The sequence below is a fragment of the Episyrphus balteatus genome, chromosome 1 (genome assembly GCF_945859705.1).
Source record: "Episyrphus balteatus chromosome 1, idEpiBalt1.1, whole genome shotgun sequence".
Classification (NCBI taxonomy): domain Eukaryota; kingdom Metazoa; phylum Arthropoda; class Insecta; order Diptera; family Syrphidae; genus Episyrphus; species Episyrphus balteatus.
This window is the reverse complement of record NC_079134.1, coordinates 27,082,326-27,226,504: the sequence shown is the minus strand read 5'-3', so window position 1 is coordinate 27,226,504 and position 144,179 is coordinate 27,082,326. Positions and strand designations below refer to the sequence as shown.

Sequence of the window (144,179 nt, the reverse complement as noted above, 5' to 3'; positions counted from 1 at the left end):
CGCTCTTCTTTTTCATAATGTACATATAACTTGCATCTTACAATACGATTATTTCACATGAAACTAAGGTACGTTCGCATTATGATTTTGTTTCGAAAATTTGGTTATTTTTTCGTTTTCATTTGAAGAAAATTATAAATACTGCACAAATAAATTTGTTTTTTTTTTTATCATATTCGGCCACTATTCGGCCAATTTTCGGCTGAATAGCTAACAATATTCGGCCGAATACTGAATTTCAGAAAGACAATAAAAAGACATACATTTATCTCACAAAAAATATTTTTTATACAAAACTTGTTGCTTTAGCATTTAAAATTTACTAATGGTAAGTTGTGGCTAATAAAAACAACTTTTTTCAACATTCGGTGGAAGTAAACGATTACGTCTATCTTCGTGAACAAATCCAATTTCTAAAAATATTCTCTCACTCGCAAATTAAATCAAAAATCCTTCTAATATTTTGGCCCAAATTCAATGAAATAGAATAAGAATAACATGACAAATCACGTAGGAGTAAAATAAATTCACATATCGTTGACCGAATAATCGGTATTCGGCCAAATCACTATTCGCAGCGTCTCAAAGAAACTGATAATAATTAACATGTACTTGAAATAAGTAACAGTTCATTATAATAATAAACGGATGGTCACCGCATCTATAACTATCGGCCCTAGCGAGGTAATCCGTCGGAGCGGATTTTATCCGATTTCATCCGAATCGGATAGTTTTTACCTTTATTTCGTATGAAATCGGAGAATTTCCTTTCCGACGGATTACCTCGCTAAAGCCGTATATTTGAAAGTAATCGGTAGGGAACTTATAGAGATTTGCTATTAAACGTTATACCTACCAAATTTGTTGACTTCAATAAATTTAAGATTTCTCGAAAAAAAGATATACCTCCTACTGTAAGCTTATTTTTTAATAATATAATAATAATAATTTTAACTATATGCCTGTAAGACCTAAGGTCTTTAAAATGAGAAATTTACTTCTTTCAGAAACCGTTAAAAATTTATCAAAACAAATTACCACAACAAATGACATGATCTCAGAGATTGTTAAAAAAACATTTTGTATTATCTAACGAGAATGACTCAAAAACGTGATGTGATAGAATTTTTCGGAATCGAACTAATCCCGTCATTATTTTTATTTCTGTAACAAAAAAAACTTAATTTTGTATAATTTGATTTTGATAAATCCCTCAGTGAAACCATTTTTTACAATTATTATGGATGGTGCTCAATTCAATTTTTTTAAATTTTCTCTTTAAGTGTTTTGCTCCGATTAAAAAAAAAATTCAATTTATAATTCTTCAAAATAATTTTATTTTCATATTTTGTAAACTTAAAAATACTCAAAAACGAGGTCTTGACTCTGTTCAAAAACTTAACAGAAGAAAAAAAAAATACATAACATTTTGTAGATTTCAAAAAAGCCTAAAGATGTTTAAATAAAAACTAAATTAATTCATTTTTTTCAATAATAATTCAAGCTACATATTTTATATGTAAACAATTAAAAAAAAAATACCTAAACTAAAGATTAAATACTCGTACAAAAAAAAAAGAAGATACAGTTGAATACTGTAAGGAAAAAGTTGTTAGTTACTAATTAAAAATCAGCTGGAATCTTGACATTGATACAACGACCAAACCTGGACACCAAATGTTGTTTATCGCTCTTATTCTTGTTATAACCAAAACAAGTCTTCTTGGCTTTTGGAATTTTAAGTTTCTTCGGTGGGTCTATTAGGATTTTTTTGTTGGAATTTATCTCTTCTGTTTCATTATGATTTTCATCTTTTACAACCTTTGGAATTATTGGAATAATATCAACCAATTCTCGATGAAAGTTTTTCATATGATTTTGCTAAATATACATATTAAATTTTTATTTACATTCTACGAAGTTAAAATGAAGTTAAATTTTACCATTTGATCTAGATTCTGGGTGTACAAACCACATACAATACAAAATGGTTTTAAATGCATCTTGGAGTGAGTGAATATGCTGAGTCTAGTGTTGAGTATTTCATTGCATTGGGTGCAACGATATTTGGGACCTCGTGGTTCGTAGATATTCATAGTTCGACGAAAGAAATTCTTTTTTATATGGGAGAAACATTTTTTTTGTAGGATGCATGAAAGCTTATGAATTAAAATATGGTGAATGTAAAGAAAAATAATTACCTTTTGCCAGATGACAATTTCTTTTCTACACTCAGACATTTTTTTTAAAGGAGTGTTTTAATTAATTTATTTTTAGTTTTGTCTAATTTATTTTTAGTTTTGTCCTAATTCGAATTGTATAATTTTATTTGTTTTCACAGAATTTGTAAAAAAAAAAATATTTTTTTACATCGTAGCGGTAAATATTCGTTGACATTTAAGAAGCATACAGCGGCTGTGTCACAGCTTACGTTATCATGCTGCTACATGTGCAAGTTATGGGTAGCAAGTAGCCATCTTTCAAATAATGCTTTTACCGTGCAGCCACATGTGCCAGCTTTTTCATGGCATTGATAAGTTGGTTTAAACCGCGGTTTAAATGGTTGTACACGACTGGGCTTCAAACTCTTTTATAAAAAAATGTTCACACTTTTGTTTGTCTGGCATTTACAACTTATTACTTATTTTTATCTGTGCTATCTGTGCCTATCTTTTTCTACTGATTAAAAAAAAACGGCAATAATAGAAAAACGTGAATGTATGATCATAATCGTGTGCCATGATTCGTTATTTGAAACATCTTCTATCGAATCAAAAAACGTAGCAGCGAAATTTAGCATGCAAGTGGCTTACGCAACCTACATGCAAATCGACGACGACCGACAACAAAAATAAAAGCTACTGGCAGCATTTTTGAAGGAAAAAAAAATCCAAATTAGAACGTTAAACGCTGGAGGAAATTTTGGCATAAATGAATAGATTTCATTTTGGAATAAATGAATAGATTTCATTTATGGAAAAGTACTTGTTATTTTCCTATTATCTATTTTTTTTTGTTTTCTTTATAAAAAGTAGAAAACTAAATATTTTATATTAAAATTCATAACCCAAGTAACAATGTAGCTTTCATAAGGGTCAATGAGAGCTATTTTTTGACTTGTTTAAGAAGAAGGACAAGTCTTATGCAAATCATTTTGGCGCACATTACAGAATTTTCCCAAGACCTTCCTCCACAGGCAATCCACAAGCTAATAGCTTGTGACGAACAGCGTAAAACGACCTTATGCAGGCCTTTTTACAAAACAATGAAACATTTTAGGGAAACTATAGCTTCACTAAGGAAACTTTCATTTGCTTTGGATGTTATAATAAGGCCTTATGGAGGTTGTTATAAGATGTTGAATTTATGAATAAAAAAAAAAGATTTTATTGATTTTTTTTTCTTTTAATTTTTTTCTATTTTGTTTTTTCTTCTTTTTTGGCCATGTCAATGCTTTTCCTGTCGTTCTGAAATGGGAAGAATTTTATTTTAATTGAAAAAGAACCCCTTTTTTTTCACAAATATGGCCCCGCCAGGAATCGGTCCCACGTACCTCTCTACATACCAAGCCAGCACCTTACCAGTAGACCATACTCGAATATTAAAGATGAGTGGCAAAAAGGGAGCTAATTGAAACCTCACATAAAAATGCAATGTTTTTTTCTAAAGTGTTACAAACATTGCATATCTGCAGGATAAAAGCTTTCATACTTATTGGTGAAAAACATTGCATACTTGAGAGATGAAAACATTGCATATACTTACAAGAACCTCTTGGAACAGGTCTTATGAAAGCCTTCTGTCACTTGAAAATAGAAGGCTTCTTTAAAACGGTTCTAACAGATGTTATGAAGGTCTTCTTTAACTTATATTTACAAGGCTTCTTCTAAACACTTCCAGATAGCCTTAAGGAGACCTCCTTTGTTTCCAAAATGGATGATTTGTGTAAGTAAAAGCCTTAAACTAAACTTATACAAACTATAGCTTGCCGAATCGAAGAAAATGGACCTTATGCAAGTAAAATTGTTACTTGGGAAGTTCTTCTCTACTTTCTACGCGTTAATTATGCGTTTAATTATGACCAATGATCCATACCCTACTAACAATTTAGCTTCTATAATGCTTTACAGAAGCAACAATTGCATCTGTAAATCTTTATAGAACCAAAATTGTTTGTCGGGTACCCAACCAAGATTTCGCTTCGGTAAAGATATATTTCCGAAGCTACAATTCAGCTTCTGTTAATTTTAAATAAGGTTGTTGAGCATGGAAAAAATAGAAAGTTATACAAGTTGGACCCTTCATAACAATTTCCTTATAAGGACTATAAGAAGCTTTAAAAAACTTTTACGAAGCAGTGAGATTTGACAGTTATTAGCTTCGTAAGAGCTTGTATGTATAATAGCACTTTAATACAAGTCTTATCGAAATAATAGAAACAACAACAAAAACAAACAAAGTTCTTTAGCTTCCGAATGGATTGTTTAGCATTTTAACACAAAACCCATGGCAGTTATAGAAAAAAAAAAGAATTTCCTTTTTTTATTTGGTTTTGAATTGATTTTATACCACGAATTTTATAAAAAAAAATGTCCAAGATACCCCATTATCCCTTATTTTTCAAATATACACTTCGAATTGGCATCACTTTTTTTAACAGAGGAAAACAACTGTCATGTTAAAAGTCGCAAGGTCGTTGTCGTTATCATCTACTGGAGCATCTCTTCCAAAATTACAATTATTTTTGATTCCATTTCAAAGATCATTTATTGCATCCAAAACAATTAAAAAAATGCCAATTAAAGCTGCTCTAATTGATCTAAGTGGCACAATGCATGTTGAAGATGATCCAACACCAAATGCCATTGAAGCATTAAAAAGGTATTTTACAAAAACATGAATGAACTAAACTTCTCATATTTAACGATAACACTCTTAACTTGAAGACTTCGAAAGACCGGAATTCATATAAAATTCGTCACCAATACAACTAAAGAATCTGGTGAAACTCTATACAATCGTTTGGCCAAAATGGGCTTTGAACTTGATAAACAAGAAATCTATAGTTCATTAAGTGCCACAGCAAATTATGTTAAGACCAAGAATCTGAATCCTTTCTATCTTGTTAGTGCTGATGCTAGAAAAGATTTCCCACCAGAAAGTAGTCAGAATTATGATGCTGTCGTTGTAGGATTGGCACCAAATGAATTCCATTATGAGAATATGAATAAAGCATTTAGGTAAAAATCTTCTTTGAATGTAGAAGAATGTTTTACAGAGTTTCCTTTTTTATAGAATTTTGATGGACAACAAAAACAGCCAACTAATTGCTGTTCATCAAGGAAAATATTATAAACGAGGTGATGGCTTAGCTCTTGGTCCAGGTTGCTTTGTCAAAGGTCTCGAATATGCAGCTTCCGTTAATGCAATTCTCATTGGCAAACCAAATCAATATTTCTTTGAAAGTGCAATACCAGATGGGGTCAAGGCTGACGAATGCGTCATGATTGGTGATGTAAGAGTTTTTCAAGGTCTTATGGAGGGGTTGGGGTCAAACGTCAAAGTCCCCAAAACCGAAAACCCAGAATCCCGAAAATCCGGTATCCCGAAAAATTTTATATGAAATGAGAAATTTGAGCAAATTTTTCATGTTATATGTTTTAGGAATTTCGGGATTTTGGATTTTCGGGATTCTGAGTTTTCTGGATTCAAAATTTCGGGATTGTGTCCGCCTCCCCTTATGGAGTAGAAAATTCTGTTTAATTTATCTTCCAGGATCCCAATGACGATTGTAAAGGCTCTCTCGCAGTTGGAATGAAGGCAATTCTCGTCAAAACTGGAAAATATCTACCCGACATCGTTGTTGACCCACCTCCAACCTTGTTGGCTGAGAATTTCGCTGAAGCTGTTCAATGGATTGAACAAAATAAATAAAAAGTCTCTTAACTGAAGTATAAATAGTTAAAAAAGAAAAGCCTTTAACAATTTTTATTCATTAAAAAAAGCTTGCTGTGTGTATATAAATTTTTGAGAAAAAAAGAAATAAAATGCGATATAATATATTTTTTGAACTTAAGCTCCTAGTTTAGTCTTGGCAAATTCTGAAGCTAATTTCAGAACCTCATCGACTTTGTCGTAATTCGGTCCAGATGCTTGAGCAGATTCAGCTTTGCCACCTCCTTTGCCTCCCAAAGTAGTCGAAATATGCTGAACCCATTCGTTTGCTTTGAGACCTTTTTCCACAGCACCCTTTGGCACCGAGGTTAAACAGAATATCTTCTTGGAATCCACATCGACTGAGACAAACATAGCCGATGTTTCTGGACTTAAGGCACGTACTTGTTTCAAAGCAGCATCGAGAGCTTTGGTATTGTTAAAGGCTTCCAATTGTTGGACAATAACTGGAGTGTTTACATTAGCCTGGCATATTTCTTTAGCTTTCTCGACTACGGTGACAGCAACAGCAGCTTTAACGGCACGTTCCTTATCATCGAGAGTCTTTTTCAAATTTTTAAGAACATTTCTCATTTCGTCCTTCTTCACATGAGGAATGAGTGCTTGTGAGATAGCTTCAGTAAGTTCAACAATCTTCTTCACATGATCCTTAGAACTCTTGCCCTCTTTATCAGCATCAATAATGGTCTTTAAGGAATTAATTTCATTTTCAAAGCTTTCAGTCTTTTTCAGTGCTTTCACTGCTTCGGGGCCGGTTAAAGCAACAATACGTCGAATACCCTTGGCAATGGCTTCTTCACTGCTAATGACAAAGTCAACAATGTGGCCGGATCTACGCAAATGAGTACCACCACAGAATTCCACAGATGTCTTCTCACCAGCTTCGCTATCTGGATTTGCCTCTAAATCCTCGACAGGAACTCCAAAAGAAATAACTCTCACTGGATCTGGATATACTTCATCGAATACCGAGCGTAGACCACGAATAGACTTGGCAACTTTCAGACTGGATTCCTTAGCATAGATAGGCACATTTTTATAGACCATATCACGAGTTAATTGTTCCGTCTTTGCTACCTGTTCGATAGTCATAGCTGCTTTGCTGTTAAAATCGAATCTTAACTTTTCTGGGACAACCAGGGAACCCTTTTGTTCGGTATCTTTGCCCAAAACTTGTAACAAACAATGATTCAAAGCATGAGTGGCAGAATGATTTTTCATTGTCAGACTCCTGCGGGCAACATCAATTTGCAAATTCAAATTGTCACCAACTTTGAGTGTTCCCTCAACAACTCCAATGTGCAAAATGTATCCTCCCCGATTGAACACTCGATCGACTAGGAATTCATTATCCTCCTCATCAACTTTGACCATAACACCTTGATCATAAATCTGACCACCACTTTCGGCATAGAAATTCGTCTTGTCCAAAACGATTCCACACTTTTGTCCCGAAGTGACTTCATCAACAAATTGATTCTCATATCGAATGGCTACAATTTTACCATTACAATGCCTAAAATCATAGTCAGCTTCTCGTTCGTCTGACTTGGCAGAATATTGATATTTGAATGAATCATTTGTTAGTGGAACAGATTTTCCTTGGAGTTCGGAGATTCCATGAACATCAATGTTGATTTCATCGATTTTACTTGTTCCCTTGCCTTGCGAGAGAATGTAGGAATTTTGCTTGGCAGCTTCGTAACCGTCCATATCGATTTGGAGATTCTTTTCTTCAGACATCAGTTGGGTAAGATCGACTGGGAAGCCGTATGTGTCGTAGAGACGCCATGCTACATCGCCAGGAATGACCTTGGCATCACCAAGTTTTGTGATTGTTCGATTGAGAAGGTTACGACCGCGTGAGAGGGTCTTTAAGAATTGTTGTTCCTCCTCGTTGATGACATCAATGATGTGTTGAGGATCTTTGGAGAGTTCAGGGAATGCATCACCAAGCAAGTCTACAACGGTGTGAACTAGAGTGGCAAAGAATCCTGGTTTGGCATTGAGTTTTTCGGTTGCGTATCTGGAAAGATGGAGAAAAAAGTGTAAATCTCAGCAAAGGTCCACTAAAGCTAAGTAAGTACACACGATTGGAATATCTTCCAATATTAGGCGAACTGTCTACAGTCTTCCAATAGCAACCAATGAGATGCCAAACTGTCAATTTTCTATCAAGTGAAAATTGTCTGTTTATACGGTGGGATCATTTTATCCAAAAATTAGACAAATCATTGGGACATCTGCCGCCAATTTTTTGTCAACCAATTAAAAATTGTCTGTTTACTTGGTTGAAAGACTTAAGAGACCAAAAAATTTGTAGACTCATTGGAAGACAAATTTCTTGACAGATGACGGAGAATATGAAACTTTATTTAGAAGTTGGATTGAGACAGGAAAAAAATCGTATGGAAGAGGGTCTATTCCCCTCCGTTAAGCTTGGCAAAGCAAATAAATTTGTATTATTATTATTTTTAAATAAAGCTGTTCTAAGGAAAAGTGCTTGAAAAATTTATTTTCAATTTCAAAAATTTTATTTTATGTAATTGAGTCAACGCTGTTTTCAATTATCTCATTAGTTTTTATTCAAAAACATAAAACTGTATGCGAAAATGTTTTGCCGTTTTCAAATTATTTCTCAATAACGAATACAAAGACTCGTATGTTATAAAAATGAGCTTAAGCTCTTATCTCACTTTTCAGTACATTTTCTTAGGATCTATCTCATTTTATTGAGATATATCGTCGGCACAACGCCAAAACCGTGAATCTGCATTTTTAAACATTTTAATGTCGGCACCAGGGTGCGAATTCGGAACGACAAAAATATACGTATTCTCTATAAAAATATGAGACATAAAAAAGTTCTAGCGACATGAAAAAGTAGAAGCCAATTTCGCACCAGTGTTAACTTCCCAAGGAGATATAGCTCGTCTACAAAAACTACAAAATAAGGCAATGAGGATTATTTTAAAATGTGCACGGCTTACTCACATAAAAGATATGTTAGAAAGACTTAACTGGCTAAATATTACACAACTTATTAAATTAAATGTCTTATTATTTGTGTTTAAAATATGCTTATGATATGCTTCCAAGCTATTTATGCAATAACTTAAAATATATCAGTGATTCTCAACCCTATAATCTAAGAAGCGCTCAAAATTTTAGAATACAATATAAAGCAACTTCGCGCGCGCAGAATACAATGATGTTTAAAGGACTACAGTTATATAATAATCTACCAAGTAAAATTAAATCATTAAATACTTTACACAATTTTAAAATAGAAGTGATAAAATATTTAAAATCAGACAACGTATGAGAACTAATAAAACATTAATGAACAAAATGGCTTTTTAGCCAAAACAAAGCTCTTACACTCTTAAACCTCTTATTTATTTTTTTACCAAAAAACTCAATTCAATACTCATATAATACATACAAAGCTAAAACAAAATCAGATTATAATAGTACAATTATTTATTATAATAAAAAATAATTAAAAGGTCCTCCTCGCGCGTCGGTTGTGAGGGGAAAGTGGGCGGGGCATAATATATAATATAATATAGAATATTACGTCGCAAAAAAGAGGTGTGCCTACAGAGGGTTAATGCGTCATTTTACTTGTTAATGAGTTTCCGAAACTTAAAGTCGTTTTTCTCAAAACTACAATTTTGCAGATTCCTGGTTTTGACTTTGTGCCCACGATATCTCTAGAAAATGTACTGTAAAATGAGATAGAGCTTAGGCTCATTCTTTTTGCATATTAGCCAAAATGATCTCCCAATTTAAAATCAAATGGCCAATTAGTCAACAATCGTCCAATTACAATGGTCAACAAGGTTTTTGTTCAAGAAACCAGGATATACTTTTCTATAGGTTTTTTGTGTGCAGAGATCGAATCCGAAGTCAGAAAAGATCTATCACATCACGTTTTTAAGATATTCCCGTTAGAAATTCTAAAAATCCCGCTTTTTAACGTTCATTTCATTGCGTTCGATGATTTCTTTTGATTTAATTTGAAACGGTTCCTAAAACTACATTTTGTCTTTCTAAATCCGTTTAAATCTTTTAAATATCTCTTTTCTTCTTTGAGTTGAAGTCAAGGTGTTTGGTGTATCTCATGTTCATTTGCCTTTAATAGCATATCTCGAAAAGTTCTTTACCAATCACTTTCAAATTTTGACACAACGTTCCATTTAGGTTATATCTGTAAAGTTGGTAAATCGCAGTTAGATACAGCAAATTGTGACCGAGATAGATACTAAAAATTTACTAGTCGGAAAAAAAAGTTACGGGAATGTAAACGAAACGTTGTGTCAAAATTTGAAAGCGATTGGTAAAGAACTTTTTGAGATTTGCTATTAAAGGTAAATGAACATGAGACATACCAAACACCTTAAAAAAAAAATAACCAAACGCTAGGAAATAACCTCTAAAACTGGTAAAAAGCTGCATTTTCGATTTTCCAACGGGAATATCTCAAAAACAAAGAACAGGGCGCTAAAATCCTTTAGAAAAGTATAATTTGGTATCTGTAACAAAAAAAGCTTAATTTTGTTGGCTAGTGTTATTTGAAAATAAGAAAAATTGTGTGTTTAGATGAGTTCATACGATTGCAAGAAGTCGGCCAATTTTTTTGATACAAAATTCTCAAAAGATTGGCTGCCAATTTTTGTTGTCACTTTTAACAGATAAAATTGGATGTTTTCATGGTTGATAGAAAATTGATGAAAATATGTTTTGAAAAATCGGGCTAATATAGGAAGATCATCCAATCGTGTATACTTAGCTTAAGTCTTCTACTCACCTCACAGCACGTCTTAGAATTCTCCTCAAAACATAACCTCTTCCAGTGTTATCTGGCATTCCTCCATCAGCCAGCGCAATGGTAATTGTACGAGCATGATCAGCCAAAACCCTATAAGCCATATCAATGCCATCAGCATCGTCAGCTCCAACACGTCCCTGATAATCAGGAGCTCCAGTTCCCTTCTGAATTGCTTCAAACAAAGGCATAAACAGATCAGTGTCATAGTTGGATCTCTTTTCCTGAATCACCGAAACCAATCTCTCAAATCCCATTCCACAATCAATGTGTTTCTTGGGCAGAGGCTTCAAACTACTATCAGGTTCCCGATTGTATTGAATAAACACCAAGTTCCAGATTTCCAAAACATCTGGATCATCCATATTCACCAATTCTGGAACACTTCTTCCACCGATACGATCAAAATGCAATTCAGAACATGGTCCACATGGACCAGTCTCACCCATTTCCCAGAAGTTATCTTTCATACTTCCCGGCAAAACATGTTCTGGCTTCAATCCCAAATTGAGCCAAATTTGCTTGCATTCATCGTCAGGAGCCAGTCCAGACTTTTCATCACCTCCAAAGTAAGTAACATACAATCGATCAGCGGGTAACTTTAAGCGATCAGTAAGGAACTCCCATGCCCATGTACAAATCTCTTTTTTAAAGTAATCCCCAAATGACCAATTACCCAACATTTCAAAGAAAGTATGATGATAGACATCTTTGCCAACATCATCGAGATCATTGTGCTTTCCACCAGCACGAATGCATTTCTGGGTATTGGCAGTACGAACCCATTTGGCCATGTCACTATTTGGATCGGCTGTACCCAAGAAAATTGGTTTAAACTGATTCATGCCAGCATTGGTGAAAAGGAGAGTGGGATCATCCAATGGAATGGTGCTGGACGAATGGACATAAGTGTGATTTTTTTCTTTGAAAAAGTCCAAAAAGAAGGAACGAACTTCCTTTGCGGTGAGTGTAGATTTCATTGCTATTTTTGGAGTAACCAATTTAAATAGAAAAAAGGAGAGAAAAAAAAAAAAATAGAAACAAAATCAATGACACGGCAAACAGAATCAAAATTACGTGAGGAGGTTATCTAAGTTGCTTTGAGTGAGACTTTGATCTAATGGTCTTTATATGAGATCAAAGCCAAGTCGACAGATTTCTTCCTTTTTCTCTTTATTTTTTTTTTGTATTGTCTTGTTCTATCAAAGCCACGTCGAGAGTACTTTCACCAAGCAAATGGCAAATAGGAAATGGGATTCGTTATTTTTAAAGAAAATACATTTTTCTGAGTTAAAATGGGAACTTACTTGACTTTTTTGTTTGGAAAAATTCACAAAATTTAGGTTTTTGATAATTTTTTGGATTTTTTCCACAGTCTAGAACCAATTCTAGCAAACAAACACGTTTTTTTTAGCAGCAAAGCTAAATGAAAAAATGCAAGACTTTAGCCGATGATGAATTTTTGACCAGAATTTTCAAATGCAGTAGAATGACAGGAGGAGAAGGAAATATAAAAATGTTGTTTTTTTTTTTTTAATGTGGTTGGAATGTCAGAAATGATGAAATGCAATAAGAATTTATGAAATAAGAAAACATCACTGCATGGAACCACTGCGTTCCAGGATGTCGGTTTAAAAAAATGGTAAATCTAGTACAATTAAAATAATTGGGAATTTTTTTTTTTCAAAAGATATTTTTTCGCATGCAAATTGAAAATACAAAGGAGTTTTGCTATAGCCTGGAATGACCATGCTTATAAAATAAAATAAAATAAAATAAAATAAAAAATAAAATAAATATAAGTCTAAAAATGTAAATTTTTATATGCATTTTGTGACAGTTTTGCCCGTCTCAAAATTAAAAATAATGATGCAGAAAGTTTATTTTTTGGTTTCAAAAACAATTTTTGTAGTTTTTCCCGGAAACAAATAGCGCTAGAAAGAAATAAAAATTTTTTACTTTTGTATATTTCCCACTTTTTCACTTTTTAGGTCATTGTAGTTAAGACTTAATTATTATCCAACTTCAAAATTACAGCGCTTTTGACAACAGCTATGAAGACCAAGACAGGCTATAATAGCCCTGTTCCATTGGATGTGGAAGTTTACTCGTGAGAAGAAATCTAGGACCCCAACTACACATTCCTATCTACTCGAGTAGAAGATCATGTGTTAAGGCCTAACTACATTGGCTCAAAAAGTGAAAAAGTACAAAAGTGAAAATTTTCAAACGTATTTTTTGGGTGGAAAACTAAAAATAATTACGCAGAAAGCTTATTTTTTTGTATCCTCTTTTTTACAAAATAATTTCGCTAGCTAGAATGCAAATTTTTTCACTTTTATACTTTTGCAAAAAGTGGTGAATGTGGTTAAGGCTTTAAGCAAGAACTATAACACTGGTCAACAAAAAAAGTCGGGAGCAAGAACTCTGTAAGGTGATTTTAATGAACTTGAGTGTGCTGAATTCAAAACAGTTTACAGATTTTTTCCATCACGTCTAGTTTTTGAGCTCTGCTCATCACAATTTTAGCTATAAAGTCCCAAGAACTAATTTTAAATAAAATGTTTTTTTGACATTTGATCTAAAAATATTATTTTTCCGTAACATTTTGCTATTTTTTCAACCGAATCAGGAGTCGAAAACTGAAATTTACTTCAAATCTTCTTCAAAAACCATAAGTTACCTTAACCACCAAGATTTTGAGATATCATACCTTTCTAAACCAAATATCTTTTAGAAAAAAATAATTTCGAAAATAAAAATAAACGTATTTAAGACGATAAAATATGGCTTTTGAATATTGCATATGTAGTTTTCCGAAAAAAAAATTTAACGGTGATGAAATTCAACTCCAAAAGTACCACAAAAACGCGTTTTTGACCTTTTAATACTTAAATATTATAGGGGAATCTCCATTCTAAATTCTCTCAGAAAGATCTTTGCCACAACTCTTTATGTTAGGCTTTCTACGTGGATAGAAAATTTTAATCGTCTCAGCATTTTTCAAGCAGGGTTTCGTTCCGGGTTTTCAACAATTGACCACATTTTCGCACTAACTAGCACAGCCAGAAAATATATTGAAATTAATAAAAAGTTATATGTTTGTTTTGTAGACTTCAAAGCAGCCTTTGACACAGTCAACAGGCAAGCTTTGATCTACAAACTGGCGTCGCTTGGAATATCCAGAAAGTTCTTGGAAGTATATGCGAAATTATTATCTTCCTCTAGTGCAACCGTGTGGGATGGATCCAAGCTGTCTGAATGGTTCCCAACTTCCGCAGGTGTTCCTCAGGGTTGCATTTTAAGCCCTATACTCTTCGCACTATACATTGACTCCATTTCTGAAATTCTTCCGGGTGGCGTTAGCTTCGCTGGTCAGCTAATAAAGGTTCTCCTTTATGCTGATGACTTGGTGTTGCTGGCTGAGAATCCTTCAACTCTGCAACTGCAAATAAACAAACTTCAGGCTTTCTGTGAGACATGGGATCTACATATCAACGTCTTGAAAACAAAAGTTATGGTTTTCGAGAACCGAAGGAGTAGAAGAGTGGAGACTTGGAGACTCAATAACCAGTCGATAGAAGTAGTTCCTGAGTTCAAGTACCTTGGCGTACTGTTGTCTAGCAACTTAAACTTTCGAAATCATGTGAAAGAAAAAAGTAGAGAAGCAAAGCTGGCACTCAACATAATGTGGCCAAAATTCTTCGCAAACCAAAACATTGATCTGTCCTCAAAGTATAATGTATTCAATGCCACAGTCAACACTTGTATGTGCTATGGGGTGCAGGCATTTGGAGTAGACCCCTTTGAAGATTTCGAAACTGTACAGAGGTACTTTTTCAAACGTTTATTCCGTCTACCAAACGCTACTCCTACCTACGCAATTCATGTGGAATCAGGTTTGCCACCCATTTATTTGCAAAATCTGAAAGCTCATTCTGTATTTTTAATAAAAGTAATGAAGAGAAGTGAAAATAGTTTACATAGGGCAGTGTTAACTAGGCTATTGCAAACAAATGCTTATCCTTTCAGAAATTGGCAACAGCTGGCGTTATCTCATGATATCGATTTATCTTTATCGGAAAATAACGTTAGCGACTGGCAAAATATGTTCGCAAGGGTCATAGCTAAAGAAGATGACAAAATATACGACCAGTTTTTAACAAGAGCGTCCTCATCACCTTCCAGATTTATTTACCGCAACCTTAACCACCAAATGTTAACCATTGAATGCTATTTCAACACAAAATTTTCGTCAAAAGTTATAAGCACTATATTCAGAGCTAGAGTTGAATTATTAAATTTGAATTTCATGCCACATAGAGTCGATCTTCAGCAAACTTGTGATCTATGTAACAGGAGAGAGTCTGAAAATATTTACCACTTCATTGCTGTATGCCCAATTCTACAAGAAATCCGAAGATTACATTTCCAAGAAAGTTTTCTGTCCGTAAATAGTCTTTACGAAATATTAAATGGCGCCCGTGGTTGGCTCACCTTGTACAAATATTGCAATCATGCTATGACTTATCGTAATAGTTTTTTGTTAAATTAGTTCTCACAACAAGTCTCTATTCAATCTAAGGGCTGCAAATTATTGCTTTTAATCAAATCTTTATGTTTCAAATCATTAAAATTGATATTCTTTTTATGTTTTAAATCATTAAAATTACTAGTTTTTATGTTGCAAATCATTAAAATTGCTCAAACGTTTCTCGCTCTCCCATAATTTAATTAAAAAAACAAAAAAAAAAATTATAAAAAAAAAAAAAAAATAATTGATTAAAAAAAAAAAAAAAACTTAAAAAATTTTAAAAAATATTAAAAATTTAAAATAATTGAAAATTTAAAAAATTTAAAATTTTAAAATTAAAAAATTAATATTTAATACTTAAAATTTAAAATTATATACAAATTTACTCCTCATATCTATTAGTCCAAGATCCCAGGGCCGCCAGACATTACTTATTTTCTCAAGAAAAAAATGTATGGAATTACGTAGTGCTAGGACATACTATTAGTGAATGGATACTGGCTATCTTGTGCCGACAGCCATTTTACCACTAACAGGTGCTAAAGGTACGAAAAATACGTAGTTAGATTTCTTATTTTCTCAAGGCTGATTTTTATATATGATACTCAGGGAACTAATACATTAATTTTTGTAAGCTGCCAGACCCGTCGGATGGGCCTAACACCTTGCCAGACACGCATTTTAGTATACGGGAAAGTTAGATTTTGTTATATGGAGGTCTGGGAAAAAATTTTTAACACATTTTGACTTCAGGACTCGAAAGAGTATCAAGACACGAGTCGAAAACCACATTTTGAACAATCGCATCTACAGTCATTTGGCCGCCATTTTGTTTTTTTTTTTTTAATTTCAATTTTTCACATAACTCATGTATTTTTGAATCTACAGAAAAAAAATGTATTGCAAACTTGAAGATAATTTAATTTACTACAATATATGTTAAATTACTTTTTTCGATTATACCTTCGGTTTAAGAGTTAGGGTGGTTTTTTTTTGAAACCATATTTTCGTCATATCTCATTTATTTGAGCTTTTTTGAAAATTAACTTAAAGTAAAAGTTGTAGATCTTTTTATTACCTTCAATTATTACATTAACGGTTTTACGATTTGACAGTCCGTTTTTGATCTGTAGGAAAAAAACTTCAAAAAGGTTGCAATTTTTTAATATAGGAAAAATGTTCTAGTACAGGGTAATTTGCATTAGATATAACAACAACCTAGGCGTGTAGGTTGCACTCAGACAAGAACAAAATCGTATAACTAACACTGCCAGACCCATTCCGACAGCCATTTTTTTTGCCAGACACCTTAAAGCTTTGAAAAAAATAGTTTAACTTTACTTATTTTCTCAAGCTTCATTTTTATATATGATACTCAGGGAACTAATTCAATAAATGTTTGTAAGCTGCCAGACCATCGGATGGGCCTGACACCTTGCCAGACACGCACAAATGCTCGCTATGTGTATCAGCGCCAGCGCAGCGTGAGCATGTTTGTAAAGGAGTTTTATAACAAAGCTTCGTTAGATTTGTTATTAATAATAATCTAATGGGTCTTCCGTAGTATTGAAGTAAAATGTTTATTCTTAATAATACCAATAATTACCACAATATTAAATATATATACCTATATACATTTAATATATATACCTTAAGTTAATTTTCAAAAAAGCTCAAATAAATGAGATATGACGAAAATATGGTTTCAAAAAAAAACCACCCTAACTCTTAAACCGAAGGTATAATCGAAAAAAGTAATTTAACATATATTGTAGTAAATTAAATTATCTTCAAGTTTGCAATACATTTTTTTTCTGTAGATTCAAAAATACATGAGTTATGTGAAAAATTGAAATTAAAAAAAAAAAAACAAAATGGCGGCCAAATGACTCTAGATGCGATTGTTCAAAATGTGGTTTTCGACTCGTGTCTTGATACTCTTTCGAGTCCTGAAGTCAAAATGTGTTAAAAATTTTTTCCCAGACCTCCATATAACAAAATCTAACTTTCCCGTATACTAAAATGCGTGTCTGGCAAGGTGTTAGGCCCATCCGACGGGTCTGGCAGCTTACAAAAATTAATGTATTAGTTCCCTGAGTATCATATATAAAAATCAGCCTTGAGAAAATAAGAAATCTAACTACGTATTTTTCGTACCTTTAGCACCTGTTAGTGGTAAAATGGCCGTCGGCACAAGATAGCCAGTATCCATTCACTAATAGTATGTCCTAGCACTACGTAATTCCATACATTTTTTTCTTGAGAAAATAAGTAATGTCTGGCGGCCCTGGGATCTTGCTCTAGTCCAAGATCCCAGGGCCGCCAGACATTACTTATTTTCTCAAGAAAAAAATGTATGGAATTACGTAGTGCTAGGACATACTATTAGTGAATGGATACTGGCTATCTTGTGCCGACAGCCATTTTACCACTAACAGGTGCTAAAGGTACGAAAAATACGTAGTTAGATTTCTTATTTTCTCAAGGCTGATTTTTATATATGATACTCAGGGAACTAATACATTAATTTTTGTAAGCTGCCAGACCCGTCGGATGGGCCTAACACCTTGCCAGACACGCATTTTAGTATACGGGAAAGTTAGATTTTGTTATATGGAGGTCTGGGAAAAAATTTTTAACACATTTTGACTTCAGGACTCGAAAGAGTATCAAGACACGAGTCGAAAACCACATTTTGAACAATCGCATCTACAGTCATTTGGCCGCCATTTTGTTTTTTTTTTTTTAATTTCAATTTTTCACATAACTCATGTATTTTTGAATCTACAGAAAAAAAATGTATTGCAAACTTGAAGATAATTTAATTTACTACAATATATGTTAAATTACTTTTTTCGATTATACCTTCGATTTAAGAGTTAGGGTGGTTTTTTTTTGAAACCATATTTTCGTCATATCTCATTTATTTGAGCTTTTTTGAAAATTAACTTAAAGTAAAAGTTGTAGATCTTTTTATTACCTTCAATTATTACATTAACGGTTTTACGATTTGACAGTCCGTTTTTGATCTGTAGGAAAAAAACTTCAAAAAGGTTGCAATTTTTTAATATAGGAAAAATGTTCTAGTACAGGGTAATTTGCATTAGATATAACAACAACCTAGGCGTGTAGGTTGCACTCAGACAAGAACAAAATCGTATAACTAACACTGCCAGACCCATTCCGACAGCCATTTTTTTTGCCAGACACCTTAAAGCTTTGAAAAAAATAGTTTAACTTTACTTATTTTCTCAAGCTTCATTTTTATATATGATACTCAGGGAACTAATTCAATAAATGTTTGTAAGCTGCCAGACCATCGGATGGGCCTGACACCTTGCCAGACACGCACAAATGCTCGCTATGTGTATCAGCGCCAGCGCAGCGTGAGCATGTTTGTAAAGGAGTTTTATAACAAAGCTTCGTTAGATTTGTTATTAATAATAATCTAATGGGTCTTTCGTAGTATTGAAGTAAAATGTTTATTCTTAATAATACCAATAATTACCACAATATTAAATATATATACCTATATACATTTAATATATATACCTTAAGTTAATTTTCAAAAAAGCTCAAATAAATGAGATATGACGAAAATATGGTTTCAAAAAAAAACCACCCTAACTCTTAAACCGAAGGTATAATCGAAAAAAGTAATTTAACATATATTGTAGTAAATTAAATTATCTTCAAGTTTGCAATACATTTTTTTTCTGTAGATTCAAAAATACATGAGTTATGTGAAAAATTGAAATTAAAAAAAAAAAAAAACAAAATGGCGGCCAAATGACTCTAGATGCGATTGTTCAAAATGTGGTTTTCGACTCGTGTCTTGATACTCTTTCGAGTCCTGAAGTCAAAATGTGTTAAAAATTTTTTCCCAGACCTCCATATAACAAAATCTAACTTTCCCGTATACTAAAATGCGTGTCTGGCAAGGTGTTAGGCCCATCCGACGGGTCTGGCAGCTTACAAAAATTAATGTATTAGTTCCCTGAGTATCATATATAAAAATCAGCCTTGAGAAAATAAGAAATCTAACTACGTATTTTTCGTACCTTTAGCACCTGTTAGTGGTAAAATGGCCGTCGGCACAAGATAGCCAGTATCCATTCACTAATAGTATGTCCTAGCACTACGTAATTCCATACATTTTTTTCTTGAGAAAATAAGTAATGTCTGGCGGCCCTGGGATCTTGCTCTATATGTTAATATAAACTTTTGTCTAATATTTTGTGTAATATTTATTTATGTAATTTATTATTTCAAATTTATTGTAAATCTTTTTGATACATCTTCTCTTTATATAATTTTATTTATTATACTGAAATGTCATTTCCGGCAGACGGCAGCATTGTCATGTCCGTATTTCCAATAGAAAAAAAAATTGTAATTTATCTAATGAATAAAGGAAGAATCTAATCTAATCTAATCTACTTAAATATTTCGAAAACTTGACGTGCCAGTAAAATTTTGACTTCAGATTCGGAATCAGAACACAAAAGTCCTTTAGGAAAGCATAGTTTGGTTCAAGCTAAATTTTCGTTGCCGACCAGTGTAATTAGAGGAAGCAGTCGAAAGCTAATGTCAAATCCTCTACGCTTTTGCTGTTGTTGACTTTTTAAAAACTTTTCATCCGTCGATGAAAATTCCTATACGACTTTATACAATGTTTTCACTAAACCCCAAATGAGAAGATTTCGTAAATTATCTCATTTCGAATGTCAAATCGTATAGAACAAAAATTGAATTTGAAATCTGAACTGACCTCATTTGCGAAATTATCTCATTTGGTAGTAAAAACAGGCTATTACATTCGAAATGAGATAACTTGCAAAATTGGCTCATTTGGGCTCTAGTGAAAACATGTTATAGGTTTACCAAAATTTAGCTGCCACCGGTAGCACATTTCAATTTTACCATTTTCTAATAACGAATCTAGTACAAATTCAAGTTTGGAAAATTGAAATATTGGTATCACTGTTTTTGACATTTCTCTTTCCTTGATGCCACTAAAAAACGAATATAAAAAATAAAAGAGAAACAAAAAATAAAAATTGGTGTGTTTGGGGTTTTTGCGTATTTTTTTTATTTTTAAAATTCTAAATAATTACAAAACTTATAAAAAAAAAAAAAACCAAAATATTACACATTTGTATAAATTATAAAACACAAAAACACTTACAATGAAAATGAAACTAATCGATCCCGTAGTCCGTTCCTTCAAAGTGGCCAAAGTGTTTCGTGAAAACACTGACAAAATAAATGCCATCGATTTCAGTCCAAATGGCGAACATTTAATATCATGCAGTGAAGATGATCAAATTGTAATTTACGATTGTGAGAAAGGCACACAATCGAGAACAGTAAATTCGAAAAAATACGGAGTCGATTTGATTCACTTTACCCATGCCAACAACACAGCCATTCACAGTTCGACCAAAGTCGATGACACTATTCGTTATTTGAGTTTACATGATAACAAATATCTCAGATACTTTCCAGGGCATACAAAGAAGGTTATTTCGTTGTGCATATCCCCAGTTGAAGATACATTCTTGTCTGGGTCGTTAGATAAGACTTTAAGATTGTGGGATCTACGTTCACCCAATTGTCAGGGTTTGATGCACTTGTCGGGACGACCAGTGGCAGCTTATGACCCCGAAGGTCTTATATTTGCTGCTGGTGTCAATTCTGAATCAATTAAACTCTACGATTTGCGATCCTTCGACAAAGGACCCTTTGTCACATTCAAATTGAATCAAGAAAAAGAATGCGATTGGACGGGATTGAAATTCTCTCGGGATGGCAAAACCATTCTTATTAGCACAAATGGGTCTATTATCCGACTCGTTGATGCCTTCCATGGAACTCCATTGCAAACCTTTACAGGCTATCCCAATAACAAGGGAATACCTATTGAGGCCAGTTTCAGTCCCGATTCCCAGTTTATATTCTCAGGAAGCACCGACGGACGGGTGCACGTTTGGAATGCAGATACAGGCTACAAGATGTGTGTACTTAATGGAGATCATCCGGGTCCGGTACAATGTGTACAGTTTAACCCGAAATATATGATGTTGGCGTCGGCGTGCACCAACATGGCCTTTTGGTTGCCCACTTCTGAGGAGGGATTGTAGGAATAAAAAGCGAAAATATTTGTATTATTATTTTTCTAAAAAAATAAATCGACAGTTTAGAAGAATTTATCGTTTTATTTTCTTTTTGTTGTAAAGTGGGGTTTCTTACGAAAGATAATTATTCTTATTTTGTTTCCTTATTTCGTTTTAGAAATAAATAAACCAACAACTTATTACTTTGGAGTTATTAAGAGAATGAAAATTTTATTAATTTTTCATATGCCATAATTTTTCCCAGATAAATATACAAGTAAGAGCTTGCTGTATAATTATTTAAATATAGTTTTTTTTTTTTATACATTCCAAATGTCCCTCTAAAACTTAATTTAACGTAATTCAAAAAACTACCCATTCATTTAGAAAACTTTTCATTTCTACTGCTAGAAAGCGCCTTTTTAAAAATGTTAGCTACTATTGAATTTATGTCAATAGATCTAAGATTCATGAAAAAAAAAGTATGTAGCCTCTATCGTATTGTTTGCAAAATGGGCATGGCAAAAAATCACATGTAAATCGTCTGACTTGATGTTATTTAATTTGTGATCAATTGTCCCTTTTAAATACCTGAAATTAAAATACACTTTGCAGCCTTCCAATGTTCGATACCTAAATTGCTATTGAGACGACTCAGTAAAACAGATATCAGGACGTGTTAGCAGCGCTTTAAACAACAAACTTCCTATTAACTCTTGATACGGGATCTTGACCATTTCTGCCTTTTCTTTTTCATTTGATGGACACTTTTCTTTACTCAACTGCATTACAATTCATAGATGTACTTATAGGATTGCAAGATGTACGGCTCTATTCTGCTATTCGATTCAAGTAAAAGTTTAAAATTATAAGCGTTTAAAAGGCGGTTAAAATTAAATTTAGACAATTGTTTTTTTTTTTCTTTAGAATTTCTAAAACAGACAGAAAAAACACTTGCCGATCGAAAACTAGAAGTTTTTCAAAGACAATTTCATGTTATAATCGAATCTTTCAATTCACGTGAACCGAATAGGACCAATAATACCAACACGATCCAGCATTTTAAAAATATACTGGTGCAACATTTTAAACGATTTAGTAAAAGGATAAAGCCATTTTAGTAATTTAATAAGTTAAAAATCAGTCTGCCTTTGACTTTGTAAATTACTAAACTATTACTAGCATTTAACTAAATCGTTTAAAATTTTGCGCTACTGCTTTTGATTAATAGATAAGCTTCACTTAAAATAATATTCCAAATGTAGGCCCGAAAAAAGATTTCGTTGCTCCAAAATCTTTAAGCTTGAAATTTTTTTTTTAGATGAAAAGAAATAGATTGATGTTCTTTTACAATATATAACACTGGTTAACAAGGGTTCTGTTGCCGGAACCAAAATATACTTTTCTGAAAGTTATTACATCCTCTATGATTTTTGAGCAAAACACACTTACTTCATCTTAAGATATCTCGACCTATACGAAAGATATCGGAAAGATTTAAACAGATTTTGAAAGAAGAAAAACAGGTATTTTAGAAACCGTTACAATTTTAATTTTAAAATTTTCTTACATGAAAAAAAACGTCCGAAGTAGTCAAAAAAACGTTTTTTTTGCATTTTCTAACGGTAATATTTCAAAAACGCGAGCTGCTAGAATTTTTTTGACTTCGGATTCGAGTTCAACACACCAAAAACATTCAGAAAAGTATATTTTGGTTCCGGCAACAAAAAAAAAGTTTAATTTTGTAAACCAGTGTAATCAGCCCTATCCTGAGTTTTACGTGAAAAAAAAACCCGAAATATTTTTTGTTCGCCCGGAATTTGAATGGCTATCGTGAGTTTTTCCCGAAGGGAATTTACATTTTCCGCAAAACTAGTCTCTTGTTCGTCACCAACATTTGAGTGTGAAACAAGCTGTTTAACTGAAATTTTTTTGAAAATTCAGAGAGTTTTCCGAGGGTGAACAGCTTTTCACCCGGAACTTATAATTGGGGAAGAGTGAAATTAAATATTTCCGGGTGGAATCTTGTTCACGTGAAACTCATCATAGGGCTGAATCTCTCCAAATATCTTCTGGCGATTAATTTTCTATTTCTTTCGTGAGATTCGATTTGTTGAATAAGCAACCGTACTTATAGCTTCTGCCTGAAGTGAAACGAAAAATTTTTTAGTCTCCAAAGCGAACATTTTAACGAAAAAAATATAGCAAAGTAAAAATAATAACAACAAAAAAAAAAATTCAAGAAAAAACATCAGAAAACAAGTTTGAAGGCAAAAACAAAACAAATTTAATTTCGTTTTAAATTTGGTTTCGCTTCAGCTATGCGTACCAGACTTTATAGCGGATTGTACGGTGCTGACATTTGGCAAACTATACCATTTTCTTCGCAAGCCTTTTCCCATTGATTAAGAAGTCCTTGTTATTCAATGCCTTTTCTACTCGGAGTTACAGTATTCTAAACCGTGATTATTTTAAAATTTTCAACAACTTCAGATTTGGTTTTTACTTTTCATTATGTAAACAAACCCTTACTCCAAAATCATCCAGGAAAAGTACATAAAATAAGAATATTATCTTTTGTAAGAAAACCCACATGACAATACTTTTTTTTTAAACTTTATTCAAACAGAAAAACCTAATTCAATACCGTCCCTAATTCTCTTCCAAATTAGTCCGTCTCTGGGCGTCGTAGTGCTCCCTAATGACAACTAGCAGCTTTGCCAGATTCGTACCCATCTTTGCACTAATTCCGATCACAGGCCTACTTAACCTCTCTTCGAGTTCTTTAACATTAACTTCAGCATCTGGAGCATCAATTTTGTTTGCAACAATTATTCGAGGTCGCTGACCCAACTTTTGACTAAATTGGTTAATCTCATTGTCTAGGATTTCATAATGCTTCCAAGGCTCCTCTCCAGAAGCATCCAAAACAAACATCAACACTGAACATCTTTCAGCGTGCTTAAGGAACTGTATCCCCAAACCTTTGTTTTTGTGAGAATCTGGAATAAGTCCTGGCAAATCAGCAATTGCCACTTGTTCATAATCATCATATTGAATCATTCCAATGTGCGGTCTCAATGTTGTAAAAGGATATGAAGCGACTTTTGGCTTTGCTCTAGATATCGCTCTAAGGAGTGTACTCTTTCCAGCATTTGGAAATCCAATGAAACCCACATCGGCCATACTTCTCAATTCAAGTGTGTAAGTTAAATCTTCTCCATCTGCTCCATATTCGCAGATTCTAGGAGTTTGTTGCAAGGAAGTTGCAAAAAACTTATTACCCTTGCCTCCACTACCTCCCCGAGCTGCAACAAACATTGCCCTTTCTTTATCTAAATCTCCGACAACTTTTCCCTCATCATTTCGAATGATTGTTCCCACGGGAACTTTGACAACAGTATGACTAGCATTTCTCCCGTGACATTCATTTGTACCACCTTTAGTACCTTCGTCAGCTTTAAGTATACTTGTGACGTGATTATAATTATTGACATCAGTTGATGCTTCGAAAATTATATGTCCACCATTTCCTCCATCGCCACCGTCGGGGCCGGCTCGTTCGTTGCACCAAACTTGGCGTAAGTTTATACAACCATCGCCACCTTTGCCACCCAATACGCGGACATGTTTGGCATCTGTGAAATATTGAATCTAAATTCATTTAAGGTTGTTGTTAATTCGTGAGAAAATATAAAAAATGTTTTATTATTTACTTCTTTTCTAATGGATTTGGATTTCTTAGGACGCAGAGCAACTCTTTGGGAATAGTTCACCGAATTAAGGATCTTGTGTGTTGTGTCAGTGTGGGAAAGTTGACGAGCAAGGTTTCTAGAAATTATTCCTAACATTTTGTTGTATTTATGGATATTTAAGTTTGTATTTTGTTCGTAATTTTATAAATAAAAATTATGAAGGAAAAATTTTAAAGAAATAATAAATTTTTTTCTAACTCATAGGTGATGCCAAGTTTTAATTTTGACAGCAAAACAGCTGGGTACAAGATCTGTTCGTTTAAAAAATGAAGAGTTTATTATTGGAGCTGTTCGTTCACTTGTTGAACTGTTCTAAGAACGAAAAACGGTACGGTTGGTATAAATTGGAAATAAATACCTACCAAAGAATAAAATCGTCTATACTTAACGCAACCCAACTAGCACAACAGCTTCTGTTAATTGAAATCTCGCAGGTTCTACTTTTTATAAAGCTTATATTGAGCTTGCTTCAGAATTTAACAGCGTATAGAAGTTCGGACTTGTGCAACAGTTTCTAATAAGTTGTTTAAATAGGTACTGTTAAAGAAACATAAACGAAGAAAGATCGTTTTTCGGATAAGCCTGTTATATGAATTTATAGAAGCTTTACAGAAATTACCAAGTTTTGTATTTGATTTTTGGTTTTGATATTAAATAATCTAGCTCGGGCACTTTTTGGTTTTGACATTGAATAATTTAGCTCGGATATTTTTTTGCTATTTGAACTGATTAAGTTTTTGATTTTATTAATGAATATACTAGGATGGCCGAGTGGGTAGAGTGGTGGACTACCACCAAGCAGATACGAAGTTCGATTCCTGGGTGTGGTAAAAAAATTATATACTTTTAAAATTATTATTAATAGATATACTAAAAACTTATGGAATGTTATATATAATATCAGATCAAAAGATAAAATTCACGATTTAAAACCAGTTAAAAAAGATTTCTTTTTTGTTTTTGTAGTAGTTTTTTTTTTTAATTTCGATAAGACATGTATTAAAGAGCTATACAAGCTCTTCCGAAGCTATCTGTCAAATCTCAAAGCTTTGGTAAAGCTTCGTTTAAGAACCTTATAGAGGGTCAAACTTGTATAACGTTCTCCTTTTTCCATGCCCAACAACCTTACTAAAGTTTAAAAGAAGCTGAAATGTAGCTTTTGTAATAACTTAACCGAAGCTGAAATGTTAGTTGGGAGGTGTTACCACCAAGTGTTTATGGCTAGCGTTACAGTAAATGTTTCAAGGATGCCAATCCGATCATCAGACTCCTTCATTCCATTTGTATGTGGTGCTTAGTCTAGTCATTTTTCATTTAATTTAAAAAATTACTTGATGGTAGCATAGTACACATAATAACATAAAATAATAATTTTGAAATGTATTTTTGTAGTGAATTTTTCGTACCATCCGACTTCGTTATAAGTCTTAAAAAAAGCTACTAGAATCTAAATTTTATCTACTTTTCCTGACTTGATCCAAAATTAAAATATTCATCAAATTGAAAAATAAATGATTTTTATTTATAATATTTTTATTTATAATACAATACTTTCTAATTGAAGGAAATGTATAACTATGTAAATTTTTGTACATAATATTTTTATGCGTATGAACATCATTATCATGAGAATCTTATAATTGTTAATTTATTTAATTTTTAAGACTAATATCAAGATTCATTATTTTATGGTTTATGTAAATTCAGTTGCAAGTTGTGCTATTTCGGCTGGAGAGTTTCCGGGCAATTCATTTGGATCAATATAACAGGTTCCAGGTTTGCCTCGAGCATAAGGTGGAACGCCATTTGTTTGTAAGTAATAATCACCACTTATACTGAAATGACATAAAAGAAAAATATTAAAAACATATTTTATTGTGGCTATATTGATTTTATAACATACTTTGTTGGACAATCATGTCCCATCACAACTTTTAACTCGGAATCTTCATCGACTTTTCCAGCCTTAAAGTCATTCCAATTTTTCGTTTTGACAGCATCAAATTGCTCATCGTATTTGCCAGCAACACTTTCTGCCCAAAAATACCATGATCTTCGATGACTTGATAGATCTGTCGAAATAAAATAAAGTTTTTAACAACCGTTTTGAGTTATGAACAAGTATTTATTTACCGTTATCAGTTAACATTTTGTAGTTTCTCTTCGGGCAACCAGGCTGAAGAGTTTTCCCACTATTTGGCCAAAAGTCTGCTGTTCCAGTACTAATTGGAGCTCCATATATCCATGCGTCTGTGTGGATGACATCAACGAAGTCTGCATCTTTTTTATTCAAATGAGCTGTGATACCAGTGTAAAATGGCGGGAAAGCTGGATCAAGAGCAGTGATTCTAATAAAACATAAATATGTTAAAATTCAATCATTTAAAGGGTTTGGGTCTATGTTACAAACCTTCTTAGACGTTTTGTTTTTTTCGATCTTCGATAGACTTCCCTTCCTACAATTCCCGACATTTGTCCTCCTAAAGAATGACCAACTAAATGGAACGTACTAATATCGAATCCTTGATCAAATAATTCTATAAGCTTCTTTGCCAAAACTGGACCTAGCTGTTTAGCATTAACAACTGCATCAAGCATATAATTTCCATCAGCTAATTCACCCCAATCTAAGACTATGAGATTTACATCTTTTCTTTGGAGGTATGCTTCTACAATAACTTTGAGACTTTCAACTCCTAAGTTCTCTAGATAACCGTGCACGTAGAGAACTGTTTTCTTTGTTTTGTCGAATTTCTCATGATTGATTAAACTGATTCCATTATCTAATTCGAAAGTTGCAGAGTCACTAAAGTTTGGCCTATAAAGAAGAAAATTGAGATGGTCAAGAAATGGATGCGTAGGATTGTTGTTTTATGAAGAGTAAAGGTAAAGATCCTTCATAAATGAAGGAACAAAGTAATCAAAAACAAAAAAGCAACTTACCCGAAGAAAAATACAAATTTGGCTTGAGTAAGATCAGCATGAGCCTTTACCATTCCAAGAAATAATCCTTAAATAAGAAAAAAAAATTTATAAATATTTTAAATTGGTTAAAGCACACAAATATTCTTAAAAATGTGAAAAATATTCTAATATAAAATATCTTTAAGCTTTAAGAAACTATAAGCTGTAAATTTTGGCGTAGCGACGAACGCAATGCGATAAACACTTTTGAAATATGTGTAATTTTGGAAATCTTTGACTTACTTGATTTTATCTTGATGCTCTTCATATTGAATTTATAAAAATATACCAAGCATTCATACACAAATCTGAAAAAAAAAAATAAAATAAAATAAAATAAGAATTTATTATTTTTCTGTGTTAATTTTTAAATGCAATATAAACTACAACTTAAAAGCATATCATTTGATTTAAACATTTTGAGCCAATACCAAAAAAGAACTTCAACAAGATTAGTCTAGGTGAGATAAGTTTTCCATATAAACACTTCAAAGACAGTAAGATAAATCAAAATCAATCTCTTTTTGCAAAACAAAATTTGCGGAAAAATAAAAAATATAACTTATATGGGTCACTGTGGCGTATGAGCACTAAAAAAAAACCAATTTTTATAATACAATGAAAATAATATAATTTATTTTTGTTTAATTATAAAACTAACAATATTAGTAAACCAACATTAAATGTTATTGTGTTTGTTTTTTTTATTGACGACTTCAAAAATGATTCATTTTGATCACCTGTTTTCTGTGTTTAACAGAAGTTCACTTTTTAAGGTCGTACCCTCAACTAACAATTTGGCTTCTATAAAGCTTTATAGAAGCAACAGAAGCATCTGTAAAGCTTTATAGAAGCAAAATTGTTAGTCGGGCCTCTTCGTGCCTACATTAAGTCATCCCCGTTAAACAACAATTTAGATTGATTTTGAGATAAGACAGTTTATCTTTTGTAGGTATTAAAGCAGTTATAATGGGTCAAAAAGATAAACGTATAATGTAAGGTATCTTTGTTATCTGTTCATTTATGATAATTAGAACGAACAAAATTATGAGTAAGAGTAAACCTAAAATTACTTCATTAAATGGATTTTAATTTAAAGAAAAGCACTTTCAAATATTAAGGTACTTAAGGGACTTGCACGCAAGACCAAATAGATTATATTAAAAAAAAAGATACAATACATGAAGCAACAAACTGACAATTAAAAGTTCGACAAACAATATAAATATTTGCAATGACATTGCGGGTTTGGCTATTAGTTTTATGGTTGTAAATAATTAACTTTCTACCTATTACCCATTACCTCTAGTTATAAATTGTCTGTTTATTATTGTACTATAATAAACAAATGAACAAATTTGTTTGTTAAATGACAGTAAAAGTTAGATTTTTTTTCCTACGTTAAATGTGTGAATTTCCAATAGTTAAAACCACTTGTAAGTCAGTTCAATAACTATTCTTCGAGCCCCGTTGGATTAACATGTAATATTTTTGATTAAGTTAATTCTTTTTAAGCGGTTTTAATTTCTTCTTTAACAAAACCTTCCTTTTTACTTGTTTTATAAAGATACATATATAAGTGTCATTGTAAAAGAAAATTTCAAGGTTTTAATCGAAACTAAAATTTTTCTTTACTTCTTGCAACTTTCACTCATATGTATGTATAAACATTTATGTATATTGCATTTTTTGGAAATTCCAAACCCCTAGGTTTTATAAAGACGTAAGACGTCAACATTTTACTATATAATAGTTTTTCTATGTAAAAATGACACACCTTCTTCACTCACATTCATATTAACATTTCCTAAAGTCTTTAAAAAAATTTAAAATCATAAAATGTATTGCAATCATTTCTAAAGACTCAAAGGTTATCTGTCATCTTGTCTGTAAATCATAATTTTTGTCAAAGTACACATCCTCAAATAGGTATTATTCATTCGGTATCAATGATTTGTTTGTTTATTGTTTTTGGACGCTCAAATTAAAAAAAGGTTAAGATGCTATCGGAAAATAGCTTATCGGTATTTCAACTCATCAGACTGCTAGCTATCATAATTTATTTTTAGATTGATTAGAGTTTTTATAAAAAAAAAAATGCTTCCAAAGGTTATCATTTTTTTAGGACCTAACTAGTACCTAGAGTCATAAAAAATGTTTTAAAATTGTTTGCTGAATCAGATTTTTATAATGTTTACTTTTTTTGGCTTTATTTTGTTTATATTTTTAGTAATAATAAAATGTTATTTTAGTTTTAATCAATTTAACTGAGTGTGTAACAGATAACACTGTGTTACAAAAATCAGGTTTAAAAATATACGCGGGCGGAGACCTATCACGTTTTGTAGAGCTAGTAGCGCTAATTAAAATAAAATAAAAAAAAACATAATTTGAAAAAAAGAAAAAATCTGATAAAATTATTTTTCAATTTTCTCAAAACCCAGAAGGCATAAAAACATATAGTTCTTACTGTTCGATAAGGAATCAATTAAAACAGTTTTCTACATGAGTCAATTTTTTTAATTAAAATTCACAGTCTGGACAAAAATAATTATTAATGAGTTTTTAATTTTGTTTTTGTCTATTTTTTACTTTGAAATCGATTATTTCAAAAACAATTGGTTGAAATATATTTATTTGAAAATAAGAATTAAATGTACAATTCTGCCTTTCGGAAATGGTATCACTTATAACTGTAAGTGTTGCCATTGTTTTTTAATAATTTTTTTTAAATTTTAATAATTATTTTTAAAAAATTACCCCTCCCTCCAAAAGGGGGGGAGATAGACAACCCTCCCATAATAATATGTAATTGTATTAAACTCCTCTACAAAAAAAAACCGTTATCAAATCCTGGCGCCCAAGTTATCGTACTACGTGCCAAAATAACATTTTTGTTCGAATTTCTGTGCCTGGGTTGAAATCGTAACTTTTTTCTTTCTCAGCCAATTTTGAACTGATTTTCATAAAAAATACCTCGTTTCATTTGGAAATGAATATTGTTTAAGAATATATTTTTAAAACAGCATGTTGTTTTGAAAACATATACTTTAAATTGATGTCGAAGTTGGGAAAATGACACTTGACAGTTTATAAATTCTAGGTGGTTTAATTGAATCACATGTTTTATACATTTTTGAAAAAATGGGTAAAAATTTGACGAAGCTAGAACTTTTTTACTGGGTGAAGGTAAAAAAACCGTTTTTTGACCCTAACTCTAGATTTTGGGGGTGTAAGGGACTTTTTAAATACAGTTTCGTAATCAGTGCGACTAGTTCTACAAAACGTGATAAGTCTCCGCTAGCGTATATTTTGAGTGTTACACAGTGTAATTTTATAAATAAAAAGAGAACACCTTCCAAAACAAAAACCCTGCCAAATACCAGAATGAAACCTAGTAAAACATTATACATTGCAGATTATAAAGCCAAATGCGCATGTGCAGCGGAGCTGATGCACTTTGATTAAGAAATTAAAAATTTTTGCAACAAAATTAGGATTTTTTTTATTTTTTGGAATAATAATTTTATCCACACGCGAACTTAAAAAAAAAAAACAACAAATACATTTTTGTTGCAAAAGCTGACATTGCATTTTTATTTAATTTGCATTGAAATGGTTGAATTTTGCATGTACCTAGCATTTTATTTACCAATCCATTACGTATTTTGGTTTGTTTAGTCGAGATTTTTCAACGTCACGCTCAATGGTAACTTTACTGGAAATAATTAATCTAGCGTAAAATGTTTTGAGAATAACCAACAGGTTCAATTTGTTTACTTCCTGTTATTTTATGGTAATTTTTATTATACTATTGATTGAGAAAAAATTAGTTTGAGAAGTTGTGCAATTATTGATAAACAAAAATATAATTGTATAAAATTTTAATCTGCCCCATCAATTTATTAACTACACAGATATTATTATATTAAATGATGCCGGCTATCGATCGAATTCACCAAACAATAGGAAAAATGAAAAAAATGGAACAAATGTTGTCCAATAGGACTTTCACTAATATGGGCTACTGTGGCGTACTCAAAATAGTCATTTTCATAGATTATAATCTATATTATTATTATTGTTTAATTAATATTTGTAGATTATATTAAATATGATCCACCATCGAAAATAATTGATACGGTTTTTTTTTTTGAAATGACGACATCAAATATGATTCACTTTGATCACCTGTTTCTGTGTTAAACAAAAGTTCGCATGAACTTTAAATTTTTGAAGGTTGTACCACTGCGTGGCTTAATTTAGTCATCCACTTGAATATAATTTAGATTGATTTTAAGATAAGGCTTTTGGGTTGAAGTACATATGTACCTATTAAAATAATAATTTATGGAATAAAAAGATTAACATTAAAATATAAATTGGTTTTTAAGAGGTTTTTTTTTTAAATAAAATCGATAATATTAAGAAATTACGTCATTAAATGCATGGGATTTTCTGCCGTTCAAAGACCTACGCATCTTTCTTCACATTCGCATTAACACCCGCATTCGAGCTCAAGGTAATAGCTTCGTATTCATGGGACTTTACGCTGATATTTCAAATTAACTCTAAAGAAATATGCGAAGCATTCGATCTCTTCTCACTTTTTCCTATTTCTTATCGAATAACATGCAAACATATTGTTTTGTGAGAGCGTTTAAGTAACGAAAAGAGTTGACATTTTTTTTATAAAGACAAGTTGTCAGTTAAAGGCTGGGAAAACTATTGACAACTATGCAAAAACAAAGTACTTGTGTTCTTAACTTTGTGTATCGAAAATATGTATGTATAGAAAAGGTAGCAAATTTTCATTTTCATTATCATTCGGCGGCGGTGTATTTTTTTATTGAAGCACTTGAAACGGCTTTGGGAATGGTAAGATGGCTTGTTAGTTAGTTTTTTTTAGTTGTATGTATTTTACTATTTACGTAATATTGCTAATACAAATTTACTACAATAAATTACTATTCAAACAAAGACATTCTTATCATTATTCAAGTTCAATGACAATAAAATTTAAAATAATTTGAAATTTCCAATAATATAATATTCCTATTTTTATAAAACTCCCCCAGGTGCTTCTACAATTTTCAAATGATAAATGCATATTATATTACTACACTTATAATTGAGAATGTTTATTATTCCTTTCCTTTTTCATTTATCAAGAATTACTTAACTTTTCAGACAATTTTTTTTAACTAAAAATTCTTGTTTCTTGTATTAATATTTATCAAAAAGTAACAACAAGTAAACAAATCCAACCTGTTGATCTTTCTCAGTTGATTTAACGCTAGATTAATTATTTCAAGTTAAGTTTCTGCTAAGCATGACGTTGATAAACAATCCAACATACGTAATAAATTGGTAAATATAAAATACTGAATACAAAGTTCACTTTAAAGCAAAACAAATATAAAAATATATATAATGCAATGTCAGCTTTTGCAACAAAATATGTTTTTTTTTTTTGTGTTTGCGTGTGGATAAAAATCCATAAACAAAAATAAACCCCAAGTTTGTTGCAACATTTTTGAATTTCTTAATCAAACTGCATCAGCACAACTGCACCTGCGCATGAGACTTAAAAACATGGGGTATAGATGTATACTCTTTTGGTATTTGTAATTTACTTACTTTAAGTTACTGTTACACTTGTTAGTTCCAATTTTTGGTTAGAGTTTGTTCAATGCAAAAATAAATTAATCAACTTTGTTTTATAAATTTGAAAAAAAAAAAAATAAAACGAACCAAAAGCAATAAAATACCATAAAAATCTTTTTAGTTTTAATAGCTTAAAAGAATATTTTACGCACGGAGAAAAAAGTGTCACCTTAAAATAAGATGATGCTCACATTAAATTTCACCACTTTAAATTAAGGTGATATCCGCTTAAAATAAGTTGATTCCACTTAAACTCAGTTCAATTTAATGCACGGAGAAAACAGACCACATAGAATGAAGCGGATAGCACCTTAATTCAAGCGGTTTTCTGCATGGTTTTTTGCTAAGATGACTGTCACTTAAAATTAAGGTGACAATTTTGTCTCCGTGTGGTCTTAGTACCTAGTACTGTACTTAAAAAATGATCACTATTAGAAGCTTTTTTTTTGAATAAAATCTCTAATCAACCTAAAAATAAACTATGATAACTTTAAGTCTAGTAAGTTGAAATACCGATAAGGAATTGTCCGATAGCATCTTAACCTTTAATTAATTTGAGCGTCTCAACACAAAATAAACAAACAAATCATTGATACCAAATGAATAATGCCTATTTGCTTGTGTACTTTGAAATTTCTTATAAATCACAGACAAGATGACAGATAGTAAGTGATCTTTGTCTCTGGAAATGATTGGATGTGCAATATTTTAATTTAACAATTTTTCACACGAGGTGGATAAGATTTTTGTCTAACTGCAGAAGCTTAGGCCACTATAAAGGTGAAAGAAAGCACTATTGGAGTATTCGAAAGTATTGTTCTACATGCGATTCATTATCTAGCCTACGTCAATAGATATGATAACACCTGGCCAAAAAGACAGATTAAGTGAAAAAAAAAAACGAAAAAAAAGGAAGTAGTTCTAAAATCAAAATATTTGTATGAAATGTGTACAGCTAAAGAGATCTAGTTATAATTATCACAACAAAAACATAACTGTTAAAAAAAGAGCCAAGTTCTCCTATGTTGAAGTTATGCTGGCACAAAAAGTACTGAAATGTAAAAGTGTACCAAGTTCTAAAGCTTTGCTTTAAATTTGTATAAATAAAATGTTTATTTTTTGCTTGGCAATTTTTTATTTAGCTTTAAAAATCGGTAATTTTAAGAAAAATTGTCAAGAGCACAATCAACATTTTATATATACAAATTTAAAGCCAAGCTTTAGAACTTGGTACACTTTTACATTTCAGTACTTTTTGTGCCAGCATAACTTCAACATAGGAGAACTTGGCTCTTTTTTTAACAGTAATGTTTTTGTTGTGATTTCACTACTTTTTGCAAGGTATTTCTATAGAACTTAAAATCTCTACAGTTGATGAACACTCAGAGAAAATGGGCGGTTACCACGCCCCTTGTCTAAAATTCTAAAATTCTCAAATTTTAATTTTTTTTTTGTTTAAACTACCAGGTCTACCATTCTACCAAATTTTAAGGTTCTACGACAGTTAGAAATGCTCTATAATATTTGATGAAAATTCAGCAGAAATTGGCGGTTGCCACGCCCCCTATCCAAAATTCTCAAATTTTAAATTTTGTATTTGGTATAACTTACTAGCTTTACCATTCTACCAAGTTTCAAGATTCTACGATAATCAGAATTGCTCTGAGAAATATGATAAAATTTAGTGAAAATGGGCGGCTACCACGCCCCCTGGCTAAAGTTCTCAAATATAAAATTGTTTCCTTTATATAAACCACCAGCTCAACCAGGGAGCGGGTCATAATTCTGCTTGTCAAAATTCTGTACGACAAAATTCTGTGGGGTCAAAATACTGTAATACCATAATTCTGTACGGTAAATACAAAATTCTGTACGTCAAAATACTGTATCAACAAAATACTGACATGAAAAATTCTGTTTTGTAAAATTCTGTACGGCCAAATACTGTATATCAAAATTCTGTAAAAATGCTGTAAAAAAATATCGTTTTGATAATGTAAAAAAGTGCACTTTTTTACATTATCAAAACGATATTTTTTTACAGCATTTTTACAGAATTTTGATTTACAGAATTTTGATGTACAGAATTTTGAAATACAGTATTTTGACCAACCAGAATTTTGCTATACAGAATTTTGACTTTCAGAATTTTGTTCCTACAGCATTTTGCACATACAGAGTTTTGACATACAGTATTTTGGCATACAGTATTTTGAATACAGAATTTTGCAACATACAGAATTTCGACCCCAACCCGCTCAACCATTCTACCAAATTTCAAGATTCTACGATAATCAGAAATGCTCTATAATAATTGATGAAAATTCAGCGGAAATGGGCGGCTGCCACGCCCTCTGGCTGAAATTCTCAGATTTTAAATTTTTTCCTTTATATAAACTACTAGCTCTACCATTCTACCAAATTTCAAGATTCTACGATAATCAGAAGTGCTCTATAATATTTGATGAAAATTCAGCGGAAATGCTCGGTTGCCACGCCCCCTGGCTGAAATTCTCAGATTTTAAATTTGTTCCTTTATATAAACTACCAGCTCTACCATTCTACCAAATTTCAAGATTCTACGATAGTCAGAAGTTAATAATTGATGAAAATTCGGCGAAAATGGGCGGTAACCACGCCCCCTGAATTGATAATCTCAAATTTTCGATTTTTTCCTTTGTATACACCACAAGTCCTATCACCATGTAAAATTTCAAGTTTCTACGATAGCGGGAAGTTCTCCATAATTTTGATGATCTGTCAGTGAGTCAGTTACGGTTTTCGCGATTTTTGAAGTCCTATATCTCAAAAACTACTCATCGTAGGAAGCTGAAATTTTGTGAGGCCAGCTCAACAAATGTAGTGAGTTTGAATATTCTGGCGTCTTTGGTGTGGAAGTTAGAGGGGGGTCGAAAATGGCCTGAGTTGTTTCCTGTAAATAAGGGTGTAGTGCCAAAGTTGCTAGAGAACTTGGCTGGGCACTACCGTGCCCCTTGATTTTGGTTCTTGTGGCAAAAATTCTGTGGCCAGTGAGGTAAACTTTAGATTAAGTTTAGTTTCTCTTTGGCTTATTAATTGAAACTCAAGATATCTCGAGCAATAAAAAAGATATCGGGAAAATTTAAACAGTTTTTGAAAGAAAAATATCTGTTCTTATAATAACTGTTAAAATTCTTTTTTTAATAAATTATCCTACATAAAAACAATACCTCGAAAACAGCCGAAATGACAATTTTTAGCATTTTATAACGGTAATATTTCAAAAACAGAGGCCAATAAAATTTTTCTGACTTCAGATTCAGATTCAGCACCCCAAAAACTACTAGAAAAGTATATTTTGGTTCTTGTGGCAAAAAAAAGTTAAATTTTGTTGACCAGTGTTATTAGGGCACCGCAAATGTTATTCCAAATGAAAAATATTTTGTTCGTTTTCTTAAAAAAAAGTATGACATTATGTACCAATTAATTAGTGTAAATTTTTTCATAGAAATACGTTTCACATGGTTAAATACGGTTATCTTTTGTGAATAGATTCAGATAGTTAAATTAATAATGTCAAATAGGAACATATTACTAAAGTACATTTTAGGGACTTTGGAATAGTTAAATAGCGGTGGAGGAGTAGCGGTCTATATGACAAAGTCCATAATGGAATAATGTCTCACTCAAGTGTAAAAACATAGACATACATAAATAATACCACAGTTTAAGGCATTGTAAGAAAAATCCAAAATTGAATGGTTGGTAGTTCTCAATATACAAGTAATTTTGATATATTGGGCTACTTTGAATACTATCCGGAAGAGTAAATAAAAAAGCTGCTCTGTGTTGCACATGTTTTGTTGCATTTGAAATAAAAATTTTAGGGCCTCTCAAGATATATAATTATTGTGTGCACTTTCGTTTATTTTCCTTCTAATTCTCCTGTTTATTTTCCTTTTTTTTGCGGATTTTTTATTGTAAACATTTCCGTGACGCTACTGGTAACTTTTTTTTTTTTTAATTATTTAGAACAAAAAAAAGAAACATTCTTAAAATTATTTGAGATTGCCTTCAGCTCTTTAAATTTTCTTCTGGCTTGGTCTTACAACCAAACATTTAATTTTGTAAACTTTCTAGCTTCACCAAATATTTGGCTTTCGGAATAGTACATTTTGGAAATTAAACGTGAAACACCCTTTATCGTTCTTGTTCTTACCTATACACACACAAATGCTTAAGACAGGAATTTATAGACTTTTCAAAGCATCGAACAGACAACACTTTAATTGAACTGCATTTACTAGAAAGAACCAGATTAATCTCGATTTAATCGATTGCCGGTCTCCAACTTTAATTTATACAAAAAAGTATTCTAAACTATCCAGAATGTAAGTACAAATTTGCTTAGAATATATTTTTCTGAAGCTTAAAAGGAATAAAAGTAATTCTCTATAGGTTTATGGACTTAGTCCTTTATTTCAACATCTTTTATTTTGTTTTGTAATATCTATTTGCTGTTGTATTGAATATCACATACTCATGTTAAATTCTCTCATGTTATTTGCAGAACAAACAAATCACTAAAAGTGTCATTTTTTGCAAAGTGAATTCACTGAAAACAAACAAATTGCAAAATCATCATTTTGGCGAAATATAAATTCGCTAGTAAACTATATTTCCAATGCCAAATCAATCACCTTACCAAATAAATAAACAAATAAAAAAAGTCAAACAAAATTTATTTTCATGAATTCAAATTAAAAATTTTGCGAAATATTTAAATTTTTGACGAAATTTTCAAAATTTTTTTTGTAGTTTCCCAACTATCTATGAAATGACAGGTTGATTCATTAATCAATCATCATTTTTTGCTATTTCTTGAAAGCTCCACTTTAATACATTTCATTAACTTTGTTCACATTATTTTAAATATGTATTGTTCACATCAAAATTGCCACCGAAAGGGCGCACTTAAAATAAGAACAATACAAAAATGACAGTACAAAAATGCGACATGCATCATCAATTGGCCCTACTCAAGGTTAATTGCCCACTATTTAAAATGTTATAAAATCTGACTGACCCTAACCATGAAACTAAACAAAAAGGTTAATTCAGCCAGTACCTACACAAAAAAAATAAATTAAACAAGTTCCCTAGAATTAAAACTTATTTTTTTTTAATTGTTTGTTTGTTTAGTTAACAAAATACCCAAATAGTCTACTATACTGACTCAGCAAATTTTGGACCTGTTCAGATTTGCTTAATTGAATATTTTGAGCGAATTTATAAAAGTAGGTTTTGTTGCATCAGTAACATCGGCAGATTGGGGTAAAACACCTTTAAAATAAAACTCGTTTAACCAACTTAACCAACCACACTGTTTCCCAATGTAATATTCAAATTGGTTTTGTGCTATTAAAAAAGATCAGGCCACTCAATTTTTAAAACTTTTTTCTGTCTTTAATAAAAACAAGTAAATAAGTCATGAATGCACGCGATATATTTACACTCGCTACTGCACAACAAAAGATATTTCATCTTCTAACAAGAATTAATTGAGTATCAATTGTGCGATCAATCAATAAAATTTAATTGATCGACAATCACATTTTTTTATTTTTATCACGCACATTTCTAGTTTTCTTTATAAAATACAAAACTTTTCTCTAGAACGTCAATAAAGCTAGATAAAGATACTTCTACAATCTACAACTCATTAACATGATCAGTAGATACTTTTGTATTTAAAATTCTTATCAGTGTAAAAAATAAACACCCAGGAATTTCGCAAAACTTTTTTTTTACAGAGACTGAGAGACCCAAGTATAAACAAAAAATACTTTCAACCAAGCATTAAATACAACAAAAGAGAATAATCATAAACTACTTTGCAGGTGGTACATTTAGGTTAATTATGCAGAAAAGCGGTTCCGCTGAGAACTGTTTTTTTTTTTTTCAAAAGCGTTGGCGATCACTTTTGTTATGTAAGAAAAAAATTATTAAAAAATCATTTCAAAGTTTTATTAAACTTTTACCTTGAATTTGTGTAACAATTATTATTTTTTGAACTTTTATTTAATTAAGTTTTCTTCACTTCACTTAATATCCACGTATGGTAAATAATTCGTTCTTTTTATATGGAAATATGAGTACAATTATTTTTATATGACCACGTGCGGGTTGACGGAAACAACTGATCGCCGCAAAATCTTTTTATAAACTCAAGAGGCACAGTCAACAAACAGACGATCGGACCAAAATCAACAGACAAAATAATAATAATAATACAAAAGTAAGCTATCATAGAAGCTATAAGTTGAGAGCCCGGCTATTGAATGAAAACAAATTGCTTTGGGCTTATGAATTAAATATCAATAAAAAGAATATTATTTTTCCGTAAAGCTTTTTTATTTTTTTTTAATGTTTTTGTTTTTAATTGTAAGATTTCTTGCATTAATATTGTACTTTATCTTTTATAAAACAAAAAATTAAGGAAAGCTTTGTAGTTTTTTAGTTTAATATTATGGTTGTGATATTTGCTTATTATGTTCAAACCAAAAAAATAAGTAGAGCTTTCAACATGAGTGTATTATTTACAGTAACTGTCATGATTTAATTCAAAAATTAAGATTGAGTCATGCACTTGATATACCTATTACCTATGTATTAGGGTGGGTCAAAAAAATCGAAATTCTTTTTTTTGATTTGGTACTCCGAAAAATCGATTGCTTGACACCTCTGGATTATACACACCAAATATGAGCTCTTTATATTAATGGGAAGGTCCTCCGCTTTTAAATTTTCCATTTTTGCATCAAGCTTCTACAAAAAAAAATTATTTTTTTTATAAATCGACTTTTTGCAAAGGAGAATGGGCAAATTTGTATTGAACGCGGACGTTGCGCGGCCAACAATGATTTTGCCATTTATTGATGTAGTTAAGTCATAAAAGTACTGAGCAAATGTTTTTTCCCTGTGACGTGCTTACCAAATGGATAAAATGCATTTTTGCATTTAACACTTTTTATGGATTTTCTCAGTATTACAACCTAAAAGTGTATTTTAAATGCAAAATGCTGATGCTCTGACATTTTCCCTGAGCCTGAAAACCCTAACCTTGAATATCCGTCAAATAGAGACCAAAATATAACATTTTTAAAACCACACTTTTTTTAGAGTTTTTTGTTCAATATTTTGTTTAGTTTGAATCACATGAAAACTCTCAAAAAAAAGTCTCGATAATTTTGGCTTAAAAAGCTTATATTAAGAGTTCTATTGGTCGGATATTCAAGATTAATGTCTTCAGACTCAGGGAAAATGACAGAGCATCATATTTTGAATTCAAAATCAATATATTATTCACTTTGTCCTTTTCACATTGCACAATGCATTAAAACTATGAATATTGCAATATCTTACATTCTTGATGCTTTGCAGCAAAACGTCCATAGTAAAAATTATTCCTAAGTTATAGTTCTTTCATTTGATACAAATTTCATTAATGGCCGCCGAACGTCCAAAATGCCCATTCTCCTTTCTTTGCTTATTCTTGTAGGAAATTGAACGCTCTACAAAAAAGACCTCATACTCTTTTTTCGTTTATCTAACCGTTTAATAGATATTTGAGGTCCAAAAATCGAGAAAATCTTTAAAAATTCGTTTTTTGTTCTTAATTTTGTAACAAATTGAAAAATTATAATAAACAAACGCGCAAGACTTATTCTTGTAGGAAACAGATTGGTCCACCAAAAAGGTCTTAATAATTTTTTTAATAATCTAACCATTCTAAAGATATTGGAGGTCAAAGTTAAAAAAAAATATGAAAACATTTTTTACTTTTGAAAATTTTCTAATTCACTGAAAATTCAATATTTTCAAATTAGCAAGATGTTTTCTTGTTGTGTTTTCATATTTTTTTTTAACTTTGACCTCCAATATCTTTAGAATGGTTAGATTATTAAAAAAATTATTAAGACCTTTTTGGTGGACCAATCTGTTTCCTACAAGAATAAGTCTTGCGCGTTTGTTTATTATAATTTTTCAATTTGTTACAAAATTAAGAACAAAAAACGAATTTTTAAAGATTTTCTCGATTTTTGGACCTCAAATATCTATTAAACGGTTAGATAAACGCAAAAAGAGTTTAAGGTCTTTTTTGTAGAGCGTTCAATTTCCTACAAGAATAAGCAAAGAAATTAGCAAAAAAGTCGATTTATAAAAAAAATAATTTTTTTTTGTAGAAGCTTGATGCAAAAATGGAAAATTTAAAAGCGGAGGACCTTCCTGTTAATATAAAGAGCTCATATTTGGTGTGTATATTCTAGAGGTGTCTAGCAATCGATTTTTCGGAGTACCAAATAAAAAAAAAGAATTTCGATTTTTTTGACCCACCCTAGTATGTATATTTTACCTGTCCACAGACCTTTGATCTGCTATTGTGGGCCCATTTCTTTTTTAAAGTAAATTTCCATAATTGAAATGAAATAGATCATGTTTTTTTTTCAAAAATATTTTTTTCTCAAAGATATTGAAAAATGAAATTTATGATATCGCAAATCATAGTAGGTACATAACATAATGAATAATTTGTTGAACCAAATTACATGGTTGCGATCTAAAAAGAGACGTGATAGAAAAAATCAAGACCATAAACTTTAAAAAATAATTTCAGCTGTTACTGTTTTATTCAATAAACAAAATGGTCAAGATCAATCGAGAATTTAATATCTAGAAGTGAAAAGATAGAGATTTCACCGTCGAACTCAAAATATCAGTATTTTTTGTATCGGCTTACCTCAAATGTTAAAATTAGAGATTTTAGACTTCAAATTGCATTTTTAACAAAGATATATTTGAAACATCTAAAAAAAAACGGAATTTTTCTATCCCTTATAGAAAATTCTATTTTTTTGTGAAATAAAGTCCATTTGGTTACCTTCTTTCAGGGGTAAAATATGAAAAGTGTATAGTTACGATGAAATCCCAAAAACTACATAAATTGAAGACAAGAAGTCAAAATTCCGGACACTTTTTATTTTTAATTCTAAGCAAATCACTTTGTGATTCCATTCTTTGGCTATTGAAGTTTTTGGTGAAAGAATGGCATTTTCAACTCCAGTCTTTTATGGGTCAATCTGAGATTTTAGGTGAATTTCTCCAAAAGTGCCTGATTTTTGTAGTGCTTTTTTTTCGCTTTTTAACCATTTTTAGCAAATTTTGGATAATATAAGTTTTTTGTGTTTTCTTATTTGGTAAATAATTGTTTTGGCACTATAAATTCAGTTTTCTACAAATTCGTTTAGAAAACACACCGAAATTATGTGTTGCAACGAAAGGTGCATTAATTTCAGCACACTTACGAAAGCGCACTTTTTTACGAATTGAAGCCTAAACAAGTTTTACATTTTGATACGTGCTTGAATAATGTAAAATGCATTATTTTACCTTACCACTCAGAAATTCGCAATGCTAACACAAAAATGACCGATTTTGACCATTTATCAGATTCATAATAACAAACCTATTAAAAGATTATTTACTTGCCTCTTTTATCTTTAACCGTTCCCGATTATTCTCATCAGATTGAAAAATGTTTATTTTGTCAAAATACATACTTATTCCGACTATTGTATGTGATTATATTTTGATGTGGCTAATAAATACATTTATGACCGATTTAAAAAATAAACATGGAAACAAATTCTATAACAACAAGTTCACAAAATATTAGCTCTTTTTCGTTCAATGTATTTTTAAATTCATCATCTTATGTTTTTGTTCACCACAACCACGAAAGGACGTAAAGGTACTTTGGTCAATCAATACATAATCAGTTAAACAATTTCATAGCTATTGCACATTTTCTTAAAAAAAAAAATAAAATGTCTTTTTTAATGCCAAATGTGTATTTTGAAAATTGTATACACACCTGGTATAAAAATTTTTTATGAAAGTATAGGTGCCACGGTGGTCTTAAAAACGCGGCAGGTTTTATGAAAATGGATCCCAAAAGAAATGATGCAGATTTGTTCGAAATGATCTCAGGATTCCAAATTTGTAAGTTTCATAATCGTACCTGATCCCTTTTTTACCGACTTCCAAAAAGGAAGTCGGTTTTATGTTTCTTACCGCATAACTTTGGACAGAGTCAACCAATTTTGATAATTCTTTTTGTATTGGAAAGCTAGTGGCTGCAGTATGGTCCCATTTCAATTTCGTTCAGTTAAAGCCATAGGAACTATTAAAAAAACCATAAAACCCCGTTTTGAATCATGGAAGTCGGTTTTGTTTTTTTGATAAAAATGATTATTGAGTTACAGGCATTATACATATATATACATTTGACTTGCAATGGAAAAAAAATTAAACAAAAAACAAAAGCACATTATAATGTCCTATACCTTTTTGGAAAGCTTAAATGTACTCCTTGATTTGATGTTTATTTGAAGTTGATTGAGTTAATAGTTTTTGAAAAATTTAATTTTAAAGTTATTATTTTAAAAAATAATTTTTTTTTTTTAGTTTATTTTATTCTATTGTTTTTAATAAATTGTAAAATTTTTTTTGCGCTAATCAATGCCCTCATTGATTTTAAGTCAAAAACAAAAAACCGCATGTTTAAAAATAACCTAGTTTTTGAGACTTAAGAAAAATGTATCTTTTCTCCATTTTTTTTTAGCTTCTTTTAAATTTTTTTTTTCAAATAAAAAAAATTTAGCCTCAAATTAAATGGAAAAAAGGTCACTGTAACACGCTGCTGACAAGGACGTTTTCTTTTTTTTTAAATTGACGCGAAAAGTCAACGTGGATTCATGAAAAATGGCTCTCACGATGAACATCGAGAAGAGGTTTTGTGGTCCCTGAGGACCTTAGCTGTCCTGAAATCTATGTAATGTGGGATATTTTTCTGTTATACGTATATTATAACTCTTACATTTCAAAAATAGTTCTGAAATATTCAGAACGTAATAAAAATAACCTAAAATGTATAAAAATTAACAAAAAAAAAAAACCATACTCTGAAAATGGCAAAAAACCATTAAAAAAACACCAAAAATGAACAAAAAATCTCAAAAAAGGAGCCAAAATACCACTTCGTTCTTGGGGTTGATTCTGAGTCACACTAAGTGTGATTCGAACTTACAAATCTGTTGATTAAAAACCATTATACAAATTTTTCCTTAGGAACAAATAAATCAAATATAAAAGTGTTTATCTTTTCTTTCCATTTTTGAAAAACTAGAATAGTTTCTTGCATCTATTTTTAAGGATTTGACTAAGAACTAAAAGAACATTCAAATTTGAAAAAAAACTTGTGCCTTGTAATTCAAAGGTTAAAAAAATTAACATAAATACAAAAATTATTATTATTTTTTTTTTAATTTTGACTTTGAAATTGAATTTCTCAAAAACTATTTACTCAATCAACTTCAAATAAACATCAAATTCAAGTAGTATATTCAAGCTTTCCAAAAAGGTATAGGACATTATAATGTGCTTTTGTTTTTGCTTAATTTTTTTTTCCATTGCAAGTCAAATGTATATATATGTATAATGCCTGTAACTCAAAAAAGGGATCAGGTACCATTTTGAAACTTACAAATTTGGAATCCTGAGATCATTTCGAACAAATCTGCATCATTACTTTTGGGATCCATTTTTATAAAACCTGTCGCGTTTTCAAGACCACCGTGGGTGGCCAGCTTTTCTAAAAATATGCGTGTTTAAAGAGGTTTTCTAAATGAATAGTTTTTGTCATTATCTAGAGTCATAAGAAAGTTATTGGTACCAAAGTTAAAAAAGGTTATTAATTTAATAAATTAATTTGACTGTATTTATTATACTAATTTTTTTTCACATTACTGCCACAAATAAATGAATTCCATTGGTTTTTTTTCTAAAGCATATTTAACAATAATTTTTCTGTTGTTATAACAGTCGAACAATTTTCAGTCTTAGAAGTTGATTTAAGCTCTTTAAGACTAAAGCCTTAAAATAATAACATGAGCTAGTAACAATAAAAAAATATTCGGGCGAAACCCCATAACGTTTCGTAAGGCTTCTTGAGTCGATTAAGAAATGGTTTCTCAGCAAAATCTGGATTTCGACCTTCAGTCAGTTAATTCTGACATTTTGACATCTTCAATGCAGCAAATTCATGTGAATCTTCCACCAGATTGGATTGAAGCAAAATAATGTCTGTATTGAAGTTGTTTGTCCGATTTTCATAGAAACATACTTGAAATTGACGTTAAAGATGAGGCAATGTTAAACTAGCAAAGCTATTAGAACATTCAAATATTTTTTGATATCAATAATATGTATGTAGACTAGACTGATTCAAAAAAAAATTTTTCTTCTTTCGTTCAAAGCATTGTTGAAAATATTGTTGGAAATGACGAAAAAAAAATACTGTAAAAGTTTCAGCTATTAATATTAACATTTAGTACCGCCGCATCGCAAATTTCTATTTCCCATACGATTTGTATGGGAAAGATTGTGTATTTGTGTTTAGAATTTTTTATCTTTTTAATGGGCCATCAAAAAGGCTAGATTTAATCATTTTCTTGTATAAAATTGAACGCTCTACAAAATTGCATTTATGAAATTTAAAAAAAACGGACGCGAAAAATTAATTAAAATAATTTTTAGTTGAAAACATGAATAATTCGAATTTATTGAAGAAATCTAAAATGGTAGTATTAGGGGTTTGAGAGTTATATAAAAGGATCAGTGAAACCAAAACACAACATAGAATACAAATATTCAAAAATTTTGCCAAATTTTTTGAAAAACCTAATAATTTCGTCAAAAAATCGGAAAAAAATGAGAAAAAATTACTTTTTATATTTTAAAGTTGAATAACTTCGAAACGCGGGGGTAAACGAAAAAAAATAATAAGAGCTTTTTTGTAGAGCGGACAATTTTATAAAAGAAAATGATTTTGCCAAGCCTTTTGGATGAACCATTAAAAAAATAAAAAATTCTAAACACAAATACACAATCTTTCCCATACAAATCGTATGGGAAATAGAAATTTGCGATGCGGCGGTACTAAATGTTAACATTAAGGGCTGAAACTTTTACAGTAATTTTTTTTCGTCATTTCCAACAATATTTTCAACAATGCTTTGAACAAAAAAAAAAAATTTTTTTTTGAATCAGTCTAATGTAGACCAACAGTGGTAAATTGAATGAATTTGGCATGAATTCACAGGATTTATATTTAAAATTAAAATTAAAAGTTAAAAAAAAGCTCATTTTCGAATGCCATCACAATAAATTTTAAACAAATGAATTCTTTTCCAGCAAGTATAATAAAAAGAATAACGGGAACACGTAGGTATTTGTAGATGAGTTTAAATTTATCAGTCTTTGTTTAAGTTCAAATATTTAACTTAAACTGCTGTTTACATAACCGTGAGTATATAAAACATGTGCTTTGTTTTTATACTTTCCTATTGCTTTTAGAATTTTTACAATTTAAATACCATATTCATTCTGACAAAAATGTTCGCCGAAAAAGCTACAGTAATTCTCTTATTACGTAATACACATTTTTTTTTCTCACATTTAACTTAAAAATAATTATAATCATGTAAAATTATACTATTCTTTTAATGATATTTTTTTATATTTGTTCTGATTCTTGTGCGATTATAGATCTTTTTGCAATAAATATCCAATTGGTGACAAGTGATACTGGTATTGATTCTGTGACAATTAGCTTCTTTTATGGGTAAGTAAAAAGGTTATTTATAATGTTGTTTACTTTATATTTTGGATTTATTTATAAACAGACCAACATTCAATGATTCCCAGAAATATAACTTGAACGATGCAGCTTCTCTCGTTAAACATCCAAAATTTATACACAATCAAACTACATGTTTTATGATAGGTTACGATAACTTAGATGATAATCCTGGTACAAGATTGATGGTCGATTCGTATTTAAAAAGAAATACAACGAATTTTTTGAACATCAATTATGAAAAAATAAATGGGGGAAACTACTCTTATAATCAAACTCAAAAGAATGTCTTAAAGGTAATTTCATTTTTTTTTTGCAATTAAACAGCATTTTAATCAAATATTTAATGAACTTGCGTAAAGCTTGCTTCAAGAGTTGTTGATTTTTGTATCAAACTCTTTAGGTCTGGTGTGAATGATGACACATTCAGTTTAGTTGGACATTCTTTGGGCGGCCGAGGTGTATCTTTAATTGCACGAGGTATAGTTAAAAGAAGTATTAAAGCTTTTACAATATCTAGGTAATTACAGATAATAAAGTTTGCACTCATAAAGCTGATAATGATAACTGATTGACATTTTTGTATCTTCACTTAGGCTAAGCATGTTAGACCCTACCAATGAAGAAAGATACGATATATATACTTTTCCACCAATTGAACAATATTTTGCTAAGTTTATCGATGTAATTCATAGTGCTGCTGGATTTGCAACAACAAAAAGCTTGGGAAATGTTAATTTTTGGCCTAATAATGGTACTGCTTTACAACCAGGATGTTCGGATAAAACAGGTAAGTACTTACCTACTATAAATGCAAAGGAAATACAGAATTTTTTTTAAACATGAATTTTGATTATTTATCAGAGAAATGCAGTCATAGAAAATCATTAGCTTATTGGGCAGAAAGTGTTGCCAATGGACCATTAAATTCAATGTTAGCTTATCCTTCGGGAAGCTATGATAATTTGTTGAAAAATGGAGAAGATCGTTATAAAAACGGAGCTGTTGTAATGGGAATTGATTGTCCTCGAGAGTAATTAATTATTTTCAGATTTTAAATATAAAAAAAAATTATTAATCAATTCTTTTTTTTATTTATAGGGCAAGAGGTGATTATTATTTGCAATATAATACCACTTTTGGTGACTCTTTGACTCTAAGTGAAGTATAATGTTTTTCTTAATGCATTAAAAAAAAACTAATTAAAAAAATCTGCAGCTTTAAAAGATAGAAAAGCCAGTTTTATTTTCTTAGATTTATACCTTTAAAGATTAATAAAAATCCAAACAGTTGTTTTTAAGTACTTTTTAAAAGATTTCTTAAAATGTTCTTCAACAAGATGAACACTAAGCCCAATTAACTAAAAAAAAGGTATTTGCGATTTGATTTAAATTAATTTTTTTAAACAGAATGTATTTCAATAAAAAAAATTATCGTGCGATGATGCAACGATACACATTTTAAAACTTTGTTTATGTTCTTTAATGATCTTATAATAAAAAAAGGATAATATCTAAACTTTTTTACTTTTTTTTTTTAAATTAAAAAAAAATTTTGTCGGCTTATGTGAAATTTAAACATTATACATATGTTAATAAAATCCTTGAAAAACTCTTTCAAGGGAAAAAATTTACTATCTAATTACAGCCATCAAAATCAGTCAAAATAATCAGAGCAATAAAGAAGTTTATTTACTGCAATTTCGCTTTCAAATAAACTTTACCCCTTAAATAATAATTATTTTTAGGCTAGATTTGACGGCATTTTTAAGAGTGACTTAGTCCACTTTCATAATTAAGGGCACAATCTTTTGACCAAAGACTTGAAAAAAGTTTCGGTTTACAGATATAAGCTCACAGTGATAAGGCCTATGCGTTCCCGTGAAAAAATAACAAATTTATTTTTTTCAGATTTTTTAGAAAAAATCAAGGTTAACCACTTGCCAAAAATGTTCCCTTTTTTTAAATTTCCTCCAAATCCATCGAGAGACATCAAAAGTAACGTCTCTTTAAGTTCTATTCATAGTTAAAAACTAAAAGTTTCTTGAAGTTCTATTTAAAACTGAAAACTAAAAGTTTCTTGGAGGTCTGGTTCCTGAGATATTTCCAACAAAATATTTTTTTTATTACATTCCGATGGCGTTTTTATTACATTTCGATGAAGTTTCGAAACAGGTTATGAATTATAAATACGAATTCATAATCAACAAGCCTATACATTCCGGTAGTAAAATAACAAATCTATTTTTCGTTTTTGATTTTCGAAAAAACTCCATACATTTTTTGATACGTTTTTATTAGCTTCATTTGTAACTAACTAACTAACTAACTAACTAACTAACTAACTAACTAACTAACTAACTAACTAACTAACTAACTAACTAACTAACTAACTAACTAACTAACTAACTAACTAACTAACTAACTAACTAACTAACTAACTAACTAACTAACTAACTAACTAACTAACTAACTAACTAACTAACTAACTAACTAACTAACTAACTAACTAACTAACTAACTAACTAACTAACTAACTAACTAACTAACTAACTAACTAACTAACTAACTAACTAACTAACTAACTAACTAACTAACTAACTAACTAACTAACTAACTAACTAACTAACTAACTAACTAACTAACTAACTAACTAACTAACTAACTAACTAACTAACTAACTAACTAACTAACTAACTAAGAATAATGTAATAAAATCTTGGAACTAAATTTTGACTCACTTTCAATTATCGTATCGAATTGAAACTATGTACAGTACATATATGTATGTAGTTCGGACGACAACACAATATTTTGGTGGTCCGGACCATGAGGAAGGTGCATTTTAGCTGACTTCCAACTATCCAATTATCTCAGATAAGACTAAAAAGTAAAAAATAAAATATTTAGTTTAAAAAAACTAAAAAAAAAAAACGTTTTTATCATCACGCACCAAAAACTATAAAATAATTTAATTTACTTATTTGAAATGGTTAGATCAAAAAGCGTAGAGCGCATTTTTGTTGCATGTTGCACAAAGCGCTCGACGCTTTTTAATCTAACCATTTCCAATAAGTAAATTTAATTATTTTATAGTTTTTAGTTCGTGATAAAAGTTTATTTTTAGTTTTTTAAACTATATATTTTATTTATAAAAATACTTTAGTTTTTCAAATATTAAAATTAAAAAAATTCAAAAAATTTATTTTTGCATTTTTAAAAAGAAAAGGTTCAATTTTTTTTTTGAAAAACCATTTTTTTTTTTAAACTGATGAATGCATTTTATTGAAACTTTGTGTTTATATGTCGATTATATTCTACGCTGGTACCACGTCTAGCTGTTGGGAATAATATGATCGGATTCAGCAATAATTGAGTCCCAACTGAGAAGTTTGCCACAGTAATATGATAATCTTTTTAGCTGAAAACCTGGTGAAAGACTTTTTTCAATAATCGAATGTTTTAAAAGAAAATTTTGCAATTTCATCTTTATTTTCGAAATTCTGACGAAGTCAAATCCGCTATCGAAACCGTACTACCGAGAAGCAATCCATATCAGCAACTTTTCTGTCGTTTGTAACCAAAAGTAATGGGTTTCAGCTTCTATTCACTTTTTCTTTGTCTCCAATTCTTTTAAACCCCTCTTCAATTAGCTTACAGTTTTAGGAGTGCGATAAATCATGATTATAGACTATAACGAAGCTGCATACAAAAAAATAGCCATCATCGATCAAAATCATGTTGATATTTCGTAAGTTCAACACTTTAAATTGCCCTTAATAACATTTTTACCTTGAGTTACTAACCAAATTACCGTTTTTACTTTATAATTTGCATATTCCCAAATGAATAATTGCACAAAATCTAAAATGTTAAACTTTGAAATTATTTTATAACACGAACATTCGACCAACTTTTAGAAACTATATAAATAAATTGAAAATACAAGAAAAACTCTCAGTCAGTCTAAAATTATTAACAAAAGCGTAAACCATGTCGGGTTTGATGTATTTATTCTGTATAATAGCTGGAATTGTAGATCTCGAGCCACAAGAATGTGACATTGAAATGACAAGAATTGTGTTCTTTTATGGGTAAGTCAAACGACTTCAATCAAAGCCTTTAATTTTCTGTCGTTCTATTAAGGCCATCATACACCGATCGACAATATTATGATCTTGATAACACAGCTGCCATCTTAAATCATCCAAAATTTACCATGCGTCGACCAACAACAGCTTATATGTACGGATATTATAGCTCATTACAACGTCCCAGTGCTCATTTATTAGTAAATGCTTACTTAAATAATAACTCCTTTAATTTCCTTGTGATTGATTGGGAACAAGCTGGCAGTGGAACTTATATTCAAGCTCAACGAAATCTTCTAAAGGTTATTTTTCAATTAAAATTCTTTTTGATCAAATTTGTTCACAACTTATTCTTATAGCTTGCTCCTCGAGTAGCTGAATCATTTGTTAAATTAATTGATGCTGGTTTAAATAAGGATAATTTCACTTTGGTAGGACATTCAATGGGTGCTCATGGAGTTGGACTTATTGGTGAAGCAATGTCAAATCAGACTAAGGGAAGATTGTTGTTACCCCGGTAATTTTTTTGATAAAATCGAAAACGAAATTACTACAAGTTTTGAACATCATTTTAGAGTTACTGGCTTAGATCCTTCGAATCCTGATTATCATAAAGAATTTATTTTGCCTCCAGTCAAAAAGACATCGGGTCAATTTGTAGATATTATGCACACAAGTGCTGGTCAACGAGGAACCACCATTCACAGTGGTCATGCTAATTTCTGGCCAAATAATGGATCAACTATTCAACCAGAATGTCCTTCGGAGGAAGTCAATAGTAAAGTTATTCATTATTTCTATTTAATTGTTTAAAGACGTTTCACATTTTATGATAACTTTTTATTTCCTTGGTTACAGTTTTGTGTAGTCACCTTAAAGCTCTAGGATACTGGGCAGAAGGAGTTGACAAAGGAGATACCGATAAATTTTTATCATTTCCTGCTAAAAGCTATCCAGACTTTCTCGAAACTGGAGGCGATAAGTCGAAGGCTGTATTAATGGGTATTGACTGTCCTACAAGGTTTGTATTGATTCATGACAACATAAAATCTTGAAGATAAAGATGTTAATTGAAATCTTTCAAAAGTCGATGTTTTAATGTTTTTTTTTTATTTAAAAGATAAGAATCAGTTAAAAATTTTAAGCAACACTCTTGTAATCTTCAAGATTTTCCGATGTTTAACTTTTCTTTGTCGTATAAAAATAACTTTATCTCTCTTCTAGTGCTGAAGGAGATTACTATCTTCAAGTAAATAGTACGTATGGCAATGTTGGAAATCTAGGAATTTTGTTTTAAAATAAAACTATAAATGTAGTTGGCATCGTTTATCATAAAATTACACATAAATTGTAATTATTGTAGAAGAATAGCAAATAAATTTTATCTTCTTCGTTGGCTACGTTTCACGTGTGCTTACACGCTTCTTTAGCGTCTTTTTCAAGACATTTTTTTTTTTATTGATTTCGAAGTATTTAAGCGAGACAATTGGAGATCAAAAGATCAAAGATAAGTAGGTATTTATTCTATACGTTTTAGCATTTTTTAGAATTATTTTTCTTAGTCCTGAAGAAGCGTGTAAGCACACGTGAAACGTCGACAAAGAAAATTAGATAAAATCAAAACAAGAAATATATCCAACGAAGAAGATAACATTTATGTAATAAAGATAGGTCACGGACAACTATGGTCTAAGATCCCGCATTACTACGACCTTCTCTCATTACCGAGTGCTGTACATATGCTAGCATATTTATAGTCTAGGTAAGAAAAAAGTGATAGGGTTGCCGCCTAATATCCCAACACAGCTATTTATAATTTGTTTCAAAACTTTGTGTTTCAAAATTTATTTTATTCAAAACCATTCATTAATAGTCCTGTGTTTTCAAATTAAACAATATGTGCTAAGGGTTCTAAGATTTCTTGTCTAGATGTCATTTGTACAAACTAAACGTTAAAGTTTTTTTTTTATATAACAAATTCAAACTCGATAAGCATACAAAAATTAACCATCAACATATGGCAATCCTGACTCCTGCTCCGATATGCGGTGGCAACCCTGGTACGTTTTGTTTAATTCAACAATGTAGTTCAGAAATGTAAAAAGTATAAAATTTGTGTTTGTATCAACTTATAGTAGAGTAACTAAAGCAAATTATTAGGGAACCCGGCCGAACAGCTCTGATTTTGACGATTTTTTTTTCAAACGTAGGTAATTAAAAATACTTTAAAGTCTATAGATTAAAAATTGCCGATGTTGCCGTATTGTTTTTTAAAATTGAAATAAATTTTTTTTTTAACAAAGCATTTTTTTTGCTTAAATTTCATAAAACAAATGATAGCAAAAGATTCTGTAGGTAATTTAAGGAAAAAAAATACAAAGGAGTAAGGGGCAATCTTCCATCGTTTAAGCGATAAATGCAATTTCCTAACATTCTGCCCTCAAACACAAGAAAATAGTTTGAAAACAACGGCAACACCTACAATATTTTAAAATACATTTTTAAAAAGCAAGAATCTCATTCTTATCTCTTAAATTTAAATCCACTAATTTTAGATAAGAGTTTTTGAAAAAATGGTCCTCAAACTCAGAATTTAAAAAAAAATGTTATTAAAAAAATTTAAAATGACTTTTTTCCAAACTTTTTCTAATAAAATATGAATTTATTTAAAAAAAAATTTTTGGCCATAAATATTATCAGTTGAATTCCGAAGCAGAAAACATAATGTATATCACACTTTTGAAAAAAAAATTAAAAATTACATCAATTTCATTGGGTTTTTTGTTGATAAAAACAAATTTTTGCATTGAAATAATAAATTTTCTCAAAAGAAGAAGAAAAGTAAAAAAGAACTTTAAATTTTTGCTATTTAATTTTCAACAGTAAGGGTTATTAAATGAATAAAAAATAATTTTATGTTTAGATGTTGAACTTAAAAAAAAAAAATAAGTTAAATTTTTTTTTCAAAACTTTTATTAAAAAAGTTCTTCGAAATGAAATACTTTTTAATTTTTTTCATAAACCGTAATACATATTGACATTTCCTTTTATAATTTCAAATCATAATAAATGGGGTAAAAAAAATTGAAAATAAATGCATTTTATATTACGAAAAAATTTAAAAAATTTTTTCAATATTTTTTTTTTTCAAAAATCTGAGTTCAGTTACCATTCTTTCAAAAGCCCTTAATTTAATTAACTTAATTTTAATTCTACAAGTATGAATAGGAATCTAGCTTTTTTAAAAATGTATATTTAAATATTGTAGGTGTTGCCGTTGTGTTCAAATATTTTTGTTTGTGTTTGAAGTCAATTAATAAGAAAATTGCATCTATCGCTTGAACGATAGAAGATTGTCCCTCACTCCCATATATTTTTTTTATTGAGTTTCTTAGACAATCTTTTGGCATCAATAAATTTATGAAATTTAAGAAAAATTTTTGAAAAAAAAAATTTTTTGTTCACAAAAATCTTCAATTAAATTTAAAAAATCAAAACGGCAACACCGGCAATTTTTAATCTATAGACTTTAAAGTATTTTTAATTACTGACGTTTGAAAAAAAAGATCATCAAAATCTAAGCTGTTCGGCCGGGTTGCCTAATATTAATTTTTGAGCTTTGGTTACTCCACTATTAAACACTGTTTTAAATGATTTTGACGACAAAACTAAAACGAAAAAAACTTTCTCATAAAAGTTTCTAACGATTTTGATTGATTTTTTTTGTAAAGTTTCAGAAAAAATATGTATAAGGTCGAAGTTTCTCAAAAAAAAATTAAAGATACCTGTCATAGAAGTCATAGAAAAACTCTTTTTTTTTTGCCAAAATTCATCTGAATTTAAAATTTTACAACACAATTGTTTGTTTTTTTTTTTTTTTTTTTAAATTGAAATAAACAATTGGAAGACAAACATTTTAGTCAATAAGGAATTTTTCTAAATAAAAATATGTCAAACTAAAATAATGTATGTACATAGGTAGGGAGAAAGAACACTCAACAACGATTAAAATTCTCTTTGATAAAAAAAATCCGGAAAAAGTGTATGAACAGGAAAATGTTGTGAATAAAGTTTAAATAGTTATTAATTTTTGTTTCAAAAAAACTAAATTATTTAAAATCATTTGAAAAAAAACTTTATAAAGAAAACAACACCAAAAAACTGCTATAACTTGAGAACGAAACGAAAACGAGAAAATTACATCCATAAGTTTTTCGGCTAAGAATTACCCCAACAATCCATATAAACTCAGTTTTCAAACTCGAAATGTAACAAATAGTAAAAGAAGAACAATTTAAAAAGCATAATTTCAAAACAAAAAAAGATAGTTTATTGAATTCATTTTTTATTCAAAGCCATTTCTCAGTCCTATTAGTTCAAAAAAATATAATTTATTTAGGAAGACCAGTTGGGTCACCAGTTTCACCATAGTTGCTGTTCAAATTTAAATAGTAGTCACCACATGCACTGCCATTAAAAAAACAAAATACTTATTAGTCATTTCTTTTTCACTATTTTATAAACTTAACAAACCTAGGTTGACAGTAAATTCCCATTGGAACAGCTTCTTCTCTTTTCAAATTGTCTTCATTTTCCAAAAATTCATCATAATTCGATGCCCGATGTGATAGCAATTGTTCTGAGTTAACCTTAGAAACACTTTGAGCCCAGTATGCGTATGCTTTCGAATGACTACATAGCTCTGTCAGATAAACAAAAGTTATTACTATGATATGATACTACTCTATGAGAGTTGGACAGACTTAACTGTTAACACTTTCTTCAGGACATCCTGGTTGAATTGGTTTCCCTCCATTTGGCCAAAAGTCAGCATGTCCCGTGTGTACGGATGTGCCCCTTTGTCCAGCACTCGAATGAATCACATCGACAAATTTGGCATCGGTTTTTTCTACTGGAGGAAGGATATAAACAGCATGGGCTTCTGGGTTAGGTGGATCCAATGGTGTAATTCTTGGAAGAAGAACACTTCCATTTGTCTTTTTATAAATTTCTCGACCAATCAATCCAATTGTTACAGCTCCCATCGAATGTCCAACTAAACTAAGAGAGTTTACATCCAAACCAGCATCGATGAGGTCCAAAAATGAATCCGATATTATGGGAACAAGCTAGAAAAAATAGAAAAAATATAAGTTATCTTCTATCAGTCGAAAGGTTAAGAGCTTACCTTTAAGACATTTTCCTGAGCTGAGACATAACTTCCATTGACCAAAACAGCGTAATCAACCATCAGCAAATTAAAATCATTTCCCTTCAAATAAGATTCTACCATTAAATGAATACTGTAATCATTTTGAGTATTAGTATAGCCATGAAAGTAGCAACTGGTTTTATCGTGCACAAATTTTGGATGTTTCAAGATAGAAGCCACATCGTCAAGATCATAAATTTCGTGGTCTTCAAATGTTGGCCTAAGAAATTTGAAAGTTAAACACTCTTCTCGTTGAAATTTAAAATTTACCCAAAGTAGAAAATTATTTTAACCAAGTCTAAAGAATTCCCTGAAACATGTCTGCTAACTGATAAGACAAAAACTGCAAAATATTATTTAACTTTATTTAACAAAAGATCATTAAAATTCACAAAACAAATTAAACTCACTCAATAAAACAAACGTGACTAGTTTAGAATTTCCAAATGACATTTTCACTCTTTGGAAGATCTCTAACTTCTAAATGAAGATTCGTTAGAATGAAACCAGTTAGGCTCATGTATGAATATATTTGCTTCATAAACGTGTTAAAGTCTTAAAATTTTAATTCATGTTTTTACTTCTTCTACGGGGTAAGTATTGGTTTCGAGTATGAATAATCATTTTTATCAAAAAAAAAACAAAATTGACTTCCATGACTCAAAACGGAGTTTTATGGTTTTTCTAATAGTTCCTGTAGCTTAAACTGAACGAAATTGAAATGGACCACATTGCAGCCACTAGCTTTCCAATACAAAAAGAATTATCAAAATTGATTCACTCTGTCCAAAGTTATGCGGTAACAAACATAAAAAAAAAAAAATACAGAGGAATTGAATACCTCCTCCTCTTTGGAAGTCGCGACAATTTTTATTCACTGAAAATTTATTATTTTCAAATTTGCAACATATATTCTTGTAGGGGCTTAAACGTACTATAAAATTCCATGGAATCAAATTGATTGCTTTAACCGTTTAGAAGACATTCGTATCCAAACCAATGCCCACTGATTTCAGTAGTTTTCTTATGACTCGTATGCATTGCGATTTGGATACGATTATCTTTTAAACGGTTAAAGAAATCAATTTGATTCCAAGGAATTTTTTGTAGAACGTTCAAGCCCCTACAAGAATATACATATCTTGTTAATTTGAAAATAATGAATTTTCAGTGAATTAGAAAATTTTGAAAAGTAAAAAATGTTTTTATAATTTTTTTTTTTTAAATTTGACCTCGAATATCTTTAGAATGGTTAGATTAATGAAAAAAGTTAATGAGACCTTTTTTGTGGAACAATCTATTTCCTACAAGAATATGTCTTGCGTGTGTGATTGTTATAATTTTTCAATTTTTTACAAAATTAAAAACAAAAAACGAATTTTTAAAGATTTTCTCGATTTTTGGACCTCAAATATCTATTAAACGGTTAGATAAACGAAAAAAGTGTGCAAGGCCTTTTTTGTAGAATGTTCAATTTCCTACAAGAATATGTAAAGAAATTTGCTAAAAAGTCGATTTAAAAAAAAATGATTTTTTTTTTTAGTACAAGTTTGATGTAAAAATGGAAAATTGCGAAGCGGAGGACCTTCCCATTAATATTAAGAACTCATATTTGGTGTGTATATTCTAGAGGTGTCTAGCAATCAGTGGCGTACGTTGAGTCGTCGGGGCCCCGGGGCAAGACTAAATTTTGGGGCCCCTTTTCATATTTGGGGGCCCGTTTGATACAAAAAAAGTACGTATACGCCATACATTTTTTTTGTATGGCTTATACATTTTTAGGTTTATTTTAATGTTTTAATATGTTCGTAATGCACTTTGCCTAAAATGATATATTTAGAGACCCCTATAATAATTTTTTTTTTAGCTTAGAATTGATAGTTCTTGGAGCCTCTGTTCTGAAGTAATATGTACATTAGGGCGTTCGTTATTTAGGTTTTTTTTCGGGAATCAAGTTCCTAAGTGGAAAAACTGTTTCTTAATAATAAAAAAAAATCCTTTAATTTTTTCAGATTTTTATTTTGACACTAGATGGCGCCCCAAGAGGGTTAAAGTTTTTTTAACATTTGAAATAGGTATGGTATAGGTATTTTTTTAGATATAGACTTCAATCAAAATTTTTTGATGAGGTCCTTGTCTACGTTAAACAACGTTTTCAATGTTTTGTATGTTTTATGTTTTATTTAAACAAGCAAGTGAGTAGCATGAAAAATAAAATAAAATCCAACAAAGCCATGCATGCCTTGACTAAACCCCTGGTCCTAGAAAAATGATCTATACCTTTTTGTTTAACGTAGACAAGGACCTCATCAAAAAATTTTGATTGAAGTCTATATCTAAAAAAATACCTATACCATACCTATTTCAAAATGTTAAAAAACTTTAACCCTCTTGGGGCGCCATCTAGTGTCAAAATAAAAATCTGAAAAAATTAGAGGATTTTTTTTTATTATTTAGTTTTTCCACTTAGGAACTTGATTCAAAAATAACGAACGCCCTAATGTACATGTGTACATATTTGATTTTCCATCATCAAACATAATTTTTTTTTATTGTTGGGCCCCTGAAAAATTCATTTTGGGGCCCTCAAAATTAAATATTTAGCGGCCCCTAAATATAAAAATTTTTGAAGCTTAGAATTGATAGTTCTTGGGGTCTCTGTTCTAAAGTAATGTGTACACATTTGATTTTCCATCATCAAACATAGTTTATTTCTTTTGGGGCCCCTGAAAAATAATTTTTGGGGCCTCAAAATTATCAAAATTAAGTGCTTAGAGGCCCCTAAAATATAATATAATTTTTTTGGAGCCAAGAATTAATAGGTATTGAAGCCTCTAATCTGATGTAATATTCGGTTTCATTCCGTTTGTGCATTTAGTTTTGTGCCCTGATGTATTTATGTTGGGGCAAAAAAAAAACAATTTTTTTTAACTTAATTTTTTTTTTAAGTACTGAAGTAAAGGCATTTGGGGTCCCTGCAGGGCCCTGGCTTGAAGTTGTTTTTTGCTGTTTTGGGGCCCCTAATGTATTATATGTGGTTGCAAAGATTTTTCAAGTAATATTATTTGGGGCTCTAAGGTAAAATTATAATTTTTCTTTTAAAAAAGCAGTTTATTTCCTTTTGGAGCCCCTGGGGTAACCTTTTTATCAAATCAATATATATTATGTGGCTACATTATACATTACACTGAATGACATAATTTGTCTCCCTTGTATCCGAAGTGATTCAAACTCATTTTAATTTACTTCGTAACTCAATTTATGCTAACAGTTTCCTTCTCTACATTGTCTTCAGTGGGGGCCCTGAGGTCGGTCGGGGGTCCCGGGGCGTCGCCCCGCTTGCCCCAGGGGAGTGTACGCCCCTGCTAGCAATCGATTTTTGGGAGTACCAAATCAAAAAAAAAGAATTTCGATTTTTTTGACCCACAATAATATTTATATTCTAAGTTTAAAAGCAAGTAATTACGACCAAGACTTGTCTATTTATTTATATGGTCTTCATATCTTTTTTCACCGATACTACTACTACCTACATAATATTAAACTTGCTTAAATGTTATCTCAACATATCACACAAATAACTGAACTTTTATCTCATTAACAGAGATTGGAATCTTCATTAATTGATTTGTCTTCCAAGACTTACAAATGGATGTCGTTTAAATAGTTTAAATATGTAGATGTTTTATGTAATATAAGAATTTTTTTTTAATTTCTCAAAAATTTATAATTTTTTGATTTCTTACATAAAAAGTCTTAATATATTCTAAGAATCTTTTGACATAATAAAAGCAAGTTCATGCAACCAAGTCGTGTATTTTATTCTATTATTTGGTTAGAACTTAATCACATCATGTTTGCACAAAGAGCAGTGTATGTTTATTTTGTTAAATGTGTTTTGAGAATTTCACTTAAGAAAACATAGAGTTTTTTTAGGTCGATTTTTGGCATTTGTTTTTTTTTTTTTTTTTTCAAAAATCGATATATCGGGCCAGCGAGTGTTTTTTTTTAACGATGTTGGCATCCTTACCTTAAGTTTCACACGGAACCGCGAACCGTCTAAAGTGGAGAACGGATTTTTTTGAAACTTGGTAGGTACAGATGATTTTTTCGTTGTTACCAATGTTGTTTTTTTTTCAATATATCACTGATAAAGTGTAGGGGAAAACCGGGAGACTTGACTCACTGACACTCAAATCATTGACTTTGGCTGGTGACTGCGAAAGTATGTTTTTTGGCTCAAAAAGTTAATTTTTTGTTTGTTTTTGTTTTCAAGATAAAAAGTTTATTTAAAGTTGGAATTAAAAATAGTTAACATTTACTCATACAAATTTTATTCAAATTTCAAAGTTATTTATTATTAATTGTGAAAAAAACGTGAGCGGGAGACTTGCGCCATTTTTTTTAGCGGAGACTTGATCATAAGGCAATAACATGCTAGTAATTAATTTTTTAATGAAATGCCAAAAAAATTAAGTTATTTATTTATTTTTGTTATGTTTGTTGAGTTATTATTTTGTGTTGTTTATTTTTTTATACTTTTGTACTTACTATGAAAGATATTGGGCAGGTTCAGAAACGTTAGGCACTTTATATTTATGTAATTTCTCGGTCTCTGATTGGTTAGCTGTCAAAAAAATCTTTCCAATTTAGGTAATTTTATTGGAAAGCTAACTGGAAAGTTAGGCAAGAAAATTTTCCCTAAAAATTTAGGAAAGTTTTTTTTTGTCAACATGACAGCAGATTGTTTTTAATTAAAGAATCAATTTAGCAAAATCAAATTAATTTGTGTGAAAAACGAGTAAAAAGTGCATTATCGGTTATAATTAATATTATTTATTCATTAAAGTTAAGTGAAATTTGTTGTCTACCCCATGCGATCGGTGAAATACTTAAGTAAATTTCGAAATTTTACAATAGCATCATATCCAAACTAATTTAGTCAATTTACTCAAATTTCCGTTCAGAAAATGACGTTGTCTAAATATCTAGTCCTAGTCCCTAATATTTCCTGAACGCACAGTACACATAAAAAGGTAATATATTCCGAACTGACATTGGTAGCCAAATTATCAAAACATGACAATTTGGCGACCAATGTCAGCAACCGTAATTCTTAATTGTTTAAATTACCGACGAAAAACGCACAAAAACCGAAAAACCACGCACACAACTAATTTTTTAACAATTATTTACCGTTTTCCGAGACGAAACACGGAGAAAATTTGTTATTTTTTCAAATTATAATTTTTTTTAATGACATTTTAAAAATTCAAACAAAAACAAATTTCCTGTTTACTGCGATTGAAATATAAAAATTAAAGGCCGGCCTGACAGATTGGTGCCCATTTTTTGACAAACAAATTTTGACATTTTTCGGAATATATTACCTTATTATGTGTACTGTGTCCTGAAAGTGCCCATTTACATATATGGTTTTGAGTTTTTATCAATTTTTTTTTTTTATAAACATTAAAAAGAGTTTTTGTTTTCATTAAAAACACCTCGATATATTAAAAATTAGTCTTAATAAGATATGAACTGATTTTATTAACTTTGTTTTTGTTTTACTTGAGCTGGAGACTTGTCCAACATTTGGCTGAATAGGGAAGTTTTTATGAACAATTTAACAAAAAGTGGCTCAAGTGTTCCGCACTCTCCCTACCTCCCATACAAAATCTCCCTACCTCCCATACAAAATTTTTCAGTTATTCCAATTTTCTCGAAAAGCTCTAACGCTTTCGATTAAATTTGGTGTATACATAATGATGTAAGCCATTCTAATTTTTGTCTAAAAAAATTTCCAATAATCTCAGTTTAAAAAACTAAATACGCTTTTATCCCGCGCTAAAAACTATAAGATTGACTTATTGGAAATGGTTATATCGAAAAGCGTTGAGCTCATTTTTGTTGCGTGTAATTTTATACAGTTTGAACAAAGCAATATAGCTCCGTTTTGCCACTTTTTACTCTTTTTCAAATGATTTCAACTTAGTTTTCAAGAGAGTATAAGGCTTATATGCATCAAATATTTGGCTTAAAATAAAAAAAAAATTTAGGTCTAATTCAATAAAGTGACTAACGAAGAAGATTCAATTTAGATACCTATTTCGAAGCTCTTTGGTCACTTTATGGAGTCAAAAATAAGACCTGAAAAGTTTAAAATTTTAAGCCGAATATTTTTGTTATCTAGACACCTTTACTTTTTGACCAACAGAAATTGAATTTACCAACTTTTTTTTTTAATATTTTAAAGGATTCTGACATATTGCTAGAGAAATTGATACTTTTAAAAATTTTTGATTTTTGATCGAATTTCGTAATTTTTGAAACTTTATTAAAACATCATTGATTTCTGATAAATTTTATTTTAGATACATGAACGTAAACGAAGCTACAGCCTAAACGGATGGACTGATTTATATCAAACTTTATATGTAGCGTTATTTGGCGACTCTCCAGAGGGGTTTTTGGAATTAATTTTTTCGGACCAAAAATAACGGTACTTGTCATATACCGATTTTAGTAAAATTGAAATTTCTCAAAAACGGCTACAACGATTTTGTTTAAAAAATTCATAGGTTAGTTTTTTAACAAGGCCCGTCTTTTAATGAAAAAATTGTTTACCTGCCAAAGAACCGTTTTTTTTAAATCCGATTTTCTCTGAAACTACTAATTCGATTTTAACGAAACTTTTTGTTAAGAAGCATTTCTACGATTTAAATATAAACCAAAAATAAAATTTCGAAAAAAATTATTTTTGGATTTAAAAAAAAAATTAAAAATTTTTTTTTTTGAAAAATCAAATTTTCGAAAACGGGATATTAAATATTTTTGAAATTTTGTTTTAAGATGTTGATTAGTGATTTCTACAAAATGGCATACCAATTTTATTTTAAAACTTTTTTTCCAAAAAATTATTTATAAAAAATTAGTTTTTTTAAAAAACGGTTCTAACGATTTTGAAATTTTTTTTTTCTAAAAATGCATCTTAATATATCAATCAAAATTGCATACTTGTTTTGGAGGGCAATATGATTTCAGATTTTATTTAAAAAAAAAGATTTCTTTTTTACTCATGTATATAGTAGTTACCTACATTTTTCAAATTTCTATATAAAAAGTCTTAAAAATTTAAGCAACTTTAGAGTTACTAAGAGCAAGTTCGTGCGACCCAGTCCTGCATTTTATTTTTTTTGCAACTAGAAACATCACGTATTGTCTTAAAATATACCCACTTTTGTTGTTAGTAAATCAAATAAGCATGTAGTGTTTTATGTTCTTAATTTTATTATTATTAATGAAAACTCGTGTTCTTAATTAAAACCTATCACCTAAGTAAATAATATTATATGCGTATGTATAATCTTCTTTATTACTCTTTACCTTCACTTGATATCAGAAAGAAAAAAAAAAAAAAAAACAAAAAAAAAACAAAGCTAATTGTTTTTATTTTTTCAAATCTTCATTTAAACGCTAGAAACATTTCAAAGAGTAAAAATGTTAGCTTTAAGATCAAAGTTTGTCACATGTGCAAATATTTTTTTGAGTGAGTCATATTTTTGTATACTTTTAATTTTTTACTAATATCAAAATATTAAAAATATTGCAGTTTTTGTTTTATTATTTTTAAACAAGACCGTCTTAGGGGACCCCATTAATTCAGTTAGAATAATTTTCTACCATGGGTAAGTTTTGATGACAATTTTGAACAGTTTTTTAAAAAAATAAATTTTACCGATTAGACCAGATTTTAAAGACAACAAATCATATAAGCTTAACGATTTAGCTTCAATCTTGAAACACCCAAAATTTGTTCATAAAAATACCAGTTGCTACTTGCATGGTTACAATAACACCCAAGATGATTACAGTGTCCATTTGTTGGTGGATTCATATTTGAAAGGAAATGACTTTAATTTTTTGACAGTTGATTTTGCAGCTTTAGTTAATGGTAGTTACACTTCAGCTCAAGAAAATATTTTGAAGGTACAAGTTTCGACAATCACTCTTCACTTAAAGTTCTTATATACCATTTTTAACTCAGCTTGTGCCTCGTTTATCAAATTCATTTTTGGATCTTATCAAAGCTGGTTTGGATGTGAATTCAATAAGTTTAGTTGGCCATTCCCTAGGGGGCGTTGCAGTTGGATTAATTGGAAGGGATATTTATCAGAAAACTAATGGAAGAGTTATTCTTCCTAGGTGCGTTTGACGAATCAAAATGTGTACCAAAATTATTAAGATACATTTTAAAGAATTTCACCTTTGGATCCATCGAATCCAGATGAGCGTGATGATTACTTTCTACCGGCTGTACAAAAAACCGATGCTAAATTTGTTGATGTGATTCATGCTAGTGCTGGACAAACTGGTACACCAGTTCACACTGGACATGTTGATTTCTGGCCAAATGGAGGAGAACCAATTCAACCAGGATGTCCGGAAGAAAGTGTTAACGGTTAAGTCTTGTAAACTGAATGTAACGTTTAGTATTTTAATATTATTTATTTTTTGTAACAGAGGAATGTAGTCACCATAAGGCCTGGGCTTATTGGGCTCAAAGTGTGGCCAAGGTTAATTCAAGACAATTACTTTCATATCGTGCTAAAAATTATGAATCATATTTGGCAAATGAAAGAGGATTGAAAAAAGGACAAGCTATTCCCATGGGAATTTATTGCCCAAAAAGGTTTGTATAGGTTATTAAGATTTTTGAGGAATTCTATTTTTTTCTTTGAATTGTAGTGCATGTGATGGCGATTACTATTTAAAACTAAACAGTACATATGGTGAAAATGGAGATCCATCGGGCCTTCCTAAATAAACTCATAATTTTTTTAAAAGTTGTCTGTAAGAAAATACGGTCTCTAAATTTATGTCTCGACTGTGAAACTTATTCTTAGATTGTTTCTGTATACCTATCTACTTAACTCAGTGTTCAAAATTGATTTTTAACCAATGAAATATAAAACAAGTGCTCCTCCACATTTGTAAAAAAATTTAGTTCTCAAAATAACCGCATTTTCTTTCTTTTCGTATTATATACAGGGTGATTCACGCTACGCTAATACTTTTTGGCACAAATAAATAAATTTTACTCGAACATAACGCACCGAAAAGAGTATGACTTGAAAAAAAAATCATTAACATTTTTGTATGAAATTAATTTTTAATGGGAAAAATTGTTCATATTAAAAAAAATTATAGGAAAGTTTTTTTATTCATTTTTTTAATTTTTTTCGCTTAAAAAAAATAATTTTTTTTCATACAAAAAAAAAATACTGAAAGTAGTTAAAAAAAATAAACAAATTGAGTTCATTTAAAAAAAAAAAACTAATTTTTAAATACAAAATTAATTTAAATCTTAAATTTTTCGACTTAAAATGACCTCAGGAATTCATGGTTTTTATTTGGGGTGGTGACTTTAGGACACCTTGTACACTGAAAATAATAAATTTCGTAAAATTACGAAAATCTTTTCATACACTACATTTTCGTTGGCCCAACGAAACTTTCGTTGGCTCAACGAAAATATGTAATTTTTCGTAATATGAAAACCTTCATCAATTAATGAAAACGTTTCATACACTTTTTCTCCCCTTTAAGAGTCGAAAAATCCATTTTAATGAAAAGATTCATCATTTAACGAAAAATTTCATACTCATTTTAGAGAATAAAAAAATGAATTCGATCCTTACTTGATCACAATTTTAATTGAGTAACGAAAAAATTCATCAACTTATGAAGTTCAACATTAACTAACGAAAATCTTCATCAGTTTATGAATATAAATAATTGGCTTATGAAAATTCTTCATAGACTAATGAAATTTTACATCGGCTTATGAAAAAATACATCAGTTAACGAAAATAAATCGTGGGCTTCCAAAAAAAGGTAGACTTACGTGTATACAGAGCACGCTGTATTTTCGTTTATTGTGTTCATTTCTGGTAGTCACAGTGTATTCAACCCCCAACGTGCGAAGACCTTTCACGCGGAATAATATAAATACTAAATATTGTGTGCTGAAAAACTTTAAAATAATTAGGTATGTCCCTATTAGAAAAAGAACAACAAACAACAGAAACAAACAATAAGAAAAATAAGTGGTGTTAATAATAGGAAGCCATCAAGAAGCGGATCCTTACCAAGAAGATTTAAAGAAAAAAACTCCTTTTAGCTGGAACTTGGACCATTTACTCGAGAATTATACAGGTAAGATAAATAATTGTAAACTACCTAACTCAAAATAATTTTGATTATGTTTCATCCTTTCAAAAAGAAAAAAAGGCTTTTGTCACCGTTCTTAAAAGAGTGCAAGAGTGGATGAACGAAGAGATAGTAAGTATCAATCGATTATTGCTTCCTATATTTGATAAAAAAAAAACAATATTATTGTCTCTTATAATATTCTGACTTTTTTTGTTTGTTTTTTCTTTATGTTTTATTTCAGATTCCAAAGATGTCATCCTAATGCACCTTATACATGGTACTGGTTCTAAAGGAGAATTACATATAAAACTCCCATGAAGCTTTCCTATATACGTGGAACACCTCAAAAGCCGATCATCAAGCCAACCATCCGTGATCGACATCAAATCCCTGATAGAACTTTTCATATCGCCGCCGGTATAAAGTATTCATTTACCTCCTTCCTTAGAGGTGTTTAAAGTTGTTAATGTAATTAATTTAACTTTTGTATTCCATGTTTTTAATTTAGAATGATTAAAAATTTAAATTCAAAATAACAATTTTCTTTTTGTATGGTAAAAAATTTTCGCTCCGCTAAACTGTTTTTGAATTTCAGGTTTTTTATTCCAAAATTTAGGGAAGAAAAATGGACGAAAAAATTCGTAGATTTACGAAAATAAAGTAAGTAATAATCTTCGAAAAGAATAGTTAAAACAACGAACAGTTTCCTAAGCTGATAAAAAAATTACGTTGATTTATGAAAATATTCATAACTTCAATGAAAAGTTTCGTTAGCTAACGAATATTTTTTCGTAATTTAATTAAAATATTCATAAAATTTACGAAAAAAATTCGTTAGCTTACGAAAGTTCTTTGCATAAATTAATCAAAAAATACATTGACTAACGAAAAATATCACCGTGTTTAATTAAATTTTACGTTAATTGATGAAAAACTTTCGTAAAGTGATGTAAAAATTCATTAATTCGGGATCAAAAATTTTTATGAAAAATTTCATTAAAATACGAAAGTTTTCGTTAGTTGATGAAGTTCTTCATTAACGTATGAAGGCCATTTCGTTGAGCCAATTAAATTTTTCACCGGCTGAAAATTAATTAAATTTTCGTTGGCTCAACGAATTTTTTTTGTTGTATTTACGTAAGGATTTGGTTCAGTGTATATAGTAAAATTTTTGTTGAAAACTTTTTAATTCAGAAATCTGTGGTGTTTACTGTAAATAAGTGTAAAAATGAGTATTTTTAAATAATAAAATATTGTCAAACCAACAAACTTTTTTTTTTTTTTTTTGAGGAATATTGAAAAATCGTCACATATTTTTTCCAAACTAAATAATTATTGCAAGTGAAAACATTTTAATTAAAAAAAAAAATTTTTTTCAAAACTTATTAAACTGATAATTTTTCTGATGATATTGTACAAGAATTATTGGCTTAGAACTGTTGAAGGTTAAATTTATCTTCCACATGTAATTTAGTGCACATTTTTTGTGGAACCTTCGCCGGTGCCGTAGGACCCAAAATTACCCAAATTTGGGATAAGTTGAATTCTGAATTAATTTTTAACTATTTGAGGGCTCATATTTTAGTGTGGACATAGACTAATCTAAGTCTAATCTAATCAAAGAAAATGTCAATTTTGATTTTTTTTTCATTCGAAACAAAAGTTGCGTATACGCCATAGTGAAACACTTTGGACCTTTAAGTATGCAGTACTTTATAAAAATGGATATTATAACGTAGGCTTTTATAAATAAAAATAATTTTGCAAAGAGTGTTACTATGACGTATTCGTAACATTAGTTTTAAATAAATAATATTATTTTTACAATTTTTTGAATGAGTCCTTCGGTCGATGAATTATGGACAACATTTAATTGTAATTTTTCCAACACTGAGAACGAATAAGACAGAATTTTACATACAAGCCAACATGATCCCCAATATTATAAAAAAATTAAAATGTTACTGTATAAAAACATTAAAAAGTTCCTAATATACCCTAATAATTTAATTGATGGGCTTGAACTTCGAATCAAAGTAAAATTATAAAAATAGTGTTGAATTTTGAGTGTGTCTGCTAGTGGGAGCACTTATACATATATCTCACAATATTCATTTGATCTAACTTAATAGATATAAATGCTTAATGTATACGTTTCCTGCAATGATTATAGGCTGAGTTTTTAAAGCTATTTTGGCACTTTAAAAAAAATTCAAGTGAACCCAGATAATTTTAAAGTGTATACTTTTATTTTAAATTAACGAGTATATAGTTATTATAAACAAAAAATATATATACTTACCTTTAGCCATAGAAATTTTTTCAACTCAAATTCAAAAAACTTCTTTTTTTTTATTTTTGTCGATTTATAATCGTATCAATGTGAGATTTACTAATTATGTCAGGCTTTTATTTAATTTTCTGATATTTTTTTTTCAATTCAATGGAAAAAATGATCATTTCACTTAAAAAGAAACCAAAACTTGTTATTATTATTTTTTTGTTTAAACACACAATAAAAAGGCATTTTGTTGTTTGTTTTGGATAATATATATAAAATTTTTCATTTTCGTTTGTATTTTTTTTATTATTATTATTTTTTTTTTTTAATATATAATGTAGTTTGATTTCCATTGTTTTTTTTTCTCAGTTTATTTTGGTAAAAAAAAATCAGTTTTAACATCACATACGATTTTATCATTGCTTTTTACATATAAAAATACTTTTGGTTCATACTTTGTTCTTCATATTTTTTTTTTTTTTGTAAACTTAAATTTAAATTTCTACCATATAACAGAAAAGATTAAAAAAATATATATTAATTAATCAAAAAATTAAGCAAAATTAAAAACAAAATTATCTTTTAAATAATAAATTGTAAATAAATTATAAGAAAATAATATTTTATTGAAATAAATATTTTTTTTTTTTAAATAAAAAATTTCAATAAATTAAAAAATATAATTTATTTATACAATATAATTATAATGTAAAGTTTTATTATCTTCTAAAGTATAATCACATGTGGTTTTCTATTTTAATTTAATATTTGTTCATGTTTCTTTTTTTTTTATTTGTTTGTTTCATTCTAACATTCAATTTTTTTTTTAAGTGAACAATATTTGCGAAAAAGAAAAGAAAGGGGACAAAAAACACTAAATTTTGATGTGTGTGATAAATTGTGAAAAATTGACATGCATCTCATGTAAGTTTTATATGTTTCTAAAGTTCACTATTTTTTACTGGCTTGTGTTTTTTTGTTTTTCCTTTTTTTTTTCTCTTTAAAGATAGTACATTTATATTTTTTTTTGTTTTTTGTTTATGTCTTTCTACTCTATTCATTGATATACAGGGTGTCCCAAAAGTAATGGATCAAACGAAATATGCTGATAGGCCAACTTAAGGGCTCTAAGAATTTGGTAACTTGTTCATCCCAAATCCTTACGGTTTTCGATTTAATGCAGTTTTTGTGAAATTTCGAAAAATCCCGACTTTGCAACAGTATTTTGCTTCCTCCGCTCATAATTGATTTTTGTTTTTTACAATTCTTTCACTAAAACATTGCCTAATAATACGAAATAATTAATTAATCAAAATATTTTTCATTTCATACGCCATTTTGCTGCAAATTAATTAACAGTTCCATGTTTTATAAAAACTCAATTTCTTTCTTTTATTTCATAGCAACACCCTGAAAAAAATTTGTATGGTGTGGCACTGGTTCATTATTTTGAAAACTTGTCGTGTTATTGCACTTTTCAAAAATGTATAATAATTTCCAAAGTTGAAATTAGAACAAAAGATATTACAATTTGAATGCAAAAAAACAGACGTTTTCAGAGCAAAATAACAAACAAAAATCGAGACTTTTGTTCAAAAGGAAATAAACAAACAACAGTCGAGAAAATGTGTTTATTTTTCTTTGTTATTTTTCTCTGAAAAGCCCTGTTTTGTTGCTTTTAAATTGTAATATCTTCAGTTCTAACTACAACTTTGGAAACTTTTATACATTTTTGAAAAGTGCAATAACACGGCAAGTTTTCAAAATAATGAACCAGTGCCACACCATACAAATTTTTTTCAGGGTGTTGCTATGAAATAAAAGAAAGAAATTGAGTTTTTATAAAACATGGAACTGTTAATTAATTTGCAGCAAAATGGCGTATGAAATGAAAAATATTTTGATTAATTAATTATTTCGTATTATTATGCAATGTTTTAGTGAAAGAATTGTAAAAAACAAAAATCAATTATGAGCGGAGGAAGCAAAATACTGTTGCAAAGTCGGGATTTTTCGAAATTTCACAAAAACTGCATTGAATCGAAAACCGTAAGGATTTGGGATGAACAAGTTACCAAATTCTGAGAGCCCTAAAGTTGGCCTATCAGCATATTTTGTTTGATCCATTACTTTTGGGACACCCTGTATAATTTTATTTTATTTTAATTTGTTTTGTTTGTTTTTGTTGTTGTTATGGCATAAATACTGATACAAATAATAAATGGATTTCTAGAGTACTAATAGTATAGGTTAAGATGAAAAGTACTTTTAAAATTATATAAAAAAAAGTGTGGTTAGTTTTAGCTCTAAAAAAAGAAATTCGGGATAGTGATAAAGTGGTTAAGTTTTTTGTTTTTTTCTTAAATTTTTGTTTGGATCTTTTTCTTAAAACATCTAAACCCTTTTATTATTAGTAAGACCATTATGTAAATTAACAGAATTCATAACATTATTCATGTCGACAATAACAGAATCAGGTAACGAACATTTCCTATCTAAATCGGTTTGCCCATCCAAAATAATGTGTCCATTGGTAACTGGTAACTCCTGTTGAAGAAAATAAATAAAAATCGAAACATTTGGTAGCATAATATGAATTAAAATAAATAAAAAATAGAATTGTTTTTTTTTTCTATGCTAGCTTGGTATGTATTTTATATATTTTTTAACCCAGGTAACTTACCTGGTAGAGAACAGCTGCATCTAGAGCCATCAATTCTTTTTTAGAGAGTTCTTCAACAACAGCAGCAGCATAACAATCTCCAAGCATATTGTTGGTAGTTCGCATACGATCTCTGTAATTATTATGAAAATAATATGATTTTTAAAAACAGCAGGCTAAAATAGAAAACAAGAAATATAGTCCTGAAAAAATAAATTTCAAAAAATTAAATGAACGACAATTTTTTTCCATATCTCAAAAATATTTTTATAAACATAATGATTACAACTAATATATTGAGTTTTTGTTTTTATTTGAGGCGTTCAGAAAAATAACGGGGCAAGTCTACATCTCTACAAGTTGCTTATTTTCAGGTCGTAAAAAATTAGCGGTAAATCTTGTTTTAATGAAAAAATTTCTTAATATTCCATAAAAAAAAAAATGGATTTAAAATGTTTGAGTTTTGAAAATTTCAACACAGAATTCTTTGGTTGAATCTTTTACTTTGAGATGGTGTAGAAAAGCTTAATTGCTTCAAAAAACGGAAACATTTCTTGAATTAATTTTGAAGTCAATACCAGTAATGATTTTTTGTTTTAAATTTGTTTGCATTTTTTATTTTAAAGTTATTACGATGTATAAAACATGTAGTAACGAATAAACTCAAAAGTTTCAAAAATACGGTTTTTTTTTTCAACATATTTTTATTAAATAATTATTTATTTAAACAATATTTGTTTTCAAATCTAATATATTTTTTTATGAAAATAAGATTGAGAAAAAAATTAAATGTTGAATTTCACCCAAAACTACCACCAATTGTTGGTTTAACGAAACAAATATTTATTGAATTAATGATATTTTGACCAATTATTTGAACTAATAAATCTTTATGATTCCTACATTCCAAAGTAGGTAACGAATATTTGTTTGATCTTATCTACACTCAAGAAGATTGATATAAATATTTTGCTAAAAAAAACTAAGGTTCTCGAATAAAGTTCCAAATTATTAGATCTTTGTTAAAAAATCGTCGGAAAGTCAATTAATCTGTCGTAAAATAATTTTAACCTAAAACTTTCTGGTTTCAAGATAATAAGACGAACAAATTTTAAAATGTATGTGCACTGCTCAATCCTAATGAATAAATGAATATTTTTACTAACCACAGCATTTAAAAGACGAATTTTCAAAAATAGTACAGGTAAAATAGGCATTTTTGGGACCAATTACAGATTTTACTCTCTCTTCGAAAAAAAAAAACACCCTTTCACCAAATTTTTTTTTTATGAAAACTCTTTATTCTTGCTTTCTATCCCAAAATCAATGTTTTCACCAAATTTCATTAGGGTGACCCATCATTTTTGTTTTCACTCAAAAAAACACCCTGGCAACCATGATATTTTTATAGAAACTTTAGATTCTTGTTTCTTATCTTAAAAGTAACATAATTGCTAAATTTCAATAGGGTACCACCAATATTAATCTAGTATTACACACTTTTTCAAATATACCCATATTTTCTTACTTCTAAAAAAAACACCCTTTCACATAAAAAAAATGTATAGACTTACATTATTCGTGATTTCCATTGGAAAGAGAACATATTTAATGAATTTCGTAAGGGTACCATTTATACCATAGATTTTATCGGACTTATCGCGGGTTTTTCCCTATTTCCCAAAAAAACACCCTTTAACCTAAAATATTTGTATAGACTCTTTGGGTTCTTGGTTTCTGTTATAAATGAAACATTTTTACCAAATTTCATTGGTGTAACAATTTTTTCCCAGTTTTTGTGGTACTAATTCCGAATTTCATCATTTCTTAAAAAAAAACACCCTTTCACTAAAGATAATTTTGTACACTTTTTAGATTCTTAATTCTTATACCAACCAAAACATTTACACCAAGTTTTAAAAATTAATAAAATTTAAGTCAGCTGTTATGATACCTTCCTCACACACAACTTATCCTATCAAAAAAACACCCTTTCACCAAAAATAATTTTAAGAACTTTATGAATCCTTTGTCCCTGCTTTATCTAAAACCTTCACCCCGAATTTTATTAGTGTAGCGTGTTTTTCACATGGGTTTCAGTTATATTTTACTTGTTGAAGTCAAAAAACAAGCACCCTTGTTTTTAATCGGCAATAACTTTTCTTAGAGAAATCCTATTGACTTTATTAATTATTAAAAAATACCTTGAAAACATGTGTCATATGATGATATTCGACCAACAATTTTTTTCAGTATATTTTTGACCTTCAGCCCCTCCCTCTTGTCCGCGAAAAAACACCCTTCCACCCAACTTTTTTTTATAGACTTTTTGAAGTGAAAACTTCTTTAGTATCGTAGTGATTTGAAACAAGATGAAACGAAAACGCGACACGACTTCAACTTGTTATAACTTTTTTGTTTTAATAGATAGATGAATGAAATTTGTACTGCAGATAGGTAATTAAATAAATTATAATTGTACAAAATTTCAATTAATTTCATATTCAAAATTCGGAGATAACGGTAGAAAGATGTTCTTTTCCAACACACGTTATATCTTTTGATCAAGTGCACATACAAATTTGATTTAACTTTAATACGCATGCTGATAACATAACCTTTTATTTGATATATCACACATAACGGTACGTGCTCTACAAGTTACACGATCTTAAATTGAAAAAATTGAAAAATACCTCAAAACACCTGTGGAGATCTGTTGGCGATGACCAGCTACCAGTGTAGGAAGTACCGTAATCTCAGTCTGGAAATTCGACATGGTTGACTTTAAAAAATTCTAACTTCTCTTGTAGACATCTTTGAAATAAGATTTATGCATCATTATACAAGGTGAAACAATAAGCTTTCACGTGGTATAAACTTTTTTATAGGTTGTTAAACAAAAAAATTGAATTAATAGCATGAGAGCGTAATGTAAATGTTTTTTTGCTTTTTTTATGAAATTTCATCGAGTTTAAAAAATTCTAGCTCTTTTTGTAGATGTCTCATAGACTTGATCGATATATATATTTTGAGCTAAGACAATAAGCTTTCAGACGGTGTAGGTTGTTATAGGTTGTTAGGGGAAGAAAATGGATTTAATAGCGTGAGAAGATAAAAATAAGTGTTTTTTCGCTTTTCTTGATGGAAATTGATCGAGTTCAAAAAATTCTAGCTCTTTTTGTAGATGTCTCATAGACCTGATCGATATATATATTTTGAGCTTAGACAAAAAGCTTTCAGATGATATAAAATTTATATAGGTTGTCATATAAAAAACATGGATTTGAAGGTGATAGAATAAAAATAGGTAGATTTTATCTATTTTTTTTTTTTTTTTCAAGAAAAATGATTTTTTAAGGTTTCACTTCTACCACGTGTGAATTGCACACATGAATTTTTTTTTTGTACTTGGTTCTTATCCCAAAAGCAAACTTTTTGCCAAGTTTCATGAGTGGAACAATTTTTTTTTTTATTTCTTGATTTTATGTACTATTTTACCTGTACTAAAAAAGGTTAATTTGAAAATAAAAAAAAATATTTATTTATTTTTCAAATTCATGTAGAAAATCGAAAAAAATCTTATAAAATAAACGATAGACTTAAAATAATTATAGGTATATGTACGTACATGGATTAAGGTCGCCAATGCTTGTATGGGAAAAATAAAATTTTCAAAAAGTTGTCGGGCGACCTCCTACTTTGGTTTCACATCCTATTGGTATCATCCTTTTGAATTTTCAGCCTCCTCTCTTACATAGAAGGGGGTGCCGCTCGATATTGAAAAATTGTATTTTTTTTTTAAGTTAAAAATTGTTGAAAATTGCTGTCGTTGTACTTATTCAGAAACTGGTTAACAAGATTTTACTGCCGAAACAAAAACATTCTTTTTTGAAGGTTTTCGGTGTGCTGAATCCGAAGTCATAAAACATTAATTAGCTTCCGTTTTTGAGATAGGTACATATTACCTTTAGAAAATGCAAAAAACGTTTTTTTTTTCAACTACTTCGGACCTCATTATGTTATATAAAGAAAATTGTTTGAACATATTAAGTAACTGTTTTTCTTCTTTCAAGATCTATTTAAATCTTTCCGATATCTTTTTTACTGCCCGAGGTATCTAAAAATGAAGTAAGTGGGTTCAGCTTCATATATCATAAAAGAGATAATGACGTTAAAATTTATATGATAGATGTAATATGCCAAACAACTGAAGATATCTCAGGCAGTAAAAAAGATATATCGGAAAGATTTAAACAGATCAAAAAATCGAAAAAAAAATATTTTTTGGACCACTTTATTTGCAATTTCTTTGAATTTGTTTGCATAATGAGTCAAATTGAGGTTTTAAAAATAAGAAAATTGAAATTATTGTTTCTATATGAAAGTTGAAAGTGAAAAAAGATGTTTTCTAATTAAAAAGAAAAAAAATAATAAAAAAAAACAACACAATTTTAAATTTTTCTTAGTGCACATACATTTTTCGTCTTAAGATCTTAAAACGTCTGGAATACAATTTTTTACAAAGATACGGTCATTTGAAACGCAAGCGAAATAATTCAATATATGTATTTCCTGTAGATAGTCTTTAAAATTAAACACAGTCGCTTGGTTTTTCTAAAAATAACATATTATAACTTTTTTTTGAAAATTTATAAAATATTCAATCATATCAAATAAAGTACAAACATCTTTTATAAAAATTTTCTGTTATACATGTCAATTGTAAGAAATGAATTATAACCAAAACATACATTAAACCCTCTTGAATCATATCCCAATAATTTCCTTTCACAATTCCAAATAAATATCCAATTAATGAAAGTAATATTCGTACAAATAACAAATTGACATTCCATCCAATTGAATTCAAAAGAGCATCATGATTTTCCTTCAAATAAAACAATTGTACTCTTTTTTTCTTCCTCATCATTAAAAAAGAAAACCCACCGAAATTACATTCCAAAGTAATTCAAAATTCGAAAACATCGAAAACGATTTCATAATTAAACTTATATCATGAAAATTAAATTTAATTCCATGAAAATTATATTCATCACAAGTAAAATGTTGATTGGTTTGATTTTTGGGAGTTGTTGGCGGAATTCGACAAAGCGAAAGTACTTCACGAAAATCTGAAATCTTCAAAAGAAAAGTTTCCCTTCTGTGAAAATAATTGTTGATTAAACATTTTTCTTACCAATAAAAATATCGTTGTGAGACAAACAAAGGATTTGGTAGAACAAGTCATAAGAAACCATTGAGAGTGACATTTTTTCAATACGAAAGAATTTCCAAGGAAATCTGTCCAAGTGTTTGGATTTTCCGAAGCTCGACAAGGAATTTTGTTGGAAAACATATTAAACTACGTTAAATTCTAAATATTTTAAAAATATTGATTTTTTTGTCTTAATAATTTGACAATAAATAATTTTTTTTTTTCGTTAATTTGACAAAACTTGAAGGGTTAAAAAAAAACCTTAAAGTAAACTTGTTTTAACTTCGTAGAGTGGGCTTGATTCTTCATCGACAATTTGTCCTTTTGTCTCAAAAGCTTCTTTAAAAAAGTCCTTGTCTGTAAAGTCGGTTTACGGACGATAATTTTACGTAATAGTTCAAGTAAAAACGGAATAACTTTTTGAATCTAATCATAATTTACAAGAAAAAGCTAAAAATTACTCATTATACCAATTTTTTTTTATATGAAAAATTTACAAAAAAATTATACCATTAAAGAGCTAAATATTTATTCTTAAGAATAAAACCATACTTAAATTTGTACAATATGCAAAAGGTATAAAAATAATTTATTAAAAACAATGATTTTTTACGAAGAAAAGTGAAAAAATCAAAATTTTTTTTCTTGCATCATCCAAAAATCCATTTTTTACATGTAAACTTCTAACAAATTTTATATCATCTGAAAGCTTATTCTTTCAGCTTTTGTATGATGCTTTAATCATATCTGTACGATGCCTAAAAAAAAGTAAGCATTTTTTAAAGCTAAACATGTCGAAATTTCAAACTTAGATTACGGTACTAATCTACACTGGTGGCTGGTCATCGGTAACAGATCTTCACAGGTGTTTTGTGGTATTTTTAAAGTTTTTTAGTTTAAGATTGTGTAGCTTGTAGTGAATTTACCGTTATATGTGGTATTTCAAATGAAAAGTAATATTATCAGCATGCTAAGTAAAATAAAATAAAATTGTTATCTGCCCTAGATCAAAAGATATAACGTTTAAAAAAAAAAACACTATTTTACCATTATTGATTGAAATTTTGTGTAAATATATTCCTGCCTATTATCTATCTATCCATCTACAGTAAAAAGTTAATGAAAAAAGATTATAATTAAAAACCAGTTGAAAACAGCTAAAAAACTAGGGTCAAATTGAAAATTCCAAAAAATTGCTAAAAATAAAAAAAATACCCAAAAAATAGGGGTTTTTCCAAAATTCATATTTCAAAACGCGGAGACCTTACCTTTGTCAGCCTAACGATAAATTTATCTACCAATTAAAAAAATTCAACTTTCTACAAAGCCGCGTTTAGAAAATAGTAAAACGATTTCGTTTTACCCCTATTATTGAAATTTTAAAAATCCTATTTACCAAGATTAGAAACTATCAAATCTAAGGGAGTGAGTTAGTAAACACAAGTTCCATTCAAAAAATGATAAAAGGCCTTGAATTCTGGCTCCAAAGTGTGTTAATAGTTTGTCAAACCCTACAAAACACTTCTTCAAGCTTCTATCTATTTTTAACTATTTATTTTAAACATAACTAATAAAGGCTCATCTACATTATAAAGTTTTATACTCACACAAACCAATCGACAGCAAACAGCAAAGTGACATCTTGAACAGGAGCATCGATAGCCGATAATACAACCAACAACAGAACCAATGCAGCACTTGGAACACTGGCCGAGCTCATTGAAGCAGCAGTCGAAGTCAAAAGAACCGTAACCAATTCCCCAAAGCCCAAAGTCATTCCACTCATTTGAGCTATAAATATCGAGGCAATGGATATGAACAGTGCTGTGCCATCCATGTTGATGTTACATCCAATTGGAAGGACGAACCGAGTTATCCTTTGATCTACATGCAATTTGTCATTCATACAACGGAATGTAATTGGTAACGCTGCAGCACTGTTTTGTATATAAAGTTCCATTTAAATAAAAGAAATATAAAAAAGGGTAAAGATAAAGAAAATGAAATATATCGATTTTTTTTTTAAACTTACGTTGAAGCTGTTGCAAATGCGGTTAGCATCGCTTGAATGAGTCCACAATAGAACTTGAATGGATTCCGACGCAAAAATACAAAATAAATTAATTGCATTATGATAAATTGATAAAGGAAGACACCAACTGCCACCGTTATTATAAACCACATTAATTGTGCCATCACCAAATTTAAATCGCTCACTCCGAGAATTTTCCCAGCTATCACCGAACTGATGCCAATTGGCGTTAGCCACATCACACAGGTGACCATCTTCATCACAACCTCAAAAACAGCCGAAAAGAAATCTATCACAACTTGGCCTTTGCTGCCAATTGTACCGAGCAATGTTCCAAAAACCAAACAGAAGAAAACAATGCCCAGGGTATTGGTGCCAGTACGATATTGTACAACTCGAATGAGTTCTACTTCACCATTGCTAGCGATTGATTGATCGTTTGCATTTTCGTCGGCCAGATCGGTGGAGGTCTCATTAAGGGTTTCATTGAAGCTTTGATGAATTGATGGTTTTGGGACATAGACGGTGTGAGCTTGTTGGAAAGCAGCTTGAAATAGATTGTCGGGAAAGACGTTTCTGAAAAGAAATGTAAAAATAGGAAAAAATGTTTCTTTCACTTGTAAATAAATAAAACAAATTTAAGCAGCCATGAAAATAATTTAATGAATAAAGTCTAAAACCCTCTTTTGCATTTAATTGGTCTTTTAAATTGCAATAAAGTCAGATTTTTAAAGTTTTAAATTTATTAAAGGTCATTTAATTTTTATTAAGGGCCACTTAAAATACCAATATTGTAAGTATTGGGCCTTTTCTGGGAGTATTCAGTGGTCTACAGTGTTTGTTTTTAAGTTTTTGTTATTATAATTCAGTATTTTTTTACTCTGGTTTTCAAGGTATTCTAAAGCTTAATGTTAAAAAAATAATTTTCTCAGATACTTGCAAACCAAGCTTTTATTTTTAAAAACCATTTTATAGTTTTCAAGGCTTTTAAAGGTTTAATCTTGTAAGGAGTCGAAGTCTGCTACTTAACAATGTCTGAAGACTATTATATAGAAAATAAATGGGAGATAACGAAATGCATGATGATTTCGAAAAAAGTCATAACATTCGTTTATTTCTTTTTAAAAACCATCAATCTTAAATCTGTGATATTGGTGTCAAAAATTCAGTAGTCTGTTTTAAGGTTAGAAGCAAAGAACGAAAGTAGTTTTTGTTAAAATCTTGTTTGTTTGTGTGTAGGTTGACGAATAAGGCAATGCTGCATAGTAAAACTGACAAGTTTTGACAGTTTTTCAGCAAAATTTGTATTGTATGATCTATGACGTTTTTGAATTTTTTTGCAGGGTTCGTAGTGTTGGTGGATTGGTACGGTGCGTGGTGGTGAGGCATTTATACAATTTAGACTTACTATCTAACCTTTTATTTTAAAGATCGTACTGGTTTTGTCCATGGATCAATTTTTTTCGCGATTTTGTAAAAATAAAATAAAATATCTTAATTTCTTTCAACTTTTTTTTTCAAATTTTGTAACTTCTTTTTGGAAAAAAATTTCTTTGGCTTATCTAAATTGTATAAAATGTTTATTTATACTTAAGAGAATCTGATTTTGCTCATAAAATATTGATCGGAAGAACGTCATTTACAACTGCAAATAAGTGGTGCTTTGTTTTATCTTCTGGAATTTGCAGATTTATTTCGGGTATTTTGCTTTAAATAGCAGTAAAAATGTTTATTTTGATAGTTTTTGTAAATTGATCACAAATGTAAGAACAACATTTTTTAACAAAGCCTTAATTATATTGGCCACTTTTTGAACAGCACAAATGTGAAAATATTTTTTTCTTTCTTGTGCTGTTAAATTGTGGAAAAAAGTGTGAAAATTGTTATTAAAATGAAAAAATTAGGTTGTTGCATTATTTAATCGGATAAACCACAAAAAAATGTTTTTGAAAATGATCACAAAATACGTTTCAAAATTTTCACTTTTGTACTTTTTCACTTTTTAGGCCTAAAGCTTTATTTCTTTTTAGAAAATTTAACGGAAATTTAATTATTTTGTTAAACTTTTTGTAAAATGGTCCGTTTTGAGTTATTGATGGTTTTGGTGTAAAAAATCGAAGAAATGTTAAGCTTTAAGAAAGAAAACACCAAAAAAGTAAACGGTAGCGAAATAACTGAAGCGGTAAACACAGGATCACAAAATTGTGACAGTATACCTTCAGGGGTATTGCTTACAAAAATTAAGATATCACATGCTTTTTGATTTATTTATTTAACGTCACTTCCACCCTATCGAAAGTCATTAAAAAACACGATTTTCTTGTATTTTCAGTGTATAATTGTTTTGTAAAAAATTAACTTTAAGGATCACCATCAGTTATATTAAGATATTGTTATCATCTTCACTAATATACATACCTACCTGTATGTATATTATCATGTTTTAAACAAGTTTTTCTTTAACATTCGCGAGAAATTCTTTTCAATTTGTAAGCTTGTAGTATATAAATCATATTTTAAATTTCTATCATATGCAAAATGAATCACTTTTTCAGTTGAACAATTTAAGTTGCATTAGCAAATTTAATTCCATAAAGGCCAGGGCCGTCTTTAACTAGCCTGGGGCCCTTGGGCATACAAGGATTTGGGGCCCTTTTGGAAAGTAAAATAAATACAATGGTTGGTTAAAAAGGAAGGGGTGTCAATGAATTCGTTCCATATTAAGTAGTGGTTGGCAGGGGGGTGCCAATAATAAGTGCATCGTTACATCAATCATTGTCACTGCCAATAACACTGGTCAACAAGGTTTTTGCCACAAGAACCAAAATATACTTTTCTAGTAGTTTTGGATATGCTGATTGGATTTGAATTCAGCAACTCGAAAACCTTCAGAAAAGTATATTTTGGTTCTTGTGGCGAAAATTCTGTGACCAGTGACTTATACTTTAAATTAAGTTTAGTTTCTCTTTGGCTTATTAAATGAAACTTAAGATATCCCGAGCAATAAAAGAGATATCGGGAAAATTTAAACAGTTTTTGAAAGAAGAATATATGTTGTTATAATAACCGTTACAAATTTGTTTATAATGAATTACCCCATATAAAAACAGAATCTCGAAAACAACCAAAATGACGTTTTTTAGCATTTTATAACCGTGATATTTAAAAAATGGAGGCCAATCAAATTTTTCTGACTTCAGATTCGGATTCAGCACCCCAAAAACTACTAGAAAAGTATACTTTGGTTCTTGTGGCAAAAAAAAGTAAAATTTTGTTGACCAGTGTAATTGTACTTTTTATTTACACCCTGTATCCGTTGAAAGTTTCAGTTTGAAAAATTGGAAAAAAAGAACTCAAACGGATTGGTAGATTTGCTAAAAACTCGGTAGAGACGATTTGTACGTGATTTCCAAGTTTTTTATTAATTTATTCAATGGATTTTATGTGTCAATCTTTTAATACAATACGAGAGGAATTCGCAATTCAAAGTGAAATAATATGCACGGCTGGGTCGCACGTACTTACTTGCTTTTACTGTTCAAAACACTTTAATGTTAGTTTACTTTTAGAGCTTTTAAGAGCTGCATCTATGTACCTACATATATACATTTCAAAGAAATTTTGTTAATGTTAGGGAAGGGCATGTCGGCCCTTCCCTAACATCAAAAAAATTTTGTTAAATGAAATTTTTTTCTTTTTGTTGTTTGGCTTTTTTGAGAAAAACTAAAAATGCAGTTTTATTGCAATTGCTTTGAATATTACGTCAGAAAAGTTAATCAAAATCGTTAGAGCCGTTTTCGAATAATTTAATATAAATTACCTAATGAATTTGTATGGGAGTTACACTTTCTAAACGACGTATAAAAAAAAAAACAAATAAAAAACAACTTTCAGAATTTATATTTTTTTTGTAGATGGTCTACCCGACAAAAATGTTTTAAGAATAAAAATGTGTGAGAGACCCCCTTGAGAATGGGTGCCCTGAACACGGGCCCCGTGTGCCCTTATGGTGAAGCCGGTATTGATAAAGGCAAGTTTACAGTTTACACATTACACATCTACCTCTATTTCATATAAATTTGCGAAAAGGATTCAAAAAGAAATTTGTTTCTTGGGATCATTAGTACATCACAAACAACGTAAAGGTTTCTACAAACTATATAGATTTTTGCATTTTAAAGAATTCAATAGTTGAACAAATTTCTATTATGTATGTACGGAAATATAATAATTCTTCAGAAGTTTATTTCAGAGAAATTTTTGTTTATTTTGAAAATTTTAACTATAATAGCATTTTACTCTAAAAAATATAAATGGTAAGAAAATCTCAGGAAGCATAAAATTCCAGTATCGGTAAAATGATACCTATACCCATTAAATTTTGACTTGATCCAATCAAAAATCAAAAAAACATTTAACCTTAGGAATTTCTTAAATTTTGAGGAAGAATAAGTAGAATCGCGTTCTTTTTCTTATCAATTACTCTTTCTTGATTAGAGGTGTTTTCTAAACATTAAAAAATAATTAAAACCGCAAAATCAAAATACTTGTACCTATCTACGAATAAAAAACCAAAAACTATGTAATGACCGTTGTAAAAATCTACTTTATTTACAAAAAAAAAAACATAATAAAATGAAATAGTTTTAAAACAATGCCATTAAGCATATATATTCCTAAATGTGTGTGAATTTTTTCAAAACTTTTGTAAAGTTGTTTTTTAGTTGTTTTTCGAACTAGAGTTTTAATTAAAAGTAATATTGCCAAATCAATTTTAAAATGGCCTTAAGTAACCTTTAAACTCGGTGAATCGTGCTTGAGTTAAGCGATCGTTATGCAATGTTACTTGAATGGAGAAAATCTTTAAGACATAAATTTGTATTTAAAAGATGTTTAGACGTTTTTTATATAAAGTGAAACAAAGTTTATAAGATTTCTTTATAGATGTGGATTTTAAAGTGAAGGCTTATTTCATTTAAAGGACTTATAACAGAAACTTTTCACTCCTAAAGTGAAAATTGCTCTCCCCTCAAGTAGGAGCACTTGAGAAATGAGAAGTGTTGAATTATAATTTTGAAGTACTTAGTTACAAAATGTTTAGGTATTTAGCGTTTTGCACCATTTAAAATAAGAACGTGTCATCTAGTCGTGCATTTAATTATTTCTAAAATTTCAAAACAATTTATCAAAATTAACGTCATTATTTTTTTGCTTTAAAACACAATACAATTATATTAAATGCAAAAACAAATAATATTATGTACTTATGTATTTATTATATTGTTTTCTAATTATGTCAAAAAAAACGAGATTGTTCTATTATTTTTGTTGGCATTGTTCACAAATATTTTAAAGAGATTTAAAAGAGGCGAAATCATTAAAATGCCCTCAACAACTTGACTATGACAAATTAGGACCGGAAGTCAGTCATATGAATAAATAAATATATATTTATGATTTTTTTTGTTTCAAAAAAAAAAGAATAATAGATTTTTATTTTACACACACTTAAAATGTAATAGAACAGGTGCATTTTAAAATATACATATGTTCAAATAGAAAATTACCTTCCTAGATCCAAAAGGCTATCCAATAAATTTGCTGCTTTATTGTCAGCAGACCGATCAGCATTATTATGCATTCCCGGATCACCTGGATGTATGAGCAACACAAGGCCGATGCCAAGAAGTGCATTGAAGAATGACGTAGCTGCAAAGTATACCAATGTCCTTAGAGCAATCTTTCCATTCATACGGGCATTGAGACTGGCCGAGCCAGCAATCAAACTCGATATGACAAGTGGAAGGATCATCAACTTAAGGACCCGCATAAAGAGTTCACCGGGGTACGAGATGAGCATAATGGCCTCTGCATTTAATTTCAGTGGTCGTAAGCTGAATCCTGTAAATACAAAAAAAATATATATTTAAAATTATTTTTTGAAGCTTTTATCTGAAAAGAAGATGGTTGCAAGCTTGACTAGGTACTATTATGGATGAATTCTTATGCAACCCCTGACCCCTCTACATTTCTATATAATATTTGAGATTGAAATGTCCTTGAAATTTATAATTTATCTCTCTCAAGTCTTAAATTACTTAACCATAAGAAGCTTGCGAGTCTCTATAACTAGCGTAATCAGATTCCACCCACATCATTATTGTACACATTATCCTGTCGTTTCAATTAGGATGTCGTTTGCATACCTCTATACAAACTCTTATAATCATCATTCCACCTCCCCTATCTCTTCTCTACATTGACTTGTTGCATACAAATGAGGGCATTAGTGCATTAGATTCAAATGAATCTGAGTTCAAAGCATCTAGTAGATACCAGAGCCTGGAAAAGCCCACCCAGTGTAGGTATCCCCAGGTTTCAAAGTGATGGTGTTGTTGGTATAATTTGCATATTAACTTATTTAGCTAGAAACCAAGTAGCACATCATAATATCTTTGTATATGTATCGTTTCGTATATAGAGAAGCTTCGTCCGCATATCGCAACAGAAAACCTTGATATTATTTTTTTTTTTTTTTATTTTCAAGTTGTTTTCATATTATATCCCCTTCCGGTATGAGAATTTTAACACCACAACACCAAGTGGCATGTGGTGCAAACAAGAGTAGGTACCTGTTGTTGGTTTGTTTTAAAAGCACCAGCTGCTGTAGTTGCTGCCATCATAATATTGTGTCCTTGTTGGTGGGTGGCGAAGGCGATGGTATAGCGTTAGTTTAGAGAGAGATATCCTTTGATATGCCATAACTCTTGAAATTCTATTGTTTTAAAAAACAACAACAACAAGAAAAAAAAACAACAACATGCATATACATTTTCATCTAAAAGATATAACTTAAGTGTCAACTTAACAACGCATAAGTGCAGTATGTATTTAGCTGCAGCTTTTTAATACGTCCACAGATATGGTTAAGTGAAATTGAGATGATGTTCTTCTTCGTAGTGATTTTTTTTCTTTCGGTTAAAAGTGCAATTTTGTAACATGCGTAGGTTTGTTGATGCTTTCCATTTGGGTTTCAAGGTTATGTTAAAATGTATTTTTTTGGAATAGTCGCATTTTAGGAATTTGAAATAAATTCATTTTTTTATACAGATTTCAAATTTAAAGATTTAACAAAAAAAAATTCATTCTTAATCATTAAATCCTTACTTCTTTGTATTTCTTTTAATTTTATTCAAAGGAAATTAGTTACAATATCGAAAACTTACCTGAATTATTTTAAAAAGAAAACGGTAAAGAGAGAAATGCCTAATCGAGAAAATCCATTAAAAAACTTTATTGATTTCTGGCTTTCTCGTAAGACTGAATTAAATTCACAAACAAAACCTATATGTATGTACCTACTGTATTTTCAAATTTGACAAATTAAAACATTATGGATTTTATTTTTTTAATCTTTACGGCTGGATGAATTTGCTTGAAAGGTACGGATATTTTTTTTTGTAATTTCCAAGGTTTGATTTTTTGGGTTTTTAATATCAACTCCTTAGAAATTGTACCTCTAATTTAAATTTTTCCAGTTATTGCAATTTTCTCGAAAAGGGTTCTAACGATTTTGATTAAATTTAGGCTTTTTTAGAAAAAACTGCGTCTTTAGTTTTTCTTAAAATGTGAAATGCCGTTTTTGTGAAAATTCTCGTTTTCGTTATTTGGGTATATATCTTGTTAAAGCTCGAACCGATTTTATTCAAAAGTTATAAGTTGATATTTCATATTATTTATAATCATTTTTATTATTTCTATTCAATTTATTAAAAAAAAAATGAAAAATTTGAAAAATTAACGGTTTCCATATGACCACAGTGAAAAAGATAGCTTTTCTAAAACAATGCCTCTAACGATTTTGATTAAAATATACAATTAAAGTGGCAAATGAGGTTGTACTTTTGAAATAATAATCATTTTTATCAAAAAAACAAAACCGCCTTCCATGGATCATGGCCAGAACTGGACGAAATTGAAATGGGACCACACTGCAAGCAGCAGCTTTCCAATACATAAAGAATTATCAAATTTGGTTCACTCAGTCAAAATTATGAAAAAAAAAAAACAAATACAGACGAATTGAAACCTCCTCCTTTTTGGAAGTCGGTAAAAAAAGAACTTTATTAACTGTACTTGTCCTGGAACCGTTTTCTTGATGTCTGACAATATCGTTTTTGTAGTTCCAATATTGAAATAAAATATAATTTGTCAAAAAAAATTTATTTTCGATTTAAATAAAATGCACGACTGGGTAGCACGTACTTGCTCTTGTAGTTCACAGTATCTTTATCTTAAATATTTATTGGAAATTTAAGATTTTGTATAGAAAAAAAATCAAAAAAAAAAATCAAAAGTTTAGAGCCTCCGCACACTACAGACTTTCTATCGGCCGATAGTTAAGTCGGGTCGGGCTCCTAGTGTGCGCACAGGCAACCGACTAAACAGTCGGGTCGCTAGGAAACATTTTAGTTTGAAGGCAATTGTGTAGCAAAACAAACTTTTTTTTCGATCAAACAAACTTTTTGATCGGCCGATACTTAATCGTTGTAGTGTGCGCACTTTCATACATTTTGATACTGATTAAGAGACCGACTAAACTGTCGGCCGATAGAAAGTTTGTAGTGTGGGGGCTCTTAAAAATTACCTAAATTAAAAAATTTTTTTTTTCAAAAATGTTTTTAAAAATATTTTTTTTTTAACATTTTATTCTTAATGATCTCTGTAAATTTTAAATAAAATAATTAATGCTTTGATGAAATACATGAACTTAAAAAATATGTCAATTTTTGAAAAAACGGCAACGCCATATTTCCGTTCTCCGCATTTTTTGAGAAAAACTAAAAAGGGCAGTTTTGTTAGAATCAATAAGAGTATTCCGCACACCAAATTTGATCGAAATCGTTAGAGCCGTTTTCGAGAAATTTGCAATACCTCGAAAACGTTATATGGGAGGTATGCGTTAAAATGGAGATATTAAAAAAATAAAAAAAAGGGTCTAGGGAATTACGTAAAAATCATCTGTACCAAGTTTCAAGCAAATCCATCCATCCGTTTAGGCCCTAGCTCGATGTACAGATGGACGCAAAGACGCACACACGCACAGACCGACGGACGGCATGACGAAAACCACTTTTTTGATCTTCTCGATTTTTTTTTTTCTACACGAAACCAATACTTGCCCTATAGAGCAAGTAAAAAGAAAGTTCAAATTTTTTTAAAACGGCCCAAAGAATTTTTCGGAACTTTGGTTTTATGTGTCGAATAATATTTCCAAATTTGTTTGTAAATTTTTATATAAAAAAAACTTTAACGATTTTCATATTTTTTTTTCTGTAAATCCTTTGAATAGCATGACTCGTTTGTAGGTCAAAACCATTTTAATGTAAAATTATAAGAAAAACTTCAAAACTGTATAAAAAAAATCTTTAAATCAGAAATAAATAAAATGCACGACTGGGTAGCACGAACTTGCTCTTAGAGTTCAAGTTGCTTATATTTTTAAGACTTTTTATATAGAAATTTGGGAAATGTATATAAAAAAAAATTGAAAAAAAAAATATAAAATTCGTTTTTTAAAAAAAATAAAACAAAATCTGAAATCAAATTGCCCTCCAAAAAAAGTATGCAGTTTTATTTGATATATTAAGGTGCATTTTTAGAAAAAAAATTTTCAAAATCGTTAGAGCCGTTTTTTAAAAAACTAATTTTTTTGTAAATAATTTTTTGAAAAAAAAGTTTTAAAATAAAATTAGTATGCCATTTTGTAAAAATCACTAATCAACATCTAAAAACAAAATTTCAAAAAAATTCAATGTCCCGTTTTCGAAAATCTGATTTTTGAAAAAAAAAATTTCAAATTTTTTATAAAAATCCAAAAATATTTTTTTTTAAATTTTGTTTTTTTTTTTTATATTAAAATTATATAAATGCTTCTTCACAAAAAGTTTTGTTAAAATCAAATAAGCGGGTTCGGAGCAAATCGGATTTGAAAAAAAAACGGTTCTATTTTCAAAAAAAAAATTTTTCATTAGAAGATAGACCTTGTTTTAAGACTTAAATATGAATATTTTAAACAAAATTGTTGGAGCCGTTTTTGAGCAATTTCAATTTTACTAAAATCGGTATATGACAAGTACCGTTATTTTTGGTCCAAAAAAATTAATTTAAAAAACCCCTCTGGGGAGTCGCCAAATAACGCTACATACCAAGTTTGACATTAATCGCTTCATCCGTTTAGGCTGTAGCTTCGTATACAGACAGACAGACTGACAGACGGACAGACAGACGGACTTCCGGGACCCACTTTTTTGGCATTCTCTACCATCGTAATGTCATGGAAAAATGCTATCTCATCTTTTTTTTTTGTACGAATGCATAACTTGATATATAGTACCTATAGCTATATAGCAAGTAAAAACCGTTAATAACGGTTAATTTTTTTATATTACAAAGGAACGATCTGTTAGTTTTTGGCTTAAAAAAAAATGAGTTCATCTTAGGAATCACCCTGCTAACTAGGAACCTTGAATAGATTTTTTTTTAAATATAAACAAATATTGCGCATACGTCACAGTGACCCACTTTAAACCGATTATTTGTCTTATATATAAAAATGAGTTCGTTAAGTGTGTGTGGCCGATAAACTCGCGTTTGGCTGGTCCGATTTTGGTAATTTTTTGTTTGTTTGAAAGGTATTAATATGTAGATGGTTTGTATCAAAAAAAAATAATACCTTTTCTCCCACTTTCACATAGCTGTCAATTTGTACGTGTGAAAAAACACTCTTGCTTTTTAAAAAGTTTAACTAAGCTTTATTTGTAAAAAAATATATTTAGACAGGCTTTCAAAATAACTACACTGGTTTACAAGGGTTTTGTTGCCGAAACAAAAATATACTTTTCTGAAGGTTTTCGGTGTGCTGAGCTCGAATCCGAAGTCAAAAACAACCAATCAGCTCCCATTTTTGAGATATTACCGTTAGAAAATGCAAAAAAACGTTTTTTTGAGTTCTCCGGATATTATTCTTTTGTATAAGGAAAATTGTTTGAGCATATAATAGTAACGGTTTCTATAAGAACTGTTTTTCATCTTTCGATACCTGTTTAAATCTTTTCAATATCTTTTGTATTGCCCGAGATATCTTAAACTGAAGTCAGTGGGTTTGGCTTCATATATCATTAAGAAGATAGTTATAAAATTTTTAAAAATACCAAACAACTGAGGATATCTCGGGCAGAAAAAAGATATGGGAAAGATTTAAACAGATTTAAAAAGGTGGTAAATAGTTCTTATAAAAACCGTTACTAAATATGCTTAAACAATTTTCCATATATAAAAGAATAAAGGTCCGAAGTGCTGTATTTTCTAACGGTAATATTTCAAAAACGAAAGCTGATTCGGATGACTTCGGATTCGAATTCAGCACACCGAAAACCTTCAGAAAAGTATATTTTTGTTTCGGCAATAAAAAAAAAGTTTAATTTTGTTAACCAGTGTTATTATTGTTTATAGTCTGTCTGTGATGCCTGTCAACGTTTGAATTTGCTTGAAGCAGACACTCATTGGGACTCAACGCTTCCTGGTGCATTTGTTTTGTCTTCGCCACATCATATTGTTCTCAGTAATATAATCACATCTAATCCTCCAAATCCACTCGAACTTTAGCATAATTTCCGTGATTAGGATTAGATACACCGAATGCGCCGTGTGACATTAAATCCACATTTGGATTACACAAATGAAAAAATGTATATGCGAATAAAGCATTGGCACAATTAGGATTGGTTGCTCCAAATCGTGAAGAGCAAGATGTTCTTGATCAAGAAATACTACGCAATACTACAATTGCGTTGAATTAAGAATATTTGTGCAAACCAATTCCCGAAGTATGACACTATTATGCAAGGTGTCATCAATCAGAGTTGTGGTTTGTATTTCTTAGATGCACCCGATGGTACGTGAAAAACATTTTTGATATCATTACTTTTAGCATACCAAAATACGATCTGAAAATAAAATAGCATTGGCTCTGGAAATTGCAGCCATGTTATAAGATGGTGGCCGTACAGCACACTCGGTTCTTAAATTGCCTTTGAATATGCAGGTTAATGAAACACCTACAGTACCTTGCCATATTATTAGGGCCAATCGAACAAAATACAATTTTTTGGTTCATGTTGCTGAATTTTCAAAGTTTTTGTCGAAATATCTTGAATTTTATTTGTCCCATTTACTTGCACTTATCATGTAGATACAGATTGACTTAAAAAAAGTCAAAGAATTCATACTTTTTGATACAAAATAACGTACAATAGGGGATGAGCTCTAAAAGACGTTTAATATGGAATTCACGCCCGGATAATTACCAAACCGGTCCAATACTTATTTTTTTTGTACCGAGGAATAACGTGACATGCTTAACTTTAATGGCAAGGATCGCATTTTGCATAAACATAGAAGCTCTGATCGTCTGGATAGTACGTAATTTTCTAAGATTTGGAGTAGTTTTTTTACCGACTTCCAAAAAGGAGGAGGTATTCAATTCGTCTGTATTTTTTTTTTTTTTTTTTTTTTATGTTTGTTACCGCATAACTTTGCACTGAGTGAACCAATTTTGATAATTCTTTTTGTATTGGAAAGCTGGTGGCTGCAGTGTGGTCCCATTTCAATTTCATTTATATTTAGCCATGGCAACTATTTTAAAAATCATAAAACCCAGTTTTGAGCCATGGAAGTCGGTTCTGTTTTTTTGCTAAAAATGATTATTTTCGTATAAGACCAGGCAAGTACGTTAATCAAATAAAAAAACATCCTCTGATCATTATTGGCTGTGCTGCTATTTCAGGAAAAGGATGAGGTTCTTTTTATATTGTGGAAAACGCCAGACCAAAACAAAAGGAGCTTGGGAACGTTTTGATTCTACGATTTCAGAATAGGCTCGAGACTCGAAGCATCTATATCTATGCAAGACTGGGTCCTTACCATAAAGTTATGGCAAGGCTTTTTGATACATTACACGGTGTTACAAAAATGAGGTTTCAAAATATACGCGGGCGGAGACCTATCAGGTTTTGTAGAGCTAATCGCACTGATTACGAAACGGTATTTGAAAATCCCCTAACACCCCCAAAATCTGAAGTTACGGGCAAAAAACGGTTTTTTGGACCTTCACCCATTGAAAAAATTCTAGCTTCGACAATTTTTTACCCATTTTCAATTTTTTTACAGTTTCTGATAGAAGATAAATATACCTTTACAACAATGTATAAAACATGTAACTCGGTTAAACCACTTAGAATTTATAAGCTGTCAAAGTTCAAAAATTCCATTTTTTTCGTCATTTGCCCAACTTCGGCATCAATTTAAAGTATATGTTTTCAAAACAACATGCTATTTAAAAAATATATTCATAAACAATATCTATTTTCCAATCAATCGAGGTATTTTTTATGAAAATCACTCCAAAATTGGCTGAGAAAAAAAATTTTTTCGATTTCAACCCAGATACAGAAATTCGAACTTTTAGGTATAGAACAAAAATGTTGTTTCGGCACGTAGTAGGATAACCTGGGCGCCAGGATTTGATAACGGATTTTTGTAGAGGAGCTCAATACAAACATTTTTTTCTTTGGAAGGGGGGTCTATCTCCCCCCGTTTAGGTGGGGGGGGCAGTTTTCTAAAAAAAATTATCAAAATAAAAAAAAATTATTAAAAAACAACGGCAACATTTACAGTAATAAATGATACCATTTCCGAAAGGAAAAATTGTACATTTGATTCTTATTTTTAAATCAATATAGTATAACCAATAGTTTTTGAAATAATCGATTTCAAAGTTAAAAATAGGCGAAAAAATTTTTTTTAAAACTCATTTAATACTATTTTTGGGAACGGGATTTTCAAATACCGTTTCGTATTCAGTGCGACTAGCTCTACAAAACCTGATAGGTCTCCGCCCGCGTATATTTTGAGTGTTACACCGTGTTATAGTCCTGGTATATCCAATGAATTCAAAAACTCCGTTTGGTAATTTGATACATTGCTTTCATTTGTGATAAGGTCAACCGATTTGTAGGCAAAACATTATGCATTTATATAGTTTAAAATTGTTGCATTGATTTCAGAAACATTTTTATTTGTACCAGCCATTATTGAACGTTTACTCAGCCAAGTATGATTTTTGTAATTTGTCTTTATACTTGGAAATACATTTTGAATCAATTCAGTTTTTGAATTTACATTGAAAAAATTGTTTTGAAGTTTAATTCGGCCTTCCGAATCAAGTGCCGCTATTCCATCAACAATGTCCAATAACTGCATAAATTACAATAAATTGGTTAATGTTCATTACAATAAACCAGTTTTTTTCGGTTTAAATGTATTTTCAAACAGGTTCTATTTTTTTAAAAAGTACATTCAGCGAAGCGGGTGGGGGTTAGCTAGTTATTAATAAAATAGGCTGTATTTTTGACAAATTCTGTTCAATCTTTAAAACCATTGAACTAAAGTTAAGTATGGAACGAATTTAAGTAAAAAATTTGTATGAAGCAAATCTCCAGGTTTGCTACGAAAAAAAAAATCTTCTAAGTTAAAGTTGACACTTTCTCTTTCACACTATTACATATATTTTGTAAATCAGAAAAACAATAATTTTTATTATCACTTTAAATCAATTAATATAAAAATGAACATTGGAAATTTATTACCAATTTTGCCTATTTATTTCATCAAACAAACCAATTTTAAAGACAAATAACAATATAAGATGACATAACCCTTAAAATTGAATACTTTTAATTTCCTAATTGCAAACACAAAAAAAAAACATACCCAGCCCTTTTAATTTAGATTAATGATAAATTTAACACACGCTAAATATCACTTAACACAGGAACCTTTTATGTTAGCAAAATGTTAAATTTGCCAAATACAAAAAGTAAACAAGAATTAAAAACAAAACTCATGTCAATATTGCGTGAGTCTTTTTTTAGAAAATTATCAAATAATCATTATAAAAAAGTACCTAACGTGACGTAGTTACTGAAGAGGTAGTTTTTGAAATCATTAGAAGGCATTTTGTCTTCATTAGGTTTATAGAAAAAAAAAATATTGCTAAACAGTTTTGCGTGATAAAATAAAATTTCATAATTATTTTTTTTTTTATTTTTCTTAATGGGAAAAATACCGGCCGGTATCTGCTTAATTCTTGCCTATTTATATTTTTATAAAAAAACCAAGCTTAGGAATGATTGGAGGATTTTTCTTCTGTAGGTAAAATGTATTATCCTTATTATCAAGGACGAAGAAAAAATTTTAATAAATCAATTTCTTTTTCATTCAAAAACCTTTCTTCTTTATTCTGAGACCATTACCTATTTTTGTATACATTTAATGGATGTCCTTAATTTTTTACCGACTTTTTATATAATTATGATTTCAACTGTCTATAGAATTTCACTGAACAAAAGTGCGAAAAAAGTTGCTAACAATGCCTGTCACTTATTAAATTGCTGGCATATGATTTACATTTAACAAAGAAGCTTGAGTACCTACAACTTACTGCTGCACAATGCATAAATTATTGAAGGTAGAGAATGAAAATGAATTTTTACCACAAAACTATGTCCTGTTGTAAGGAAACACACTCAAATTGATTTTATGTGGGTAGATTGCAAAATAAAGCAAAACTGTAAGAGTGTTCATTCGTTGGTTACATTTTAATAAAAAAATAAAAAACTGTATAGTGCTTTTTTTTTTCTTTGACAAAGTGTGTTTGGCACCAGGAACATCAATGTGCATTAAGTACACATAACATGTGTTGGTATACGTTACGTGTGTTTTTGTTTGCACATCACATGTCCTTGAAGTAAGGACAACTAGGTACTTACCTACTATACAACATTCTACTTCGAAACAAAATTGATTTATATTTTTAGAAACCGAATCATTTGAAGTGAAAAAGTTTGGTTTATTTCTTTTCATGGTGATAAAAAAGTTTTTTTTTTTTTTTTCTTTCAATATAGGATTTGATTTTGTTATATTAGCTATTCAATTTTATTACTATTTGCATAAGTGCATGCTACCTAACATATGCTTTTCACTGCACTAAAAGGTTTACTATTTTTTCAGAATTTGGACTTAAACAACTTTAAGTGGGTACTTGTAATGAGTAGAGTCAGTTGGGGTAAGTGCGCGCACTTTTCACTTTAAGGCGAAATTGTGAAGATTCTGTGAGAGATATCAGCATAATGTTTTTTAGATTTGATAAACCTATACTTTGGGAACAATAAATATTTCATATGATTAAAAACAAAAACCAAATGAAGTCGAAGTGCGCACTCTTGCCCCAAAGTCAGGGTAAGATCGCGCAAATTCTTGGGTAAGAGCGCCCACATAATTTTAATAGGAATTTTGACAGTTTACGTTACGGCAACTAAATGTCTAAAAACTTAATGTTATACTTAGTTAAACAAAACTTTATTTCAAAACTTTCAAGTTTTCACTAAAATGAATGAAAATGTTAATGAAAAAACAAATTAAGTTCAAATACAAAAACTTAAACTTTATTTATAAAACAAAACAAACAAAAAAATATTTCGAATTAAATTAGAAGATTACGGCCTTTCTTTTTTGGAATTCATGAATAACAGCCTTCGTTTTTCAAAATTCAAGTATCAAATGTTTCTGTCCTGTTGAAAAAAAAAGCTTAATATGGGGAGAAGTACGCGTTCTTACCCACAAATGGACTGCGCGATTTTACCTACCTACAAATGTACTTTTTTTTCTATTTACCAAATTTACCAATATACAAAAAAATCTAATACATTTTTGACTTTAATCAAATATAAATATGCACAATTCCAAAATATGTACTACTCTCGGTATATAATACTCCCACGCCGACCCTACACACTTTTCCCGCACAACTTTTTTTTTTTGTTTTGAGCCGGGTTTTTTCAACCCGCTTTTAAAATAAAATGGAGCTGAGCACACAATCGTGAAGGTAATCACTTATTGACGTCTTACTAAGCGCTGATTTCCTCATTTTTCGTTTTAGTTTTTTTTTGGACACAACTCGAGAAATAAGCACTGCGCGCTCTTACCCACTGAGCGATCTTACCCCAAATGACTCTAATGTGAGAGTTTTGTAGGATGAAAGTATAAAAAGGATCTATATTATGCTCAAAATATACATAGATAATAAGATTAAGATATTCGTGTAAGGTACCATATTAAACATAAACAGTAAACAAATTAATAATATTTTCTCTGTCAATACTTATGGTTGAAAAATTGGTAAAGATCTTTATTTTTAGAAAAACCGTTATGCCTTGTAACTGTATTTACAAAATGTCAATATCTCTTTTGGTTGTTCAGATGTTACTTTATAAAGGCTGATCGTTTTTTCTTACACATGATCATTTTTTACTTGAAGCTTACATTTTATGAAGAAGAGCAGTGAAGTTACAAAGAACAGAGAGCAGTTTTGCTTATAAAAGCAGTGAAAGCTTTAACAGCCATAGAATATTTTTGCATCAAACTCAATTGGGTGGAATTTTCGTAAAACCGAGAAGTGAGCAGCTATATAAAAGAGCAATCGCAACTTGTCTCTGCTCATTGGAAGAGCAAAGTGATTAAAATGAGCTATTACAATAGCAGTATCAGCTCTATTATTTAATATTAACTTTAAACTTACTATACCGAATGATGTAAGTTATTCTTATAAAACTGCGTTGTTGATTTTCCACAAAAAAATGCGGATAGTGTTTTGTAAAAATAAAATCCATCACTCATTTCGGCTCTTCCTGTATATTTCTTAAACAAATTTTGTTTAAAATTTATAAAGGATATCTATTAACTAACAACATAAAAAAGGTTAACATTTTGAATGAATAAGTAAGTAGTACCTTGTACTAACACAATAGAGAATCGGTCAGAAACCTAAACTAATTTTCAAGCATGTATAATTCACATTCTGTTGCCATCTTGGATTTTAGGTTTTGTCAAATATCGCCCAGTCAAAAAATTAGCCAGGAAAAATTAGGACTTGCGGACATGAGTTTTTTTTTTTTAGATTTTTGACATAAAGTGAATTTAAAGAATAAATAATTTTTAAATACAAAATTAATTTAAATGAATCAAAACTATTTCTGAGCTTTATCTATTTGTTTTTTTCTTAACCTCAGAAAAAGTTTTTAATTCATTTGAATTAATTTTTTATTTAAAAATAATTTTTTTTTAATTCAATCAGTTTTTTGTTTTATTTACTTTCAGTAGTCTTTTTTTATGAAAAAACTTATTTTTTTTTATGAAAATAAACTAGGTTTTAATAAAAAGTGAAAACAACTAATACTCACGGACGTGATTTTTTGACTTAAATGATATGAAAGTGTTAAAAACAACTTAAAAAACGAAGACTTGCGGACATGAGATTATTCTAGACTTTTGAGGTAAGTTTAGGAATAATTCCAAAAGGAAGATATTGAGCAAAAAAAATTCTATTAGCATCAGTGGCTAACGTTGAGTCACCGGGGCCCCGGGGCAAGACTAAATTTTGGGGCCTCTTTGATATTTGGGGGCCCCTTAGATACAAAAAAAAGTACGTATACGCCATACATTTTTTTTTGTATGGCTTATTTATTTTTAGGTGTATTTTAATGTTTTAATATGTTCGTAATGGACTTTGCTATACTTACTTAAAATGTCTATCATAAAAGTAGTAAATACTTGTACTAGGGGCCCCAAAATTAAATATTTACAGACCCCTAAAATAAATTTTTTTTTAGCTTAGAATTGATAGTTCTTGGGGCCTTTGTTCTGAAGTAATATGTACACATTTGATTTTCCATTATCAAACATGGTTTATTTTTGTAGGGCCCCTGAAAAATTATTTTTGGGGCTTCAAAATTAAGTGCTTAGAGAGCCCTTAAATATAATATAATTTTTTTGGAGCCAATAATTAATCGGTATTGGGCCCTCTGTTCTGAAGTAATATTCGAAATGCCACCAATAACGTAATGTTTTTATTTTAGGCCCTGATGTTTTTATGTTGGGGCCCCTGAATTGATATATAATTTTCCATTTGATTGTTTTAAACCACTGAAGTAATAGCTTTGTCATGCCATCAGAAAAATTGATGAATATTTTTTGGCTCCTTAGTAATAGATTTTGGGGCCCCCAAATTAATTTTTGATTGCCTCTCAACTAACGGGGGTCTTGAAAAATTATTTTTTGGGACCCTTAATATAATATTTTTGGAGCCCCGAAGTCATAGTTTTTGGGGCTCCATCCATCAACAAATGTGATTTAATTAAAAAAAAAAAAACAATTTTACGCCCTGAAGTAAAGGCTTTTGGGGCCAGTGGTCTGAAGTTTTTTGCTTTTGGGGCCCCTAATGTATTGATTTGAAGTAATATTTGGTATGCCATTAACAAAACTTTTTTTGCTTTTTTGGGGCCCCTAATGTATTATTTGTGGTTGCAAAGATTTTTCAAGTAATATTTTTTGGGGCCCTCAGATAAAATTATAATTTTTCTTTTAAAAAAAGGAGTTTATTTTTTTGGGGCCCCTGGGGTAACCTTTTTTTAAATCAATATTATTGAGTGGCTACCAATGCATTATACATTACACTGAATTACATAATTTGTCTCCCTTGTATCCGAAGTGATTCAAATACATATTAATATACTTCGTAACTCAATTTATGCTAACAGTTTAATTCTCTGCATTGTCTTATTTGACTGGGCTATTATACGAAAAATTATTTCAAAATATATTTACTATGTTTTTCTACTTAATAACAGAAGATTTTACTACTTTCTTTTATGTTTGAGATTTGTAATGTACATACATGGTAATAATTGTAAAGATACATACACTGAGGGAAAAGCCATCAAAAATGAAAACCACATTGATTTAACTATTATTCGGAATGATTTTGCGTTGAAGATGGACATTTTAAAATAAACGTGAAAAATAGGTTAATTTTTGATGGTTTCGTATCTTAAAGTCACATAAATCAAAGTAGTTCAACTTTGAAACAACTACATTTCAACTTCAATTTATTTTTTCCCTCAGTGTAAGTACATGCATTACGTTATTATATAAAAATATACAAATGTTTCAATTATTGCTTACACAATAAATTATAAAACTCTTCAACTTTTGTTTGTATTTGTGCCAAACCTTAATTACATCGATTTCTAACCAGAAAATTGTAACAAAATTCCGAATATCACTGGAATGTCACGTTATGTGAATTTATGCAAGCAGAAACCACACCATGCATCGTGTCGACCGCCAACGACAATCACTCAAATCGGCCATTAATAACGTTTACCCCCCGCAATTACGTTCGAATGATTTGCAAACAAAATATCGTTTATTATGCATCCGTGTCGTGTAGCAATATCCGCAGGTTGTTATAGTTATTTGTTGTTGTTCTTTACTTAAGCATGCAATATTTTTCTACTATATAGTGTCGTAATAGTTCCAACTAAACGTTACACCCACGAGCTCTAAAGCGGATTTTCATTGATAACCATGTAGTTGCACGTTGCATATCACAACGATTAAGGAAAGGATTTTTTTTTTTTTTTTTTTTTGATGCATCATCATCTCATCATCAACATCACCATCATCACTATATGCATGCGTTGAAGAGTGGTGACAAAAATGAAAATCAGGACTCAGGAATATAATCGCACTTGATGTGTGTGTTGTGATGTTAGAAGTCATTTACGTCATTCAAAGTTAATCGATAGAGTCACTACTGTCACACGCATCCCTCAACACGTGTATATTAATTCAAGGACTCTCGTGATAATCAGAATTTGCTTTTCTTTATCACACAATTAGAAATTAATCTTTGTTGTATATTTTACCTTCTGAATCGTAAAACAAACTTTATTAGTTTAACTTTCAAATGCTAAAACAGATAAACGAGTGTAGAGAATATCGATTAGATGTCAAAATTAGTTTTATTATATCCCACTGCTTTTGCAATAAAGTTATTAGACTGAGTGGATATTAACCGTAATTTGATTAAGATATTACTTTTTCCCTATATATATCGCACTAATTAATGTTTAAGGGGGAAAATTATCTGTATATAAACAAACTTTTGCCAGGAAGAATTAATTCGAAATTGCGGATATGGTATAAGGATATCCTGTGTGATACTTGTTTACTTGAGTAAAAGGTTAAACTCTTGTGGTTTTTTACAAGCAAACTTTGCTACAGAAGGAGGTTCTAACACTAATTTTTTCAAAATTACAGTAAATGTAAGAAAAAGTTAAAAGTAAATTAAATAAAAAGTTAAGTAATGATTTCTATCCAAAAAAAATTCGGTTTCTAAGAATCCATTAGAAAAAAAAAACAAACAGTGAAGATTTAGGATACAGCTGGAGGCGGAAAATGTTATAAAGTCAATCACGTAAGGCACAAGTGGAAAGCTATGCAGCTTCTCTTCTAACCCAAGAAAAAAGTGTTTTTCTCTTCCAATAAACAGTGACTTGACTGCAGCACAATTTGAAAAGAGAATAGGAGAATAAGAAATTGTGGTTAAAGAACGGAAATATGTGTTTGCAGGGCTAGAATTGGGACCAGCCAATGCATTTTTTTACTTGCAATATACATATGTAGGTATCGACTTTAGGGCAAGTTTAGGGTTCATAAAAAAAATCGAACTCGAGATAACAATCAGGCATGAAATTACGATGATAGAGAACGTGGAAAAGTGGGTCCCGCATTTGTCTTTCTGTGTGTTGGTACAGGGAACCACATTCACGGGAACTACATTCACATGGAAAATAACTTCACCTTTTTTTGTTTAAATAATCATATCATATAATAAATCATATAAAAAATCATTTAAAAAAATCGAGAAAATATAACTTTTTTTACATGACAACCTACAATAAATTTTATACCATCTGAAAGCATTTTTTTTGCAGCTCAAAATATTTATATGGACCATGTCTATACAACATCTACAAAAAGAGCTAGAATTTTTTTTAACCCAATCATAAATTCATAAAAAAATGCAAAACAATCAATCTCTTTTCTCTTCTAACGCCATTAAATCCATTTTTTAAAAGACAACCTATAATAAATTTTATATCATTATTATTTCACCTTTTATATGACGCTTCAATCATATTTCTACCATGCCTACAAAAAAAGTAAAAATTTTTTAAAGCCAACCATGTCTAAATTTCAAACTGAGATTACGGTACTTCCTCTACTGCTGGCTGGTCATCGGCAACAAATCTTCACATGTGTTTTGAGGTATTTTTCAAGTTTTTCAATTAAAGATTATATAACTTGTAGAGCACGTACCGTTATGTGTTATGTTATGTGCTCTAGATCAAAAGATATAACGTGTTTAGGAAAAGAACATCTTTTCACCGTTATCTCAGAATTTTGAATATGAAATTAATTGAAATTTTGCACAATTATAATTTATTTAATTACCTATCTACTTTATAAATTTCATTCATCTATCTATTAAAATAAAAAAGTTATGATCAATTGATTTTTCGTGTCGCTTTTTCGTTTCATCTTGTGAATGAATTCTATTACGTCTGTGGAACTCTTATTTAATATTTATTGATAAATAAAAATAAAAAAGTACGGCTTTTAACTGTAAAAAACTTGAGTGAATTTTTTTATTTTCACACCTTAAAATTGATCGCTGGGTACCTCTAGAACATACTTACAAAAAAATGATCTCTTAATATTAATGGTAACATCCTCCGCTTCGCAGTTTTTCTTTTTTACAACAATCTCATATTTAAAAAAAAAAAACATTTTTTTATCAATCATCTTTTTAGCAAATTTTGTTTACATACATATTCTTGTAGGAAATTGAACGCTCTACTAAAAAGGGTTATATGTACACTTTTTTCGTTTATCTAATCGTTTAAAATATATTCGAGTTTCAAAGTTTGAAAAAAAAACATTTAAAATTCGTTTTGTATTCTTAATTGTATATCAAATTGAAAAATTATAGTAATCAAACGGGCAAGACATATTCTTTTTGGAAATGGATTGCCACACACAGAAAGACAACTGCGGGACCCACTTTTACACTTTTTTTTAGACTTACTTTTTTTTTTTTTTTTAGAAAGTTACATTAAACTTAATGTTTGCAAATGTACTCAAATTTCTTAGGACACTTAAATCAAATTGGAGGTAAGAAATATCTTTATACAAATTTTTTATAAAGTTATTTCTCACCTTAAGTGGGATATAATTACACGAGGAAAAAGCGAATATTTTCCCACTAGAGAAAGGTAGTTCACAGGAAGCGATTTGTTCAAACGGTGCGGTGCCTGACATAATGAACAAAATACAAAAGCCTGTTTTTCTCAAAAGCGACTCTACCGATTTTGATTAAAAAAATCCGGTGACTTACATAAGCAAAAAAAAAGGTCTTACTTTTAAAACCAGAAAAAAATATTTTCGAATTTTTCCAAAATGATTAAACTGATTTAAAAGAAAATTTGTATACAGAAGTGTTTGAGTAACTGTAATATTAAAATTTTTCAAAACAAATATTTCAATATTTTCGAAAATATTCTAATTTGTTTGCTTTTGTTGAAAAGTTGTAGTTAAAATCCGGCCGGGGTAAAAATTCTTTTTTCAAAATTCTGCTTTTTAATATTCTGCTTTTCATAATTTTGTTTTATAAAATTCTGTCAAAAATTTAAAAAGAGTTTTGAAAATCTTTATAACAACGCGCTTCTTAGCATTTTCATTTTTTTTTAATTTTTGGAAGAATTTTGTCAAATCATCTTTTCACACAAATTGCTGCTTATTTGATTACTAACTTTGGGGAAAGTGGCCTAAAATGGCACATCAAGGTAAAATGGCCCCCTTGCTAGAAATCGTAGAATCGAAAATAATTAGAAAGTTTTATGAACGCGATTCTTTAGTTTATCTGGCAAAACCAACATATACGAAATTTCAGGAACTTCAAGCCATTATTTGAAATTTGACAGGTCAAACTGTCTCTATCCACATCAAAAAGTACACTCGTTAAAATTTTGTGAAATTTGAAAAAAAAAGTATAAAGTATTTTGGAAAAAGAAGTTAATGTGTGTACTAGAGTGACCGCAAGAAATCGATTTTCGAAATTTGGTCGGGGGAACCCCATAAAATGTTCCGCCTTTGCAGATTTTTAGATAGCCAAAATTTCAGCTCGATTGGATAACTCTAAATGGTGCCGACACTCGCTCAAAGTATCAAAAATCTCTGTTTTTTCACTGTTTTTCGAAGAAAATTAGCTCTAGCTCCCAAACAGATCGGGTTATTTTCACTTTTTATATATCAAGGGGCACGGTAGTGCCCAGCCAAGTTCTCTAGCAACTTTGGCACTACACCCTTATTTACAGGAAACAACTCAGGCCATTTTCGACACCCCTCTAACTTCCACACCAAAGATGCTAGAAATTTCAAACTCGCTACATTTGTTGAGCTAGTCAAAACCAAACACCTCACAAAATTTCAGCCTCCTACGATGAGTAGTTTCTGAGATATAGGGCTTCAAAAATCGCAAAAACCGTAACTGACTGACTGACTGACTCACTCACTCACTCACTCACTCACTCACTCACTGACAGATCATCAAAATTATGGAGAACTTCCCGATATCGTAGAAACTTGAAATTTTACACGGTGATAGGACTTGTGGTGTATACAAAGGAAAAAACCGAAAATTTGAGATTTTCAATTCAGGGGGCGTGGCATCCGCCCATTTCCACTGAATTTTCATCAAATATTATGGAGCACTTCTGATTATCGTAGAATCTTGAAATTTAGTGGAATGGTAGAGCTAGTAGTTTATACAAAGTTTGAGAATTTCAGCCAGGGGGCGTGGCAACCGCCCATATCCGCTGAATTTTCATCAAATATAGAGATTTTCAATTCTACAGCCATACCTTGCAAAAAGTAGTGAAATCACAACAAAAACATTACTGTTAAAAAAAGAGCCAAGTTCTCCTATGTTGAAATTATGCTGGCACAAAAAGTATTGAGATGTAAAAGTGTACCAAGTTCTAAAGTTTGGGTTCAAATTCGTATCAATAAAATTTTGATTGTTTACTTGGCAATTTTTGAAATAACTTTAAAATCGGTAATTAAAAGAAAAATTGTCAAGAGAACAATCAAAATTTTATTGATACGAATTTGAAAACAAACTTTAGAACTTGGTACACTTTTACATCTCAATACTTTTTGTGCCAGCATAATTTCAACATAGGAGAACTTGGCTCTTTTTTTAACAGTAATGTTTTTGTTGTTTTAATTAAAGGTAGTGTTGCTACACATAATTCAGATGCTAAATTTGTTTAGTTTTACCAAAAAAAAAATTTTGTCATCAATTTAAATTTTCAGTACTTACCTCAAAAAGAGCTGAAGTACAAACTCGATTTAAAATGAAACTTTTTTTTAAACTGTTTTATTTAAAAAAACGAAACATTTAACAGAATTCTAAGGCTGTGTGTGAATTGCGTTAAATAGTTAATACTGTGTAAAATTTTTGACACTATTGAGGTGAACAAAAAAATTTCAGCTGTATGGCTTATTGTTTAATATTTTTCTCTGCCTCTTTTCTGCTATGAAACTCCTTTTTAATAAAATAAAAAAAAAAAACAAAACAAAACCATCTGCAAAAAAAATTTAACTCAAATTTAACCAGGTCCCAGAGCCCAATAAATTTTTAACAGCTGAAAATTTTTTATTCACCTCAACAGTGTCAAATATTTTACACTATGTGAACTATTTTACGCAATTCACACACGGCCTAAAAAACAAAAAAAAAATAACATCGTGTTACATTTCTTATACATAATTAATGAAGTAAATACTAAAAAAATTTAATCAAGAGATTTACAAAGTAGTTTTGGAAGCATCAGGATACAATTTTCGGCCCTCACTGACTACTTGAAGTACATATTGTTTTTGTTCCTCATTTTTACTTAAAAAGGTTATTAAAATCGGTTATTAATTTGACTCCTCTTTCTGTCATGTCATTTACGACTTTAAGTTATTGCACTTTTTTAAAGCCTTCTTTAAAATGCGAATTTTCGGGCCAAAGATTTGGAGGTTCTTTGAGAAAACTTGTGTCTATTTTCAATCGGCTGAAAAAGTTCAATGTTTCTTTGTTCACAATATTTTTTAACCCTGCTGTGACAAATTGTTCATCTTCATGTGTCTGTAGCTTTGGATTTACTATTCTGTTGGTTTCCGTTTCACTGGTTTTCAAAATTATGTTGGCCGTTTCTAATTTTGTTCGCCATCTGGTAAAGTAAGGTCAAAGAACGCCAGACCTGCCTGCTCTGAAATATCTTTGTTATTCAATGCAATTACGCAAAAGATCAAGATCTTGTTTAGGAGCCAGATAAGCTCTTGGGGCATTAAACCAAGCAAAAGTTTTTTCTTGTTGAATGTAAGTTTAATTTTGAAACTACAAAGTCAATTGGATTTTGCCCTAGTGCTTCTATTGTAGCTATAATTATGCGAGAAGCATTTCTATCAGATGCCTTACATCGATACAATAACAAAGAAAGTTTCATTGTTAATAGCTCTTTCACCCCACGACTATACCTCATACTTTTGCTACCCGAGGGCCCAGATATAGAGAAACATCCATTCTATCTATCCCTATCCGCAGAATAAAACAGTTAAAAAAAAGTTTAATTTTAAATCGAGTTTGCACTTCAGCTCTTTTTGTGGTAAGTACTGAAAATTTAAATTGATGACAATATTTTTCTTTTTTAGTAAAACTAAACAAATTAAGCATCTGAATTATGTGTAACAACACTACCTTTAATTAAATATATAAAAAGTGAAAATAACCCGATCTGTTTGGGAGCTAGAGCTAATTTTCTTCGAAAAACAGTGAAAAAACAGAGATTTTTTATACTTTGAGCGAGTGTCGGCACCATTTAGAGTTATCCAATCGAGCTGAAATTTTGGCTATCTAAAAATCTGCAAAGGCGGAACATTTTATGAGGTTCCCCCGAAAAAAATTCGACAAAAAATTTTTTCTATGGGAGTTGCGGTCACTCTAGTGTGTATGCATGAAGTATTTCTTATTAATTAACTGAAATAAGTTGGTTTAAAACGAATTTAAATTTTTTGGTGTAAAAATTAAATTGAAAAAACTCAAAATGGGCAAAATGGCCTACTTAGTGCTCTTGTAAAATGGCATACCTATATCACATGTCATTTTAAATTTTTTTTTCACATTTTCATTTTTTTAAAGTGAAAATAGTTGCTATTTATGAACGATGTACAGAGAGGAAGTCCTGGACTGAGGAAAGCCCTTGATTCCGACAAAAACCTAGAAAAGGGCTTCCAAAACACTCAAAGTTGCAAAAACTACAAAAAAGAGACGAGCAACCAACAAGAACTGGGTTTTGAATGACTCGATGAAAGATCTGGGGGGAATAAGCACCACTTGTTCCAATAAAATGGAAAAGAAGCCCTTTGATTCAATTTTGCATTTAAAATCACGTATGTTTGGACAGTGTGCCATTTTACCCGGGTAAATTTGATCAGTGAAATTTGTAGACGTCTTGAAAATTAAAAAAATTAAATACTTTTTGGAACTTTTTCAACTCGCAAATGAAAAAAATGTGAGAGTAATATATTAAACTTTGAAAAGTATATAGCATTTAAGTTTGAATGCTACTGTTTTTCGAGATATAGGACATTTTCCTTAGGGGGGCCATTTTAGGCCACCTTCCCCTACTTTGTCATTTTTTTAATATTCACTTTTTTTTAATCGATTAATTTAAAAAAATTATTAAAAGATTGATGTATATTATTAAATATCAAAATAAAAAAAAAAAAGAATTTTGAAAAACGGAATTTTTTAAAAATGCTGAATTTTGAAAACCGGAATTATGATCCGCTTCCTTTTTTGAATTTGGGTGTTAAGAACTTGTATTTGGTAAAAATTTCGTCCGTACTATTTTTAGTACAAGTATTGTCAGTCGTAAATTTTGCCCTTCTAGAGTTGAAATCATATAATTTTTTTAAATTATTTTTTTTTTTTAATTTTGACTCTTATGACAATTACGACATTGAAAGAGATCTCCATTCACCAGTTTTATTGAAAGATGCACTAAAGTACATTTTAAAATGCAGAGCATAAAAAGAATTTTACAGATCAAAAGTATTAAGATTTTGAAAACTCAGCTGGTTTTTTCAAAATTTTGCATTAAATTTTGTTTATTATTTATTTTTTTAAAATTTTGATACCAATAACGAAATAATTAAAAAAAAAAATCATGTGTGTAATTCACACGTGGTAGAAGTGAAACCTTAAAAATCGTTTTTCTTGAAAAAAAAAAAAAAAATAGAAAAAATCTACCTATTTTCATTCTATCACCTTCAAATCCATGATTTTTATATAACAACCTAGATAAATTTTATATAATGTGAAAGCTTATTGTCTTAGCTCAAAATATATATATCGATCAAGTCTATGAGACATCTACAAAAAAAGCTAGAATTTTTTAAACTCGATGAAATTTCATCCAAAAAGCAAAAAAAACATTTATTTTTATGTTCTCATGCTATTAAATCAATTTTTTTGTTTGACAACCTATAAAAAATTTTATACCATGTGAAAGCTTATTGTTTCACCTTGTATAATTATGTATAAATCTTATTTCAAAGATGTCTACAAGAGAAGTTAGAATTTTTTAAAGTCAACCATGTCGAATTTCCAGACTGAGATTACGGTACTTCCAACACTGGTAGCTGGTCATCGCCAACAGATCTCCACAGGTGTTTTGAGGTATTTTTAAATTTTTTTAATTTAAGATTGTGTAACTTGTAGAGCACGTAACGTTATGTGTGATATATCAAATAAAAGGTTATGTTATCAGCATGCGTGTTAAAGTTAAACCAAATTTGTATGTGCACTAGATCAAAAGATGTAACGTGTGTTGGAAAAGAACATGTTTTTACCGTTATCTCCGAATTTTGAATATGAAATTAATTGAAATTTTGTATAATTATAATTTATTTAATTACCTATTTACAGTACAAATTTCATTTATCTGTCTATTAAAACAAAAAAGTTATAACAAGTTGAAGTCGTGTCGCGTTTTCGTTTCATCTTGTTTCAAATCACTACGATACTAAAGAAGTTTTCACTTCAAAAAATGGCCTAGCAATAAAAATTTTTGTTCAATGTGTTCTTGTCTTTATAAATCTTCGCCCAGTTAATTTGTATTCAGACTCATATAAAAATGAGAAGTTCTGGTGTAATTGTTACTTTGTTTGTTAACTTTCTGTTCTTTGGACTGCTGAGTGATTCATTTTACAGAAACAATTAACATATTTACATATCGTCGGCGTAAAGCAAAATTGTTCTAAATCCACTTTTTACCGAAAATGAGTTAATGATGCAGTTTGACTAATTTGAGGGTGCTCTTTCCGAATTTGAAAACCGTTTTTGTCAAAAAAATTTCATTCCACAGATAATATAATTTAATGGGACATAAAACAATAAATACAGCGAAGTAGCCTATTGAAAATGAGCCCGAGTATTCTTGATTGTTCTAAGTCCCATCATATTTTGTTCTAAGTCAACTTTTTATTTAAGGAAAAAACGTACTTGTATAGAAATTGTTCTATCTCCAATTTTGGGTTTTTAGTTTTAAAAAATATTACAAAATAGTATGCACCTTCTAATGAGGTAAACTTGTATATTTTATTCAAGAGAAAAGAACAAACTTTATAAAAAACATAACTTGAATGGCAAACGAGCAGAAACTTAAAAATCGTGCCCTGTAAAATTTGCTTTTTGTGACTTAGAACAATTTTGCTTTACGGCGACGATTTGTCTTATCCAATTTTGTCATGAGTTATGGTTTCAAATTAGTACTATTTGAAAGAAAAAAAAAAATCTGAAAAGAATTTGTTTGTTATTCAAAATGTCCTGATTTGTATGAATTCATCAATGAATTATTTTGATTATTTTAAATAATTTAAAAATTCTTATATTTCTCTTAAAAAAAGCCCTTTTTTATCTCTTTGTTTCTATCAAATCCTGTATCAGGTACATTTTGCAGAAGTTCTTAGCTCAAAAAATGAATCATCATTAAACTACCACACAACAAAGCGAATGATAAATTGATTGGATATGAGCCAACTAAAAGAAAATGCAGTACAAAAAATTTAGGAGTCAATGTTCGATACAGTAAGGATTTTCTGTATTTTTTTTTTCTTTTCTCAAAAACTCCTTTTCAAAAATAATTCCTTACAAAATTGAGCATAAAAAATCATAATGGCGATTTTGTTTAAATTGTGTCTTTTTTAAATTTTGTTTGGTAAAAAATTTCATAAATGCAACAACAAATCATAGTTGAATAAATAAAAAGATATTAACTACTCACCCAATGTAACACCCAATAGAACTCCAGACAGCGTTACCAGCAGCATCATATTTTCATGCAGCCACTTCTTGTAACCGGTCAACTCGATAGGTGCCTCACTGCGTTCGGTTGTTTTCGGTGGCATTTGAGTACCGTTGACGGTTGTACCATGTGGTGGACCCATTTTAGCGAATAAATAGTCTGAAAATTTTTCAGATTTTTCCATCGTTTGAAAAACGACACTTGTAAGAGATGTTGTGAATTTGTTTTTTTTTTTTACTGTTTTTTATTAACTTTTTTTTTATTAAATGCAGTGATGTGTTTTTTTTTTTTAATTTTTTGTCAAAAATTCAATTTATTTTTACTTTTTTTTTTAAACTTTAGTTTAAAATTTTAAATGCAATTAGGTATTACGTTTTTAATTTTTTAATTTTAAGTCCATCAATAGATTTTTTTTATCTGATATCCTTTTTATTATTTTTAGGATCAGATTTTTTTGTCTTTTTGTTAAACAAAGAAAAAATGGTGCCTTTCAACTTGGCAGGATGTATATATTTTCATTTATATATAATTTTTAAATTTTATATAAGATTATTGTATATAATTAATTTTCTAGATTAAACTATTACTAAATATTATTGTATCCATTTTTATATCTTCTACTTGTTTTTTTTTGTGTGTGTGTCTGGGTATATAGTAAATGCAATTTATATTTTTTTTGAACAGTGGAGAATTTTATTTTATTTTTTATTTTATTTTAATTTTCTTATAGACATTGAAATATTTGGTTATTTGATAATAATTTTGTGTAGTATAATTTTTATGGTTTTTATTTATTATTTAGTTTTAATTTAACGTTTGATGGGAAACGTTGTTCTGGATTAAGGGTTACCGATGCGGCGATATCTTCTTCAGCAGAACACGCCCTTTAAGCCTTGTAGGTTCGTCCTGGACGTCTACGTTAAAGTGGTTTTTAAGTAATGGCTCCGTTGTTGTGATTTTTTTAATAACTTTTTGAAACTTAAATTATTCTATACACTTTTGAGGAGGGGGGGGTGGTTTTGGGTTAAGTTTTTGTTTATAGTTTTCTCCTATTCAATTAAGTCTTTTTGTAGTTAAAGTTTAAATTTAGAGTTAGTTTTTTTGGTTATACTCAACTATGGTCCAAAATATAAGATTCTGGCAGTTTTTCTATTGGTTAGAAGTTTTTTAATTATTTTTTAATTTAATTAAATTATTTTTTTTTATATAAATTCGTAATTTGATTATATAAATGCTTTTTTTTCAGATATATTTTTATAAAATACAATTAAGGTGGGTCTTTTGTTTATAAACTTTTTAGTTTTTAATAACTTTTTATATAATTTCTTTGTTTATTTTTTAATTTTTAGTAAATTAACTTCTTTTACTGTTAAACTGATTTTTTTTTATTGAGTCTTTGAATGAATAGCTTTCTGCACTTCTTGGAAAATCGATTTGTCTAGTTTCCCCCTTTTTTTGTTCAGTTTACTCTCTGGGTAGACGACGAAGTCGGTGTTCGTACGGGAACTATAGGAGGGTTGAAAATCTATGTCAATTTTGTGAAAAAAATGAAAAGTTTTTTTTTTTTTTGTTCTATTCAAGAATTCGAGTCCACGGGTTTTTCAATATTTCTATATGAATATGTGCACTTTCTAGGGAATTTTGCTTTTCTTTTTCAACAAAAGATGCGAGATTTTGCAATCAACTTTTACACAAAAGAAGGTTCGTTCGTTTTTTTTGTTGTTGTTTTTGTAATCCAAAAAGGTAGAAGATTCTTTTTTATTTTTTTGCTCTCAGATAAAATCAGAACACACTTTACAGATACTATTCCTTTAAAACAATCCGCTCACGACAAGACTTCAGCAACGTTTGCAAGCTTTGAGATTTTCAAAGGGCATTTTATAAGGTTTCATAAAAGGTTGGAGAAATTTTTGCAGTCTCTGTACCTAGAGAGAGAGATATAGAGAGCTCGGATTTTTACCCCTTGAAAGCTTTAATTTTTGTTGCATCTTTAACTGGGGTATATAGCAAGTAGCAATATTGAAGACCCAGTAAGAGAGATTAATGCAATAACCCATGCAATTAATTTACCTTTTGTTCTCTATCAATATATTGAATTTATGAAACGAAATTTATGAATTTGATTGGATTTTTTGGATGCAGAGGATATTTTGATGGTTGATGGAAAATATACATGATGAGGTGTGGTTTTGAGTAGAAATTTTGGAGCTACTGTTTTCTTCTGGAAGTAAGTTTTTTTGTAATAGATTATAGTTAATAGAGATAGAATATGGGTTTGATTGCGTGATTGATTGATAGAGGATATGATTTTTGTATTTGAGTGAATGTATGTTTTGTATATGAATTGAAATTGATTGATTTGCATAGATAAAAAGTTGAATTTTTTTTTGATATTATTCTCTGACTGAAGATTTTTTTTCGTTAAAGAATATCGGTTAGGTATTTCAATACGAATGATATTCAACTAATAATGTTTTTCTCTGGATTCTGGCGGCTTTCACAATCTTTCTGTTTATGTCTCAAGTTATATTTTTTTCACAGAAAAAAAATTAAGGAAGGGTGGTGTATGATTTTAAAAAGATATGATCTAGCTTCGAATAGAAAAAAAAACTATTATTATTAACAAAGGCCGCACAGTGGCCCGTTTTGACTTTTTTGCTTGCAAAATTAATATCTTCTTAACAAATAAAGACATCGCCACAATTTTTTTTTTTATCTTGAAGGAAATTTCCAAGGCTATGAAAATTGTGAGTTTCCAAAAAAAACTTTACAGGGTGTTTCAGAATTTGGTGTTAAAATAAGAAGTTTTAGATAAGGTTGTAAACATAATGGTATTTTGATTACAATCGTCAAAAATCAATTTCTGAAGTAATCTGAGTTAGGTAACACAGTGGGGAAAAAGGAAAGGAACCAATTCGAGTGAAACAGTGGGGAGAAAAGTATTTTTTTTGTTTTTTATTTTTATGCAATTTTTTTATTTTTCTTTATAGAAGAGTACATTTATAATGTATTTCAGTGATATATTACAAGTCAAACAGTGGAAAAAGATAAAAGTAACAAATTAAGACATAAAAAACACTAGATTTCTTTAAAACTATCATCTAAGTCCGGGGTAGTTTGTAAAAAACTCATCATTTCTGGAGAGTATTTTTAAGAAATTTGGTTGATGTAGGGGAAGAGCCGGCATGGAGGCCAAATGTTAGTTAAATAAAATTTTTTTTTATTTGACTTGACTTTTTTGAGAAAAACTAAAAACGCAGTTTTACTGCAATTACTTTGAATATTACGTATGCAAAATTTTATCAAAATCCTTAGAGCCATTTTTGAGAAAATTGCAATAACTCCATAATAATGTACGGGAAGAGCCGACATCCGCGATTTAAAAAATATAATGACCATATTTCCACTATCCGTATTTTTTGAGAAAAACTAAAAACGCAGTTATGTTAGAACTATATACAGCATTACGTGTGCTAAATTTAATCGAAATCGTTAGAGCCGTTTTCGATAAAATTGCAATAACTCGAAAATTTTGTATGGGAGGTATACGTTTTAAGCGAGATATTAAAAAACAAACAAAAATCAACCTTGGAAATTACGAAAAAAACATCCATACCAAATTTCAAGAAAATCCGTCCACTCGTTTAGGCTGTAGCTACTTGTACAGATGGACGCACGGACGCACGGACGCACCGACGCACAGACCGACGGACGTCATGACGAAACCCACTTTTTTGGGCTTCTCCATCATCGTACTGTTAGTTTTGATTAAAACCTCGAATTTTTTTTTTACACGAAACCAATACTTGCCCTATTGAGCAAGTAAAATTAAGAATCAAAACGTTTTAGGAGCCCTCTTCCTAGTTTTAACACTCAAAGCTAAGAAAAAAAATTAAAAAACAGATTTTTTTTTTATAGTAAAAAATTATTAACTTTGACTTGCTCTATAAGGCACACCAATAACCCAAATTGAAAATTTTGTTCGAATACTCGAGCTCCAACCATTTGTGAATCCAGTGATCTAAAAGTTTTCATTATCGACCCACCCGAAAAATGAATATTGCAAGCACTTTTGTCTAAATGGGCCACTGTGGGCCGTTTTTAGGACTTTGAATTCATTAATTGAACAGAAAGTTCTTTTTGCTATGAATCCCGATGTTTTTCTTTGAAAGAATGTTTTTTAAGAGGAATTATCTGTTGAGAAAAAACTGGAAAGCGGTCACGATTAATTGACACTATTTTTAAATTGAAGTGAGGAATTTTGTTTGGAGGAAGACCAACAAAGTCTACTACCCGGCAATGACCTGTTTGTATGACGTCATCTGCTTCTAAGAAACATGGTTGTTTCGTGTAAGCAAACACACAGATAGTTGGAGGTGGAATATTAATTGCGCTGTAAAAGATACTTTATCACATTTAGGCAAATTTTATGTTCATGTAGGCTTTGACATTGAAAATGGGTTAAAATAGGTTATACATATAGGAACTGTATTTGCAGTTTCTGAAAATTCTCATAGGATGCGAGAAAAAATTTTTGCGAGCCATTTAGCTTTATAGTGGTCCTTTTTCCAGCAGTGAGACTGTTGAAAATTCCAAAATGCAAAAAAGCATGATATTCTTTGAAACTTGTGTGCCTATTAACTCTGGCAAACAATTTTTGTTTCTCTGAAAATATTTGAAAATAAGGCTTGTCTAACTGCTTAACAGCTTAAATTATTGAATCGTTTATTTTCAAAACATGATAAGTCCATTTTGAATTTTTTTTTTGTAAAACCCACGAAAAGGATGATTTTATTTGTTGTTATGAATTAAAATTTTGATTAATAGATACAAAAAACATATGTTATCAGAAACTTTTTTTGAACAAATGAACTTATAATGTTTTGAAAATAAACGATTCAATTGGGATGACATTTTGAAGGGGTATTTTTTGTATGATTCTCTTGACTAAAAGATGTAAATTCAAAGTTGAAATCTATTATATTGGCAAAAATGTATTTTAAGGACAAATTTTCTTTGGCTCTAAATGAAAGCAGATGAAAATAAAATAAATAGTTTAAAAAACTAAAAGTACGCTTTTATCATGCACTAAAAACTATAAAATAATTTAATTGGCTTATTGGAAATGATTAGATCAAAAAGCATCGAGCGCTTTTTTCAAACTTTATAAAAGTACGTACAACAAAAATGCGTTCTACTTTTTGATCTAACCACTTCTAATAAGCCAATTAAATTATTTTATAGTTTTTAGTGCGTGATAAAAGCGTACTTTTAGTTTTTTAAAATTTAATCTTAATTATTTATAAAAAAAACTATTTTTTTTTAAACCTCTCTTACGAAAAAATTACACCGCTCTTAAAAAAAATATACCAAAAATTCTTTGTTACCTATTAAGAAATTTTTTGGAGTAGGTAATTTGAAATTTTAAAAAGAAAATTTGTATTAGACTTGTTTTTTCTACAACTCAGTAGCTATTAATTTTTTGATTTTAATTCGAAAAATAATAAAACCAAATACTTAAGCCCGTATGATACTTCTTTTTTTCCTTATTTTTAATAATTTAAAAAAGAATGTAGAGCAGGGGGTCAATTCCCGATCTGTGAAACTGTGAAGTGATAAGTTTTCACGTTTTCATTATAAATTCGATGCTTGATTTGTAAAAAAAATCTAAACAAATCGCGACCTTAGGACAAGAAGGTTCTATCTGCACTCTTATCACTTTAGAGAAAACGAAGATGTAATATTTCATCGTATATAACTTCTAAACCAAAACTTGATTCTAAACATGTTCTTCAATTTTTACATTATATTGTTTCATGGATTTTGTTGCATTAATTCAATAAAAACTATAAAGAATAGTTAATCAATAATTTATAATTAAAAAAATCGATAGAACTTTGTTGCTCAACGATAAGGTAAATAAACGTAGGACAAGAAGGTTCTAAATTACCAGATAGAACTTTGCGCCACGATAAGGAATTTAGTTTTTCAGATAGAACTTTGTTTGTTTAGGGAATTAACCAAACAATACTTTTCCAAAGGTTTTTGGTGTGCTGAACTCGAATCAGAATTCAGAAACATTCTATCAGCTCCCGTTTTTTTAATATTACCGTTAAAAAATGCAAAAACACCTGTTTCTGAATCTATGCTGCAATGTGAGAGAATTTTTTTCAACACTTTTTGTGAAGGTTTGTATAAAAATTGCTTTTCTGCTTTAAATCTTTGCGATGTTTTTTTTATAATCCGAGATATTTTAATTTGAAGTTACTGCAGTTTGAAATAACGTTATTGATAAAATAAGCCAAAACTCACGTACTTAAACTTAAGATATCTTGGAAAATAAAATTGATATCGGAAATATTTAAACTGATTTTCAAATAAAAAAAATAACAGTTCTAATGTAGAAACCGTTAAAAATTATGCTGACAAAAGGTACCTTACATCATAGCATAACCTCAAAAACAGCCAAAACACGTTTTTTTTTGCAAATTCTAACGGCAATATTTCAAGAACTAAGACCGAGAGAATATATCTGAATTTATATTCGAGTTAGGCAACTATTGGAAAAGTATTAGTTTGGTTTATTCATAATAAAAATAGTCAAACTTTGTTGACCAGAGCTATCAGCCAAAAAACGTGTTTTTGCATTTTCTAATGGCAATATTTCAAAAACTAAAGCTGATAGAATATTTCTGACCCCGGATTCGAGTTCAACACACCAAAAACCCTTGGAAAAGTATTGTATAGTTTATTCATCCAAAACCTTGTGTGCAGTGTTATAAAAGAAAAAACAGAAAGGATGAAGTTTCATGTACATAAGTAAAAATTAAATAAGCTCACAGCATTTTTTAACAATTTATATTGAATTCACAGCACTAATTTCATATATTTAGGAATGTAGGTATTGAATTGGGTATTGTAATACCAGTTATTCCAAGGAGTACTAGGTTCTAATGATGATATGTTTAAATATTCATTTACAGCAATAAGGTTCTATTTACGACGTAAAATTCAACTAGGTTCTATCTACGAAATATTTTTTGTTTTTTAAGGCAAAAGGTTCTATCTGGCAATTAGAACTTTGTGAACTTAAATTCATATTTAGTGTTTGTAGATATAACCTTGTTGGCTTCAATTTCATGAGTTATTTCATAATCGGACAGAGATAGCCAAATTTGGATAGCGGCAATCGAAAGAGCGTAGCCTTTTTAGTGTAATGCAATATATAACTCAATTTTGGAAAAAATGTCAGTTAGAACCTTGTTGTCCTAAGGTCGCGAAATATCTAAATCTTTTCACATGATAAATTATTTAGGTAACACAACCGAATATTTTTGTGAAAAATAATAAACAAATATTTAGTACTTTTTAGTACACATCTTATCACATTGAGTTTGAGAAACGCATAAAGGGTAAATGAAAAAAAACGTTGTGAAAATTGAAATGATATTATTTTTTTACTTCACAGTTTCACAGATCGGGAATTGACCCCCAGTATGTCATGTTTCGAATATAAAAGCTGCGTTCCTTTGGAAATATTTATCTACTTTTTAGTACTAAAAACTACTTTGAACTACTTTGCTATACAGAAAAAGTTGTTCAAAGCAGCTTTAAGTACTAAAAAGTAGTTAAATATTTCCAAAGGAACGCAGCTAAAATCACATGTAGTGTGAGCACGTAAACAAAATAAACAAAAAGCCAAAAATGTCACATAAAAAGTACTAAAAAAAGTTCTAAAAATCTAGCTTGAAAGTTGACAGAATTGAAGTTTGTTTATTTATATTTATCTGGCAAAATATAAAAACTAGATTTTCTATAAAATATAATAACCGAAATTTAATGCTGTGCACCGTAAAAATGAATTTTTTTCAACAACTGCTTGCGGTTTGGAACTATAAAAAAAAAAGAAAAATAGAAGTAAATTTACATATATTTGTAAAGGACTAAATACGTTTGTTGAATTAATACTTAAATTTTTATTTAAAATTAAAAAAAATAAATTGTCACCGATAGGAATCACTCTAATGTGACTCAAATCTCTGACTGTATAAGAAGCTATAGGTCGTTTCAAATCAAAAGTCCCATGGAAAATTGAGCAAAAATAAAAAAAACTCATTCGCTTATTGGAAGGAAGCATTTATGAGGCAGCTGAACTTTTTCTAAAATTACGATAAAATAATGAAGAACAGTTCTTGATATCCCTATTTTAATTAATTGATCCGTCTGTGAGATTCAATGAGTTAGCCTCAGAAAGCGGAGGCAAGTCTCCCGGGCTTGCATTACTCTATATCCGCGGGCAATACAAAAAAACATACAATTATTTAATTATTTATCATTTGAAGGCAGTTGTTATAACTTTGCCGAAGATATTGTTATAGGACAAGGTAAAGATGGACCAGAAATGTCCAGTTTATATGATAGCAATTCATAACTTGAAATTCTATTCACATCTTTTCATTTTTATATAATTGGGCAGTAAATATCTTATTTTTATTTTTCAATTATTTTGGAGTCGTCACCATATAGTGGAGTCAAATTAGCTTTATACCTCGGAATCCAGGGAAAGTCGATGCATCTGAAAAATGAGTATAGGACTGCATTATAAAAGGGTCAAATAAGAAAGTTAAAAAAAAAAAAAATTTCACCGCTCTCGATTACAACAGTTTTTATGGACCGTTTACTGTCATTCCGTATGCAAGCGTCAATCGGAATTGCTGTCTCATTTTAGATTTTGCTCAAACTTTGTAGGGATGTTCTCTAGGACTGTAAAGAAGCAAATCCATGATGATTTAATTTTAAGTTGCGTGGTTTCCCCGCTACCCGCATTCGAACTTTTTCAGAAGGTCATTTTTATGTTATTATAACTTTGCGTCTACTAAAGATATCTTTTTGTTTGAAACGCCATTTTAAAGCTTAAGAATAGTAATTTTTGAATATATATTAAAAAATTACGTAATAATTATCAATGAATTAAAAATAATTTTTGAAAAACTGGTAATTTTGCTGATTTCTCATGGTTTTTGACTGGCTCCAGAACCTTGGCTATTATATGTAGGAAGCTTATACTTACCAAATATTAAATAAAGATATTTTTCAACAAATTACATCTAAAATGAATGATGATGGCTGTAGTCCTTATGCAAAAATTTTAAGTTCAAAGTTTTGAGTTTTTTGAAAAAATATTTTTTTATACTATGATTTTTTACGATTTGACTAAAGATAGAAACATGAAACTAACAGTGTGTTAAGTTGAAACTTTTAACTTTAAGTCCTCTAAATAAAATTGTGTTATTTTCATATCTTCTTAGTGTACCGCTTGTTTGAAAATTCGCAAAAATGCTAAAAAGCCAAAATAACCCCTACTTAAGGCTATGATTGCACTATGTTTGACATAAGATAGAAGCATGAAATTAATAGTATATTTAGTTCGTACTCTTAACTTAACACACTGTAAGTTTCACATTTCTTCGTTTAGTCAAATCGTGGAAAATGACAGTATAAAAATTAGCTTTTTTAAAATACTCAATACTTTGAACTTGAAATTTTTGCATAAGGAGTACAGCCATCGAGTTAATTTTAGATTTATTTTGTTAAAAAATATCTATATTTAAAATTTGGTAAGTATAAGCTTCCTACATATAATAGCCAAGGTTCTGGAGCCAGTCAAAAACCATGAGAAATCAGCAAAATTACCAGTTTTTCAAAAATTATTTTTAATTCATTGATAATTATTACGTAATTTTTTAATATATATTCAAAAATTACTATTCTTAAGCTTTAAAATGGCGTTTCAAACAAAAAGATATCTTTAGTAGACGCAAAGTTATAATAACATAAAAATGACCTTCTGAAAAAGTTCGAATGCGGGTAGCGGGGAAACCACGCAACTTAAAATTAAATCATCATGGATTTGCTTCTTTACAGTCCTAGAGAACATCCCTACAAAGTTTGAGCAAAATCTAAAATGAGACAGCAATTCCGATTGACGCTTGCATACGGAATGACAGTAAACGGTCCATAAAAACTGTTGTAATCGAGAGCGGTGAAATTTTTTTTTTTTTAACTTTCTTATTTGACCCTTTTATAATGCAGTCCTATACTCATTTTTCAGATGCATCGACTTTCCCTGGATTCCGAGATTTTACAAATTTTATGTCTAATTTGACTCGACTATAGGTCGTTTCAAATCAAAAGTCCCATGGAAAATTGAGCAAAAATAAAAAAAACTCATTCCCTTACTGGAAGGAAGCATTTATGAGGCAGCTGAACTTTTTCTAAAATTACGATAAAATAATGAAGAACAGTTCTTGATATCCCTATTTTAATTAATTTATCCGTCTGTGAGGTTCACTGGGTTAGCCTAAGAAAGCAGAGGCAAGTCTCCCGGGCTTGCATCACTCCAATACAAAAAAACATACAATTATTTAAATATTTATCATTTGAAGGCAGTTGGGATAACTTTGCCGAAGATATTATTATAGGACTAGGTGAATATGGACCAGAAATGTCCAGTTTATATGATAGCAATTCATAACTTAAAATTCTATTCACAACTTTTAATTTGTATAATTGGGCAGTAAATATCTTATTTTTATTTTCAATTATTTTGGAGTCGTCACCATAGAAATCATAAATAAACAAATTCAGATTTTTCATTTGCTTATTTTTTTCTCTAGCATTTCTTTCATTCAAACAAGCATGATTTGTTGTTATTTTTGAGTTGATTTGTCGCAATGAGCAAATAAAATTGAGTTTTTTGTTTATTTGTTCTGAATTTTATTGGAAGGGAGAAAATAAACTCTGAGTCAGGACTTTTGATTTGAAACGACTCAGAGTTTATTTTCTTCCTTCCAATAAAATTGAGAGCAAATAAACAAAAAACTCAATTTTATTGGCTTATTGCGACAAATCAACTCAAAAATAACAACAAATCATGCTTGTTTGAATGAAAGAAATGCCAGAGAAAAAAATCAACGAACGAAAAATCTGAATTTGTTTATTAATGATTTCTATGGTGACGACTCCAAAATAATTGAAAAATAAAAATAAGATATTTACTGCCCAATTATACAAATGAAAAGATGTGAATAGAATTTTATGTTATGAATTGCTATCATACAAACTGGACATTTCTGGTCCATCTTCACCTAGTCCTATACTAATATCTTCGGCAATGTTATTCCAACTGCCTTCAAATGATAAATAATTAAATAATTGTATGTTTTTTTGTATTGTCCGCGGATATCGAGTGATGCAAGCCCGGGAGACTTGCCTCCGCTTTCTGAGGCTAACCCACTGAATCTCACAGACGGATCTATTAATTAAAATAGGGATATCAAGAACTGTTCTTCATTATTTTATCGTAATTTTAGAAAAAGTTCAGCTGCCTCATAAATGCTTTCTTCCAGTAAGCGAATGAGTTTTTTTTATTTTTGCTCAATTTTCCATGGGACTTTTGATTTGAAACGACCTATATAATAGAAATCATTAATAAACAAATTCAGATCTTTCGTTTGTTTATTTTTTTCTCTAGAATTTCTTTCATTCAAACAAGCAAGATTTGTTGTTATTTTTGAGTTGATTTGTCGCAATGAGCCAATAAAATGAAGTTTTTTGTTTATTTGTTCTCAATTTTATTGGAAGGGAGAAAATAAACTCTGAGTCAGGACTTTTGATTTGAAACGACCTATACAGCTTTAACGGATGGATTGATTCCCTTCAAACTTGGTATATAGTAGTTTTTTGAGTTTGTACAGAGGATTTTTTGGAATTAATTTTTTATACAACCTTATCTAATGATACCTCTGAAACACCAATTTTAGGAAAGTATATTTTTCCTAAACACTCCTTTACCGGTAAAAAAAAATCGAATGTAAGTTTTTCGACAAGGTCTGTTTTCTTACAAAAATAGTTTTTTTTTTCGAAAGTTATTATTAATGGTACCTGACTAATCCAATTTTATCAAATTTTTCTATAAAAAATCATTTAAAACTGTTTTCATGTACAAAAGTCAAAAAATAAAGTTTTGAAAAAAATAACTTTTCAGTTTTTAAAAACAAATTTGGAATACTCATGTACATAAAGGTTTTAGAAGTTGCCGCTCAGAAATGCGGTTTAGGACGTGGCCACATCGTCGTCGCTCGAAATTTCCGCTCAGGATTCGGCCGCTTAGACGCACAGGTTTTGCCAAGTTATGTTCAACTATGAGTTTAAAAAGTGGCCCTTAGTCTTCTTTTAATTTTAGACACTTTTATTGTGCGCACTCCATAACATAAAACGTATTCTATTATATTTAATCACTTTCAAATTGTGTGTTTTTTTCTTATTGTCCTGATAGATGGAAGATTTATATTATGAAATACTAAAAATCCCTTAAGCAATTTTTTGGCCTTAAAAAACAAAAAAATCGTGTTTTCTTGTTATTAGAAAGTATAATACAAATCTATCCAATTAACCTAATTGCCAATAAATTCTGCCATAATCTAACTCTAAAATTGATTTCGATTGTCCTTGTTTGTTTTTAATTTAATTTAAGTCTCATGTCTTCTTATCAATGTTTATAAATCCATTTGAAAATATTAAATTTATATGCACACACGAGTCTGTTGTAAAAGTTTCCAAACTAAAACTTTTTGATTGAAATGAATCTTTTTTTTGTTTTTTTTTTTGTATAATATGCAAGACGTAATATAATGAGTTTTTTTTTTCATCATAATACATACACATTATTTAGTATATGTATATATGTGGGAAGCCACATTTCCATTGAGTGCAATTTCCTGCGGAAAAGCAAATGCCGGAAAAAAATAAAATGACAGAAAAAAAATGGAAAAGAAAACAAAATAATAACAACAAAGAGCCAACAAACACACAAAACCAATAAAGTGAAAATCAATAAACTGAATTACGTAGATGGTTGAGTTAGATGTAAACAGAAAGAACCCTACAAAATCCCAATGAAAATAAATTCACCCCTCTCAACCAACCCCCTCGTCGGGTATTCTAACAGTTATTTACCAAATCGAATCAAATCAATATAATTTCAACCAACAAATTGTAGATAGTTTTTTTTTTGTTTTTTTTTTTCATTTCGAAAATCTACCCGGCTTAAGGCTTTGAAACAATAAATTTAGTGGTAATACACAATCATACAGTCAGTACTTACACTTACTATGCAAAATGTCCTGGTGAGAAGATGGAAAAGTGTAGATATTTATCTACGTAGGAAGAAGCAAAGATGAAGTAAAGGAATGTTTTTTAAGGTTGAAAACGGGCAGACACAATACAGAATACAGCTGCCCACGAACTTAAGTATGTAATTGCTTTTTATGTCGAGGTCATGCTTGGAGTAATTTAGTGTGATTATGAGGTGAGTACTTCTGTATGACGTCTGAGCTTGGTGTTTTTCTTCCTTCCTCTCTTGACATTTTGCATGTGTTTCATGCTTGATTGGATGGAGGAAAATATTTAGGATTGAGGGAAAACTTAAAGAAGTATTGGTGTTAAAAGTATAAATTTTGAAAAAGAATAAAGTGTAGGATTGTTCTTCTGAGAAAAATTAATTGCGTACGGATCCGGATGTAAACCCTTTTTATTCTGTTGTTACATCTTCAAAAACCATATCAGTAATAAATTTTATTAAATCTATATTCATAGAAAACACTTAAATACATTTAAGTGGACAAGAATCATTACAAAAGTCTATAAATATAAATTACTTGTAGAAGTCATGTGGCAATTATACATATTTTTTTTTTTTTCAGAAAAATGTTCTTCCTTGATCCAAGTCCAAGGGAGTACAAGTGATGCATTGTTTAAAATAATTATATTTTCGAATCTAAAAATAAAACAGTTTGTGGCCCAAAAAAATCCCAATTTATCTTAAAATAAGAAACATATGCAAAATGCTGCCAAAAGAATGTGGCGTAAATTGTTCGATGTCAAAGTCTCTTAAAGTTGATGACTTGCACTTGCACTTGCACTTGTATTTTGAGAATTTAACATCTAGCCATTATATAGACTAAAACATGCGAGTATAATATTATGCAGAACAAAATTACTTTTGCCATTAACAATGTATAACTTTGTCAAGAGAAATGAAGGAAGAATCTGTCAAGGCACGCGTGGCGAAAATAAAAGAGGTAACCGCAATTGTTGTTATTGATAAAAAAAAAAAAATAAAGACTTTTAAGACTGATTGTCTGCCAGGAATTTTAAGTCATGAATCTGGTATAAATCTACGTCACTTTTACAAAATGGCAACAAATTTATTGAGATTTAAATGTTCGATTACATAAACGAGTGATTTGCTTTTTGTGCGCTAAGATCTTTTGACAAAAGAAATAATAATAATGAAATCATTGGGGTGAGATAAAAACAGTTTATTTAAATGGCAGGAATCTCTTGAGTATAATTCTCTTTTAGGTATTCGAAAAAAATTAGGCTATTCAAGGTATACACATGTTTAATTTTCAAGCCAAAATAAATATTTTAGGAAATTATTGATTATTCTATTGTTTTAGAAAACTGAAAGCATTTTACCAACGAACTTTTGGCTTATCCAACAACTTACAAATTATTGAAAACTCTGTACAAATTATATGATCTTAAATATTTGAACTTTTAATACGTTCAGAAAAAAAGGTGTCATTGAGTTTTTAAAAAGCGAAACTACTTTTACCAAGTATGTAAGTACTTATTGTGCGTTCGTTGGTAAAATGCTTTCAGTGGTCTAAAACAATAGAATAATCAATAATTTAATAAAATACTTATTTTGGCTTGGAAATTAAACTTTTATATACTTTGATTAGCACAATTTTTTTACTTTCTGATCTGTTTTTTTTGTATGCAATCAATAAAAATTAATACACTTTTTAAACTTTTCCCGACGTTTCGTTGATTATTTTTTAACTTTTTTCAACAACAATATTTGAATTTTTTATGTATAGAAGCTACTTTTAAATTAAAAGATCCCACATTCTTATTTTTTGAGTTTTTCTGATTTGTTTCAGATTGTTCCAATTTTTTGTTTTGAAAAAATAAAACACGAAAATTTTGATTTGATGCCAAAAAATTATTATTATTAGTTTTTGACCTGACTCCTCTTTTTCAAATATTTAAATGTATTTAAAAACGTTTTTTCTTTCTGTAATAGTTTTACCTAACAATTTTTTTTTAAGTACCTATTTAAGGACCTATTTTTTTTCTAATTTTTTTAGGTTTTTTTTTATATTTTGTCACCTTTTTATAGGTCCAAAAATATAGCATACTGTTAGGAATAAGTTTAACAGATTGAAATAAGTCACAGTGGTCTTGAAAACGTGGCAGGTTTTATAAAAATGGATTCCAAAAGTAATGATGCAGATTTGTTCGAAATGATCTCAGGATTCCTTTTTTGAGTTACAGGCATTATACATATATATACATTTAACTTAGAATGGGGAAACAAAACTTAAACAAAAAACAAAAGCTCATTATAATGTCTTATACCTTTTTGGAAAGCTAAAATATACTCCTTGAATTTGATATTTATTTGAAGTTAATTGAGTAAATAGTTTTTGAGAAATTTAATTTCAAAGTCGAAATTTAAAAAAGAAAATAATTTTTTGTACTTAAGTTAATTTTTTTTTTAATTTGAACCTTGTAGCAAGTTTTTTTTTCAAAATTGTATGTTCTATTTAGTTCTTAATCAAATCCTTAAAAAGAAATGCAAAAAACTATTCTAGTTTTTCAAAAATGGAAACAAAAGATAGGCACTTTTATATTTGTTCCTAACGAAAAAATTGTATAATGGTTATTTAATCAACAGATTCGTAAGTTCTAATCACACTCAGAATCAACCCCAAGAACGTAGTGGTATTATGGCTCCTTTTTTGAGGTTTTTGTTCATTTTTGGTGTTTTTTTTAATGTTTTTTTTTTGCCATTTTTAGAGTTTTGTATTTTGTTTTTATTTTTTATTTTTTTAAATTATTTTAATAACGTTCTGAATATTTCAGGACTATTTTTGAAATGTAAGAGTTATATATTACGTATATCAGAAAAATATCCCACATAACATAGATTTTAGGACAGCTAAGGTCCTCAGGGACCACAAAACCGTTTCTCGATTTTCAAAGTAAGAGCCATTTTCCATGAATTCATAATGACCTTTCGCTTTAATTTAAAAAAAGAAGACGTCCTGATCAGCAGCGTGTTACAGTGACCTTTTTTCCAATTGATTTGAGGCTAATTCTTTTTTTATTTGAAAAAAAAAAATTAAAAATAGCTAAAAGAAAATTTGGAGAAAAGATACATTTTTCCTTAAATCTTAAAAACTAAGATACTTTTAAACATGCGGTTTTTTGTTTTTGACTTAAAATCAATGACAGCATTGATTTGTGTAAAAAATGTACCCTTTATTAAAAACAAATGAATAAAACAAACTAAAAGAAAGAAAAATATTTTTTTTTTTTAATAATAACTTTAAAATTAAATTTATCAAAAACTATTTACTCAATCAACTTCAAATAAACATCAAATTCAAGGAGTATATTTTAGCTTTCCAAAAAGGTATAGGACATTATAATGTGCTTTTGTTTTTTGTTTAATTTTTTTTCCCCATTCTAAGTCAAATGTATATATAATATGTATAATGCCTGTAACTCAAAAAAGGGATCAGGTACGATTTTGAAATTTACAAATTTGGAATCCTGAGATCATTTCGAACAAATCTGCATCATTAATTTTGGGATCCATTTTTATAAACCCTGCCGCGTTTTCAAGACCACCGTGAAGTTACACAAAAATCAAATTGGTGGTATACGTCACAAAAACCAACCGATTAAGAGTCTTAGATGCAGATATTTTTTAGTATCACAAGAGGATCAGAAAACAGAATTTTTATTTCATATAAATATGTATGATAACTTTCGAGACAAACTTTTATGTTCAATTGCAAATTACCTATAAGTCACCCAAAAACTCAAAATTCAAAATTTTTTTTATTAAATTTGGCACAATATTGTGTTAATTGATTTGATCAATCACAATATGGTTGCGAACTTGACAAAATGGAGGTGAGTTATAATCACGAATAAGCCCAGAATTTGTCTTCGTGGAAGTGATCACACAACCTTGCGAGCTGTTTTTCTCAACGCTGTTTTAACGAAACCGTGACTTACGAGAGGGCATCCCTTATGATATGATTGATGGTAAGGGACAATTGTGACAGTTAAATCTGATAATAATAAAGAACTATTGATTTTATTGAATTTTTATTAAAATTTAAATATAAATCGGTAATAAAAATGATATGCATATTTACCTACTACTTTTTGAAAGCTTAATTTGTTACTTTTCCTTTATTTTGTTTAACTTTCAAACTATTTCCGCCTTTTATAGTTCCATCCAATATATAAATTCTTGGATAGAATCAAGATACTCTCTGAATCCTTCAGTTTTTTTTTTTTTTTTTTATACTTATGTATATGTGTTTAAAGTTTCCTTCTTGACTATTCAACCTACACAGTAAAAGTTCTAGACTTTTATGACATCTTACACGAATCCAATTCAAAAGGAATAATTCATATTTTTTTGTTCGTGCGTAGGTTGAAAATCCTATAGACATTACAATGAACTCAGCCTTAACGTAATGTTGGAGGTAGGCATGGGCTTAATCCTATATCGCAGCAACTGTTACTTGCTGTAAAAGTTATTTTTTGTAACGGAAAAAAATTTATTGAGCTACTTTTCAAGTAGTTAAAGTTTTTTTCAAATGCTTAAAACTGACCCTATTATCTATAAAGAATTTGATTCTAAAAAATTTTTCTATTCACATAGCTTTGTTATTAGGAAAAGCTTAGTTCAAAAGGTTAAGGCAAGGAGTTGGGTTGGGTCATAAAAAATATTCCTAACATGTATCTATTTATACTCAGAACAGAAATTCTGTTACTTTTTGTACTAATCATAAAATTGAATGATATTTAAGTTTGTTTCGAATGCTTACATAAATTCCACTTAAAATAAAAATAATTTTAATAATTTTTTATTATTTTTGTTTTTTTTTTTTTTTCTTCGCTTATATAAATTTATATTAAAATAGTAGTTTTATTCCCTGTACATCACTGTTCTTTTTCAAACTGCTACTTTTGGTAATAATGTCGACCCATCTCTAGATGAAAACTTCTATTCCCTTTAAAAAATCTTCCATAATCAGTTCATGAAAATGTATCGCAATCTAAAATTGAAATTCGTTCAAAAGCAAAAGTTTTTAAAAGTTGTACAAAAATGAAGAAAATCAATAAACTTTTTTTTTTTAGAATAGAGTATCATGTAACATTGTACTCGTATCATGTTTTATTTGATGTAACATTATTTTTTTTTTTTAATTCTCATTAAAATTCGATACAGAGTTTTTTTTTATTTGTGACTTACGGATAGTTGAAGATTTATGTTTTTTCTTGTAGACATTAGACAATATCCAATTATTTGAGTTTGTAAATTCGTACTTTGGGAAGAAAAAATTTTATTAATTGGAAATTTCGTCTTAAGAATGTTTGTAAAATAAAAGAAACAGGAAGAAAATAAAATTAAAACCTGATTGAATCACAGTTTAATATTGCTTTCAATATTTGTATTGATTTTCACTGTAAGAAATGGAGTATATAAAAAGGGATATAAATCACATAAGATGTTGACATAAAATTTGTTGTTGTTAAATTTGATGGAGATTGTTGAGTTTATGTTCGGCGTTAAAAAAAATATATATATGTATAAATTTACTTGTTTGTTTGGGCTTGTACTATTTCAAGTTGGATATTTTTAAAGCACAAACAAATGCATTTTTGACCTCGGCAAGATTATTAAAGCTTAAGAATTAAAATTAAGAAAAATATAAAATGGCTAACAGAGCTAAATATATGTTAACTTTAATTTTATGAAATTTTGTTGAAGTTAATAAATAGCAGGTAAAGTGGCAATCGATGCAATTAATACAGGAGATTCCAGAGCGGAGCGTTTCAGTCGGGGTTTGAAAAATAATTTTTTTTAATGCATTTGTTTTCTCTTACAAATTAAAATAAAATGCACGACTGGGTATCACGAACTTGCTCTTAGAGTTCAAGTTGCTTAAATTTTTAAGACTTTTTATATAGAAACTAGCTGACCCGGCGGACTTCGTTCCGCCATTTCTTGTATTTATTTCTATTTTCGACTTTGTAATTTGTCATAATTCCCAATACAAAAAGGAAATCAAAACTTGAAAAGTTCGTCCAATTAATTTAAAAATATTCACTTTTAAAATTTAAAAAAAAGTGGCCTATGTTAAAAACGTTTTTTAAGTTTTTTAATTTACCATTGTGAAGCTTGTAGTTAATGTAGCGTTATGTGTGATATATCAAATGAAAGGTAATATTATCAGGATGCTCAGTAAAGATAAATCAATTTTCAATTTTTGTAAGCTCCAGATCAAAAGATGTAACGTGTTGAAAAATAGAGTTTTATTTTACCGATATTTCAAATTTGTCATTACAAAATTAATTGAAACTTTGTACAAATATAGTCTTGCCTATTATCTATCTACACTGTAAATTTCATTCATTTATCTATTGAAGAAAAAAAGATAAAAATAAAAAACTGTTAAAAACGGCCAAAAAACTTGGGACAAAAAAAAATTGTTTTTCCCGTTATTCGGTCAAAAATCGATTTAAAAATTCAAAAGTTTGTACATGCATGCGCATGATTAAAACCTATATTTGAGATTTTTTGCAGACTTTTAAAAATTCCAAAAAAATAAAAGACTACTCAAAAATGTCCCTAAAAATTAGGTTGTTTTTCAAAAATTATTATTTCAAAATACAGGGCCTATGAAAAAAATCCGTTTTAGACCCCTAATTTTTTTTTTAAATATCTTTCTTATGGTGTAACTCAAATTTCTGTGCAAAATTTTGCGTACCTCTAATTAGTCTTTTGTCGAAGGTCTATGACTGCAAAAAAAACCCTCACAACTTGGTTTTGAAATTTTTTTGAATTTTTTCAATACCTTTTTTAACTATTGAATAAATTTGTCTATCATTTAAAAAAAAAGTCAACTCTTTACGACTTACCGTTTAGAAACTAGCCTCTTTTTTCAATGTCGTGTTACCCCTATTTACCCTATAAAATCTTGAATTTTTTTTGCCTTAAACCTTCTCCTCTTATGCCTCTTTGATTTCAAAAAAAAATTAAGAAAATGAGTCAGTCTGTGTGGCCGGTTAGCGAACGTACACAAAACCAAACTTTAATATATAAATATACTAGCTGACCCGGCGGACTTCGTTCCGCCATTTCTTGTATTTATTTCTAATGTTCGACTCTGTAATTGTTTAATTTTCAAATGAAAAAGAGGATCAAAACTTGAAGAGTTCATAAAATGAGTTTAAAAATATTCACTTTTAAACTTTTAGCAAAAGTGGCCTATGCAAAATACTCATGCATGCGCATAACTAAAACCTATATTTTCTATTAGTTTGAGATTAGAGATAGATTTGAGATTTGTCATTACAAAATTAATTGAAACTTGGTACAAATATAGTCTTGCTCATTATCTATCTACACTGTAAATTTCATTCATTTATCTATTGAGGAAAAAAAGATAAAAATAAAAAACTGTTAAAAACAGCCAAAAAACTTGGGACAAAAAAAAATTGTTTTTCCCGTTATTCGGTCAAAAATCATTTTAAAAATTCAAAAGTTTGTACATGCATGCGCATGATTAAAACCTATATTTCCTATAAATTTGAGATTTTTTGCAGACTTTTAAAAATTCCAAAAAAATAAAAGACTACTCAAAAATGTATCTAAAAATTAGGTTGTTTTTCAAAAATTTTTATTTCAAAATACAGGGCCTATGAAAAAAATCCGTTTTAGACCCCTAATATTTTTTTTAAATATCTTTCTCATGGTGTAACTCAAATTTCTGTGCAAAATTTTGCGCACCTGTAATTAGTCTTTTGTCGAAGGTCTATGACTGCAAAAAAACCTTCACAACTTGGTTTTGAAATTTTTTTGAATTTTTTCAATACCTTTTTTAACTATTGAATGAATTTGTCTATCATTTAAAAAAAAAGTCAACTCTTTACGACTTACCGTTTAGAAAATAGCCTCTTTTTTCAATGTCTTGTTACCCCTATTTACCCTATAAAATCTTAAATTTTTTTTTGCCTTAAACCTTCTCCTCTTATGCCTCTTTGATTTAAAAAAAAAATTAAGAAAAAAAGTCAGTCGGTGTGGCCGGTTAGCGAACGTACACAAAACCAAACTTAAATATATATAATAGATATAATAGATTTGGAAAAAAAAAAAAATAAAATTCGTTTAAAAAAAAATAAAATAAAATCTGAAATTAAATTGCCCCCCAAAAAAAGTATGCAGTTTTATTTGATATATTAACATCCATTTTTTGAAAAAAAAATTTCAAAATCGTTAGAGCTGTTTTTTAAAAAACTAATTTTTTATAAATAATTTTTTGAAAAAAAAAGTTTTAAAATAAAATTATTATGGCATTTTGTAGAAATCACTAATCAACATCTAAAAACAAAATTTCAAAAAAATTCAATGTCCCGTTTTCGAAAATTTGATTTAAAAAAAAAAAAAAAAAAATCTAATTTTTTTTAAAAATCCAAAAATTATTTTTTTGAAAATTCTATTTTTTTTTTAATCCAAAAATTGTTTTTTTGGAAATTAATTCCTCTGGAGAGTCGCCAAATAACGCTACATACCAAGTTTGACATTAATCTGTCCATCCGTTTAGGCTGTACCTCCTTATACAGACAGACGGACTTCCGGGACCCACATTTTTGGCATTGTCTACCATCGTAATGTCATGGAAAAATGTTATCTCAACTTTTTTTTTACGAATGCATAACTTGATATATAGTACCTATATCGCAAGTAAAAAAATATTCATTGCAAATAAAAATAAAAAACGACTGGGGCCGCACGTACTTGCTCTTGCAGTTCAAAGCACTTTTATATTAGCTTACTTGTAGATTATAAGAGCTGCCTATATATACATTTTTAAGAAATTTGATTGATGTAGGGGAAGAGCCGGCATGGAGGTTAAATAAATTAGTTAGCTAGTTAAATATTTTTTTTTTTATTTGACTTGACTTTTTTGAGAAAAATTAAGAATGCAATTTTACTGCAATTACTATGAATATTACGTATGCAAAATTTTATCAAAATCATTAGAGCTTTTTTTGAGAAAATTGCAATAACTCCATATTGATGTACGGGAAGAGACGATATCCGCGATTTAAAAAAAATATAATGACCATATTTCCACTATCCGTATTTTTTGAGAAAAACTAAAAACGCAGTTATGTTAGAACTATATACAGCATTACGTGTGTTAAATTTAATCAAAATCGTTAGAGCCGTTTTCGAGAAATTTGCAATAACTCGAAAATTTTGTATGGGAGGTATACGTTCTAAGCGAGATATTAAAAAACAAAAAAAAAACCAACCTTGGAAATTACGAAATAAACATCCATACCAAATTTCAAGAAAATCCGTCTACCCATTTAGGCTGTAGCTACTTGTACAGATGGACGCACGGACGCACCGACGCACCGACGCACAGACCGACGGACGTCATGACGAAACCCACTTTTTTGGACTTCTCCATCATCGTAATGTTAGTTTTCATTAAAACCTCGAATTTTTTTTTTACACGAAACCAATACTTGCCCTATTGAGCAAGTAAAAAATTGCATAAAAACAAATTTATTGCAACTAAATAAAAATTTGTATTGCAATTGAAAAATATTTGCATTAAAAAAAATTTTATTGCACTGATAAATATTTGTATTGAAAATAAAATTTTTATTGCAAATAAAAATATTTAACAATAAAATTTTTTTTATTTTTATTGCAAATAAGCACATAAAAAAAGTCACAAAGTAAGAATTTGAATTGAAGATAAATGGTTGATTTTTTTTTTAATTTATGTGCTGCTATATGAATATTAGAAGTAATCTAATGCGCAGCATGATTTTGTTTTCCATTTTTAAAATTTAAAACATGACCTTTTTCGTATCAAACTTTAAATTTAAAAATGAAAACGAATCTGATTTAGATCGGGCTCCGGCCCCTCTTATTATTTTCAATTGTGCAGCGGAAATATTATTATTTTTATTTTGCTTTATGATACATATAACCACAAATTGATATCCAAGATAACAAAATGGTAATTGCACAGACATGCAATGCTCTTTACAGTGTGGGGGTGCCTTTTACCTCCCTCTAACCTACACACGACAATTTATTTATGTATTACAAAATAAATTATTTGTTACTCGTATCATGAATTGATATTGGGACATTTTTTACATTATACTCCTCCTACATTCTTCTTTCAAACTTTTTTAATCGAATAACAAGGCCAATGTCAAGGACAACAATATTAAGAACACAAACAAAAAAAAACAAGTTGAAAGTATCATTTATTTGGATTTATATATTTTGAGGGACAAAATACTTGTTGTTTTTTTTTTTTGCTTTCTTATTTTAACTGATTCATGTTGAAGAGTAGAAAAAAAATGAAGCAATGTCAAGATTTTGATGAAATGTTGTCCTTAAAGCAAACAACATGCAATGGGTTTCATGAATTTGAATTTATTTAGTCAATATGGAAATGAGAATTTTCCGGAAAATAAATGTAGGTAGGTATCTGTCAAGAGAAAGAGAAAAAAAAAAAAAATAAGAAACAGACAGTATTAAATTAATCTTCTTTATTTTATGTGTTTTTGTTTGTGTTTGTAAGAATTTAAGTCTTCTTTAAGGACTTAACTGATTCTAACAATTTGTAGCAAATACCTACATTTTTTTTTTGTTTGTTTTAATTAACAAATATAAAGATCCAAGAATTAGAACTTACATAATTAAAATTTAAGTTAAAAACATAAGTAGGTAGGGGAAGTGGGGACAAGACCGCCCACTTAGTGTTTGACTGTCTTAAAAACCAATTAAAATCATTTTTTTTATAAATAAAATAAAGTTTTTTAATCATTAAATTTAATGTTTTTTGTAGAAACTCTCACTATTATAAGAAAAATAAAAAATACAGAACAAAAGATAATACGTTTTGAAATAACATCAAACGAAAAACGGTCCTGCCCCCACTTGGGTATAAAACCTCCCTATCAGATTTAGTTGGTAAAAAGACCGTTTCTTTTCTTTTAAATGCAGCTTATTTGCAATAATAACACAATTATGCTATATTTCCAATAGTTCTCACTCCAGAACAAGCTTTTTGGTACCATTTGGTACACATTTTGCACTTAATCCAAGAATATTTTGGATTGGATCTAGAAAACAGTCGCAGATAGAAGGTACAAATAAAATCTGCAAAGTCCAGGGCCTGTTGCTTAGCTTTTAGGAAGATTTAACGGTGAACTTTTGTTCACTTTTTTAAACTATCAGAGCTTCCAATTTCACCCATGGGTGATCTTGCTCCAGTCATATCATATCTGGTGCTCTGGATTATTTTTTTTTTTTTTAATTTATCTTTATAACTCCTTTTTTCGCAGAAAATACTTTTTAATATTGACTTTCTATTATAAAAAAAGGAAATTTGAAAAATTTAATTTATTTCAGTGTTAAAAATAGAACTGAGTTTTCACATGAACGATAACAATTTATGAAAAATAACAAAATTTACCGTAACTCTTCTGCGTCTCAACTGAACTTGCTTAAACTTACAGACGTCATCGATCATACCAAAAGGCACCTATTTTATATTGCAAGTGTTGCCAATTTTACTTTTTTCATACAACATAGTACAAAAACTGTCTTGCCCTAACTTAGGGGAAAGGTGCGAACAGTGAGACAGTGCAAACAGTGAGACAATCCATTTTTCTCTTTTCTGAAAATAAGCACAGTAACGCTAGTTTGGGTCAAAACGTTTATTTCCCCGTCTGCGTCTTTTAATTTTGTCCCGACTAAATTAAAGCTGTCCATTTTCCTACACCGTAAAATATCAACCAAAATCAGGTGAAAGTAGTTTTTGGAGTGTTATAAAAGGAGTGTATAACACAAAAAAATCTGGTTAGTGGACAGAACTTTTTTTACATATGTATTATATTTATATGTTCTTTCATAAAAAAATATCATGTAATTAGAATTCCTTCTCGTTTTTTCTAATTTTATATTTTTCCGAAAAATGACAAAAAGTAAACAGTGAGACATTTTGTAAAAGCAAACAGTGAGACATAGATTTTTTAAAAAGCAAACAGTGAGACATATAAATTTAAAAAAAAATTTATTATTTTAGCATGACTTCAATATAATTTCGAAGTGTTTTTTCTTTCATTTTTTTTGGGCTTTTTGTTATTTTTATTTGAAAAAATGGGTTAAAGTAACATAAATTAATTAATTATGTACTTGTCAATTACCTAATTATTTGACATTTTCGTAAATTTATTTTTCATCTAAGAATGTCTCACTGATCGCAACCCTTGCAAACAGTGAGACGTTTTGACTTTTTCTACATTTTAGTCCAATGTGATGCTCTCATTCATTCTTTAACTACAAGATTTTTTGCAACATTAAGATAAAATGTGTCTTAAACTGTCTTCAAAGTTTTGTTAAGCTATCTTGAAAACATTCTAAGATATACAAATTTGAAAAAAAGGTGTCTCACTGTCCGCCACCTTCCCCTACCCTATATCTATTAATTTAATTGTTATTCATTTTTGAAAAATAGGAAATGCAACCCTACGAAAGCGTGGATATGATATATAGTGATATAAGTAGTGTTTGTACGTTAGATATTGTTGTACTAAAAAAGCTTATTTTTTTTGCAAATAAGACAGAAATTTATGTAAATTAAGATTTCTTTAACTATACCATTTTCTTTATTTCAAATTCTACATATCGTTAGCATAATATATTTTCTATGTCAATATTGAAACAGCGCGTATCAAACAAACAATTAGTTCAGGCAATTTGATTACTCATTCGTAAAAATTTTGATTTGTAGGAATGCAGGCAATGCATTTAACCTTTTTGTTATTTTCATAAACACTTAGTTATGGTTTATTACTATTTCTAGCCGATATACATCATAGGTTTCAACTTTCGCTAATAATTTTTGTTTCAATTTTTAATCTTGAATGGCGTCAGTGTTATAAAAAAAATTTTCTTTTGATGCATTTGCCTACCATTTTTAATTAAAAAAAAAAGTATTTTCTGCAAATAAGATAAAATTAAACTTAAACAAAATTTATTGCAAACACAAACATTTTGCATTCAAAGTTAAATTTTTAATGCAAATAAAAATAAATGTTGCATTGAAAAAAAAAATCTCTGCTTTACAAAAAACAAAATTGAAAAAAAGAGTAAAATTATTATTTTTTGTAATGTTCGTTGAATTTTTTTTACAATTTTGACTAATTCGTCTCACATTAGCATCAATATTTATGTTTAAATAATTAATGCAAGGCCATTTACTTAGTTCATTTTCATAATTAAGGGCACAATTAAAGAAAACAAAAAGAAATTATTGATTTAACGAATAATTCTTGCAATCAAAAATCAGTTTCGTTACAGACTAATGTTATCATTAATTGAATTGTTTATTTTCAAAACATTTTGAATGGTTTTTGTTAAACCCACACAAAGGATCGTTTTTATAATTCTTATGAATTCAAATCTCAGTAAATAGATACTTTGATACATTATGATAATATTTGCTCAAAAACGATTTGTAAAGCTAAAAATCTTGTTAAATACAAAAATGGACTCATATTTTTTTTGAAAATAAACGGTTTAGCTAATTGAACATCGACTTTATGGGTTATTTCTTATTTAAATGCGTATTTTTATTATCGATGGTCCTATCGTCGCACAGTGGGCGAGCCCATACAAAAGTTTATCATAAATACTTGCAGCTAAGTTTTTCTAGTTTTAATATCTTTTTTTGTGTTTTTATGGCAGGAATAGAAAAAAAAGTTACAAATTAACAAATTTAACAACCTATTACTTTTTTTTTAGTATAATTTATGAAATTAACATTTATTGAAGAAGCCACTTGTGAGTAAAATTATTTTTTTTTTTTTGGTATATAAACAAAAATACACTTTTTGTAAGGTTTTTGGTGTGCTGAACTCGAATCCGAAGTCAGAAAAATTCTATCATATCACGTTTCATTTTTGTGATCCCCTTGAAGCTGTTTTTCAAATAATGAATTATTTTGAGTACTTGACTCGTAGCACATAAATGTGAATATCTCTGTTAATCGCAAACAGAAGCAGACCCAACTTTGCCAATATTAAGTATAGGCCTTAGGCAAAATAATATAAAAAAATTATCGATATGATTTTATATGTTTTTTTTTTAAATTAAGTTTAAAAATTAATTTTTTTCTTTTTTGGCCATTTTTCAAAGAAATTTTAATAACTCATATATAATTTTATAAATTTAATTTTTTTTCGTTATACGTTTTACAACAACACTCAAATAAACAAAATAACATTAACAAAATTTTTCAAACATTCACCAAACGTGAAATATACACTCTCAAAGATTCGCATAAATTCCTCAAAATATTTTCGATTTCCGAGGTACTCATGTTTCGGAGCTTATTTTGAATACATAACCTGAGTTATTTTCTAAGATAAATATGTTTTCATATGAGTTGACACTTCTAAATAATTATATTTTAATAGCAAAAATATTAATTTTTAACAAAAAAAAAGTGATTTATCATAACTCAATAACTGCAATTGAGCTTTTTCTTTGATGGATATCAAACTGATTTTCGGACCATTGAATAACATCTGTGTGCCTTATAGTTTTTTTTTTTTATAGTAGCGAGTCTTATACTTACATTCATTAAAAATTAAAAATTTTACCTGGTGCAGGTTTTAATAAGTATCATCAAATGTATGAGTTTTCTGCTAAGCTTGAGAATGACTTTTTTGTTTATTAATGTTTTCTTTACACATATTATAAAGAAATTAAATTGCTCTCAAAGCCATAAATTATCATGGACAAGAAAAAATTAATAGCTTTTAAAAGTTATTATCAGAGCTGCTAAAAATAATATGAAGACTTTTTAAATGCAATTACAAGGAATGGTATTTTTTTTAATTTAATTTTTTATCAAGTTTTTACCATTAGATAGTATTAACAGAGGAATCAACGTTTACATGAGTAAAAGGTATACCAAAGTAACAGTTTTCTTAAATGATCGCTAAGTGCAGTATCAACTTTGCAGATAAAGCGTTATTGTAGAATTTTTTTCATGGAATTTAAACAAAAATCAATCCTTTTTCTATATTACGGGATAATCTGCAGTATGTCTTTGATATTTGTAGGTACGTTGTTGAAATAAATGATCGATATGTAAAATAGGTGCTTTTAAGACGCTAAGCAACTTATTAAATTTCATCCAATCAGCATTAAGGTTCTTGGTTTTTTTTTTTATTGATGCTAAGGAATTTTATTTGTTTTTGAAATGTAATGTCTGTAAATAATGCATTTTTTTCTCAAGTGTATCCAAAAAATAATTCATTTCGGTAATTTACTGACCTCGAAATATTATTCCTTCGAATTAAATTGATTAATTTTTTTTAAGAATTCTTCGTATATAATATTTCTAATTGTAAATTAACTTTCAGATAAACTGTAAAGAGCATTACGAACAAAAACTATGGACAGGGATTTTCAAGGACGATATTCTAATACTCTTCATATTTTTATTTATTACATATTTCTATTATCGGTTTAATCAGAAAATGAAGAAGTATTGTAGCTTTCTTCCTTTTCTAAACAAATTTTAGACTTCTAAGAGGAATTTTGACTAATTAATAGATATTCATAACTCGAAATTTTTAACTTTTCAAAGGGTGGACAGTAACATATATAGCTCAGGGAAATTAGTCAAAATATGGGCATGAAATCGCATTTTTCGCGGGACAAAATTTTTTTCATGGAATGTGTTCGGGTGGTTGTCCTTATCATAAAAGTCAATTTGTTGGGAAAATTGGAGGTTGGGAACAGCCGTCATCTTGGAAAAGAGATTGGTATCGTTTTCATTGAATAGCTCCATTGTTATTCATTTTAACAGAAAATGACAAAGGTAGGACTTATTAACAATAAAATTATCTAAACAATGATATACAAAACAATTCCGTGAGTTGATTAAATAAAATTTTATAGTTGGTCAAAGTGCGGGTTTGTATCGCAAGGTTGGGACAAAATGACATTTTTTCATATATCTGACGAACTTTTGATTTGTTTGGATAATTCTTCAAGAATGAATTATAGTACTTATAATTACCTATAAAATGAGCCCACAATCGTTATTGTAACCATCGTATTGTAGAAGTAATCTAACTCCGAAACTGTCCATGTGCTAGTCAAAAGTGAGATAAAAGCTAGTTTTTTGCTAGTAGGCCGAGAAAATTTTGGGAGTAGAGGTATAACCAAAATATAAGTACGCAGTTTTGCTGCCATACTCGTGTTAATGTCGATTTCAAAGGTCTGACAACTCTAATTTTAGGCTTTATACGGTTTTTGGGGGGTTAAATAACGTAAGTTTTCCAGTTAACGTGAATGGGCTAAATTTATACTATTTGAAATTATAAATATACAAGCTGATGCTCTATTATTTTTCCTAAATCTGGACACATCAATCTCGGCTATGGGGTTAATAGAACTCGCGATATAAGCTTTTTTAACTAACCATATCAGGCTTTTCAATTCCAATAAACAAACAAAAATCGAAACAAAAAGCCTCTAAAACATAATCGTATAAACGGCTTATATCTTGAGTTCTACTGGTCACATCCTCAAGATTGGGGAATATTTTTGATAATTGAATACCGATCTAATAAAGGAAGTAAAATATTTGTGTGACTTCCATAAGAATTCTCCCTTTTCCAGATGTTGGGGCATCTTTCAACGTCACGGTTTTGATAATTTTATCTTTTCTTGTAGAATTAATTGACCTTTAACTTAAGCTTAAATTGCATTTTGTCAAATCTATTAAGACATTAAAATTAAAAAGGAAACATTTTTTAAGGAATAGTTTTATTTTAAATTTGTATTTATTTAATATTTATTTAGGTTATGTTTATGTTTTTTATTAAGTAAGATTTGATGCAATCTGGAATAAACTAGATTTAAAAGTGAATATTGCTTAATCTAAAATTATTTTTGTAAATAAAATTAGTTTAATAAAAGATTTTTTGAACACATCACTGCACAGTAGATAAAACAAAAACAAATTCAGATTGAAAATATAAAAATATGAAAACAAATAAAAAATACTCACCTAACAGCAACAGTTTAGCGAATTTTATTTTTAACGTCGTCTTTCAAAAATCCTTTATTTGAATAATAAATTTAACTTTTTTTGAAACTTTGCAGCAGCGTTTCAATATTTACAGCATCGATAGGTACACAAGTTAAATTAAATTAAAAAAAAATAATTAAACTTAAACCATTTATACAACAACCTTATTAAATTTTTTTTCTTTTTTTTTAAACACAACAAAACACTAAATAAAAAAAGTTTTTGGACTCAAAAATTTTCTTAACATCTTATGATCCAAATGTATCAATAATTTAACTATTATCTTTGAAGTACCCGTTGTTGTAATTTAAGGTTTAAATTGTTATCGAAGAAAAATTTGCTCAGCTTGAATTTAATTTTCAAACACTCTCTGAAAATAAATTTAAAAAAACAAAATCACAATTATTATTAAATTTATAGAACTTTTATTTAAAAACTTTAGTATTTTTTTAAGAAATTAAATTTTTTATTTTTTGACTTAAATTTTGCTAAATTTTATTTTATTTTAATTTTTTAAATTAAAATTAGTTTTTTTTTTGGTTTTTAGTTTAATTTTTAAACGCTTTTAAAAAAATATTTCTTTTTCCCGAGCGGTCTTGAACCCTTCACCAGGACACACACTGTTTTCGAATAAAATTTTCGCACTATGCTCGCAGAAACAACAAATTTTCAGATTCACATTTCATCGGCTCAGAAGTATGAAATTTTTTAATCGGATTAAAAAAAAAAAGAAAAAAACAACAAAATTGACCAAAACGTAATCAGTTAAAACATTTATTTCTTTATTCCCAAGAAGACAATAACAAACGTCATTACCACCGTGGGGGTTCTGGGGCCTGTCTTTGTAAAAGAGGCCTTACACGGGCCCGTGTGTCCGTGGCGTTGTAGGTCTAGTTTATAGACGTCCGTTTTTTTTTTTTTCAAATTTCTTATAACTTTTACGTAAATTGGCCTTTTAAACAACACAAGAGTAACTAAAAATAGTTACACGAGAATTTAAGTGGCGTAAGTTGAGTTTTAGTTAAAAAAAAAAAAACAAATTTTGTTGCAGTTTTTTTTATTTTTGTTTTTATTTTTTATTTTTAAATTTAAACTTTAAATTATATTTTAGTTTATTAGCAAAAGGAGAAAAAAAATCAACCGATTGCCGTAAAAAAGGCAAACAAAAAAACAGAACCAACCAATCCGTTCGCTAGCTCAAGTTCACTTAAAATGAAGAAAGCTTTGTAGTTTGTTAGTTTTGCACTCTTACGCTTGATTTTTGTGTTGTGCCACGGATTGTGTTGTTTATTTTGGTGTACTTATTTATTTATTTCCCTTCTGTTTTTTTTTGTTTTTATTTATTTCTTCTTGTTTTTTTTTTTTGCATTTGTTACGTGATGTAGTTTTCGCTTAAGCTTATTAATGACGCTAAAAAATTATTTACACAAATTTTCATAAAGGGTTGGTGCATAGTCAATCTTTAGAAACCAACCCCCTCTCTGTCACACAACCCCCAAAAGCATGCGAGGCATGATCATATCGTTTTAGAACAAGAAGGAAATGTTCACAAGTACAAACAAAAAAGTATCTAGAAGATGTATGAATATTTGTATGCTAATGAATCAATTTAGAGAAGTGATAGTTTTGTTTTTTGCTTGTTTTCAGTTAAGTGACGCTAACATAGAAAAACATATGCGTCAGGTATGCTTTTTGTTTTGACATTGCCAGAGAAGCTTGAATGATTGACCACAAAATTACAAGAGTTATAAAAGGCTTTAGGGGTTGTTGTAAGGAATTATTATTTTAAAGATGCATTTCTAATTGACTTGAGAGTGTGGATAAATATAGAGACTAAAAGTCGTGGGAAATTTCCATTATTTTATGAACAAATAAAGCAAAAATAAAAACAAAAAACAAACGATCTACGGTGGATGATGATAAATTCTAACGGAGGCAAATTAGCTTTGATTTAAGGAGAAAATAATTTTCTTAGAAAAAAAAAGTATAATACCAACGAAGAGGAGCGCAGTTTCTCGTTAATGAGGTGCCATATTTTTTCAATTAGGCTGATGAATGATGGTTTCAAACGTGGATTTATGAGTTCCAATTTTAGAAATGTTTTTAAAGGAATATTTTTGGCAAATAAGACTGTAACAAATTGGTACAAGATAACACAAAAAGAGATTTCAAAGCTTTAGTAAAATATTTTGAATATGATAAAAAATGTTTTCTAAGATAATGTTTTAACGTTTGGTGAAGACTAAAAGGGAGTTAATTACTTACGTTTCTGTAAACTAGTTTTGACAACACATTTTTTTAAATATATTAAGCTAGGGGTTTTTGGAGCAGTTCAAAAACATTTTCGATATACAAAATATTTTTTAGATTGTTAACCTAATTTCTGACTTTGCCGTAATCGATTTGGCCGATTCTAACAGAAAATTTTATACAGAACTGTTTAAATTTCTATTAATACATTTAATAAATAAATATAATTCTATTAATAAATTAAAAAAATAAATTTTGGGATTTAACCCTTTCGAACCCAAGCTATGAAAATCAATATTAAAAATTGTTTTCTCGGTATTATCGGGTCAAAAACATCACAACTAAAAAAAAAATGTGAATTTCAGTCCCTTTCTCGATAAAAAAATTAAAGGTATGATATTTGATTAACTTTTTGTAATAATCCAGTAACTAGGCATTATTATCTTTCAATTAAGTAATCGTAACCTAAAAAATTGTTTAATTTAATATTTTTTACGAATTTAAAAAAAAAATGTTACATGAGAGTAACGCTGGGTCCGAAAGGGTTAAAAAAAAGTTTTAAATTTTTATATTTAACGATTTACAACTTTTTTTCTTAACTTTGTTTATTATAAATAATTTTTGAGATTATAAAACAAATTTTATATATTTTACTTTTCTAATAAAAAATCAATTTCAATTTATAGATTTTTGCATAAAAAAATTTATCATATGAGCTACTTTTATGATAAGAGCAAGTACGTGTGAGGGTTGGGGTCGAAATTCTGTATGGGCCAAAATTCGGATTCCAAAATTCTGTATTCTAAAATTCTGTATTTTAAAATTCTGTAAATTCAAAATTCTGTATTTTAAAATTCTGCATATTCAAAATTCTGTATTCTAAAATTCTGCAAACACAAAATTCTAGATTTCAAAATTCTGTATTCCAAAATTCTGTACTCCAAAATTCTGTAAATGATAAAAGAAAAATTGTATTGATAATGAAAAAAGTGCGCACTTTTTTCATTATCAAAAGTGCGCACTTTTTTCATTATCATTTGGAGTACAGATTTTTGATATTTTCTATGCAGAACCTTGAAGCAGCTTGCGTTCGACAGTTTAAGTTAAGTGTTATGAGTTAATCGTGATATAAAGTGAATTCTAAAAAAATGGAAAATATTAAATTTTATAAAAAAATTAAATTCAAGCCAGCAGAACACGAATTTTTTTGTATGGAAAATGAGATTTTTTATGAAAATCTCGGAAAATTCACCGGAAAATGGAGCGCTTAGTTCAAATCAGTCGAATATTCAATTATTTATGTCCAATTTGTTCGAAAAAGTGGAATTTTTTGAAAAAAAAAAAACCAATTGGAGTTAGTAGCACATGCATTTGTATGGAAAATGAAAATATTTTTTTAATGGAAAATCTCGGAAAATTCTTCCGAAAATTGGGTACTTACCTCAAATTAGTTAAGCACTTAATTATTCAAGATAATTTGAAAAAAAAAAATAATTTCTTTTTCAAAAATCACAGAAAAAAAATTATTTTTGTAAAATTTTTTTTTTTTGATTATGTTTAAGTTTCGTATGTTTCCATACTTGCAGTTTGGCTGCTATTTTATACCGTCAATTTCAGTATAATCTTTGAACAACAACAACATCTTGAAGGTGCTACCACCAGGTGTTTATGGCTAGAGTTACTTGCTAGAGTTACTTTTTTTGGAAATTTTGTTGGGATTCGTAGAGCACTTAATTAGCACCTAAATATTATACCGAACCCAAATTTTTTACTAACAGTTTAAGGCATTTTCTGGTGATTTCTCTGCTAACTTTAAATCAAGTTAGCACAGAACATTAAGTTTTTCCAAAAGTAGTGGAGCACTTGATTTAACTTTGGGGTACTTAATTAGCACTTAATTAG

General features: G+C 29.4%; 10 protein-coding genes and 1 long non-coding RNA gene across 13 annotated transcripts; 4 read left to right on the top strand and 7 right to left on the bottom strand.

The window, feature by feature from the left end:
• Nucleotides 1-1,313: 1,313 nt before the first annotated feature.
• Nucleotides 1,314-2,324, bottom strand: LOC129907606 (uncharacterized). The gene is made up of 3 exons (XM_055983887.1): nucleotides 2,202-2,324; nucleotides 1,944-2,114; nucleotides 1,314-1,881 (listed from the first exon to the last, which is right to left on the bottom strand). Exons 1-3 carry the CDS (start codon nucleotides 2,238-2,240, stop codon nucleotides 1,624-1,626), a joined length of 468 nt encoding a protein of 155 aa, XP_055839862.1. The 5' UTR covers nucleotides 2,241-2,324; the 3' UTR covers nucleotides 1,314-1,623.
• A 2,334-nt stretch (nucleotides 2,325-4,658) lies between these two features.
• LOC129907605 (haloacid dehalogenase-like hydrolase domain-containing protein 2) lies at nucleotides 4,659-6,076 on the top strand. Its single transcript, XM_055983886.1, has 4 exons — nucleotides 4,659-4,881; nucleotides 4,947-5,240; nucleotides 5,296-5,515; nucleotides 5,776-6,076. Exons 1-4 carry the CDS (start codon nucleotides 4,676-4,678, stop codon nucleotides 5,932-5,934), a joined length of 879 nt encoding a protein of 292 aa, XP_055839861.1. The 5' UTR covers nucleotides 4,659-4,675; the 3' UTR covers nucleotides 5,935-6,076.
• Nucleotides 5,948-20,623, bottom strand: LOC129907603 (alanine--tRNA ligase, cytoplasmic). Of its 2 annotated transcripts, none has more exons than XM_055983883.1 (3): nucleotides 20,509-20,623; nucleotides 10,769-11,768; nucleotides 5,948-7,981 (listed from the first exon to the last, which is right to left on the bottom strand). In XM_055983883.1, the coding sequence occupies exons 2-3, from the start codon at nucleotides 11,764-11,766 to the stop codon at nucleotides 6,073-6,075; spliced, it is 2,907 nt and encodes a 968-aa protein (XP_055839858.1). In that variant the 5' UTR covers nucleotides 11,767-11,768; nucleotides 20,509-20,623; the 3' UTR covers nucleotides 5,948-6,072. The 2 variants fall into 2 exon arrangements, with proteins under 2 accessions (XP_055839858.1, XP_055839857.1); XM_055983882.1 differs by lacking the exon at nucleotides 20,509-20,623 and adding an exon at nucleotides 12,094-12,251.
• LOC129907604 (WD repeat-containing protein 82) lies at nucleotides 20,390-21,528 on the top strand. Its single transcript, XM_055983884.1, has one exon. It carries the CDS (start codon nucleotides 20,510-20,512, stop codon nucleotides 21,461-21,463), a length of 954 nt encoding a protein of 317 aa, XP_055839859.1. The 5' UTR covers nucleotides 20,390-20,509; the 3' UTR covers nucleotides 21,464-21,528.
• A 2,501-nt stretch (nucleotides 21,529-24,029) lies between these two features.
• LOC129907601 (mitochondrial ribosome-associated GTPase 2) lies at nucleotides 24,030-25,400 on the bottom strand. The gene is made up of 2 exons (XM_055983881.1): nucleotides 25,153-25,400; nucleotides 24,030-25,090 (listed from the first exon to the last, which is right to left on the bottom strand). The coding sequence occupies exons 1-2, from the start codon at nucleotides 25,285-25,287 to the stop codon at nucleotides 24,089-24,091; spliced, it is 1,137 nt and encodes a 378-aa protein (XP_055839856.1). The 5' UTR covers nucleotides 25,288-25,400; the 3' UTR covers nucleotides 24,030-24,088.
• A 1,291-nt stretch (nucleotides 25,401-26,691) lies between these two features.
• Nucleotides 26,692-40,148, bottom strand: LOC129907599 (phospholipase A1-like). Its single transcript, XM_055983879.1, has 7 exons — nucleotides 39,843-40,148; nucleotides 28,399-28,463; nucleotides 28,135-28,201; nucleotides 27,602-28,009; nucleotides 27,325-27,539; nucleotides 27,095-27,263; nucleotides 26,692-27,026 (listed from the first exon to the last, which is right to left on the bottom strand). The coding sequence occupies exons 2-7, from the start codon at nucleotides 28,421-28,423 to the stop codon at nucleotides 26,885-26,887; spliced, it is 1,026 nt and encodes a 341-aa protein (XP_055839854.1). The 5' UTR covers nucleotides 28,424-28,463; nucleotides 39,843-40,148; the 3' UTR covers nucleotides 26,692-26,884.
• A 7,134-nt stretch (nucleotides 40,149-47,282) lies between these two features.
• LOC129907600 (vitellogenin-1-like) lies at nucleotides 47,283-49,035 on the top strand. Its single transcript, XM_055983880.1, has 7 exons — nucleotides 47,283-47,353; nucleotides 47,470-47,545; nucleotides 47,607-47,856; nucleotides 47,923-48,080; nucleotides 48,157-48,350; nucleotides 48,425-48,593; nucleotides 48,662-49,035. The coding sequence occupies exons 1-7, from the start codon at nucleotides 47,317-47,319 to the stop codon at nucleotides 48,729-48,731; spliced, it is 954 nt and encodes a 317-aa protein (XP_055839855.1). The 5' UTR covers nucleotides 47,283-47,316; the 3' UTR covers nucleotides 48,732-49,035.
• Nucleotides 49,036-51,538: 2,503 nt separating this feature from the next.
• Nucleotides 51,539-65,758, top strand: LOC129909839 (uncharacterized). The gene is made up of 13 exons (XM_055986982.1): nucleotides 51,539-51,653; nucleotides 51,706-51,952; nucleotides 52,010-52,167; nucleotides 52,226-52,428; nucleotides 52,509-52,671; nucleotides 52,875-52,906; nucleotides 64,343-64,411; nucleotides 64,475-64,550; nucleotides 64,608-64,851; nucleotides 64,910-65,067; nucleotides 65,121-65,323; nucleotides 65,386-65,554; nucleotides 65,611-65,758. The coding sequence occupies exons 1-13, from the start codon at nucleotides 51,553-51,555 to the stop codon at nucleotides 65,687-65,689; spliced, it is 1,902 nt and encodes a 633-aa protein (XP_055842957.1). The 5' UTR covers nucleotides 51,539-51,552; the 3' UTR covers nucleotides 65,690-65,758.
• Nucleotides 55,979-57,364, bottom strand: LOC129907598 (phospholipase A1 member A-like). The gene is made up of 6 exons (XM_055983878.1): nucleotides 57,273-57,364; nucleotides 57,133-57,205; nucleotides 56,839-57,082; nucleotides 56,419-56,779; nucleotides 56,184-56,352; nucleotides 55,979-56,117 (listed from the first exon to the last, which is right to left on the bottom strand). The coding sequence occupies exons 1-6, from the start codon at nucleotides 57,313-57,315 to the stop codon at nucleotides 56,042-56,044; spliced, it is 966 nt and encodes a 321-aa protein (XP_055839853.1). The 5' UTR covers nucleotides 57,316-57,364; the 3' UTR covers nucleotides 55,979-56,041.
• Nucleotides 65,759-71,737: 5,979 nt separating the features above from the next.
• Nucleotides 71,738-141,041, bottom strand: LOC129907596 (excitatory amino acid transporter). 2 transcript variants are annotated; one of them, XM_055983876.1, is made up of 8 exons: nucleotides 140,844-141,041; nucleotides 140,007-140,397; nucleotides 109,690-109,869; nucleotides 84,838-85,171; nucleotides 79,271-79,846; nucleotides 78,846-79,175; nucleotides 72,042-72,153; nucleotides 71,738-71,905 (listed from the first exon to the last, which is right to left on the bottom strand). In XM_055983876.1, exons 3-8 carry the CDS (start codon nucleotides 109,850-109,852, stop codon nucleotides 71,753-71,755), a joined length of 1,668 nt encoding a protein of 555 aa, XP_055839851.1. In that variant the 5' UTR covers nucleotides 109,853-109,869; nucleotides 140,007-140,397; nucleotides 140,844-141,041; the 3' UTR covers nucleotides 71,738-71,752. The 2 variants fall into 2 exon arrangements, with proteins under 2 accessions (XP_055839851.1, XP_055839850.1); XM_055983875.1 differs by lacking the exons at nucleotides 140,007-140,397; nucleotides 140,844-141,041 and having other exon boundaries at nucleotides 109,690-109,976.
• LOC129907597 (uncharacterized) lies at nucleotides 76,696-77,415 on the bottom strand. Its single transcript, XR_008771091.1, has 3 exons — nucleotides 77,221-77,415; nucleotides 76,971-77,162; nucleotides 76,696-76,911 (listed from the first exon to the last, which is right to left on the bottom strand). It is a non-coding gene; the product is annotated as an uncharacterized LOC129907597 (long non-coding RNA).
• Nucleotides 141,042-144,179: the final 3,138 nt, after the last annotated feature.

Coding starts and splice junctions, on each gene's coding strand:
- LOC129907606 (XM_055983887.1), bottom strand. CDS start 2,240: ATGTCTGAGTGTAGAAAAGAAATTGTCATCTGGCAAAAG. Junction 2,115..2,201: donor AAATTGTCATCTGGCAAAAG/GTAATTATTTTT, acceptor CATATAAAAAAG/AATTTCTTTCGTCGAACTAT. Junction 1,882..1,943: donor CCCAGAATCTAGATCAAATG/GTAAAATTTAAC, acceptor ATGTATATTTAG/CAAAATCATATGAAAAACTT.
- LOC129907605 (XM_055983886.1), top strand. CDS start 4,676: ATGTTAAAAGTCGCAAGGTCGTTGTCGTTATCATCTACTGGAGCATCT. Junction 4,882..4,946: donor GCCATTGAAGCATTAAAAAG/GTATTTTACAAA, acceptor CTTAACTTGAAG/ACTTCGAAAGACCGGAATTC. Junction 5,241..5,295: donor AATATGAATAAAGCATTTAG/GTAAAAATCTTC, acceptor CCTTTTTTATAG/AATTTTGATGGACAACAAAA.
- LOC129907603 (XM_055983883.1), bottom strand. CDS start 11,766: ATGAAATCTACACTCACCGCAAAGGAAGTTCGTTCCTTCTTTTTGGAC. Junction 7,982..10,768: donor ATTCTAAGACGTGCTGTGAG/GTGAGTAGAAGA, acceptor CCATCTTTCCAG/ATACGCAACCGAAAAACTCA.
- LOC129907604 (XM_055983884.1), top strand. CDS start 20,510: ATGAAAATGAAACTAATCGATCCCGTAGTCCGTTCCTTCAAAGTGGCC.
- LOC129907601 (XM_055983881.1), bottom strand. CDS start 25,287: ATGTTAGGAATAATTTCTAGAAACCTTGCTCGTCAACTTTCCCACACT. Junction 25,091..25,152: donor CCAAATCCATTAGAAAAGAA/GTAAATAATAAA, acceptor AAATGAATTTAG/ATTCAATATTTCACAGATGC.
- LOC129907599 (XM_055983879.1), bottom strand. CDS start 28,423: ATGAAGAGCATCAAGATAAAATCAA. Junction 28,010..28,134: donor AAATTTGTATTTTTCTTCGG/GTAAGTTGCTTT, acceptor TCTTCTTTATAG/GCCAAACTTTAGTGACTCTG. Junction 27,027..27,094: donor GGACATGATTGTCCAACAAA/GTATGTTATAAA, acceptor ATGTCATTTCAG/TATAAGTGGTGATTATTACT.
- LOC129907600 (XM_055983880.1), top strand. CDS start 47,317: ATGTTCGCCGAAAAAGCTACAGTAATTCTCTTATTAC. Junction 47,857..47,922: donor CTCAAAAGAATGTCTTAAAG/GTAATTTCATTT, acceptor ACTTGCGTAAAG/CTTGCTTCAAGAGTTGTTGA. Junction 48,081..48,156: donor AAAGCTTTTACAATATCTAG/GTAATTACAGAT, acceptor ATCTTCACTTAG/GCTAAGCATGTTAGACCCTA.
- LOC129909839 (XM_055986982.1), top strand. CDS start 51,553: ATGTCGGGTTTGATGTATTTATTCTGTATAATAGCTGGAATTGTAGAT. Junction 64,852..64,909: donor CTCAAGAAAATATTTTGAAG/GTACAAGTTTCG, acceptor TTTTTAACTCAG/CTTGTGCCTCGTTTATCAAA. Junction 65,068..65,120: donor GGAAGAGTTATTCTTCCTAG/GTGCGTTTGACG, acceptor TACATTTTAAAG/AATTTCACCTTTGGATCCAT.
- LOC129907598 (XM_055983878.1), bottom strand. CDS start 57,315: ATGTCATTTGGAAATTCTAAACTAGTCACGTTTGTTTTATTGA. Junction 57,206..57,272: donor AGTCACGTTTGTTTTATTGA/GTGAGTTTAATT, acceptor AATATTTTGCAG/TTTTTGTCTTATCAGTTAGC. Junction 56,353..56,418: donor TCCTGAAGAAAGTGTTAACA/GTTAAGTCTGTC, acceptor TTTATCTGACAG/AGCTATGTAGTCATTCGAAA.
- LOC129907596 (XM_055983875.1), bottom strand. CDS start 109,894: ATGGAAAAATCTGAAAAATTTTCAGACTATTTATTCGCTAAAATGGGT. Junction 85,172..109,689: donor TCTATTGGGTGTTACATTGG/GTGAGTAGTTAA, acceptor TTGTATTTACAG/GATTCAGCTTACGACCACTG. Junction 71,906..72,041: donor ATGCAGCTGTTCTCTACCAG/GTAAGTTACCTG, acceptor TTTCTTCAACAG/GAGTTACCAGTTACCAATGG.